Raw genomic sequence first — 125,037 nt, 5'->3', positions numbered from 1 at the left:
TTGTTCTGGATGTCTGGAGGGAGGTAAATATGAAAAGAAAATTTATGCTCCATACATTCTCAAAGCCCCTAAAACTTTAATTTTTGTTGAATTTACATCTTTGAATTAATTGATACAGACGAAATTTGTCTAGCTTGGCTAATCTAGAAGATACAAATTATTATAAGAGCTCTAACATCCCATAGTAGATTTAATCAAGTCTATACCGGAGAAAGAAAGAAAAATGCATTTTATACCTCTGGATTGGTCATGGTCAATCCGAATGTATAAAAATCATAAAAATTGAAGTCTAGTATAAGATGTTAGACTTTTTAATACATTCAGTTTCAATGGGCAAATTCCCAAAAAGAAAAAAATTGATTTTGGGGTGTTTTTAGGGAATCTTTTAAAATGAAATTTATTTGTGAGTGTTATTTGAGTAAGTCTTTTTTATTTGTAACTTAAATTGAGACACAATTCTTTCATCCTAAATTTTGTTGGTAATGGATAAAGTACCTTTTTGAAAATAAATGTGTAATTGGTTCCACGATTAGGTCATGTTAGGGTAAACAACTTTTTTTTTAAGGAAACATATTTTGCATTTAATAACATAAACACTTTTTATTATGAATTAACTATTTTTATAACAGATGATAAAATAAAGCTATATTGTTTTTTCTTTAAAAAAAAAAGTTAAATTGCTTTTGTATAATCCATAAACTCTTTTTATAAGTTATCTTTAAAAGATTATAAAAATAAACTGAAAATAAGTTATGTGACGTTATAAAATGTTTTATAAACTTTCTCAAACAATATCACAAGTGTTTATGAATAAACTCAACAAGGTGATTTCTTTAGTAGACCACCTTCATAAGTGATCCACCTTGGATCAATATTTAAAATTTTGAGAAATGCAAACAAAAGCCAATGATACTATTCATAAATTAAAAGTTCTCGCATTTCTCATATTTGTTGTTAAGATGGTGATTTGATTGATGTTGGTTTAATACAATGTACATATTTATTTTCTGTTATTTGAATCAAACCGATATCAAGTAAGTCCTTATTTCCATCATAAAAATGAAGATGACATATTTCCTCTATTTTTTAACATGTATTAACCCACGAATGTCACTTGTGAGAATAGTCCAAATTAAAATTGCTCTTGAACATACATTCAAAGTTAAATGTTAACCAATGTCTCATAACATTGATTAAGGATAGGGGTGGCAATTGGACCCAGGCCCGACGGGCACCCGCAATGGGTAGGGTAAAATCCCGCATTTATGGGTATGGGCTTGGGTCCGGGTAATTACCCGCAAATTTAGATGGGTATGAGTGCGGGTAAGGGCACTATACTACCCAGCCCCGCAACCCGCATATACATATTTATATAATATAATAAATATTTTATTTATTTTTGTTGTACAATTATTTAATTTATTTAGCTATTTAAATATAAACTTAAACCTAAAAACTAATATGGTAATCGTTTCATTCGTGCCTTCATAAGCTCACGAGCTACAAATTTATGATTTAAATCAATTTGATGTTTATTTTAGCATGCACATTTTTATATGTATTTTGAATGTTCTAATTTAATTTTCGAGCAATATTTTTGATGTCTTTTTATTTCGCTAAATACTACGATTTCTACTATTGTATGAGTTGCTTTAAAAAAATTTGGATCATAGTTTTATTTCAATTGTGATATTTTTTTATTGTCTTTTTATAATTAAAGTGTGGGTAATGGGTACGGGTATGAGCACATAGATGCCCATAGGGTATGGGGAAGGGTATTAAAGTTGTTATCCACGAGGATACAGACTCGGGTACGGGCATTTTTTACAAACGCGGGTATGGGGAAGGGTACTATAGTACCTACCCATTAGGTACCCATTGTCATCCCTAATCAAGGAAGACAAAAAAGAAAGAAATTTTAAATCGAAAATGACATTTTTTAAATTTTTAAAAAATTAAATGTAAAACTTTCAATATTATACTAAGATCAATTTTGGACCTTTCAAAATAGAAACTAAATATTTAGATAAGTTCCCGGAAATGGTGATGAAGAGAGTGGGTGGCATTTAGGATGGGGAAGGGAAAGAGTTTCCCACCATGGGAAAGTAAATCTTAACCATCAGATCTAATTAAGAACACATTTTTATCATGCTCCCTCAACACTAAATTATTTTTCTATTGTCTTCAACCTCACAATAAACTCACCACCACCACCGATCCCTCCCCCAACATATTATAGTTTGTCATAATTCGTGCTCTTGAATCTTAATTGCATCTTATATCTTAATTGCTAATTAAACAGTTTCATAATTCGTGAATCAAGCAATTTCGTGAATCAAACAAGATTGAAACAATTTAATTATCTCAAAATTAAATCCATGCTCTTGTAACAGAGAGAAAGTAAAACTACATCTTTTGCTTGAGTTGAGTCATAAGAACACTCATTTACTCCAATCTTAACAGTGCTTCTCCTTCATAAATATACCCAGATTTAGAGCTGGAAGATGAAGAAATACGTAGATCTCGTTCATAGAAATACTCAGATCTAGTTTTGAATAATTTTGATTTTGATGAATAACAAGAAACAGTGGGCACAATAATGGAGTTAAACATTAAATTTATGATTTGTAAATTGCTAAACACTTAAATTTTAAGTTATAAAACCATGGTATATGTGAATGTAAAATTCCAGATACTCAACAAGGTTGAAGTTGAACGAAGAAGCTTTCAATTTGGAAGACAACCATTTTATTGGGTGGTGGTGGTTTCAGATTAGATTAAATGAAGATAAAAATATTTTCCTGTTTGTTGCAAATTTGCAGATTTGCATTCTCATAGGTTGAAGATGATGGGAAAATATAGGGTGTGGGCAGACCATCATAAAATCTGTGTGTCTCTTAAACCTAATGGTTTAAGATTTACTTTCCCATAGTGGGAAACTCTTTCCCTTTCCCATCCTAAATGCCACCAAGAGAGTGAAGGTGGGTTGAATGAATCAACTACAAAGACAGAAAGTACTTCCCACCCCACACAGGCTGTAAGAGCATACCGTGTGGGTCCCACTTGACTCTTCATGCCACCTCAGTCTTCTCCTCATCACCATCTTCCCTCTCATCACCATCTTCCACAACGCAATCACAAACCCAACCATGAAAATCTTCAACCCTTTCTCTCTCCTCATCTTCCTCTCCTTCACCACAACCTCCATCTCCTCCCATCTCTTCTCTCCCATCGATGACTACCTCATCAACACCGGCTCCACCCTCTCCACCACCTTCAACAACCGTCTTTTCACCCCTGAACACTCCTCTTCCTTTTCCACCTCCCACCACTCCATCTCCATCACAAACCAAAACCCATTTCCCAATTCACCTTCAATCTACCACACCGCTAGGGTTTTCACCAAATCAACCAAATACACTTTCCCCGTTAAAACCAAAGGGACCCACTTCGTCCGTTTTCATTTCCACGCCTTTAATTCTTCAAATCTCGATCTGGGTCATGCTAAATTTCAAATCTTGGTTAATGGGTATGTTGTTTTAAGCAATTTTACACGTTTTGTTAGTGATTGTGTGAAAAACCCTAGGGTAGTTGAATATCTTATATGGGTTGATTATGAAAAGGTTGAGATTGTATTTGTGCCGGAAAAAGATTTGAATTTTGCGTGTGTGAATGCTATTGAGGTGGTTTCTGCACCTAAAGACCTTGTTCCGGAGACAGCACAGTTTTTGAGTGAAGAGGGTTTGAAGAGTTTTGATGGTTTGAATAAACAAGCTTTTGAAGTTGTTTATAGGGTTACAGTTGGCGGTCCTAAAGTTACACCTTTTAATGATTCCTTGTCGAGGACTTGGGTTACTGATGATGAGTTTTTGAAATCAAGTGTTGGGTCTGAGAAGTTTTATTTTGGGGGTAGGATTAATTATCAAGTTGGTGGGGCTAGTCGTGAGGTTGGACCGGATAATGTTTACAACACGGCTAGGTTGATTAAAAGTAGGAATGATTCTGTGCCGAATGTTAATATGACTTGGGTGTTTCCGGTTGTGGGTGGATATAAGTACCTTGTTAGGTTGCATTTCTGTGATATTGCTAGCATTTCGATGCGGTTGTTGTATTTCAATGTTTATGTGAATGGTTATTTGGCTTTAGAAGATTTCGATCTCTCTTTAGTTACAAATGCGCTGGCTTCCCCGTTTTACACTGACTTTGTTGTTGATGGGGATAGTAGTGTTGGGGCTTTGAATGTTAGTATAGGTCCTTCGAAGAGCAGCCTTGCACACGTCGTTGATGGTATGTTGAATGCAGTTGAGGTTATGAAGTTGAACAATACTCACAGGAGTCTTGATGGAGATGTTTGTGCTAATTTTGTTCTCAATAGTCACCGGTCAAGTGGAAATACGGGTATTTTGCTTACTTTGGCGGCTGCTGCTTGCATTGTGTTAAGTTTATCCATAGTGATTCGCAGGAGGATTGTTGAGTCAAGGGAAACTGTATTATGGTCAAGGTTGCCTGTGAATTTATCGGAGGACAACGTAAAGGGTTAGACCGGCAACATATAGTTTTGTTAAATGAAAAATGCGATTTGGCAATATTTTTAATCTGCAAGTAAACAAGTTGTTTGTAAAATATCAGTAAATTTAGGTGGCTTTGGTAAGAAAAGAGAAACATGAAAGAGCATTTTGCTGATCAGTACCAAGAGTTTGAAAGGCTGACTAATACCACTTTGTAGGGATTGTTGTAATGTATCTAAGTTGTCCTACTTGTTGTAATGTATCTAAGTTGTCTTACTTGTTTATATAATAACATTAAGCCATACCTTTGGCCATTGCATTTTCTTTTCAATCATTTTTCGTTATGCTCTGTTTTTCTAATGTTGTAGCTTTTAACATTGTAAATTTGTAATGGTTTGAAGTGTGAAAATGATTATGTAACTTTCATATTGAGTAGTAATGAGTTTACTGATGCCCCAATTTATATGTTCTGCTATGAGCACTTTGAAACTATAGCGAGATTCTATTTGATAAGAAGAAAGACAACATGGTAAGACATGTTAATTTTATAACAAGGCCAGCATAGCATATATTATCAAAATATGTAATCAAAGAAGCAAAACATGCTACTTCAACATTATACATGAGGAAACTGAAATTGATAAACGCAACTAAAAAGACTAAAATATTACAAATCACTTCCCTCATAAGATTAAGTGGACCTTATAGTTGCATAATTAAGCACTATTTTGTCTCCAAGACTTAGAATAGAACCAACATTGTTATCCTTCATTACTTAACTCATGTTGTAAATATAGTCGTCCAAAGAATTCATTGCTTTAACTTTATCTTGGAACCTTTGTTGATCTTGTTCAACATTGCCTCAAAGATGCCTTGAAGCTCCTTCATGAAGTCCACAAATACACATGCTTCTTTGTGTTGGTTGCTATGATTATCAATCAAACTTTTTCCATTCATAATTGCAGAATCCATCTTCATTTTTTCTGCAGGAGTCAGCATGGAACTAACATTGTTATCCTCCATTACTTTACCCATTTTGTAAAGATAATCGTCCAAGGCATTCATTGCTCTAGCTTTCTCTCGGAACTTCATATCTTCAACCTTGAAATTCTCTGCTTCTTGGATCATTCTCTCAATTTCTTCAGTCGACAGTCTTCCATTTACATTTGTTATTGTAATCTCTTTTTTATTTCCAGTGGTTTCTTCCTCAGCAGTGACATTTAGTATACCATCTGCATCTATAGCAAAGCATACTTTGATACGAAGGCCGCGAGGAGCACGAGGAATTAAGAGACTAAACAAACCCAGCAAGTTGTTCTCACTGGCTTTTATTCTCTCACCCTCATAAACATTAATTGAGACACCAAATTGGTTATCTACACTTGTCTTACATCTTTCTTCTGTCATCTTGGCAGGAATAGGAGTGTTCCTAGGAATCACCACACTCATGATATCTCCTTTTGTCGATATACCAAGTGACAAGGGTGTAATATCTTGCAAGATAAAATCTGGAACATTATCAATGCCTTCAATCAGCAAAGCAGCCTGCACAGCTGCACCATAAGCAACAGCCTCATCAGGGTTGATGCTCATGCACAAATCCTTCCCCTTGAAAAAGTCCTGCAATAGCTGCCGCACTTTGGGAATTCTAGAAGAGCCACCAATAAGGACGATATCATCTACACTACTCTTGACCATGTTAGCATCACGTAGACAACTCCCAACAATCTCCATACATTTTTCAAAGAGGTCGATGTTGATTTGCTCAAACTTGGCCCGAGTAACTGGTGAGCAGAAATCAATACCTTGACAAATGGCATCTACGTCAATTGTGGTCTCAATGTCAAATGAAAGTGTCCTCTTTGCCCTCTCACAAGCTGTTCTCAGCTTCCTTAAAGCTTTAGGGTTCCCACTAATGTCCACATTGTTCTTCCTCTTCAACTCATTCACAAAGTAATTCACCATTCGGTTATCAAAGTCCTCTCCTCCTAGGTGAGTATCGCCAGCAGTGGCCTTCACATCAAACTTATCATCCTTCAGGGTGAGAAGAGACACATCAAAAGTGCCACCACCAAGATCAAAGATGAATATATTTCGCTTTCCAACAAAATTACCTCTCTTTTGAATTCCATACGCAAGTGCAGCAGCAGTTGGTTCGTTGATTATCCTCATTACATTGAGGCCAGCAATAATGCCAGCATCTTTGGTGGCTTTTCGCTGAGAATCATTGAAGTAAGGGTAAAAGAGAGGTAATCACACATTAGTATTATTGTTTCAAAATGCTATTAAACTTCTACTTTGAATAGGTTATTGATTAGTCTTACAATTTTTAATCTTCTTTTTTAAAATATATACTCAGAAGATAAGGCAGGACTACTATTTAAACCGAAAGAGTCAATCATGTGTAGGCATTCTTGTTTCTAGACCTCAGAAGAGAAGGCAGGAGAGGTTGCAATCATTTGAATCCTTTAGCTAAAAATCAAGTGTAAGAATTATTGTTTCTAATTTAGCTTAAACTATGCATTTTTAGTCCTTTAGCTTTTGCTTGTGGTTTTACTTGTATTGTCTCAAAAAATATGTAAAATGTTAATGTTCCAGTTCGGCATCTAGCTTATATATTGAGTAATTATTTTTATCACGTAGTGGTAACAGGTTATTCAACAGTATTTAGGTCCTACTAGGAAACTCAATTGAAAGATCTTAACAGCTAATTACCTGCATTCTAACCATGAAACTTCCTCAATTAAATTTGTTTTATTCTCAGACTGGTCAAAAGTGACCCAAAATCTAAAGTAGTAGTTTTGTATTGGAATAAACTTAAACTTGTAAAAAGTTGAAACCACCACTTTTCTACAATATTTCTATTTTTATTTCCATGACCGGTGTCATAGGGGTACTCTTCACATTATCTTTTCAACACACAAAAATATGCTTGTCCTTCCTTAATTTCATTTCAGATAACTATTTTTTCATTTATCTTCATTTCAAGTCATTTTTGTCCTTTTGATATGGTCGCATATGGATTTTCAACCACTAAATCTAAAGTTCATATGAAAACATGAGTGGAGGACTATAAATTTAAACATTAAGAGCTCATATCAAAATAAAACCATAGATTTAAATCTTGTAAATTCATATGCAAATTAATCAAAATGACGAAAATAGCGTGAAAAAAAAAAGATAAAGGAAGAAATCATTACTTGAAATTAAGTTAAGGAATCACGAGAGAAGTTTTTTTTCCTAAATATAGTTGCTTTCGTGAGATCCATTAGAAAGTAATTTTTTCTACGAACCATTCGAAGCAATTTAGTTAATGTTCTAGGGATAGTGCCGGATTTTATTCGTGTGAATTTTATTGGGTAATATTAACAAGACATATTTTAACATATTATTTCTAACACTTATTCTTTTATTGAATGAAATATATGAGTCGCGTCATTTTGAGAATGAATCCTACATAAAAAGAGTGTAAGCATTATTCTCGATGGAATGTTCTGTTCTAGTTCAAATTGTATGGCTCTATGCTAGAGCTGATATGTGGTACTAGGACTGAGTATAGGGTATTTAAATAAGTTTGCTTAAAGAAATAATGTCAAAATAGCATATATTATCAAAACATTTAATCAAACAAGCAGTTTCAATATTATACATGAGGAAACTGAAATTCATAAACAAATGATCAAAAACTAAATTATTCCAAATCAATTTCAAGCTCCTTCATAAAGTCCATAAACACATGTTTCTTTTTGCACTACTTTGTCTCCAAGAGTCAGTATGGAACTAACACTGTTATCCTTCAGTACTCAACTCAGGCTGTAAATTCATTGCTCAAACTTTCTCTTGGAACCTTTGTTTATCTTGTTCAAAGTGGATTCAAAGATGATTTCAAGCTCCTTTAAAAAGTCCACAATCACACATGTTTCATTGTGCTGGTTGCCATGATTATCGATCAAATTTTTTCCATTCATAATCGCAGAATCTATCTTCATTTTGTCTGCAGGAGCCAGCATGGAACTAACACTGTTATCCTCCATTACTTTACTCGTTTTGTAAAGATAATCTTCCAAAGCATTTACTGCTCTAGCTTTCTCTCGAAACTTCATATCTTCAACCTTGAATTTCTCAGCTTCTTGGATCATTCGCTCAATTTCTTGAGTTGAAAGTCTTCTATTTTCATTTGTTATTGTGATCTCACTCTTATTTCCAGTTGTTTCTTCCTCAGCAGTGACATTTAATATACCATCTACATCGATAGCAAAACATACTTTGATGCAAAGGCCACGGGGAGCAGGAGGAACAAAGAGACGAAACAAACCCAACAAGTTGTTCTCACTGGCTTTTATTCTCTCACCCTCATAAACATGGATGGATACACCAAGTTGGTTATCTACACTTGTCTTACATCTATCCTCAGTCATCTTAATAGGAATCGGAGTGTTCTTAGGAATCACTACACTCATGACATCTCCTTTTGTCCATATACCAAGCGACAAGGGTGTAATATCTCGCAAGACCAAATTTGGAACATTCTTAATGCCATCAATCAACAAAGCAGCCTGCACAGCTGCACCATAAGCAACAGCCTCATCAGGGTTTATGCTCATGCACAAATCCCTACCCTTGAAAAAGTCTTGCAATAGTTTCCGCACTTTGGGAATTCTAGAAGAACCTCCAACAAGGACAATTTCATGGACCCTACTCTTGTCAATGTTAGCATCGCGTAGACAACTCTCAACAATCTCCATACATTTTTCAAAAAGGTCCATGTTGAGTCGCTCAAACTTCGCCCGAGTAATTGATGAGCAGAAGTCAATACCCTGACAGATAGCATCTATGTCAATGGTGGCCTCAATGTCGAACGAAAGTGCCCTCTTTGCCCTCTCACAAGCAGTTCTCAGCTTCCTTAAAGCTTTTGGGTTCAAACTAATGTCCACTTTGTTCTTCCTCTTCAACTCTTTCACGAAGTGGTTCACCATTCTATTATCAAAGTCCTCTCCTCCTAGGTGAGTATCGCCAGCAGTGGCCTTTACTTCAAAACTATCATCCTTAAGTGTGAGAAGAGACACATCAAAGGTGCCACCACCAAGATCAAAGATGAATACATTTCGCTTTCCAACAACAAAATTACCTCTCTTTTGAATTCCATATGCAAGTGCAGCAGCAGTTGGTTCATTGATTATCCGCATTACATTGAGACCAGCAATAATGCCGGCATCTTTGGTGGCTTTTCGCTGAGAATCATTGAAATAAGCTGGCACTGTGATCACTGCATTCTTTACGGGTAATTCCAAAAATTTCTCTGCAATCTCCTGCATCTTTGAGAGGATCATAGACGATATTTCCTCGGCAACAAAGCACTTCTCTTTGCCCTTGTACTTAACAAGGATCTTGGGATTGTCATCAGCTCCAGCAATGACCTTAAAGGGCCACAACTTTATATCTTTCTGAATAATGGAATCACTGTATTTCCTTCCAATTAACCTCTTCGCATCTGCATAAATAAATAAAATGTTGGTGATATATAATTTTCTCTTTTCTAGTGAAAGCATATTAACAACTATAAATTAATTTATAAAACAAAGCGACAGAAAGAATGAAAGAAAGAAAGAAATATCAATTACCAAAGATAGTGTTTGTTGGGTTTGAGGCAGCCTGATTTTTAGCAGCATTACCAATCAACCTTAGTTTGTCAGTGAAAGCTACAACAGAAGGTGTGGTTCTATTGCCTTGATCATTGTGGATGATCTCAGCTCGGTTGATATTCTCCTGCCAGACTGCTACACATGAATAGGTCGTGCCGAGGTCAATTCCGATTGCAGGTCCTTCATATTTTTTGGCCATTCTCTAAGTGAAGAAAACTGTTCTAGAGAGGATTTTAATTCAGACTTTTGGAAGAGAAAGAGATGCAGCACTGTTGAGTATTTAAATTGTGTACATGTATCCCTTTAGAAGCCATGACTTTTTAATCTTCCCTTATGCACTAAACAGACTCCCTCGGTAGTTGGTGCACATTAGTATATCTGTTTAGAAATTGGAAGTCACAAATTAATGTGTTTTAAATGCATATAAATTAGTACTCCCTCCGTTTCAAAATGAGTGTCGCTTTAGCCAAAAAAAATTGTTTCAAAATGAATGTCACTTTAAGTTTCCAATGCAATAATAACTTTTTCTTTTCAATTGTACCTCCAATTAATACTCTGCACACTACTTCCAAAGTATTACTTTTAAAATTAACTAATAGTTAATAAGGATAATTTGGTAAAATAACCATTCTCTTTCTTTTAATCATTGCATTTCTTAATATGTGTGTAAACACCTAAAACGACACTCATTTTAAAACGGATGGAGTATTTGAAATATTCAAATAATTTTTCAATACTACTGGTAATTAATTTCAAAAACCACATGGAAAAGTTTGGAGTTGGACCATGCATATGAATTATTGTTTCAAAATGCTATTAAACTTCTACTTTGAGTAGGTTATTGATTAGTCTTACAATTTTTAATCTTCTTTTTTAAAATAGGGTTTTTCTAACCTGTGCAATCTTGCACAGGATAAGGAGTGATTAATGCACCACTTTATGATTGTCTCTAAATCTTATTAATTACTGGTTTTTCTTGAAAATTGGTTTTTTTATCTTCTTCTCTCCTCTCTTAACTATTGCAGTTCTTGTACATGCCACCAAATACAGAGAGTCAAAAGTTACGTTCAACAAACACACAAAAACTAAACATTTTATTCTTTTCTCACATCACTTTCTCCTTCAAATTTGAAAAAGTTTATCAAGGATATTGGAAGTGAAAAAGGACCACACATTTGTACTCATATAGGGCCTGTTTGATTGCCTTTTTAAAAACTGTTTTTCTGTTTTTAAAAATTAGAGAATTAAAAACTTGTTTGAATAATTGTTTTATAATACTGTTTCTAAAAATCATTTTCAAAATTGGTGTTTTTAAAAGCAAAAAACCAGAACTGATGATAATCCATGTTTTGCATTTTGCTTTTCTCTTTTTTGAGTTTCCAAAAGAAAACAGAAAACACGGAGAAAAGGGTTAGTTTTCATTAATGGCAAAATCATTATTAATGGCAACTTTGATTAATAAAAATCTAAACAAATAAAACATGGTAGTGTGGCACGCACATGGGTAGGGTTTTGAAAGAATATTCTCTTTTTTTTTTTTTGAAAAATTTGAAAGAATATTCTTGTTTTTTTCTTCATCAAATTAATTAATAAAAATTTAGTTTTAATCAATTAACGGTAAATAATAATTCCTCTGTTTTTTATCTTTTGATATTTTAGCTCCTTAAGGAGTAATTAAAGTATATAAATATTTGAATGTCTTGGACTAAAAAGTCCTTATCACTTACTCTTAAAGCTTATTAGGTCTTGCTTATCACTAAACCTAATTTTTCCCTCAAATTCTATGTAATTAATGCTTGCTAAGCAACCCTAATTTTTTCCTCCTTTTAATTGTGAAATTTGAAATTCAAATTGTTTTGGAAGTTTGTTGCAACACTTCCAATACGTGTGCAGTAAATGAGAGTTATGCGGCTTGCTTATTAAAAGAAGTTTGTTGATTTTTTTTTTTTTTTTTTGGAATCAGACCTTATTAATTCGGTGGAATTAACTAAACAATGTTGTGAACCGTGATACATTGGTCTTTCAGAATATTTGGGTTTTGAATGCTTGAACTACAAACTGCATTTAATCACGTCTATTGGGAATTGGGATACCCATGGAAAACCATACAGCTTTCACTCAGCACACAATGGTATATTTCCCACACAGATGCACATGTTACACCACCCTTCCTCTCTCTTATTTCCAAGTTCCTATTAGCAAGCTCATATGTTACTGAGCTTAGCTTGCTGCCCTTTCCAGTTTTTTCTATTTTAATTTAAGACTCTATCATCATTTGTTTTCTTCTTCTTTCTTACCCTTCATCTCATTTGCTTTCTCTCATCATTTTTCTATCATTTTTTCCATCCTCATATATTTTTCTGTTTTTGTTTCAATCTGTTTCAAGCATGGCATTGCAGCTTTTTCAATCTGGAGCAGAAAAGGCAGTGGCGCGGGTATGTAGAAATTGATTGTAGTTGTTTGCTTGGCTGGGTATTTTTTGTTTTGGGTTTTTGTTTTCGTTCTATCACTTTGAATCAATTCCATTAATCTTTTTCTAAAATTAATTTTGTCTCCTTTACTTGATTTTGTCTTCTCTCATCCAAGTTTTCTATCAATAATTGATCTTTTATGAATGAAGTTTAGGTAAGTGGATTTTACAACTTTTTTTTTTTGGTTACATGGCTTTTAGTCTTTTACAACTTGAGACACCCATCATTTAGCAAAACTATTTGTGTGACTTTTACTAGGGAAGAAAAAACAACGAATGAGGCAGTGAGAGTAATTGGTTCTTTTTTATGATGATCTTCCAGGAAATTGGTTGTATGGTTGTTCGCGTCTGTATATCATTGGAGCCTCCTGTAAAACATTGTCATCGGAATTTACACTCCATAAGTTCTACATGCAATTAAACTTAACATGGTTTTACATATGACTGATATGAGTACACGACACGTTTAGACTAAAGAGAACTACCATGCATCATGCATGTAAGAAAAGCCAAAACCATATTAAAAGAAAAATACAGTGAAATGGCTGTATCCAACGCATAAAATTTGAGCCAATATATTCACACAAATGACATGATGAGTGATGATCAATTGCATATATTAGAACAAATGAGTCATAAACGAATTTTGAAAATACAATAATTTACTTAAGGAGAAGAGACTTTGAAAATATAAGAGTTTAAAACAGGAGCAGCCTTTTTTGGAAAACCTTGACCAAACTTTTCTATGTTTTCATCAAGAACAAATGTCTCTTCAGTTTTGTGCAGCAGGAAATTACGCTTATGCCTTCTTCATTTTTTTGGTATTCTTTTCGATGTCAAATATTTGATTTTATCCATTTCATTGAACCATTGTTGTTGATTGTAAGTTATTATCAAATAAGAGTTTATGTACCTTGAGTTGGAGTTCTTCTTTTATTGTTTTTATTTTTCTAAATATGTGGTGTCTTTGTCAACATTGTTTATCTGCAATAGAATAGATAGAGTTGTTGAAGATTAAGGCAAAATGTTGGTATCATAAACTTGGTGTCTTTTATACTAATGTTCTTTGGATCCTATGCTTTGCTTGGTTGGGTGATTAGAGCAGTTTTGAAGAATTGTTAAGTCCTGTTGTGTTTTCTTCATTTTGGTTTTAGGTGCTATAGCACAACTTTGTATTTCTTTAGCCTTTTGCTACTCCACTTTTCTGTTGTTGCATATCGAAGTCATTATTTCACCGATAGAATGATTTTACTTTGAAACATTATTATTTCAAGAATGAGGTGGTCAAGAAAAAGTGTATCAAATTAAGTATATGTAATGATTGATTAATGCTATTTTACTTTCTTTAGTCTTTAGAAATTTATATATACATAGATAAATGAATTTGGAGGATTGTTATGGTGTTGCTGTAAGAAATTTTGGAAGTTGTTTTCATAGTTAGCAATCAATTGCAGATTTATGAAGTTGAGGACACGAAAAAATACAACAGTTGCGATGACGTTGGCAGATCTTAGCTATGTCAAGTTTTGATCTACAATTTTAGACTTTTTTTTGTATGAATATGGTTCTGCAATCTAAGACTAAGACTATGGTTCTTCAATGTGGACTGTTGACTACAACTCTACAGAGTCAAACCAATTGTTAGTTCAAATAATTTAGTTTCCTTAAATAATATTAAGTTGAGATTGTCTTCTTAAGTTTTGCAAATGAAAAGAAACAAGCACAAAAGCATATGACTCAACTCATTTATAGAAATCTGGTTTGGTTTTTTCCTTATCAGTTACTTTTTTTTTTTTGGAATCGGCAAATATTATTAAACGTCATCCCTGCAAGACGCAAGGTATGGACGAAACAAGATACAAATGGTGCCGCATATAGACGGTACACCATAACCACCTAAAAACACCCATGGAGATAAACCCACCAAAACACATCACCACCTTATCAGTTACTCTTTTTTGCAATTAATTTTAATATTAATTGTATGAGTTACTACTTTTGCAATTCTCTGTTTGGAATTATGGTTGAATATGAAATCTAAGGTATTGACAATTAAGTGGGATGCCTCCCGTTATTTTACATTAAAATTAAAAAATGAAGCAATGTTTTATTCAATCTCTACGTTGTATGTCATCCCTATTCTTTTCAGTTTGGTGTTTGATTTTGACGCGCATACGTGTTTTGGCTCCTTTTTGGCATATATGCGGAAAAACATAGACTAATAAATTTACATCTTTTGCTTAGTTCCTTTGTCCCTTCCCACAGTGAATCGCCTTTTTGTTAATTTCATACATATTAAAAAAAAATTGTATAAATGAGAGTGATACTATTATCAAAGGGTTATTTATAATGTATTTGAATAATCATCACTATCCTAGATGCATAGTGAAATAAATTGACTATGAAGTGATGAAAGTTTATCTTATCATGTTAAATGGTAATACGATATTTTTCTTCCTAAAAAAAATAAATACGATTTTTTCTATGACTTAATTAAAATCAATGAAAATATATAATATAATTTATTAATATCTATTACCGTTGATAGGACCCGTGCATTGCACGGGTCAAAAATCTAGTTTATAATTAAATTCACATGTAATAAGTCAAATATCACAACTCATTTAATAGTTTTATGGTGTGTTTTTCAACAAGGGTAAATTTGGGAAAAATAATATTAACTATACTAAAACATTAATTATTTTGAAATATAGTTGAAGTCCTAAAATATCAAAAGAGAGAGAGAGAAAAAAAGGATCATGACTTGTTCAAAAAAAAAAAGGATCATGACACATTTGTTTTTCATGAGCCAATCAAAATGGATGACTCATTTGTAAATTAAAACATGGTTTTTTTCCTATATACTTCATCTGTCTCATAATAACTGAGTCATTTGCAAAAAATAAAGTGTCCCAAAATAACTAAACCATTATACTTTTCAATACAATATTAATTATTTTTTCCATTTATAACTCTAATTAATACTACTTTCATCACTCTCAATTCAATATATTTCACTTTGCATTTTTGATAGTGGGGATTTTTTTCTTCTTCTGCCCCTATCAACAAAAAAAATGATATGTCTGCCCCTAGTTGAAAACAATTGATCAAAATACCCCTATTCTTCATTTTGGATGGCAAGCAGAACCAATTTTCAACAATCCCTGCAAGTTTGCAGGCTTTTTTTCTGAACAAGTATGTTCTCCATTTCAAATGGAGAGCAAAGATTTTTATTTATTTTTTTTCCTGTTCTTCTTTTCAAATGGCGAGCAAGCCATTTTTAGTTTTTTTTTGTGTTATATTTTTAAAATGGCAACCAAGCCATTGATTTTTTTTTGGTACAACTTTTTGTTTTTGTTTTTTAGGTACACTTTTTTTGTTTTATCTAGGGGAATTAGCCACTTTAGTCCCTGAATAGGAAATGAGTCGTCACTTTAGTCCCTGAATGCAGATAAATTGCAAAATAGTCCCTGAATGTAGATTATGTTAGTCAATTTAGTCCCTGAATGGAGAATCCGTTAGTCAATTTAGTCAACCAAGCCAAACGTTGTTCCCCCTGGGAATCGAACCCGGTATTCCTCGAGTACGTCCTTGAAAGGAGCTCCTTGCCACTGGAGCCAAACAACTTGGTTATGAGGAATGTATTTTTGATAAGTCTATCGTTGACGTTTTCATCTAAACTGATTGTAACAGTTAATGGGAATTAAAACCATAGTAACATTTCTAAAACAATGGTCAACTTTAATATTTATCATTAATAACATTTATTAAGAATTTTGAATTTCAAAATAATATCTCCTAATTTATGTCTTTTATTGCTATATATTTCTTCCTCGCTTTCTCTTTCACATAAAGTTGAATCGGACTATAATACCATTGTTGGACCTTGCGGGAGAGCATGTGACGTCGATCGATTCATTGGAAAGAATAACCACACAAACGAGAATGATACTTTCAATAATTTAAGTATAACGAAATTTTATCTCGTGTTTGACACAAGTATCCATTCTAGTATATTAATCAAATGATATCATATTGTCACTTTCTTATCATACTTCATTCGTTCCATAGTGAGTGATCCAGTTGACGGTTTGACATGTGTGAATGCACAATTTTGACATTTAATATTTTTAAATATCTATTAGCAAAAATTATAAAATTTGATATTTTAAAAATTTTAATCGTGACAAATCTAACAAAAAAATTTCAATATATATAAACCTTTTTAAGTATTTAAAATTATTTGCTCAAAAAAAGTATATAAAATTATAAAATTATTTTAAAAAAATTAGATTGAAAGTAGATTTTTTATTTTTACATCTCCAAAACTGTTTTTGAAAATTAGATTGCCAAATGAATTTTTTTGTTTTCTCATTTCTAAAATAGTTTTGAAAAGCTACACTACCAAACAAATTTTCTTTTTCTCTCTTCTTTAAAACTGTTTTGCTAAAACAGATTTTAAAAACTAAAAACAAAAACTGATCCAAACAGGCCCATAGTTTTTCTTTTTCACGACACATATGTTGATTGACAAGGTTCTAGTTCATAGTATTATTCACTTAAGTTTTTTTTTGTTCACAACATGATAGTCTACTATGTTCATGACAGACGAAAGAAATATAAAAGGATGGTTTCATGTTGTTACAATTAATTGTGTTTCACCATAGTATATGTTTTCTCAGTGCAGTTTGCTTTTCTGGTGTTCAGTATGTTTTAGTGGTCTTGAAAGGATATTTTTTTTGCAGGTACATTGGTTAGTGCAGTTTGAGGGATCTTAATTTTTTATGTTGTTAAAAAATAAATCTCTTGAAGATCATATTGGTAGCTATTCTGTGTGATAAACGAAAACCCCAACAAATAAATTCAGCCCAATAAAAAAAAATGTCCAAAAGAATAAACACAGAAAGAAAAATTGGCAGCATAAGAAAGTGAAGTGAAATTTTCTAATGAGAGAGAGTAAGAAGAGGGAGAACGAAACAGAAGGGAGGATGCAGGAGAGAGAGAGAAAAAAAACAGTTTTTAAGAAAAGGATAATTAATTGACTAATTAATAAGATTTGGAGAAATCCATAAAATGGTGCATTAATCACTCCTTATCCTGTCCTGTGCAATCTTGCACAGGTTAGAAAAACCCATTAAAATATATACTCAGAAGATAAGGCAGGACTACTATTTAAACCGAAAGAGTCAATCAAGTGTAGGAATTATTGTTTCTAATTTAGCTTAAACTATGCATTTTTAGTCCTTTAGCTTTTGCTTGTGGTTTTACTTGTATTGTCTCAAAAAATATGTAAAATGTTAACGTTCAAGTTCTGCATCTAGCTTATATATTCAGTAATTATTTCTATCAGCTAATTACCTGCATACCCCGATGGCCATAATCTAACCATGAAACTTCCTCAATTAAATTTGTTTTATTCTCATACTGGTCAAAAGTGACCCAAAATCTAAAGGTAGTTTTGTATTGGAATAAAGGCCAAATACCTCTCTGGGTCCTTTAAGTTTCACGTTTATAACAGATAGGTCTTTTAAGTTTCAAAGGTTACAGATAGGTCCTTTAAGTTTCTAAGGTTTCAGATAGGTCCTTTAAGTTTCGAGTTTGTTTCAGATAGGTCCTTTCTATCAACCACCGTTAAGGACCTATCTGAAACCTTAGAAACTTAAAGGACCTATTTGTAACCTTTGAAACTTAAAGGACCTATCTGTTACAAACGTGAAACTTAAAGGACCCAGGGAGGTATTTGGCCTGGAATAAACTTAAACTTGTAAAAAGTTGAAACCACCACTTTCTACAATATTTCTATTTTTATTTCCATAACCGATGTCATAGGGGTACTCTTCGCATTATCTTTTGAACACACAAAAATACGCTTGTCCTTCCTTAATTTCATTTCAGATAACGATTTTTTCATTTATCTTCATTTCAGATAACGATTTTTTCATTTATCTTCATTTCAAGTCATTTTTGTAATTTTGATATGGTCGCATATGGATTTTCAACCACTAAATCTAAAGTTCATATGAAAGCATGAGTGGAGGACTATAAATTTAAACATTAAGAGCTCATATCAAAATAAAACCATAGATTTAAATCTTGTAAATTTATATGCAAATTAATCAAAATGACGAAAATAGCGTGGAAAAAAAAAGATAAAGAAGAAATCATTACTTGAAATTAAGTTAAGGAATCATGAGAGTAGTTTTTTTCCCTAAATATAGTTGCTTTCGTGAGATCCATTAGAAAGTAATTTTTTTTAAGAACCATTAGAAGCAATTTAGTTAATGTTCTAGTCATAGTGCCGGATTTTATTGGTGTAAATTTTATTGGGTAATATTAACAAGACATATTTTAACACATTATTTCTAACACTTATTCTTTTATTGAATGAAATATATGAGTCGCGTCATTTTGAGAACGAGTCCTACATAAAATGAGTGTAAGCATTATTCTCGTTGGGATGTTCTGTTCTAGTTCAAATTGTATGGCTCTATGCTAGAGCTGATATGTTAGGACTGAGTATAGGGTATTTAAATAAGTTTGCTTAAAGAAATAATGTCAAAATAGCATATATTATCAAAATATTTAATCAAACAAGCAATTTCAATATTATACATGAGGAAGCTGAAATTGATAAACTGTTGGTTTTAATAGCATCAACATAAGCTTTCATTCATTAAGACAAACATACTTATAGGAAATACATAGAGTGCAAGATAAGTTTCTGCTGTAATTATGACAGCACACTGCTCAAAACAGAAAAGATAGTCCTACTTATATAAGCAACCTATCTAATAATGTTCTGCACTTAATCATGACATTACATAAATAAACTTCATAATTAACTTAGTCTACATAACCTAGGGAAAATACTCAACACCATCACTCCTCCTTGAGGTTTTCCTTAGAGACTCCAAGCTTGCTTCTCATCATCTCAAATCTTGACTTTGGAAGAGGCTTAGTCAAAATATCAGCAAGCTGATTTTCTGAACTGCAGTGCATAAGTTTCACTTCTTTCATCCTTTCCGCCTCTCTTATGGCATGGAATTTTACATTGATGTGCTTGGTTCTTCCATGCTGAACTGGATTTTTAGCCATTGATATGGCTGACTTGTTATCAATCCAAATTGTAGTAGCTTCAGTTTGCTCTTCACCCAGATCCTTCATGATTTTTCTGAGCCAAATAGCTTGGTTTGCAGCTGCTGCTGCTGAAATATATTCAGCCTCTGCAGTAGATTGAGCTACAATCTCCTGTTTCTTTGACTTCCAAGAGAAAATACCATTGCCAAATGAAAAAACATAACCAGAAGTGCTCTTGGAATCATCAACACTTCCAGCCCAATCACTATCTGCATAGCCTTGAAGCTTCCCATCCATCTTCTTTACATACCATATGCCATAATCGAATGTACCTTTGATGTACCTCAACACTCTTTTGGCTGCTGCATAATGAATTTGACTTGGAGATTGCATAAACCTTGAAAGCAAACTTGTAGAAAACATCAAATCTGGTCTGGTAGTGGTTAAGTACAATAAGCTTCCAATAAAAACTTCTGTAAACAGAACCATCCACCTTTGGATCACTCTGAATTTGAGAGAGCTTTTCATTTGCAACAAGTGGTGTAGCTACTGGTTTGCACCTCTCCATGTGAAACTTTTTCAGCATTTCTAAAGCATACTTTCTTTGTGAGACAAAAATTCCATTCTTAGATTGACATATCTCCATTCCAAGAAAGTATTTCATCTCTCCAAGATCGGACATTTCAAATTCAGCCTCCAAGTCCAACTTGAATTGCTTTACAACATTTAAATTATCACCTGTAACAAACAAATCATCAACATAAAGTGAAACAACAATATGAACTTCTTGCTGCAAGCACTTTATGTATAAGGTAGCTTCACTTTCACTTCTTATAAAGCCTCGGTTCAATAAGTAAGCATCAATTCTGCTATACCAAGCCCTTGGCGCTTGTTTTAAGCCATACAAGGCTTTCTTAAGCTTGTAAACTTTATCTTCCTGACCTGCCACACCAAAACCCTCAGGTTTATCAACAAAAATCTCTTCTTCTAGAACCCCATTGAGGAAAGCTGACTTCACATCCAAATGGAAAATTTTCCATCCCATTTTTGCTGCAAATGCTATTAAAAGCCTTATAGTATCATGTCTTGCAACTGGTGCAAAAGTTTCTGAATAATCAACACTAAATTGTTGTGCGTATCCTTTCACAACCAACCTTGCTTTCAATTTATTCACAGAACCATCAGGGTTAAGTTTGGTTCTATAAACCCACTTGACACCAAGAACATTGCTGTTGTTTGGTCTATTAACTAGCTGCCAAGTTTCATTCTTCTTTATCATTTTAATCTCCTCCTCCATGGCAACCTTCCATTCCTTTGATTTTACAGCATCTTCATAGTTTGCAGGCTCTAACATTGCAATGTTGCATCTTTCATATATATCTTCTATTGTTCTTGTCCCTCTTACTGGACTTTCATCATCTTCTTCAACTTCATCTTCACCTTGGGTAAATTCTCCCAAGTTTGGGCTATTTTTAGGGATTCTAATCTCTTCTTTCTCCCAATCCCATTTTGAAAATTCATCAAACTTCACATTTCTGCTCACCAGAATTTTTTTAGTCTTCAAATTGTAAATTTTGTAAGCTTTTGAATCTGCACTATAGCCAAGAAATATCCCAGCTACAGCCTTTGCATCAAGCTTATCTCTCTTCACATCAGGCACATGAGAATAGCAAATACTGCCAAACACTTTCATGTGCTCAACAGATGGCTTAACTCCATACCAAGCTTCAAATGGTGTCTTGTCTTCTAAAGCTTTTGAAGGGAGTCGATTCTGAACATATACTGAGGTATTGACTGCCTCAGCCCAAAAAGTCTTTGGAAGACTTTTCTCAAATGATAAACACCTTGCCATCTCCATCACCGTTCTGTTTTTCCTTTCACTCACTCCATTTTGTTGAGGAGTGTAAGGAGCTGTCAATTGATGTTGAATGCCACAATCTTCACAAAATTTGTTGAATTCTTTGGAAGTGTACTCTGTGCCATTGTCTGATCTTAGCTTCTTAATGTGCTTTCCTGTTTGATTCTCCACCATGGACTTAAACTTCAGAAACGCAGCAAAGACTTCAGATTTTTGCTTTAAAAAGAACACCCATGTCATCCTGGAAAAATCATCAATAAATAGTAGAAAGTATCTGTTTCCATTTAGAGATGGTATGCTCATAGGACCACACACATCAGTGTGTATTAGCTGCAGTTTTTCATGAGCCCTCCAAGTCTGTCCAGCAGGAAATGACATTCTACTTTGTTTTCCATACTGACATGCTTCACAAACAACATCACAATCTAAAATAGAAGGCATATTCTGAACTAATTGCTTTGAACTCATGGATTTCAAGGAAAAATAGTTAACATGGCCAAACCTTTTATGCCATAACGTAGTAGCATCATTTGCAGTCACATATGCAACCATTTCAGGCTTTTTTAAACAAACAGGGAAGCTTTTGTTCTTCATTTTAACAGTCATGAAGTCACACCCATTTGGATCTAATATAGTGCATGCCATATCTTGAAAGACCAAAGAATATTGTTTCTCAAGCATTTGGCCAACACTGAGAAGATTCTGATTTATTTCAGGTACAAGTAACACATCAGAAATTAACTTAGTACCTGCTGGTGTGTTTACAGCTACAATGCCTTTGCCTTTGACATCTACATAATCTCCATTTCCAATCATCACCTTTGATATGTAGCTTTCATCCAACTCAACAAACATCTCAGCATTGAGAGTCATGTGATTTGTGCATCCACTGTCAATCAGCCATGAATCCATGCTACTATTCGCTGCATAGCAAGTAGCAACAAATAGATGCTCCTCATTGTTTTGTTCTGTGACAGCAACTTGTGCTTTCTGCCCCTGTTGCTCTCTTTTCACCTTGCACACTATTTCTTTGTGACCAAATTCATTGCAGAACCTGCATTGTATTCCAGGCTTAAACCAACAAAATTTTTCTGCATGATTTGTCTTTTTGCAGTTTGGACAAGGTGGAAACTGCTTCCATTTCTTCTCAGCATCTTTGCCCCCTCCATACTCATTTTTCTGCTTGTTCTTCTTCTCAGCAGCTGCTTTATGTCCTGAGAAGCTGGATTTACCTTTGTTTTTAGCTACAAAGGCTGCTTCTGCATTATCTTCCATTCTTAACAATCTTCTCTGCTCAGTAGCTTGCAAAGCATTCACAAGCTCTGCAAGTGTTATCTCAGAAAAATCTTTATTTTCTTCAAGAGAGGATATTTTTGACTCAAACCTCTCTGGAAGACAAACCAAGACTTTCTCCACCACACGTTGATCAGTTAGCTCTTCTCCTAGCAACCTGATTTGTGTGACAATCTTTGAAAGCCTTACCGAAAACTCCTTCACAGTTTCAGATTCTTTCATCCTGCATGCATCAAATTCCCTTCTCAAGTTCAAAACTTTCATCCTTCTTGTTCTTTCACTGCCTTGAAACTCTTCTTTTAGCTTGTCCCAAGACTCTTTTGCTGTCTCAAGATTCAAAATCTTGATAAAGACTTCATCATGGACTGCTGCATGTATGATGGCAAGTGCTCTGCCTTCCTTAGCCACTTCTTCATTGTGAAACCTTATTTGATTGACCGTTGGGTTCTCCGGTAGAGGGGCTGGATTGCTCCCATTTTCTACCACTTCCCACAAACTTTGTGCTCTCAAATAGGTTTTCATCTTTGCAGCCCATAAGTCATAGTTTTCTCCTGCAAATACAGGAGGTGGAGGCAAAGAGGAGCTGCTTGATGCCATTCTGGTTTTATGTTTTGTTGGGTTGTGGTTTTCTCACTCTTTTTTTTTTTTACTCACTGTCCCCTTAAGATCAAAGGAGCTCTTGATACCAATTTGTTGGTTTTAATAGCATCAACATAAGCTTTCATTCATTAAGACAAACATACTTATAGGAAATACATAGAGTGCAAGATAAGTTTCTGCTGTAATTATGACAGCACACTGCTCAAAACAGAAAAGATAGTCCTACTTATATAAGCAACCTATCTAATAATGTTCTGCACTTAATCATGACATTACATAAATAAACTTCATAATTAACTTAGTCTACATAACCTAGGGAAAATACTCAACACCATCATAAACATATGATAAAAAAACTAAAATATTCCAAATCAATTTCGTCATCAGAGCAAGTAACCTTTGTTGATCTTTCAAGCTCCTTCATAAAGTCCATAAACACATGTTTCTTTTAGCACTACTTTGTCTCCAAGGTATGGAACTAACACTGTTATCCTTCATTACTTAACTCATGCTGTAAATTCATTGCTCAAACTTTCTCTGGGAACCTTTGTTTATCTTATTCAATGAGGATTCAAAGATGATTTCAAGCTCCTTTAAAAATTCCACAAACACATATGTTTCGTTGTGTTGGTTGCCATGATTATCGATCAAACTTTTTCCATTCATAATCGCAGAATCGATCTTCATTTTGTCTGCAGGAGCCAGCATGGAACTAACACTGTTATCCTCCATTACTTTACTCGTTTTGTAAAGATAATCTTCCAAAGCATTTACTGCTCTAGCTTTCTCTCGAAACTTCATATCTTCAACCTTGAATTTCTCAGCTTCTTGGATCATTCGCTCAATTTCTTGAGTTGAAAGTCTTCTATTTTCATTTGTTATTGTGATCTCACTCTTGTTTCCAGTTGTTTCTTCCTCAGCAGTGACATTTAATAGACCATCTGCATCGATAGCAAAACATACTTTGATGCAAAGGCCACGGGGAGCAGGAGGAACAAAGAGACGAAACAAACCCAACAAGTTGTTCTCACTGGCTTTTATTCTCTCACCCTCGTAAACATGGATGGATACACCAAGTTGGTTATCTACACTTGTCTTACATCTATCCTCAGTCATCTTAATAGGAATCGGAGTGTTCTTTGGAATCACTACACTCATGACATCTCCTTTTGTCCATATACCAAGCGACAAGGGTGTGATATCTCGCAAGACCAAATTTGGAACATTCTCAATGCCATCAATCAACAAAGCAGCCTGCACAGCTGCCCCATAAGCAACAGCCTCATCAGGGTTTATGCTCATGCACAAATCCCTACCCTTGAAAAAGTCTTGCAATAGTTTCCGCACTTTGGGAATTCTAGAAGAACCTCCAACAAGAACAATTTCATGTACCATAGTCTTGTCCATGTTAGCATCGCGTAGACAACTCTCAACAATCTCCATACATTTTTCAAAGAGGTCCATGTTGAGTCGCTCAAACTTCGCCCGAGTAATTGATGAGCAGAAGTCAATACCCTGACAGATAGCATCTATGTCAATTGTGGCCTCAATGTCAAACGAAAGTGCCCTCTTTGCCCTCTCACAAGCAGTTCTCAGCTTCCTTAAAGCTTTTGGGTTCAAACTAATGTCCACATTGTTCTTACTCTTCAACTCATTCACAAAGTGATTCACCATTCTATTATCGAAGTCCTCACCTCCTAGGTGAGTATCGCCAGCAGTGGCCTTTACTTCAAAACTATCATCCTTAAGTGTGAGAAGAGACACATCAAAGGTGCCACCACCAAGATCAAAGATGAATACATTTCGCTTTCCAACAACAAAATTACCTCTCTTTTGAATTCCATATGCAAGTGCAGCAGCAGTTGGTTCATTGATTATCCGCATTACATTGAGGCCAGCAATAATGCCGGCATCTTTGGTGGCTTTTCGCTGAGAATCATTGAAATAAGCTGGCACTGTGATCACTGCATTCTTTACGGGTAATTCCAAAAATTTCTCTGCAATCTCCTGCATCTTTGAGAGGATCATAGACGATATTTCCTCGGCAACAAAGCACTTCTCTTTGCCCTTGTACTTAACAAGGATCTTGGGATTGTCATCAGCTCCAGCAATGACCTTAAAGGACCACAATTTTATATCATTCTGAATAACGGAATCACTGTATTTCCTTCCAATTAACCTCTTCGCATCTGCATAAATAAATAAAATGTCGGTGATATATAATTTTCTCTTTTCTAGTGAAAGCGTATTAACAACTATAAATTAATTTATAAAACAATGTGAACAGAGAGAATGAAAAAAACAAAAAAAGAAATATCAATTACCGAAGATAGTGTTGGTTGGGTTTGAGGCAGCCTGATTTTTAGCAGCATTACCAATTAACCTTAGTGAATCAGTGAAAGCTACAACAGAAGGTGTGGTTCTATTGCCTTGATCATTGTGGATGATCTCAGCTCGATTGTTACACTGCTGCCAAACTGCTACGCATGAATAGGTCGTGCCAAGGTCGATTCCAATTGCAGGTCCTTCATATTTTTTGGCCATTCTGTTTCAAGTGAAGAAAACTGTTCCAGAGAGGATCTGAATTCAGAATTTGGAAGAGAAAGAGATAAAGCATTGCTTAATATTCCATAAAATGAATTTATATTTGCCTATCAGAAACTATGACTTTTTATTCTTCCTCGGTAGTTGGAAGTATCACAAATTAATGTGTTTTAAATGTATATAAAATTATTTAAGAAATTCAGACAATTTTTCAATACTAGTGTAGGTTATTCAACAATATTTAGGTCCTAATAGACAGCTCAATCGATGAGTTGACGGACGTGACAGCAATTTTAAGCATGAGGTTCAAAGTTCAGATGCTATGAATTAAAATAAGCACTGGTTTACTTGATAACTAATAATACTATTTTCCTAAACAAAACAAAAAACTAGGTCATAATCACTAGTTATCACTAGTAGACGTATTCATGAGAGTTAGTACTGTTGGAATTAATTTCATAGTTCATCAATGACATGCTCTATACAAATTAAAACCATAATCATAGTTTAACGCAGAATAAACAGATGAGCATGCATATAAACTAGGATCGACGACATGTTGATTTATTAAGCATACTAGGAATTAGGTATTAGGAATAACCTTTTGATGGTAGCCTCCCTACAAGCAACGGTCTAAAACAGAGAGGTGTTGATCTGAAACACAGGTTAGCAGCTGCTCTTTTGGTTTTTCTTCAACCTAGACTCGTATTGCAATTGCACTCTTCAGATGAGAAGAGGGAGAAGTTGCAATAATATTTTTTTTTTTTAAGGAAAGAGGCATTAATATTGTCAGTCTGGTATTCCTTAAAAAAAAAAAAAAAATTGTCAATCTGATATATTGAAGACCATAGTCTTTCTTTGGTCAATTAGGTTTCCTATTATTCTTTTAATTAATGGGCCGTGCTGATTTTCACTCGTATTGAGCCCATATCAATTAATCAAATATTTAATTAATTATTATTCAATTTGAAATATAATTATTATAAAGATTTTTTTTAGAGGATAATTATTATAAAGATATTTGTCTCCATGATTACATGGGAATATAATCAAATAATAATAAAATATTCCAGACAATAGTCAAAAGAAAATGGTGTATAGAATTTTAGACTATAAGATATGTCATTGACGACATCAAAGACGAGAAAAATAAATTGTTCCTTTCAATTTTACCTAAATATAGATGAAATATTACATGAGACAGAACTAAATCATTATCGTATCAATCAAGTTCAAATTTAAACCACACCAAGTAGCTGATTACCTTGGACTGTTTATCAGCTTGTTTAAACACAGGCCACTAAAACAGGTTTCAAACTTTCTAATATCTAAGATTTGTTCTGCATCTGATACTACTTCAAGATGCATGTGCAGCATCTTGCTGGACCAATTTGTAATATCATGTTACTTGCATCTCAAGGAATAATGTTATTGTCAAGGACCAACTTTATGATCCCCGCATATCTTCAACTCTCATTGAAATGACTCGTCACTTTGCTCCAATCTTCAACATCTTGCTTACAAACCAAACGGGAACCACACCTCACTATTTGCAACGAATGACAGCAATAACATTTCAATACAAATTCAATGCCACTTTCACTCCAGTAATCATCTTTAAGAATTTCATCGCGAAATTGATCGATGGACAAGTAGAGAATATAAAGGTGAGGATAACATGGATCCATAGGAGGTAATCTCCTGGTGGTGATCAACTTCTTACCATTAGGTGCAAACAAATAACAATCAATCTCATGCTTGCACAATTCAGGTGGGTCAGCATAACTCACTAGTAGGAAACACAAAGCAAATCCTACCCATTCATCCACAGGGAAAGTATTAGGAACTTGTATTTTTGCCCAGGAAACAGTTCTCTGAGGAACAAACCAAGATGGAATTTCTTTCCCAGGGATAAGCATGTCAAATATTGCAGAGGGAAGACATCGTCCCTGAAACACATAATTGTTAAATTTAGTAAATAATAAGGTGGGAGATTATGTCATAGCCATCCTCAAGTAAACTAACAACTGAAATTCTTATATATTGTGAGAGTAATGCATAAGACACATTATTATTACAAAGTTAAGTCTTGTTTGACTAAACAGTTTAATTAAGTGTTTATCATATAAATGCTTATGTATAAGCTATTTTTATAACAAACGATAAAATAAAGTCAAGCTCTTTTCATATAACTTGTTGTTTTTATATGCTATCCTGGAGAGGTTATGGACATGTCATAAGTTGTTTTCATAAGCTCTCCGAAACAGTCTCGCAAGTCCTTATGCCAGTGGAGAAGCACAAATAAGTCAATCAGAATAGGCCTTAATCCTACAGATCATACTCTATTTGTGTCCTATGTTATTATGCATTGATTGACTTAATGCATCACCATTAAAGTACTTCAAAAAAAATTACACGGTTACAGATAATGAGAGGATACATACCTCAAATCTCTTAGAAAGTACTTGAAAGTAGGACAGTTTTCTAGGTGATGCAAATAGACTACATAGCTTTTCTGGATTAAATTTGATAGTTTCCAGTGAATCACAATTGCTTGCATCCAACTGTGTCATACTTGATGGAAGCTCTGGCAACAATTGAAGCTTTTGGCACCAATTTAGACAAAGAAATATCAGCAATGAAAGTTTAGAAATGCTGCTTGGTATAATAACAAAGTCGTTACCAGTTAGATCCAAAGACTTCAAAGATGATAGGTGGTGAAAATAATTCGGGATTGATTCTTCAGAAAGATTACAATAACTTAGGTTCAAATATTTCAAAGAAGGTAAGCTCAGGACAGAAGTTGGTAATCTGAATCCAGTGGAAGCTTGTTGACTCCCAAACATCCAATTGAAGGGAAGAAACCAGTTTGTTGACTTGGTCAGTGGCCCTTTGCAACCAGAAAATGATAATACTTTAAGACTATCGAGATAGAAAATGGAGGAAGGTAGTTCATCAATAGCAGTATCATTGGCATGGAGTTCCTCCAAACACTTAATTTCCTTTAAACCATCTGGCAATCTACAAAGTTTTGAGCATCCTGAAATGTCCAGAATTATGAGGGAATTCAATCCATGAATGGTATCTGGAAGACAAACCAGGCTTTTGCAGTCCTTTAAGTTCAAATTAGTAAGTCCATCTAGGCTTCCAAGTGATAAGGGCAGTTTTCTTATATCTGTTCCTTCTAAAGCAAGCATTGATAAATTTTCCATTTTTTCCCCAAACTCAGGAAGGAATTTAAATTTACTGCTGCCTGAAAGAATTAACTTCTTCAGGGAACTCATCTCCAACTTCCCTGGAAGAGATTTAAGACTTTTGCAGTCTTTCAAATTCACCAGAACAACTTTCTTGTGGTGTACAAGGGATGGATGAACCTCAATTAGGCCTTCACAGCCTTCAAGAATCAATTTTTCAAGATTTGGAACACCAGAAAAATCAGGCAATCTCTTTAGGTTCTTGGAAAAAGCCAAATTCAAGTACTTCAGTTTTTCCATAAACTGCTCAAAATTGTAAAAATGTGAACAAGTTATCAGCATCAAATGTCATGGTGATAAAAATTAATAGAGGTCTTGATTAAAGAGTCTCTTACCTTTATTCCATGCCAAAGTTGTTCAATTTTGCTATGAGATAATGTAATGTCAACAACTTCATCCAGTTGAGTTGTTAGAGGCAGAGTTTTTAAAGGACACCCTCTCCAGAGAAGAACCTTTAATGAACTAGGAAGGCAACTGAGGCCAAGAGGAAGTTGCATCTCACCTAAACTGAGAAATTTTAGCTGACTTGTGTTTGAAAATGCTTCAGTGTTCCAATGTGCTTCATATGGTTGAAGTAATTTCATATCAATACTGTTAATTGCTTCAGTTCCCTACAAAACCATAATAACAAATACATGATCTTATAGAATCAAGGAAAACACAAACTTAAGCAAACAAAATGGTAATCAATGATGATTATAAACGATTACTTTTGTCCTAACTACCTTAAAATCTCATTAAATTATTTGTTATTAATTGACATTGTAAAAGATATTTACACTGACAGTGCATATCAGTTAAACTATACTTGTTAGTTATTTCATATAAAACCAATTATCCGACAGTTGCAGAAATATTAGCTCCTACTAGTACCTTGTTTTTTGTCAAGACGCGGTCAATGTCCTCTTGAGACCACAACCTGCTACGTCTACTAGGATCATTTGGAGATTCTTGAAATACAATATCCCTACCCATTTCTTGAAGCAAATCATGCATTCCCAGTTTATTATTCACAGAATCTAGAGTTATCAAAGATCTTTCAATCAAAATTTCAATTCCAATTTGAGGGAAATGACCACAACTTTCTAATATATCCATTATATTATCTCTCTTCATTCCCTTAAAGAAACAAGCAATATCTAGAAAAATATCCTTCTCCATTGGATCTAAACTCTCATAACTTATTTTCAGTTTATCTTGGATTCTAGGGTGTGGGACACTTCTTATTTTTTTAATAGCACTATGCCAAACATCAACACTTCTTCCATATAGATAGGAACCTAACACCTCAAGTGCCAATGGAAGACCACCAGTATATTCCACCACTTCTTTGGACAAATCCAAATAATCTTCTTGTGGTTGATCTCCTTTAAAGGCTTTCAAACAAAAGAGATTTAGGGCTTCGTTTTGGAATAGCATCCCAACCTCATAAGGTTGATGTACACCATGTGTCATCAGCAAGTGTTTATCTCTCGTTGTGATTATTACTCTACTTCCCGGACCAAACCAATCTTGTTTCCCAACCAAATTCTCCAACTGGTTTAATTCATTCACATCATCAAGAACAAGTAGAACCTTTTTTCTGCATAAAGAGTTTTGTATTGTTTTTTTCCCATCATACAAGTCATGAAAATCATTCCTGCTTATACTCAGATGAGAAAGAAGTTGCCTTTGTAAGTGAACTAAACCATTTGTCTCAGATATCTCTCTAACATTTTCTAGAAAGCAAGTAAGTTCAAATTCACATCGGATTGCTTCATAGACCGCTCTAGCAATAGTTGACTTGCCTATGCCGCCCATACCCCATATGCCTATAAAGCGAACATCATTCAACCCCATACCTAAGAGCTTGTTTACTTCCTCCACCTTTGAAGCAATCCCAACTAGGTTCTCTGTACAAGATGGCAATTTAGGAACCAACTTTCTATGTATGTGTTGAGCAATGTTTTCTACTAGTGACGCCTCATGCCTGTTCAGACAGAAGGAAAGAAGAGCCCAACAAACAACCAAGCCATCAGCAAATAAAATGAAAATATGGAAATGATTTCGTATATTTAACATGCCCTTCAGATAATTACAAGGTAAAGTCAAGCAAGTACATGAGTGTGATTTTGAATTTTTAACACAGTTAAACTCATACAATTGAGTATGCTTGACATTTGATATCAGGCAGAGTTGGTCAAGAATATGTACTGCTAATAACATACAAGTTACAGAATATTTGTGTATGTATATGGTAGCACGAAAATAATATGCGAAAACTGAACTTTCTAAATGTTTAAGTGAACTTTCCAACCTATTTAATCAACAATCAACATTTAGATCAAGAGATTAAAAACAAAAGTCTAATGATGAGATAGCTTACTGGCCCTTGGAGTCCCATCCAGAGTAACTGGCAACTTGTGTGAAAGCATCTCTCCATCTGTTAAACCTGTCACTGTGTTGACCAAACTTGTCTTGATGTTTTCTGAAAGCTTCCTCATAACATCCTCTTTGATGTCTTACATCAGATGGATCCACACCATAGAAGACTGGCAAAACTTCAAGACCCTTGTTATTGCTGCACTCCATGATCATTTGAAGTTCATCCAAACACCAGGTGGAGGAAGCATAGTCTGGTGAGAGGATAGTGATGGCAAACATAGAATCTTTTATTGCATTGATTAGCTTTTCTGAAATGATTTTTCCTCTTTCAAGGTTTTTGTCATCTCTGAAAGTTGTGATCCCTTTTCTTTCAAGGGAAGCACATAAATGATCAGTGAATCCTTTGCGTGTATCTTCTCCTCGAAAACTCAAAAACACATGGTAGCTGCATAAACTTGTGGTTAAACTTGAACTGCAAGAAGAAGAAGAAGAAGAAGAGGCTTCCATTTGTTCAACAATTGCTACAACTTTGTAGCTCGTATTGTGCTGTGTTATTCTATATCTTGTAACAAAAGCAGTGTTTTGATACAAATTTATTGGTAGTGAATACAAGCTTTTAAAGACAATGTTGGCTTTGTTGGAAAAGAAATTGAGTGGAAGGTGGTATGGTAGCTTCTAGTCTACTGTGAAAGAAAGGAGTGTGTGGAAAAAGATGAAAGTATATTTAACATAGAATAAGATAAACAAAGACCACTTTACAGTATGGCCTACCAGCGAAAGAGAGGAGAAACTAGTTTGGTGACTTAAGAGCTTAGAAGTAATATTAGTACGATGTTTACACTTAATACAGATAATAATCTTATGTTGTATCTGCCTTTGAATTTATGGCATAACTTTAGTTTTGCTTTGCCAATATACATTCACTACCCGGAAAGTCCAGTTCTCACTTTCTTGCTTGTCACTCTTGTAATCTTATTGAACTCAAAACTAACGTACAAAATAGTGACTTTATGTCAATAAAATAGCATCCATTGATATTAATTATGAAATTTTTATACCTCCTATCACTTTATCGATTTTCAATAATTATTAAATTAATTAATATAGTCATTAAATTAAGGCTTAAATAGGTCTTTCGTCCCTGTAAATATAGGTCATTTGAATTTTCATCCCTGAAGTTATTAATCCTTCCAATCTGCCACTGCAAATATTAATCATTTGACTTTTGGTCTTAATTAGGTTTTTCTGCTGAGGTGGACTATCATTAGCGACATGGTGCCCATGTGGCAAGTGATGATTGAGCGAGGTGGTTGGCTTAAATAGGTCTTTCATCACTGCAAATATAGGTCATTTGAATTTTCGTCCCTAAAGTTACTAATCAGATGTAATTAAGACCATTTTTCAAATGATTAATATTTGCAGTGGCAAATTGGAAGGATTGGTACCTTCAGGGACGAAAATTTGAATGACCTATATTTGCAGGGACGAAAGACCTGGGAAATGTTAACGAGTGCCCCCGGGGAACTCTTTAAGACCCATAAGTAGTAAGTATTTTTAAAAATGCATGTAATCATTGTCTTGGAAATCGAAATATTTGACTTTTTTAAAAGAATAATTGCTTATTTTGGAATGTTTAAAGAGTGCCCTGGGGGCACTCGTTAACAAAACCCGTAAACTATTTACAAGGTTGATTAAGTTTAGAGTTTCATAAAAAACTAGACCATGCTACTTTCTTTATCATGATACAATATACTATTTCAAATATAAATACCGAGTAACATATATTCAAGTTGTTTTGAAATTTAAAATGCATGTTTATAAAATAATATCACATTGGGAAAAGAAGATAAATATCACATAATTCAACATTCCAATTCGTCAATTACTATACATTATACATAAGGTTATTACTTAATATAAAGTGTACAAATTTGATAAACAATGCGCATTCATCCCTATTTACAATACTATATAAATAAGGAATAGGAGGATCTCATGATTTAGTGAAATCCCATTGAATGGATTGCATATCGATTTCATTGCTTTGAAAGTTAGTCCTATAAAAAGGGAAAAGGGTCTAGTGAAATCCACATAAATTCCATCCCAATAAGAATGTGTGTTGGAGAGTTCAGTGTCTAAACTCGTCAAGAAATGGTAGAGCATCAAACATGAAAAAAAAATCTTTGAACTGATCAAGAGCATATAATGTTGAACTGATCAAGGGAGAAAAACATCAATTGCATAAATAAAATCCACTCTAAAATAATGTTGAACTGATCAAGAGCAGATAACCAATATATACAGATGGATGGATATGTTTCATGCTTGTACAAAAATCGCATGTTACAAAGTGTGGATAATTTAAAAGTAAAAAGAATAGTGAAATCCTCATACATGAACAAGCCTTTCCTACAAATATTTCTAACCTCTATCTACAAGTACTATTCCAGCCCGAATTCATTGGAATAGAACACCACAAAAATGGTGACCCCAATATCATCTTAATTTAACCAGTACATCAATGATGTTTTCTGGTCCCCGCATGATCAAATCCAAGGGAAATGATGCATAGTCCTTTCAGTGTGGCATGATCCATCGAACTATGATGCGGGCCGAGGTTAAAAGCCTCCGAAGCAAACTACTTTAGCAGGAAACCGATGAGGACCACAGTACAGATGTGAAATCTATGATTGCTTTCATTTTTCTTCCTCGTTTGCAACAGATGAAAGTTTATCTTCCAGGTCTTCCAATAAATCTTGATATTCAGTAAAGGCTGGGTGTGACTGTAGTGCATAAAAAACCAGCAGGAAGCACAATTTTGTTCATTAAGTATAGTTTCCATAGTTACTATCATATACATCAGAAAAACTAAGATAGTTATACCTGCAGGGTGCTGCTGTAGGCTTTCCATAACCGAAAATCATGACGGAATAAGTCAAAAAGAACCTGTAAAAGATCAACAAAAGAATACGCTAATCATCAAAGTGAACCTTCTCTAAAAATAGCAAAAGATCCATAAGTGATGAATATATGTAAAAGTATATCCCTTTGACGCATTTGGTCATCTCTTCAATAGGAAAAGGAAAAGGGGAGAAAAAAGTTATTCGGGATATTGTGACATATTTCCAGCAAGAAAGTCTAAACAGTAAGCACAACCTATTTGCAGGGAAATCTCAAAGTTCATTGTGATTAACTTCTCATCACACGTCCGGAAAAATAAATGCTAAAGCAATCTTGCAGTAACAATGAATTTTTTAAACAATAGCTTCTTGTATAAATTAAATTAGCTTTTGTATTTCAATTTTATTAGAAACTCTTTTTTAACAATTAGCTTCTCTCTGGTGCTAATTTGAGTGGGCTAATTTAGCTTCTTTAAAAAAAAAAAAAAACACTTCTCCATAAACATATAAGTTTATAAGTTATAAAGACTTATTTTCGTAAGTGAAGAACCATAATTTATTTTAATTGAGAAGCTTCCTTAATCTCATTCTCTCCTTTCCAATCTTTACTGTTGATACTATCCCACCATAATTCATATCTCAGTGTCAATGTCTAATACACAATGAACCTAAACATACCTCAGAACGTCTCAAGAGAGTAGCCAGAACAACTATCCATTCCTTAAATTTGACAGAGCACATATGAGCCAGGAGAAAGTCCGCATCCAATCGACTCTGTAATGTTTCCATTTGAAGCTGATAACACAGAACAGTATTCATTAACATAGAAGAAATAGATCAAGGAAAAAATTCACACACACATACCTATAGTAAAAAGTTGGCTACGGCAGTAAATAATCAGTGTTCTTGCATCTAAGATCTTAATGATAATTTGTAGAATTGTAGTATATTTCGATTTTGAAGAGATTTTTTTTCTTACAAAAGGGAATATTTTGAAGAAGAAAAAAAAGGAATATCAGGAGGATAAAGTATCCTCATATATCATATGAGAGCATTTAGAGCAAAAGTTTGATCCCATTTATTAGGTTATACTTTTAAGTGGCATAGTTATTAACTAATAAACCCATACCTAAACAACCAAATGTGCACCACCACATAGTATCACCACAGAGCATAGAATTAAGACTTCGGTAAATAAAATATCAAGGAAGTACAGGGAAAGCAATATATTATTGGGTCGATGAAATTTAAGACCAATGAAATGAAGCACAGGGAACAATCAGAAAATAAGTTTTGATTTCAAAATGTTAAAATCTCAAACCTTTTGGCTTATTAGTTCAAGCCCGGAAGCGAAATTCTCCAGCCGAGCACTTCCATACCTTTCGCGTTGTAGATATTCCTGTGATTGGTTATCATTGAACGATTTACACACTTTAAAATGAAGGAAAATTATCATAAGGGGATTAGAACAAGTCAATCAGCAAGATCTTACCACTAAATCAAACTGAGTGCCTTTTACAAATGCTACAAGCTTGGAGAGCTCTTTCCCAGCCATCAAGTAACTTGCATGGTTTTCTAAAATATTCTTAACTGAGGTGACATGAGCACTTTGTTCCTTGAATGAGGTGCTGCTCCAAAGAAAAATATTTGTTAGTATGATTGGTAACTTTGATGCTAGGAAAAGAGAAAAAAATTCACTAAATTGTACATGAACCTTTTATCCAATGCTTGCTTTCGCTCAGCAGAACGAAAAAGAAAATAGCCTAGAAATCGAGGAGACAGTTTATCTGAATCAGCTGATGATGCTTGGTCATACTCCCTACCAGATCTTAGTAAGAACCTCACCTGAGGACCCAAAAGAAAATATTTATGCAAGAAGTCATAATCTCTTGTATGATACATTAATTGACCAGCTGAAGTGAATAATCTGATAGCGTTTCAAGAAATTACCAGCTCCCCAGCAAGCTCATATAAAGAATCAACGAGTGTTGCCTGCATAAGTTCGATAATTCACATCATTGATGTGACTTGAGCTTAAAATAAGGAAATAAAATTAAATAAAATGATTAAAGCAGCGAAGCCCAAACCTGTAATAACCGTAAAGCACAGTACTGGCTCACAGCAGGACCCTCGAGTTTGGCAATTACCTGTTACATTGGAGATGAAATGAAATTGATCATGTGAGTATATCTATATTTAGATTCTCACCACTAGTTGGCATTCAGAATGATAATCTTTCTACTTTCAACAGATAAAGAAATCTATTGAGAAAGGCAGGTGACTCTTACAAGTATATAGCAAGCTGCAGTGCGGTACCATCTACGTTGAAAACATTCCTCAAACAATCTATATAGAAGCCAAAAATGAATCATTCACACATTAAAATACAGCAATGAAAAAAATATATTGTAATTTGTATCAAGTTTTTTTTTTTTAAGGAATTTGTATAGAGTATTAACAAGCCAAAAAGGCAACAAAAGTCAGATGACTTTGCAGGGGAAAAACAGCATAGCAATCATGTTCAAAATAAAAGGTAAAACTTTTATTCTTTGTATGATTCTTTTCTCTGTTTCTTTAAGCTAAGTTTCACACGAGAAAATATGTCTCATTCATTTTGATTTGTTAACATCCAGAAGCATGGAAAAATATGAAGCATTTAGTTGAACAAAGGTAGAAATTTAATAACAGAAATGTTGCAACATTATTGTGATATTCTTGCAAGCCATACAAAATTGGCATCTAGCACAATGCCAAATGGTATTACCAAGTTCGTCCATCAAGGATTTTTCTAAGGAATTCCATAATTTGAAAGATTTTAGCACATACCCAATATTAATCAACGATGAAATCAAAATGAAGAGCATAGATGTTTGAAAGACATACTCTGTTGATCTTCCAGCAGCAGAGAACAAATCTGCCCAATGACGACCATCTGTTTTTCTTGCAACACTGACAACAACATCTAGGTACTCTGGAAAATTTCGGATAAGATCACAGGTCTTCTCCAAAAGAGTTTTTGCATATTTAAGAACTGAAACCTGGTTCTTGTTTACATTTGGCCTGGAATAGTTGGCATGAAAATAACCAATCAAGACAAAAACCAATTGGCAGCTATGTTTTGAAACAAGAATTTTTTACACTCATGCTCAATCAAAGGAAAATCGCAAGAAACTATAGCCAACTACCAAATTGCCTTAGCATCAAAGTAATACCGTGTTTCAGAATCCCCTACTCCTTACTTCTCCCTATTCATTTGTTTGACGAATCCCCTTTAACAAACCAATAAACTATTCTGTGCAAACCAACTACTTTGTCTTCTCTTTATTCTTCAAACTGTTTGCTGAAACTCACGACCCTTTTGTCCAAATAGTTGGCTTTATGTCACCGTCTAAGGCAGGCCTCTCTGCCCCTTAAACTAAACGTTTTTATGGAGAAGAATTTCTCCTAATATTTTCCCAAAATTCCCCCATTTTAAGCCATATCAAGTTAGGAGGGAACCCAGTTTCCCATGATGACGAGTTCATTTTATAACTGTCCATCTTTAAGAGCAGCCTACCAACACTTATCATATGCCAAGAGTTTGTTAAATTATACAGTAAGAACTAAAGATTCTCCTTATAATATTTGGCAGAAATGTTGCCTGTAGTGACATATAAGCATATGGGTTGAAACTCACATATTAAACTCAAAAGTCTGAAACTATTAATGTTTCCAAATTAAGTACCTGGATATATCTGCTTCAAAAACTGTAAAAAGAAGCCACTCTAGACAATGAGAAAAATGGGGTTTTTCTGCTGATAGTTCTGCCAGCCTTAAAGCTTCCTCAATTTTGTCCCTCTGGCAGACACATAAATAATAAGAATCACAAAGATTATCCCTCTTAGGGTTTAGGAAAACAAAATTGAAAAAATACAAAAAAAAAAAAAAATAGACACAGAAATCTATTGGGACCATATAGAGAAAAATATCCCACACTGACAAGATGTCCTTTTTAAGCAATAAATGCAAAAGCAAAAAAAGAAATCAACAAATGCCTCAGAAATAAAATATGGATCAAGAGTTCAAGCAATTCTAACCACTTCAATTTTACTCAATGTAATAAATACCTGAAGAAGATGGCGCAGTAGGCAGTGCAGTATAGTTTGTGCTTGAGGAGATGGCTCAAAACATGGGAATTCTGCACTTGATGGAAATGACATTCTCTGGGAAACACCAACAACTACACCGGCATTTGGAAGAAGTCCCAGAGGGTATACTTCACGATCAAACTCCAGTTCTGGATCCAACTGAAAAACCAATTAAGGACAAATCAGTAAATTACCCAATTCCTGAATAAAGGAATGACTAAATTTATTGAAGTTGCTTCAAATAGCCTTTTTTTTTTTACAATTTCTATATACCTAGAAGATAAAAGTAAGATGATGCAATATGAAGCCAATCAACAGTATAAGGACCTACAGTTTCATGTGATTCTATAAACATATTAACAAAAAGTATCGAAGGAATGAATTACAAAATTTAATGTTAGGGAAAGAAATTTTAAAATAATGAACTAGAAAATAGCCGAGTTGTGTTCAATGCATCCTACGACATCCTAATAAATATCCAGACCTGCAAGAAATCCTCCTGCTTAAAAGAATTGGGACCTGGAGATGGATACCAAACCTGCAACAATGAACTTCCATGTAAAAACTATCAGAGAAGTAAAAAAGGAAATATACTAGAGGGTGAATCAAAAGTCATTAAACCTAACAAAATTTAAGGATGTACATAAGGTAGTAAGAAAGATCTTAACAGCTAATTACCTGCATACCCCGATGGCCATAATCTAACCATGAAACTTCCTCAATTAAATTTGTTTTATCCTCAGACTGGCCACAAGTGACCCAAAAAAGCTCAACTGAATCAGTAAGATTTCTCTCCCGTCCATCATCCAAATCAAGAAGCGAAAGCTCCCCATTTGACCTCAATATCAAACACCTAGAACAAATCATTTTCATAAGTAATGCTATACAAAGAATACAGCATTCTGAATTTACAGATTGTGACATTTTACCTTGGATCGTTTCAATTAGAGAAGTGGTAAAATAAACTGGAGAAAGAGATTACATGCTGTTCAAAAGGACATTACCTGGCTGGTTCTGCTGTTAATGAATCTGATGAAGATGAAATGTAATTTTTTGAAATCAGTTCTCTTGGGAGTTGATCAGGAATGAATCGCATTGCAGCAGGATGGCTCTTGGCAGTCATAATTGAAAGTTCTCGTACTGCAGAAAGCTGTTTGTCATGTTATCACTTAAAAATGTATAACAAACAATTTTTAATAGAAAAAAAATCGAAAAAACAAAAAAAGAGCATGTTGAATAGTAGTATCATTGAAAACAAAAACAAAAAAGGAGGAAATGAATTTTATGAGTGTGCATTTACCTGTAAATCAGGATTTCCTGAAGGAGTTAATTCACCGAATAATTTCACATGGAATATATGGACATCAAATGGTCTATACGTAACAAGTATATAATCTTGGTACACATCCATCACAATTGGTTTTGCAAACAATGGTTTTCGACAGAGCAATGAGCTTTGATCAAGGTGATATCTTGGGTAAAAGAGCAATTCATACCTGAGATAAATAAGGAGACGTAAGAGACCATTGAATGTAGAATAAAATGTTTTGTATGTTGCAGATGGTACAGATAAAGTTGCAAAAGTTATAGTTTTAGGTTCAATCAGGCCTAGACTTTGAAAAGCAAATTAAGTGGGTAAAAAAAATGAACATCCTTTAAATCAGGCTTTTCCAGGCATGTATACTGTTAATTTTAAACAACAATCGGCTAAAAAAGATATTTTTGACGAACACTATAATTTGCAAGAACCAACCACAAATACGTAAGCAAATAAAAGTATCTCACGTGTTGGAAGAATCAATATAGTTGCAGACAACAACAATCTTTCCCAGCCATAGCAAGCCCTTACACTGAATCTTTTGTTCCTGGGTAACATCTCCAAAGACTCTCCATCTTTTCATTCGTATATCATACAATATCAAACCATGAAGACCAGCAACCGCTAAGTACATTCCGTCCTGACTAGCTGCCACATATTGAACAGGCCAGTTTTGGGAAATATAAGAAACCTGTGCAAATTTTAAAATTTTAGAAGTGATGTTCATTCATTTAAGGCTACATGTTAAAAGTTTGGCAATCAAACACTTAACTGGAAGCTTAAGATGCAGCATTTTAAGCTCGTCAATCTCTTCTGACTGCACGATGAGCAACCTGTCTTCACCATAAATCACTTGTCGGGTGTATGTAGTGCCAGAAACACCTCTGCTAAGACAGCATTTTCCAAAAGAGAATGAAATAATTCTCTCTGAAGATTTCTCCTCGATAGCATAAAGTCTATATCCATGTTCATCCCATTGCATCAGTGAGGTGCCACCCATCAATGGCTCATACTTACAATCATGGTTTGGCTTAGCAATTGGAGAAGATACAGAACTTAAACCTATTTGACGGATTGTTGACATCAAGCGACACCCGGAAACAGACCAAACTGTAAGCCCCCTTAACTTCCACCCAACGGCAAAAGCAGAATTATCAGGTGTCCATGCAATGCAACTAACAGGGCCAGTGTCATCCATCGAAAATCTGCAAAAAGTAGCATACTTCATGACATAGAACCAAAGTCCATCTACATAACATTGAACAAAAGTCCCAACATACTGATAATGACGCTGGAATAACTAGAATGTTCTGCTCTTTCTTGAGTAGCTAAGTTGCGATGAAAGACTTTCAAAACTAACAAATAAATATTAAGGAGACACAATATTAAGCCAGAGTATTGACACACAAGCAGCTGGAGAATTTGAGCATCGAAACTTGGAGAAGTAAATGACAAAATTCTTCAATGACACCGATTAGCTAGATGCATATATTATTCAATAAAACTTACCCCCAGTCATACAAGGAAACTGTGCGAATAAGCGATGTTGATTCAGCCAAATCATACAACTCCACTATTCCTCTTCTGGTACCAACAGCAAGAATTTCCTGCTCAAGAGCTGCTGAAGCACATACAGCATCTCCACAAGCCAACCTCTTTTCTGCTTTAATACAGTCAACTTGCTTTAACCCTTTCTTACTAATGGAACATGACACAAGTTGCCCATCAGAGTACAAGACAAATAGCAACCTCAATGAAAGGCAAAGTTCTAGATGCTTGATTTCAGAATTTCTGGGAAGAATGTGATTGGGCGTAGAAACCTTTGGGAGGCCTTTAGGAGAAAGACCATTCTCTAACGGATGTGGTAATTGAGAATCGTCAAAGCTAGCAGAAGGATGTGGATCAAATTGGAAAGCTCCATAGAACTGTGTAGGAGATCATAAAATGGTAGTAATATTGTTATACATCGAAACAAAAAAGAAAGATGTAAACTCAGTAGAATATTTTCGGTAAATCAGTGATCAATTGACCATAGAAAATAAGCTAAACTAGGATGCAAGGTCCAAAATTGTTGAGCGTTCTATGTTTAAATTACCTCCCCCTTCCAAGACATACTGTACAAAGTTCCATCGGAAAGTCCAAGCAGCATATGTTTGTTATCACAAACAATATTGCTCCTGACAAAAGAGTTGTGTAAAGAGTAGCGTCAAGATCACATAGAAAATGCTTTCAACTTTTGACTATTATATACGGGAAATATTTGAAACTTCTCAGGAAGTATTGGGGAATGACAGTTTGATTTATTAAATATATCATATCTCTTTAAAGAATGGCAATGAGTTAAAAGAAACATGTAGACACTAAATTGTCACTATAATTAATGTCACATATTATGATAAATACCAATAACACGTTGTAAAACATTGACATCTTGGCGCATAACTCAAATGGATGCAGACTTTTCTAAGGAACATAATATTCGGAGCTTATATAATATTTCTATTTTCTTCGACTTTTGATTTATAAAATACCAAACTCCTACTTCTCATCGAATTTTCTACAATTCTACTTATCAGAAATCTTGGAGATAAGTAGCATTGTGGAAACAAAATTTATGAAAATTGTTCGAGATATAAAAAAAAAAATATTTCACTTGATAGTTTAAGTTTTTGGGTAGTTGATTCATAGCATTTTATGAAAGCCTCTATAAGCAAGTGACTCAGAGTTCAATCCTTTCCACCCTCACTCCTCTAATAAAAAGTTCCATTTGAGCTCGAAGGACACTTGCGTGAGGACGCTTGTCGGAGATATATAACATAAAAACATTCATATGTCTTCGTATAAAAGCTAGGATGGTTGATTGATGACAGAAACCAAAAAATCAATAAATCTTTCATCAAATGGAAAGTATACTATCTTGTGTATACCATACTTATAAATCCAAAATATTATTCCAATATAGGACTTCAAATTCCAACTCATTCCACAATCCATACCAATAGTAGTTTTGTTCAATTGCACTATTCACATAGACAAGCACTATTCACATAGACAAAGGAAGTTATAAAATCAATACTGGCAGGAAACCTACACTGACAAATCCTTTGCTGCAAAAGGAACTTGCTCAGAAAGAAGAAGAGATATGGTAGCTAGGCACAAAGCAGAAGGTTGTTTCCCACCAATGTATATTTTTTTATCCAAAAATTGGACCTTGAAAATGTGAAGATAGAAAGAAGATGTCTGCAAATAGAGAATACAGGTGAATTAGGAATATAATACAAGATACTTAAAATACAACATTAACTTCAAGGAATTAGTTAATTGCAACATGAACAAAATAAAGGCCTGAAACGAAATTGAAGGTAGAATATCTTAGAAATAAAAGTTTGGCTTGAATAAGTATTCGGTCCCTATAAATATATCATTTTTCGTTTTTAGTCTAAAAAATATCTTCAAACAATGGTCCCCCAAATGTTTTCCGTCAGCAAATTTGGTCCTTGTTGTTAAAGTAAGTTAAACGTGACACTGAACAGAGGAACTAAAAATGAAAGATGATATATTTATAGGCACCAAAACCTTATTTTAACATAAGTTTTTGTTTCCTATAAATATATCATCTTTCGGTTTTAGTCCCGCAATACAGTGCAATGTGTCCTGTCTTTAAAAGCGACAAGCGAATTTGATGATAGAAAACATTTGGAGGACCATTGTTTGAAGAAAAATTTTAGAGGGACTAAAAGCGAAAATTGGTATATTGATCTGAATCAAGAAAAAACATCTAAATGTAATTTGAATGGCGTAATGTGCATCTTGCAAACATGAGTGATAGTATTTCATATGCAAACATCTAAAAACCTCGTATTCCATTTTTTAAACCAAAAAAACAGGTAATCAAACATAAAACTCGCAAGCATATTATAAGGGTTATGCTAACGAGTACCCTTAAGGCACTTGTTAAGGATTCAAAAATAGAAATAATTGATAAATTTCATGGATAAAAAGATACTTTTTGTTGTTATTTCAATGTCTTGAATGCACAATTTCCAAGATACAATTTCCACTTTAAACTTCTAAACTAGTGCCTTAAGGGCACTTGTCACATTTCTCTAAAGATATTACCGAAAAAGTTGAACTGCATTGTTAATCACACAGCACAGCAGGACACTTACAAGAATAGCAATTAATTTAGCATCAGGACTCCACACAGCCTGCAAGTTTTCTCCTTCTCTCTTCAATGAATCTGAATCTCTCTTGTACTTCCCCAATCTCACTCTATGCTGAATCAACCGACAGAAAAATCAAAATACACTGTTAAGCTCAAACTATATCCACATTACATCAAATACACCTCTATATAACCCACTTCAACATTTTCCACAAAAATCATAAAAACCCAATACACATAAATCAAGTTCATATTTTTTTTTTCAAAAAATTATATAAAAACTCCTACAATTGAATATAGATACAAAATTCCAATGGCCCACATCAAATAAACCCAAACCCATATCAGAATTATCCTAAAAATCCAAACTTTAAACAAAAAAATTGAAGAAAAAATGAACGGATCGAATCCAAGTACCTGGGAAGAGCTCCAAAGTTCAAAGTGAGTAGGGGAAACAATTAACAACAAACGATTGATGAGTTTGAAATAAACAATCTTGTGCTCAGAAGGAGACAGTCCTTGGTCTAGAGGGATGACCTGAGGCCATCCATATGCCATATACATCTTCTTCTTAGATTTGTTTCAGATTACTGTAATTGAGATCATAGATCGAGAATTTGTAGAGGGAATTGAAGATTGATGGAAATGTGGGATTTTGAGGTTTGATCTGCGATTTGGATTTGGGATTGGGAATTGGGAAGAAGATGAACCAAGTTCAACTACATAGCCCCAACCCAAACAACATCACACTGGAAAATTAATTTTTTTTGGTTAAAATTTAAAAAATAAAATAAAAAATTGGATAATTTTTTTTACCCTCTAAAAAAAAAGTTTATCGTATGAACATAAAGTTATTCATTCATTCAAATTGATAAACTACGTCAAACACAACCATATATTCAACATCGTTAAGAATGTAAAAAATGAATCAGATTTTAATCTAATGGACATTTTACTTAACAGGTAAAATAGTTTAAAATTTTCGTCCAATAAGAACCATCATTTTTTTATTTCTCAAAAAAAAAAATCATTTTGTTATGTCAAACAACTAATTTCAAAAAAGGTTAAATATATTTGTTTTCCTTTTTTTTTCTTAGTCAAGTAACTTATTGGTCGGAGCTCACTTTCTTAGTCAAGTAACTTATTGGTCGGAGCTCACATATTTTAAATATGAAGAAGTGTGGTGTTTGAGGTTCGAACTCCGAACCATGCATATAATACGTTGTCCCTACCAACTGAGTGAAGTTCACGGAGACATTTTTCGTTTAAATATATCAATTTTTATTTTTTAAAAGTGTATTGGATTATGATTTTAAAAGACTATCTAAATTTACAATTTATATTTTGAATGATTTATGTCGTAGTAATATTGTAAAGGATTTGAAATGACTTTATAAAAAAAAATTAAGAAACCATTGAAGATAAATTATTATAACATAGTCTCTTTCACATTATTCTTTGTGCACACTTTTTTTTGTTAAAATTTTTTTAAAAAAAATAAAATAACATATTTTATATCATATCTTTTACATGGCCCCAACCCAACAACATCACACTGGAAAATTAAATTCCTTTTTGGTTAAAATTTTTAAAAGTAAAATAAAAAAATGGATCATTTTTTTACCATCTAAAAATATTTTTTTTTTACGAAAACAAAATGTTACTTTTTTTAAGGAAAAACAAAATGTTATTTATTCATTCAAATTCATAAACAACATCAAATACAATTATATATTCGACATCATTAAAAGCGAAACAAATAAATCAAAGTAAATTTTTAACTTTGATTTATATACTAACTAGAGTTTAATGGACAATTTACTCGCGACGTAGAAAAGTTTAAAATTATCGTTTAATAAGAACCATCATTTTTTTTATTTCTTAGAAGAAGAAAAAAAAACATCATTTTGATATGTGAAACAATTAATTTTGAAAGATTGAACCAAACACTTCAAGTTAAAAATCTCTCCTCCCCTTCCCTCCAAAACTCTCGAACCAAACGGACCTTTAAGGAATCATTGAAGACAAATTATTATAACATAGTCTCTTTCATAGTATTCTTGATACACATTTTTTTGATTGTTTTTTAAGAGAGATAGGGTCAATTTTAAAAATAAATATTAATCCAAAAAAATATCATGTTTTCTTAAAAGACTTTTTCATGCTAGGAATTCACTAAAATATTCCACAAAATTCAATGTATTAAACAATCCCTTGAAATTAAAATTTTAATAGGGTTAAATAAGTTTTTTCATATATATAATTATAACAAATTTTCATATTAGTCCGTAAAAAATAAAATGAGATATTTTTATCCTCACGAAGGAAAAAAAAACGTTTTGATTTTGGTCACTAATAGATATAATTTTAACATTTTCTTGACATTTTTTGAACATAATATGACCATACAAATGTCGAACATAATAAACAAACATAACATGGACACATCTTGAAAATAAAATAGTCATCTTGTGTGTATATGGGAAAGTGTGTGGTTGAAAGCATGAACTATCTTCTCTAAGTCTGATCCGCTTGCATGAAAATGGTACTTGAAAATAAAATAGTGATCTTACGTGTATCTAGGGAAAGTTTATGGTTGAAAGCATGAACTATTTTCTCTAAGTCTGTTCCGCTTGCATGAAAATGGTAAGTTAATCAAGCTTTGAAATGGAAAGGATAATGATATAAGCAACCTCTTCATAAATGTATGTCCGACCCGTCAACAAATTTTATGCAAATTTATAATTCAAATTCTTTTTATTCTTTGGGGACAAGCAACAGTTTAAGTTTGGGGTTGTGATGAGAGATCATCTTACATTATTTTCAGCATATTTTTTAGGCATTTTAGTAAAGATTTGGCCCATATAAGATGAATTTTAGTCATAGTTTTAAAAATTAGACCGGACCGGCCGATCCGATCAGTTGAACTGTGAACCGGACCACTTACCGGTCCGGTTAAGCTATTGGATTGGGTGTGTTATTGGACCGGTCAAAATGTCATAAACCAGTCAAAACCGGACTGAACCGGTGAACCCAGATCTAGTTGAAAATTAATCTTTTCATAGAAAAAAAATTCATCAAAGAGAAAAAGAGAGAGGTGATAGATCTCAACGCACAGAAGCAAAACAACAGAGAAAACATAAGAAGCCATAATTTTGTTCACAAATCACAACATAACTAAAAGGAATGCTAGATCTCGTAGAAGAAACTCTTGTTGGATGATAGAGTTTATGATGAAGAGTTCATGTGGCGGCTGAAGAGTGTTTGTTGTCCCCGTGACATAACCAAAGTAAACCAAACTAAAATAACTCTACTACATTATCAAGACGACGGTGTTATCCTCTTAATATGGGCTTTATAAGCGTAAGGTTCTTGGACCCAACAACCAAAAAGGCCTTTTAGTTCTCATACAAGTCATTATGTTTTGTCTATTTGCTCAAAAACAGGAATATGGCCTCTTCATCTCTTTGCACCCGTTGTGGTCTTGAAGATGAGACATTTCTTCATTGTGTTCGTGACTGCAACTACTCAAAATCCATTTGGCACCATGTGGGTTTTCATGATGAGATTTTCTTTTCAGATATGGAGGTGAGCCGTTGGTTAAAGGAGAGTGTATCAGGTCATCTCTCTTTCATTTTTGCAGCTACTGTTTGGTGGGCTTGGCGTCATCGAAATCTCATGTGTCTCAATAACGAGACATGGTCCCTCAGTCGCCTCTCCAACAACATTCACAGTATGGTAGACTCTTTCAATCTTTGTTTCAAAAATAATACTCAAATTGCTCAGGTTGACAGATTCATTAGATGGAATAATGAAAATTATCATTGTCCTATTCTTAATGTTGATGGTAGTTGTTTGGGTACACCCTTGCGAGCTGGTTTTGGTGGAATTATTCGAAATAGTGCAGGTTTCTATTTATCAGGTTTTTCTGGCTGCATCAATGCTACTTCTGATATGTTGTATGCTGAGCTTTACGCTATCTACCAGGGGCTTATCTTGGCAAAAAGCTTGAATATAATTGAGCTTGTTTGCTATACTGACTCCTTGCATTGTATCAACCTCCTCAAGGGGCCTCCAATGAGTTACCATGTTTATGCTGTCTTGATTCAAGATGTTAAGGATTTAATTGGGCAAATTAATGTCATTGTTTGTCATACTCTTAGAGAAGGAAATCACTGTGCAGACTTCTTTGCTAAACTTGGAGCTAATTCGGACACTGAGCTGCTCTACCATGACTCCCCTCCGGATGATCTCTTGCATCTTATTAGGATGGACGCAGTAGGAACCCTCTACTCTAGAGAGTAGTTCCTTCTGTTCTTTTTTCTTTTTTGTTTTTTTTTCCTTCTTCTGTTGTTTTTCTTTCCTTTGTTTTCGCTATGTAACCAAAAAAAAAAATTAATTCCTCCTGTTGTGCTTTCCTAACATGCTTCTATTTACACCTGTATTATTAATTTAAATATGAAAAATGCATTAACCAAAAAATAAATTGAAAAATGTGTTAAAAATATTTGGAGTATATACAACATGTCAACATCAAATAACTCCTTAAAAAAATATAATACCGAATAATTATATGTTTTTAACTAGATATATAGCCAAATTTTAGGCCTCTGTCTCCCGGTTAAATGCAATTTAATATAGAGATTTTTTTTTTATAGAGACCGGTTCATACAACCGAGTCATCTGATTCTTCATTCGGTTTGACCAATGACCGAGCGGTTCAACCAATGACTCAATGACCTAGTACCCTTGTTGAGTCGATCACTGGTCCGATTTTTAAAATTGTGGCTTTAGTATAGTTGTTAATGGTTTAAGGGATATTTTTTAATGTTTACATATTGAGTCATGTAATTCTAGTTCTTCCCTAAACCAACCAATTCTTAGATTTTTTTATGAATTTCATTGAAAAATCATGTAATTCGGAAAAGCAACACATGAAGAATTGGGACGACATGCAATGAAGATTCAAGAGGTCTCTAAAGACGTTACAAGTTGAGAAATTCTATCTCAAGTCCCAAGACAAGTTTGAAGGAAGAAAGCACTCAAAAAGACAAAGAAAAGGAAAAAAAAACGCATTGGGAAAAAGTGCCATGCGCCCCATATGTGCAAAACGGTGTTGAAAAGCGTTGTTTTTAGGTACCACACGCGAGCCGCATCAACCAACACGCGAAGCATGTGTGGTTTCTAGAAATAACAACATTTTGTTGTTTTTCCCGTACGGGGTTTGGGAAAACCCTAGTTTTTCAACCCAAACCCATATGGAAATATACCTATAAATACAAGAGCCCTCATTCACAAATTCTCATTCAGAAGAAAGCGATTCAAGAGAAAGGCAGGTGCTTGGAGTGTCAAAGGATGAGTCTCTTATCAATCTTTGTTCTTATAATATGTTTTATTTCTTTTGAAATTTATTTTTACCATGAGTAACTAAACCTAATTGGATAAGATTCTAAGATGAAAATCTATTTGTTTGTTGGATCAATTTAATTCAAGTCTTTTTTTTAGTTATGTTTTGAAATTTATTTAATTTTTATATGCAAAGATCTTAACGCTTTTAGGAATTATAGGGAATGTGACATACCTAGAGTCTCTTAATTGAACATAGAAACAGGGGCAACATAACATATTTTCGGTCAGCTTTTTCGAACGTTGCATTAAAAACATTATAGTGTTCCCTTAGTAAGGTAGGGTTAGGCCTATCGATTTAATCTACTAAGGACCATTCAGGGTATGTGGTACACTTCTAAGATTCAAAGGGATAGGTAGATCCTTTAGATGACAATATATGAATCTCAACTGTTTGTGTTTCAATTACTTTTAAGAAAGTAAGTCCCAACCTTAACAATTTTATGAGGGCATACAGACCACTTTAGATGGACGACCATATATTCCGTATTGCGCATATAACCTTATTGTGATCAACGGGAGCAACACTATAGCTGGATGAACGTTAAAATCTCACAAACTCATCCATTAAATATAACTCTTGTCTCATAAGTGATAATTACTTGTCTTTAATCCAACAGCAACAAGGAAATAAAGGGGATTCAGAGAATCCTAACCACCGTTAGACCATGCAATCAAAAACTATTTACTTTTCTGCATTAAACTCAGTTGTTTTGCACAATCAAAGCAAATTTGCAAATTCCACCCAATTTATTTGTTTTTTATTTATTGTTTTAATAAGTTTAGCTAGTTGTCTAATTGAAACGACAATCTCTATGAAGATATTTTACTGTCTACTTTATTACTTGAAAACTATTTAGTATACTTGCCAAATTTAGTCATCAAAACACTAGTGCACATCAATCAGAGCGAAATGAGAGTAACATTGTTCAAAGATCATAAGTGAGAAAAATGAAAAAAAACGTGATAAGATTCTGTCCTCCTCAACACTTTTTGAGTGACAGGATAGCAAGCGGACCAAAATCAAAGAAATATGCGATGCTATAGATATAATTTGATTTTCATTAAGGACCGAAATCAAAGTTCTCTTAAATGTTATGAATCCAAATCATAAATAACCCTTATTATTATGATTTCAGGAACATAAAAGATGGACGTGAGAGAACAACCATACCCAAAACTATACATCTTTTTTTCTTAGTTATGAGTCTCTTGGGGAGAATCATTAGGAAATTTTACCCTATACCCTTGCATCTATACCTTCACCCTACAATTTACCAAAAATTCCAATTTTGCCCTTTTTCCAATTTTTCAACTTCAGTTCACCCCTACCTACCATTTTTTTTTTCCGGAAAAGAAGGCTATGAGTTTCTGAACGTTTCCAAACACAAACTTAAGCGGTTATGTTGTTTGCCTTTTTCCAGTAACGAAAGACACGCAAAAACCTAAAAGTTGTTTTATCAATTCAATTGGAAGAGTGAGTGAGTGAGTGGATTGTAAAATCTGAAAAACAAAGTGTGAATGAATTTTACCATATTCAAATTGAAATCGTGAACATTATTCCTGCAGAATTTGTTTTGATCTGAATGAATAATTTTAAAAGAGAAATCAATTGAAAATAAGAAAAGAAATTAAGCGTTTATGAGAACTAGACTCTAACCCGTGCGATGCACGGGTTTTTTTGTTAATTCTTATGCATTTAAAATTCAGTAACATATTTAACTATGGTCATTGTTATTGTGAACAATTTTACATGCATAGAAAGAAACAATAAAAGAAAAAGAGGAAAAAAAAATCAATTCACGGAATTTAGAGAATAGGAAAAGAATCTAAAAATCATGATGAATCTTCAGATCACTTCAAATTATGTATTTCAATATAAGTCATTCAATCCGTGCAATCAAAGTTCTAACAACAATTAATACACCAAAATAACTATTTAATTTCAATTCATCAAAATAATTGTTTGAACAAATATTTAAGAACAAAAAACGATACGCGTAACTGAAGGGAAAGAAAATGACAGTTTATGAGAAGTGGAAAAAGTGGGATAAGGAGCGGTTAATGAGAAGTGGAAAAGGTGGGATAAGAAATGGGGGGTGCAACCAGATTTCTAACAACAATTAACACACCAAAATAATTATTTGAGAACAAAAAATGATGCGCATGATAAAAGGGAGAGAAAATAACAGTTTATGGGAAGTGGAAAAGCTGGGATAGGTAGTGGGAGGCGGTTTTAGAATTTGAAAGCGAAATAAATTTAACAAAAACATGTGTGGCATAATGGCAAAAACAATGAAAGATGACCATCAATAACGTGGTTCAACTCCCACCAAGGAATTTTTTCACAAAGCTTTTTTAAGCTAATCAAAAAGGGCGTGGTTCAACTCCCACCAAGGAATTTTTTCACAAAGCTTTTTTAAGCTAATCAAAAAGGGCGGGATTAGGGTTAATTAGGGTTGCTTTCAAGACTGTTTAACATTTAGATAATCAAAAAGGGCGGGATTAGGGTTAATTAGGGTTGTTTTCAAGACTGTTTAACATTTAGATATACTAGACCAATGACCCGTGCTACCGCACGGGTCCAACCACGTAAAAGTTTATCGGAACAATAAAAATAATGTAACCATACATTGGCGATAGAAGTTTTATATCATACATAACAAAATGAAATGGTAGCATACATAACAAAAAGGTTTGAAACTCAATCGTATAAATTACTGGAATTGAAAAAAAGCAAAACAGCAAAAAAAATAAAATATATATTATATAGCGCCAATAGGTTAGTTTATAATGGCTAGATGTATAAATATGACCTCAATATATAAACAGAAACTCACTTACGCGTACATCGCCGAATATCGCACCCTTTGAATCGAAAATCTGCACAAAGTTACAGGGAGAAGACAACTCTTTATAGAAAAAATTTAGAGTAAATTACACTCCCCTCCCCTCAAAGATGATTGAATTACACTCCCCTCCCCCCTTATGTTAAAAGATACACTCACCTCCCTTGAAAAGTAAAATTTATACTCTCATCCCTTATAAGATGCTTGAATTACAACCCCCTCCCTTAATAATTAAACGTGCACTACACTTTAATCTATTTTAATATAAATAAATATTTTTATGATATACATTAATTTTGAATCACCATTTAAGAAAAATTAATTCATTTCTTTATAATTTAAATGTCAATGATAATTAAATTTAAATATTTTGCTATTGATTTTATAATTTGTGGTATAAAATTAACTTTTAAATAACCATGTTTTATTGTGTTTAGTAATTTTTCACATATTTTAATTTTATTTTGGGTTGTTCATATTTTATAACATAGTTTAAAACTACATGTTAATGAAATTATGAATAAAAAATAGTGAAAAATATGTATTCAAATTTTTATTATATTAAAATAGAATCGCAATACTATTTTTTCGAATTGTTTTAGATTATTATTTTTTTGCTAGATTATTAGAAATAAAAAAAAATATTGAGGGAGTAAAGTGTAGATTTTAACATAAGAGGGGAGGGGAATGTAATTCAAGCTTCTCTCAGAGGAGGGGAGTGAAAAAATTTCTAATATGTTTTGAATAAGAGGGGAGGGGAGTGTGTATTTTAACATAAGAGGGGAGGGGAGTGTAATTCAAGCATCTTTAAGGGAAGGTGAGTGTAATTTACTCAAGTTTTTAATGTAAATGACAATTGTAAATCAATTGGTATTAATTCCTATTAATTGCAGCAATTAATAGCCTTAACCGCGTATTGCTTTGTAAATACTCACAACGTTAATTCATGGACATTCTCGCTTGCACCGCGCATTGATTTATAGGAAGTTTTTAATGTAAATGGCCCTTGTAAATCAAACGGTAGTAATTCCTATTAATTGCAGCAATTAAAAGCATTAACCGCGTATTGCTTTGTAAAGTCATAAGAAATAATTCATGGAAATTTTCACTTGTACCGCGTATGGCTTTATAGAAAGTTTTTAATGTAAATGATCACTGTAAATCAATTGGTAGTAATTCCTATTAATTGCAGCAATTAAAAGTTTTAACCGCGTATTGCTTTCTACAGTCATAAGAAAACGGTTAGGAGGATTCTATAAATTTCTTGTGACATTATATGAAAAAAACTATACATTTAAAACGTAGTAGACAGTCATATGTTCGTGGGAAGGAAATACTACAGAAATCATCTTTGAAACCTGCAGCATGTTGACAAAGGTATCTGTAGTAATGCTACACCCCACCTGAGAGAGGATATATGCAAAACGATTAATTTTCATATAGTTGTGATTGCGCAAAAGTGACTGAAATGTTTAAAAATATTAGACTTGATATAATTCGGCCATCAGGATGCTAAAAAAGGCATAAGATCAATTAGTCTGCTTATAAATTTCTCACCAAATTATTGGCATCACTACCCAGCGCAGTCAACTCTAATTCCTTATCAACACCATCATCATCAGTTGAATCCTGTTAAAAAGACAGTTTCTTCCGTGTCAAAATTCTAATATATAACGGCATGCGCAAGAATCCATACCTATATGATAGTACAAAAAAATATAAACAAAAAAAAAAACCTTGAGATTGTATTTCTTGATGAATTCATTGATGACTTCAACATCATCAGTAGCCCTTTTGACACCATAGTTCCTCCACTTCCTATTGATATTACCATCACTAACCTCCACCTTAAAGAGCATTTTTTTGTCCACAAAAAAGTTGAAATCAATAGGATAACCAATTGACTTGTTCTCAGGCTGCACCAAGCAAATTGGAGTTTGTAGTGATTAGTGTTGACTTGAATCTGCATATAAAATATAAAACTAAGAATAAGAAAGCAACCTTGTTAATTTCTGCAATCAAGTCTTGGACATTCCTTCCTATGAACTGGGTGACAATATATACGATCAAAGAGAACAAATGTTGTCGAGCCAGAATCATCCATGACAATGACATGCAGCTTGAACCTACAATGGATTGATTAATGATATCAGTTATAATCCAATTTAATTATTTGCATTGATATGTTTCATATAAAAAGCGGCATATTTACCTCGGAACAGCGCTTTTGCATTCCTTGCATCATTTGCAAGATAGTTTTCCATCAACCACGGTAACCAACAATGAATACATCAATGGCAGCGATCATATAATTGATTAGGAGGGAAAAAAGGGGGTGATTAGGGCACTAATTGGCATTAACTACGATTTATTCGCTAAATGAATACATACGATATGATTCCCTAAATAGAAAAGTTTACTAATCGTTGAGAGTTATGGTGATTTGATTGGCATTAACTACGATTTTAATGGACATTATGACGCATCTGTATGAGATAGGAAATGAGTAGTTACGATTTTATTTGCATTATTTGCATTGATTAATGAATACATCAATGGCAGCGATCATATAATTGATTAGGAGGGAAAAAAGGGGGTGATTAGGGCATTAACTACGATTTTATTTGCTAAATGAATATATACGATATGATTCCCTAAATAGAAAAGTTTACTAATCGTTGGGAGTTATGGTGATTTGATTAGCATTAACTACGATTTTAATGGACAATATGACACATTTGTATGAGAAAGGAAATGAGTAGTTACGATTTTACTCACTAAATGAATACATACGATATGATTCCCTAAATAGAAAAGTTTACTAATCGTTGGGAGTTATGGTGATTTGATTGGCATTAACTACGATTTTAATGGACATTATGACGCATCTGTATGAGATAGGAAATGAGTAGTTTAAAACATATCATTTGAATCAACGGCGGAGATTAGATTAGCAAGGAATTCACATAAACGGCTAAGATCATTTAATTGCTTAGGAGGGAAAAAGAGGGGGCGATTAGGGCAAATATGATAGCTTGGCAACTCTAGCTTTTATAATAAAGGATAGGGTGAATTAGGGCAAACATGGTAGCCAAGCAAGTCTAGCTTTTATTTTTCGTGACCAATTGATATAAGTTCATTTTAATGGATGTTTATGATTTTTTTGATTAACAATTAGTGTAGGGGATTGTTGAATGAATTGATTAGCATTTAATACGTCTTTAATTGCATTAACGAAGTTATATGAGGAAACATTTTTAGAGTTTGAATCAATGGGTGTGATCAAATGTGAAAATAGAGTTTGAACGGTGAGATTAGAGTAGCAATCAATACTTGTTTAGGAGGGAAAAATGCTAGGCATTAGGGCAAAATATGGTGAATTAGGGCAAACATGTAGCCAAACAACTCTAGCTTTTATAATAAAGGATAATAAAGATGGGAAGTGGAAAAGGTGGGATAGGTAGTGGGAGGCGGTTTTAGAATTTGAAAGCGAAATAAATTTAACAAAAACATGTGTGGCGTAATGGCAAAAACAATGAAAGATGACCATCAATAACGTGGTTCACGTGGTTCAACCAACGTGGTTCAACTCCCACCAAGGAATGGTTCAACTCCCACCAAGGAATTTTTAAGCTTTTTTAAGCTAATCAAAAAGGGTGGGATTAGGGTTAATTAGGGTTGCTTTCAAGACTGTTTAACATTTAGATATATGGAATTAGATATATGGAATTGGAAAATAATTAGATTTAATAGATAATAAATATGATTATGAACAACAAGAAAACGAGAGATTCAAAAAGATTGTTACATGAAAAGTAGAAATCGAAAAGAAAAAAAAATGAATGATGAATGTTGGAATATCAAAGAAGATCCGTAGCAAACAGGAAAGCTTGAAAAAGTTGAGAAAAAAAATTATTAAACTGGATGCTCGTATGTTTATATAGGAGGGTAGAATAGGAAGTTTGTGTAAAATGTAGGGGTGAAAGTATAGATGTAAGGGTATAGGGTAAAATTTCCGAATCATTATTATGGTATGAAAAGCTTAACAAAAAGAAAAACATCCACTGATTCAGATTGTTGTAGTTGATAATCTCACCATTCACAAATTTCATTTAATTTTAATAAAAATCAAAATATGTATTAAAATATTGATGTTTGATCTCAAATCCAACAATAATATATAGACTAGGTGAATGCGAGGATTACTAACTACATTCAATCCAAATTCGTACGTCCACATCATAATCATAGTGATTATGTCTTGGAGATCTCACACTGACTGATTAATGATATGAACAAAATAGTTTTGAATAGATGGGATACCTTAAGCTAGCTTTTGGGGTGTAGATATTAAACTCAAAATCACATTGTAAGACGGTCTTAGAACTTATCATAGATATGTGATTGAGCTACATTATTATTTGTGCATTATACCAAACAGTCCTTGGTGTGATGGGTGAAAGAGTACTCCTAGTCCCATATTGATTATAGATATGATCTAAATAGATTTATAAGGTTTACACAATCATGAATTTGGGTTAGTTTTGTGGAATAAAAAATATAAGGTCCCATATTTTTTTATTGTAAAAAGAAAAACATTTTTTAATTTAGTTTTGTGGAATAGAGTAAGAATGGAATGCTAGGAGAATATGAAGACTACTTATATTTTTACTTGAACTAGACTCTAACCCGTGCGATGCACGGGTTTTTTAGAGTTTTATGTATAGGTATCAAATTGATTATATCATTAGAAACATTTAATGGAATACAATAGTGTTTTAAAAAAACTAAATTGATTCATTAATTAACTATATGATGTATATATTTCATACAAAAAAATAAAGAATCAAAATGAAATCAGACATATATATTCCCTAACTTGAAATGAGACATATATATTGCTTATAGAAATGCTATAAGTGGCTATCTTAAAATAATGATCAATAACGTAGACAATTTGTCAAAAAATTTAGTCATGCATTAAGGTTTGCTCATTACCTGTTCATATTCATTTACAAAATGATAATGATAACACCCATATAATCCACATTGGAAGCTATTAACTTTACATTAGGTCTCCAAAAAGCCTAATCTATAGCACCACACAAATTTTCTGCAAGAACTGAAAGAATCATGTGTGGGTTGTGCTGGTAGAAATTAATAGGTGGTCAGTGGATTTTGGATGATGTGATAGTGGAAAATGAAAAAGGGATTTAATGGTTTGCTAAAAAGGGTATTTGATATTGGATATCAATTAATGGAAACAAAACTAATCAAGAAAATTGCTAGCGACTTAGTGGTCAATATGTTGAGTGGGAGTCATTAGGTCTCATGTTCGAATCCTTGCAAAGAACATTTCATAATATAAAGATTTTTTTGGTATCGGACTATAAAGATTTTTTTAGCATCATAAAGATTTTTTTAGCAAATCAAAAAAGGCGGGATTAGGGTTAAACAGGGCTACTTGGAGACTGTCTAACATTTAGATATATAAAGATTTTAAATAAAACTCTGTTTTATTTTATTTATTTGAATGTGGTGTAAAGGGCCCAAGTTAATCTTAACAAAATATATCAATTATTTATATATAAAAAAAGTATCAATTATCATTTCTTATGACATCTACATCAGTGATCATCAAACTAATATGGTTGAATCACAAAAATATATAACTAGCTGTTTGAAGCAAATTTAGTCATATCATTGACAGTCATGTCTCACCTATAATCAATAGTATTTTTCAGTTCATTTTTCATATTAGTGCATGTAAGGTTAGCACTATTAAAAAAGTTATAAGGCCAAGTAATATGGTGTTGCCTACCGTTGGGCCATTGATGTCTCTGCATAGCCTAGCAATGCCAAAACCTGGCATTCAATCAAACCTTAAATTGTAAGCTGTGAGTTGATTATCATATGATTCTTGAATTATTGTGCACCCATTTAAGGTTCTTTCTTTTTCATCAAGATGATGTCTTCCTAACCCACACCCATATGCTATGTTGGAGAAATTAATTTTAATTCAGAAGCATCAACTTTTAGTGACCATAATGTAGATATATTCCTCTATAATCGACCAATTTTTTTAATTTGATATTTTTCTTTCGATACTCAACTCGTTTGTTACATCTTTTTGTGAATTTTTCTAAATAATCTCTTCAAGAGTTTTCATATGTTTGTTTCAAATTTCTTAAAAATTAGAATTTAAAAACTACTTTAGATAAGAAGCTACTTTGTATACATAGTTTTTCTGAAAAATCATTTTCCATAGATAAGTAAGACATGTGATAAAAAAAATAATATAAATACATATAAAGAAAAATGACATGACAAAAGAAAGCACCAGAAAAAACACAACGCATTCTGAAAAAGATTCAGCTACGGAATTTGGTCATGTAAGCATCACTAATGGTCCATATTTTTCTTCTTCTTTTGGATTCCTTTGTCGTTTGAAATTGATATGCCCTACGCTTTTTACTAATTGGCCCCCCCTCTCATCTATCATGTGTATGATGGTAAGGTTAATCCCCCCTTATCTATCTTTCCATATGGTCAAACAGTGTTGAACCCATTATAAAATGACATTTCACAAGGTAGGCCATGTTTCAAAATCAGAACTATATGTAAGTGGAAATCATGTCTCCTTATGTTATCTTGATAGAGATACCAATTTCATGCAAGAGTCAAGAGTAGGATTTGGACCCCCACTTTCTTCATGTTAAAGTAAAGCACTAACATGATTATTTATGTAAATTGTAAAAAAAAAATGATTATTTCTATTGAAAAACATTTTTATACCACTGTTTAAGCATATTTGGATTGAATTATAGTTTGGTGAATGAAATGAAAACTTGATGTTTTTGCCTAAAAAAAACAAATATTCAATAGGTGTGACTTGATTGATTGCTTTGGTTGAATTCGTGAAACTGATAAGATTGTTGATCTCTTCGGTTTGTAAAAAAAAAATGATTATTTCTATTGAAAAACATTTTTATACCACTGTTTAAGCATATTTGGATTGAATTATAGTTTGGTGAATGAAATGAAAACTTGATGTTTTTGCCTAAAAAAAACAAATATTCAATAGGTGTGACTTGATTGATTGCTTTGGTTGAATTCGTGAAACTGATAAGATTGTTGATCTCTTCGGTGAGGATGGATGAGAGACAATGGTGGCGGAAAGTGCTCTGCAGTGGTGATCAGTCTTCGCGGTGAGACGAAAGGTGCCTGCAGACACGTTAGCACTTCAAAACTCAAATCAGTAATGGAACTGAGAAAGAGTGTGTAAGAAGTGTAGTGAAAAGCGAATCGTACATTGAGTATGAAGCTAAGCCAACCTTATCTAGGCGCGCGTGAGGATAACCGTATCCGGGATATGCGGCGTGTGATTAAGGAGTGGTTAGAGGACAAGTGTATGGTGATTGTCGCGTGGAGGCGTGCTCGAATGTGATGTGGTGCACTGATTTTAGCGTGTTCCTTCAAGCACCGTGCCTTTGTATGGTGGACGTTTAGTCCATGTGTCAACATTGGATTGGTCTTTTAAACAGTCGAGAACAATTATCATTTTTGGGAGAGAAGCAGATAGTTGTAAATATAACTAAATATCTTAAATTCTTAATACATGTACTTCTTATTCTAAAATTTGGTCGCTTAAATTTATGCATCTGCTTTGAAATTTAGACTAAATTCATCAATTTGCTCAACATTTCCTTATATATAAGATCGGATGATATATTAATTTCATATAGTTGATATTTTAAATATATGCTCACATATTTTTTTTGAGGGAACATGCTCACATATTTATTGTGTCAGGGAAGTAATTATTGGAGTAGTGTTACAATCTTTACATTTTCAATATAGCAATGTTGTTTTTAATAAGAGATGAGGTTGTTCATACCTTAACTAATTATGGGGATCAATCATGAATTGTTTATGTTCTTCATAATCACCTATTGTTCGTGCTCTTTATATAATAAATAAATTGTTATGATTAATTTGTAGCGTGAGAAGATGATAACGATGATGGTTAGGTTGCCCACTACTATCATATGTATATTTCCACTCTTTCTCTGCTGAAGCACAGTATTTTAGTGACACAAGTTTTGTGAAATATGAACTAAGCTTTTACTAAACAAAACGTACCAGAACCAAAACTATTCTTATCCTTATCCATCGGTAATGTTGATTAACTGCATAACTAGACTTTTGATTCGTGCGACGCACGGGTTTTCTCGACTAAAATAGAGACCAATAAATAATCTTTAACCCGTAAGATCATGAGTCGATCAATAAACGCAAATTAGATTATTAGAGATACAATATTACAATCAAATGATAATAAAAAAAAATTATAAAGAAAAAAGATAAAAAGAATACAAAATTATATTGTTGGACGGGTCAATTTTATTTATTACCTTTATAGTTAAACATAAAAAATTAATGCGTGTAGCCGAGTTTGCAAGGAAATTAGGGTATTCTGTTTGTAAACGTATTAAATAAGTGTAGAGCTGCAGACCTAATAAAATTAATAAATAATAAGGATAAAGATTAAGATATCTATTAAATTTTTGCTTTAAAAAATATTCACGGTTATTAGAGAGAGAAATGAAAACATATATGATGCAAATTTAGAGCCAAAATTTTAGGATAGAGTTGTTGCAAATCTAATAAGGGATTAGTGGAGGGGAAAAATTAGGTTAAGTAGTTGCATACTTAACAAAATTAATAAATAAGGATATAAAACTGTTTATTTAGACATGTTTATATTTTTATTTTTCTTAAAAAATATTTCTTTTTGAGGAAATATTTAATATTGATCATCTAGCAATTGCATGATTAGATTTTTTTGTGAGTGATGATAATAGTAAAAAAAAAAGTGATATAAACATCTCATGGTTGATCCACATTTTTTTTAAGGGAGTTGATCCACAAAAATATTCAGCACAACACAAAATATGTGTGATATCTTTTTGGCATATTAAATTATCATAATAATAAAAATCTATAAAAAGAGTTTGATGATGTATATAATCTCAAACATCATAATTCAAATCTACTTCGGTTATAAAATGGTTTTTAATTTTTTATAAAATGGTTTTTAATTAATAATATTTTTTTAATAACTTAACTTTCAAACATCTATAATTTTATGATGTAACAAAGACAGTACAACAGATTGTGCCACCGTAGATTTAAGTGGTAGTTAAAGCACTTCACCTTACTTTAGGCCACCACAAAACATTTGAACAATAACATTAGTATTAATTTCCTTGTTGATAAAAAAGAGGTTATTACGAGTTTTCTAGATTAATCAAATAGAAGCTAGCTAATTATTTGGAAGCCAACATTTGGCTTCAAAGATCAAATTATATCTTGCAGAGTGTTGGAATAGTTTTGTCCATTATCATCATGAGTGTGGAGTTGTGGATAAAAGAAAACCCATATCTTGTACTCCATCCGTCCTAAATTATGTACTTCATCTATCTCAAATTATATGTTAATTTCACACAAATCATTGATGGTATGTGAAATAAAACTTTAAAAGAATTGAAAAAAAGATAAAGTGATCTATAACAATATATAAAGTGAATACATTATTTTTTTAGGTAGAATTTTTTATTATTTAAATTATATTCTTATAAAATTTGTTTTTAAGGATGTCATATTGTTGATGTTATTGAAAAAAAATATATATACTTTTACTGTATTTGCTGATGTCATAATTAGTCCCCGACAACCCAATTATTCACTTTAAAAAAATGTGAATTCTAACCACTATATTACTTGATAAAAAAAAAACATAATCTGTTTTTTTTTAGGAAAACATAACCTGTTATTTTTTAAATTTAAAAGTCACAAAACATCTATACATAAATTTTTAAAAAACATCAAAATTTTATATAAAAAAAAGAATATTAAATATAATTTACACACGTTAACCCAATAAATAAAAAATCTAAAGTTTGAATCTCGATATTTTGCATATTAAAATATCTTTAGTTCACGTAAACTTTTGCATTCTTTTTTTTTTTTTTAGTAAAATAAACTCTTGCAGCTAGACCAAAAAAAAAAAAAAACTCTTGCATTATTGTGTTGGTCTTGTGGTAACGATAATAAAATTTATATTTATGAACAAATTTTGATTTCAGACTGAAATTTTCTTGGGTCAATGTAATTTTCTTTTCCGTCCATGAAAACTCAATAATCAATATCATCATTGTTTGTTCATAATGACCACAAGAAGTTTAGAAGATGAAATAATTTGAAAAACTAGTACTACTATTGAATTTGAGGGTCTATTTTCTATCCCTATCTCATATATTGTTCCACTCCACCGGCCTCTAACTCCAATATATATACCCCCCTTTCTCCAAACACCACACACCAAACAAAAACCTTCCTTCACTCCTTCTCTTTCTCTCTCTACACATTCTCTCTCTCTAAATTTCAATGGGATTCCCCGTAGGGTACCCTGAAGTCTCCGTCCCCAACATCTTCCTCTACACACTCTCTCTCCTCTCCTTCCTCCGCTCCCTCACCATCTCCTTCCTCTCTCTCCTCCATCTCTCCGACCTCCTCGACACCGACTTCTCCACCACCACCCTACCAGACTCCCACATCCACCGTCCCACTCTCTCCGCAATCCTCATCAGAGAGTTTCTCCCAATTATCACTTTCAATGACCTCGCCGGAGGAGACTCACCACCGGCGGCGGCAGGGTGTGCTGTGTGTTTAAACGAGTTCGCCGGAGAAGAAGAGATCAGATGTATGGCGAACTGTAGACATATGTTTCATAGAACGTGTGTGGACCGTTGGATTGATCATGATCAGAAAACATGTCCACTTTGTAGGACCCATTTTGTACCTTATCATAAAATGGAAGATTATAATCAACGGTTATGGAGTGATGCTGCTTCTGAAGATGATGATGATAATAATGATGATGTTTCTCTTTTTTCTCATCATGATGATTATTACATTGCTAATGCTGCTTCATTATGAGTTTCCTTTTTAATCTTTTTTATTTTTCTTTTTTATTTTTTTAATAGAGTTTTTGGGTTGGTGAATTTGTATATATTATTAAACCAAAACAATAAATGTATGGATAAAATGAGAGAAATTTAAAGTTTTGAACTAATGTGTATGGATTTTGGACATGTAAGTAAGTTAGGTGGATTTTCTTCCCACAAATAGATAATCTCTATGATTAATCTCTTTGGGTGTTTGTTTCTTAACCACTCAATCAACTATGGAAGTAGATTTGAGTGTGAGGCTGGTGGATTTATAAAATTGAGGACCTTAAACGAAACAGTGCAATATCGAGGGTATTAGTTATTTATTGTGACTTTAAACGGTCAGCTAGTTGACGATGAGATTGACCCTATCAGATTAATCGGTTTTGAGACAAATTCTGAGTTTTCAAAATAAATAGATAAATTATCATCAGGCATTCATTGTGGTAATTGATTTGAGATTCGACGATTTAGATTATAGTTTTATCTAGTTAAATGATTGATTTAAATCGAACAATCTATAATTGTAAGTCACACAATGTAACACATTTACATCACCAAATCTAAGTTCGTAAATTGGGGTTGCTTAACTAGGTTCCTTAACAACAACGAAAAAGAATGTGAGGATTTGTTTGGAATTTATAGAAAAACCCTAATTAATCCTTAACTAGGACTTGAATCATTGTCTGAAATTTTGGTTGTGCATTGCTAACAATTAATTGGTCGCGATTTCATCTGATACGCTTTTGTTTTTGTTGCTTCACTACTCTATATTTAAAATTCGTTTTAGTCTCTTCATTAAGACACATTGATCCCCCCTAAGCTTAATTCATGACTCTGTCCGTGACTTGATATAGTAATTTTTTTTTGTAACATTTCTATTAATTAAGAGTTTTTTTCACAATAATAAACTAAGAATATGTTTTTTTTGGTCGGATAGCCCAACGACTAGATTCAAACGCATCACGTAGAGAATTAGAGATTTTGAAATTCCAACCTCAACATTACACATTTATGAGACAAGAATAAGCTTATCTATTTTGTATGAATACGAGTTTACTTTCTCTATGGTCAAAAATGAAAAATGCATCCGATCTTAAATGTAACGGGGTGCCGGCCACCTCTCATCATTAGTTGTAGACCTCTTTTAGACTTCTTTTTAGAATATATTAGTAGACATGTAACGTATATTTTAGTGAAGTACTTTTTAAATATACCTTTTTTGGTATTTTAATAAGAGATATTAGATAAGTAACGATTGTTTTTTTTGACAACGATTGTTGTATTTGGTCTAAATATTAAATTAAATCAATTTTTGTTGATTCAAATGTTTTTATAAATTATAAGTCATTTTGAAAAACAAATTTATCCTTAATTATATGTTACAATACTAACAAAACATTAATGTTACTTTTTTAATTATACCATTAACTATTTATTACTTTCTCTTATTTCAATTCTTTAATTTATATTTCAATATCATTTATTAAGGACAATTTTGTAAAACTAACTCGTAATATCTTTTTCCCATACAAAATTAATGACATTTTTTAATATGTGTGATATGTTCAAATCTTATATAATTTGACTTGGAGGGAGTATTTTATAATCTTTGTAGTGGGTAGACATTTTTTTAAAATATTTAGCTTAAATGCACTTTTAATCCTTCTACTTAAAAAAAAGATATTTTGATTCTCTTATTTTAAAAATCAATTTTCGGATCCCTTTATTTTTTTTTTTAGGTTTTGGTCCCTCATATCATTTTTTTGTCATTTTTTTTATGATCTAGTTTATTCATTTATGATGAGTCAAAACTTATTAGACCACAATAAATATTTATATCAACAAAAATATGTTAAATAAACAATGTCATATCATAAATAAATATGCCACATCATAAAAAAAAGTCCAAAATATGAGATGATGACAAAAATTTCAAAAAAAGTTAAATAAAAGACAAATAGGAAGACCTAAACTTTATTTTAAAAAAACAGCGACCAAAAATGCATTAAAATCTAAATATTTTCAGCCATGTCTCTGTGTCAATAATTATACACATAAGCATATAATTGGATTGGATTTCGATATTTAGTTTGTTTATATTTTGGTTTGGGAATTCTGCTCTTTACCCAACACATTTTGCTCATTCCCAACTGAATTTCCAAAAATACTTCTGTATGAGTTAATTTACATTGGATGAGTTAACTCACCCAGAGGCATTATATAATTTTAGTTGGGAATTAGCATTTTTAGTTGGGTAAAGGAGAGATTTTTTGGTTTGGTGATCATTGAGAGGATGCATTTTGTGATCTCAATATATTGGTTTTTTGTTGTTGAGGGGAACCAATATATTGTTGTTGACAATTTATTTTTATATATACTATATATATATATATATATATATATATATATATATATATATTTTGGTACAATGGTCAATGGTGGTGTTGACAATTTATCCTTGTCGTGACTCGTGACAGTATTCTAGAATGTTGTAGTATAGTAGTATGCGTACATCATCATCGTGGTCCGCTATAGTCGTCCATACATACCAAGGTACAGGTGACTCTAAGCCTGCAGAGTGCAGGCCATGGCCTCAGTCAACTAGACAGCTACGTTTCCAATTCTACACTCTACACATACATACATACATACACATACTATACTGTTTTTGAAATGTCTTTGCTTTCTCATTCATATACTACCATCTCAACACCTGTCTAATGATGGATCATTTTTATCTATGAATCACAGATACTGTAAACACAAAGATGTACCTATAAATCTCTTTATTTAATTATTATTTTATAGAAATTTTTTATTTGTAAATTGTACGTGTTTCTCCAAATAAATTTGGTATAGGGGGTTGTCCACAAATTAAAATGAGAAATAATATTTGTAGAATCTTTTGTGACAACTTTTAGACAACTTTCTCTTTCATATTATATTTTTATTCTCTCTTTCTTTTTCTCTCTCCATTGTTTTTTACCAATGAGGAGATAGAAAAAGAAGGTTGTCAAAAAGGTTGTACCAAATGGTCGTTCAAATATCATTGCTCAATTAAACTTACTCCTAATAAAGCTATTGTTTTTTTAGGAAAAACTATTATCATTTTATTAGCAATTAAAGTACATTTCATCATCACCACAAAAAAAAGTATTTCATTAGCATTCTTAGTTTTTTTTTTGTGGCTGAGGTTTTAACGCCGAATTTTTCATATATTATGCATTGTTCTTACTCACTGAGTTATGCTTACGAAGACATTAACATTAATTCTTAGTTAATGTACCGTGTATTTCTACTTTGAAGCTATTATTATTAAATTATTTCAAGGAATCAATTTATTATGAGCTAAGCTCACGAAAATATTAACATTCTTACTTAATGTACCGTTGTGTATTTCTACTTTGAAGCTATTATTATTAAATTATTTTAAGGAATCAATTTATTATAGGGTTAATTATGTTTTTGGTCCCTACAAAATTGCGACCTTATAAGTTTAATCCTTACTTAATTTTAATAGCATTTTTAGTCCCTACAAAAAAAATTCTGCACTCAATATTAGTCCTTACTCAATCCAAATTTGTTTAATTTATGCTTAAACTCTTAAGTTTTTCAACAATTTTTTTACAGGCGTGTTAAGAACGTTATTAAAAGGTCCTCCGAAAAAAAATATTGCAAAAATTTGATTTCTACGTCAATATTTTTGTTACTTATATCTTAAACTTTTGTCATTTTAAAAAATTCATATTTAATTTATGTCATGTTAAAAAATTATAGATTTTAGTAAATGAACCTTTCATAGTGTTCTAAACTTGTATAAAAAGAATCGCTAAAAATTTTTAGAGTTTAAGGATAATTAAACAAAATTTATTTTAGCAGGGACTAAAATTATAAGTAATTTTTTTTGTAGGGACTAAAAATGCTATTAAAATTAAGTAAGGACTAAACTTATAAGGTCGCAATTTTGTAGGGACCAAAAACATAATTAACCCTTTATTATATTTAAGAATTTAGATCGTACGTACATCAGGATGTATCAGTTGCTCAAGTATCTTTTAATACTACTTCAAATTTAATTTAATATTTTGAAAAGTCAAGGTACCACCAGTACTACTGGTCATGACTGGACGGTGAAAATAGTATATGGACCGTATCAGTTCACAATGGCCCTGTATTTCAATTGATCGAGATGAGTTTGACAAGCAAAACAAGGCAAATTCGTTTTGGTTACGACTTTGATCAGCTAATCAGTGTCCTGGCGCATTCTATTTGAATTTTTATATTCAAAATATTATAACTTGTTTTGGAGAAGTTTTCATAGGATAATTATGACGTTCAAATTTTATAATTCGAAATATGTATAGCATGCGAGAAATTAATAAAGTGAAAAAAAGAAAGTGTCATTCTTTTTTCTCTCTACTCTTTCCACGCGTCTAGTGAATTTCAAAAATCTTTTGTTTGAATTATATATTTCAAACTGTTTTTTTTAGATTTTTGAATTATATAATCTAAAGTGAGGGTTCCCTCTATATTTTTGTGGAATATGCATTTTTTTTTATCAATTTGTATTTTAAAATCCGAAAAAATAAGTACTTCGGATTTTATAATTCAAACACCCTCAATAGACATTACTTCGAAGCATGTATGAGACTCCTTTCTTGTTTTTTTGGGTTTATAAAATCTGAGCACCTATATACACCGTATGTGCTAAAAATTCAAGGGCAAAACATGTTCAGATTATATAATCCAATATATATATATATATATTAGCACAAAGACCAAGTTTGTTAGTGATTGAGATAACCATTTTAACAACCATCATAACCTCTCATCCTTGTGTATTAGGTCAATGTTTGTTTTTCCTGTCGTGTCCAAGTCGAAAATCCGATTTTCAGGTTACTTGATTGGATTGCTCTGAAACTTGCCCAAAAAATCAGGAAAAAAAATCAAAGAACAAGCCTCCCGCATAAAGGACTTCTTACGGGACTCTGTTTCTCAAAATCAAAAATTTCAACGTTTACACTCATTTTTCAATGTGTTTTTATTTCCTGTTGATTTTATTTGACAATTTTATTTTATTTTATTTTTTATCATTTTTCACTCTGTTTTGAAAACAAAATTCGCTACTATTGAAATGGGAGGGGTTCTGATTATTTTTTTTTTTATATATAAGCATATTTCAAATTGTATAATCCAAAAATCTCCAAAAAAAAGTTTAGATTATATAATAATGTATTTTTGGAATTCCGTAGGATACGTGAGAAAAGAGTGAATGAAAAAAGAAATTACCTCAAAATAAACATAAACATGTAGTATGTCGAGCTACTTTTTCTCCCCTCAACAACAATATCATTTCAGACTTGTGGGTGTCTACATCCGAAAGAATCTTCCAGAAACGTCTAAAATACAAGTTGAAAGAATAATGATATTTGTAAAACCATTTGATAATAACTTTTGTAATAACCTTATTTTTTTTTCTTTTTTATTAGTAAAAATAATAGTGAGAAAAAAGAAGAGATATTATAAGAACGTTATGTGAGTATAAGAGATAAAATTGTTCAAAAGTTATCACAAAATAATCATACAAATATCATCCTTCTTCAAAAAAAAAAAAAAACAAATATCATTTTTCAAGTTGAAATTCATACTATTAGAAAATTTATGAAGTTCACATCACACGTGTACTTTCAAAATATAATTTATTTTTGGTTAAATACATTTTGTCTCTTAATTTACTTTTGAGGGACAGGTTGGTCCATTGACTATAATATAGTTCAATTTAGTCCTTTAAATTATATTTTTAATATAAGTTGGTCATTTCTATGCAAGCTTTTAGTCAAAGTCGTTCTTATATACGATGTGGCACACTGGCCATCCACATGTATTATATGTATTTACACATATTTAGTTTAGGTTTTTTTTTTTTTTTTGTGTGATGAGTTTAGGTAATTATTTAATTTTAATAAATATTTACTATAATTATAATGTCATCCTCTGTTATTTGATATTTAATAAAATATCCATATATATATATATATATATATATATATATTATATTTATGATTGTCACAATAATTTGATATTTCTTAAAAAAAATTATCCCTCCATCTCCTAATGAGTGATAAATTTGTAAAATAACTATCCTAAGATTCAAGTCACTTTCATTTTCTTCTTCTTCTTCTTCTTTCAATTGTGTCCTCTATTTAACATATTTAACAATTAAAATCATAAGTATCATTCCCAAATTAATATCTTTAACTTTATATTTACTATAATGACGAATACATCAACACTTCGTAGATTTGGTTTGATAAATTTGTTTATCTTTCCTTTAGTATGTGTGAAATACGGTAAATAAGTTGTACTTGATTGAGACAAGGTAAACTATATTTGGAGACTAATGTATGGATGCCCTAGGTAGATATTCCGAGATTTACTTATTTAATTGAGGTCAACTTACGTTTTTTCTATTTAATAAAAGGGGCCAAATTACTTATTTCACACAAGGCCTGTGGAAAAAAAAGAGATTAATCTATGCCCTTAGTTTCTTAGATCAGACTCCATATAAAGTAGAACACCACCTCGTTTGACCTAATGACAAAAACCACATGCAAACTTATTTGATACTAATAGATACCATTATTAACCTTGAAAATTACAACTTCTAACAATTAGTCTTCAAGAATTAAGGATATTGTGAATATTAATATTGGTAAACTCAACTCAAAATATCCTCTCACCCATTTAACTTCTTTTACAAGTTTCAGCTCACTACCAACCCATCATCACACTCTTTCTAACCTTTGCTTGAATCTTAAGTTACTATACCAAAGATCTTAAACATTGTATCATAGAAAACAAAAAAAAAAATTGAAGTCTCTCACTCTCAAACACCACTACACCCTCAAAAAGAGAGCCTTGAAATTATGTCAATTACATTTACAACAGGAATATGCCATTTTGTTGCAATTTTATTGCTTTTGGGATCACTCAAAGTGTACTCCGTAGAATGTGAAGATGATCGCTGCAAAACTGGGTTGTGCAACACCACTGGTGCTTGCATTTGCAAATTCCCTGATCCTTCCACTATCTTAGATGGCGATCGACTTTTTCTCGGGTAAACAATACATCAACTCATTAAATTCTTGTGCTCAACTAACTTTTCTTTCTATCATTCATATATACTTGGTTTCTTAAGCATGAAATGTATTTTCTCATCATTTTCAGCATTAATAAAATAAATGTGTGGAGACTGGAGTGGAAATTTTTTTGTCAACAATTAGGCCTATCAATGTAAATGATCTTGCTTTTGTGTAAAATAAATGAAAATAATTCAAAATATTGATTTTCAAGATCTTGTTTGATACAATTATACTAGATTAAGCTATGAATAAACGAGTGATACAAACACTAGACACATCACTTAAGACACTGATGTGTAGACATTAGTCCAAATTTGAGAACACAACGATAGAATATAACCACATGTGTCTGTACCAGACACACTTAAAATTTTTATCATATATGTTAGGCTCTTTGTTGCACTGACACTTTTGATTGAAGACATGTTCATGTGTCCGAATTGAGACGACACCGACACTTCTGATTACATTGAATTATATCATTTTTTCAAAATTTTATCATTGTCGACGTGTCAACGTCGTGTCCGATGTCCATGTCTGTGTCCGTGCTTTATACTTGGTTCCAATGGAGACTAGCTTTTAGTTTATGAAAGCTTCTCAATTATAGGTGTCTATAAAAATGTTTTGATGAGAATTTCTGAAAAAATTGAGATATAGAAGCTAAATTCAATTTATACATGAAACTATTATTTTGAAAAACTCTTGGTTCTTGCAAAAAAATTTCAATACATTTTTATTTTCACATGAGTGCTTGTGAAAGAGGTTACCCAAATTGGCTCTTAATTAGTCTTTTTGGTTCAATATAGATTTTGTGAATTTTCTCAATGAAATTTTGTATTATTTTGGGCTTGATGCTATAGGGGAAAGTTTTGTGATGAAGAAATGACAATGTGTGATGGGACCAACTCGTTTTGGTGTGAACATGGTGCTACTTGTGAGGAAATTGTTCAAGGAGAAAAGTACTCATGCAAATGTCCCTCTGGATTTGCTGGGGAACATTGTGAGCAAGCTGGAGTACCCTGTGGTCAGAATTTCTGTTTTCATCATGCTCAATGTTTGGATGAAGCAGGTTATGTTTGCCGGTGTCCATCTGATTGGAAAGGAAGTGCTGATTGTTCTCTACCAACCACTTCAACAGGTTCCTATCCCTTAATTCTCACTACTCACAACTCAGCTTTGATGCTTATTGCTTTTGAAAAGAGGGTTATGGATTATGATATATACAACTTATATATGTTAATGTCTCTTTCAGGAATAGGGTCTATTTAAATTGACTTATTTGATTTTATTTACTGACATAAGCACTTGTGAGATTGTTTGGGAGAACTTATCGAAACGGCTTATGACATGTTGATAAGCTGTTTTCAGCTTATTTGTATAAGCTCTCTAGAATTACCAGTGAAACAAAATGACAGAGCTAGTGATTTAGAAAAAAAATTAACTTATCTTATAGGTTTTCACATTAGATTTTGTACTGCAGATTTTTACTCAAATTCAACAACTGCCACTGAATTTCCTAGAGCTAGCAGCAATAGTGATACCAATGTGAGTTCCTTTCCTTAGATGAAATCATTCTTTTTATTTCAATTTTTCAATTTGATGACTAAGTGATATATTGTCTTCAAGTACAGAAAACACTGGCTGTCTTGGCATTTTCTTCGGTCGGAGCAGTTGCTGCTGGTGCAATTTATGGCAAGAAACTATGCAGCAAGAAAAAGAGAGATGCAATTAAATTTCAACAATTATCTCAAATGCAGACTCAAGGAGTACTTCTTGATGACGACGACGAAGAGGACAGTGAAAATCATGGCATGGTATCCGAAAGGGTTTGTGCTAATATCTCACATATTTAGTGGGCATTGGGAAACAACATTTTTGGGCAAAGTTTTCACAGGGTCTCATTAGCACTAGAATGTTTGTTTTTTAATGGTAACTGCTAGAATGTACAATATATTTTGTAATACTGAGCACTAATTTTTTTTATGGTTCTGCTTAATAAAAATGGTGGCATGCAATCACATATAGTATAGCTATGATAGATTATAGAGCAAAAAATGCAGGGTTTAAGGTGCCAACTTTTGAGTTTTTTAACTGGCCGTATCTATTTATGCAAAATCTAGTTCAGCTCAACCTATTCCCAATTGTCACCCCCTAATTCCTAAACATAACTCAACCTAACTTCCCATTCTCCAGCAACCTAATCAAGTCCTTGCTTACAGTCCAAGGCATTTGATCTTCATTTACAATGTGCTAGAAGTAGGTACCTTCTCCACATAAGCAAAATTTTCCCTCCTTCAATTCTTCTTCCTCCTCCTCAATTTATTCTTCTTTCTTGATTCATCTCATACTCATTACCAAGATAATATAGAGGGTTTTCAGACCATAACACATTGTTTTCTCTCTCTGTTATATCCATCCCATACTCTCCAATTTCCATTCCGACCATTTCTTCCTTGTTGGTACTTGTTACACAAGTCACCCGTATTATATTTGTTACTAAATCGTCGTTTTCATTAAAAAAAATAAGCATGATTTGTTTGGTTTGTTACAATTTGAAAGTCACAAATATTTGTATTTATAATTTTAGTCATAATAATTTTTTTATATAAAATATTGCTCATAATTTACACGTGCTAACGCAATATTTTATCATAAAATCGATTATAAATTTGTTTAGGGATAATTTTTTTTTTTGAAGCAATTTGTTTAGGGATATATAACATTTTATTTTACAAAACCAATTTATAAATGGATATGGTTTAGTTGGCCAAAATATCCGGATATTTTAAAATATGGATTGAAAATTGGTTATTTATCGATTTAAAAACCGGTTATTTCTCTTTCAAACCCAACTTTTAAGACCAAATTTTGCAAAAGAATCAAATTTATTTAATAAAAAAAGGAAATACAAACAATTTAGTAAAAAACGGAGTACAACAATTTTTTTAGTTGAGAGAGAGATTGATATGGATGGTCGACAATACTTCATGTACTCCAACGACAAGGCTACAACTTGGATTGAGTGATTCATCTTTTCTGTCTACATGCAAATGGTAAATTGTTTGCATTATGAAATGCAAGAGATAGTTTCCAATCTGTTAACAATTTATATACCTGAAATCGCCCAAGTTAATGGCTGCTTGAAACAAACAAGAAATACAATTGAGGTCTTATTACATACAATCTAGCAATGACCAACAATTGGAAGAGCCAATATCAATGGAATTTTGCTCTCCACCCAGCACGTTTTGCTCGCACCCTGCAGCCATGCCAATTTTGTCCTTGCGCAAGTTAACATGCGCTACACAAGTTAACTCACGCTGCGTAAGTTAACTCACGCAGTGTTCCTGTTTTTGAACAAAACCCATCAGTCCGAACTCCAACCACCATTTTCTTTCCCTCCACCTTCAAAAACCCAAAAAGTGCGATTTTTTGGGTCAAAATCATCATCCCAAATCATTGCAAATCGTCAGGAAGCAAGTTTCTACTCTCATCAAGCATCAATTATCAGGTACTGTACCATCTAAACTCATCTCATTTTGCTGGTTTACCTGCTTGGTTCGTCTGTTTTTTGTAGGGAGTAGGGCATGGTACGCAAGTTAACTTGCGCAGGTTAACTTGGCTGCGCGACTTAACTGTCGCAAGTGCATTAGTGCTGCGTGACTTAAGTCACGCCACTGTGCAGCCATGTTTTTTTGAATTTTTTGCGCCACTTTTGTTCTTGGTTAGCTTGTTCCGCAAGTAATTTATTTTTTCTTCCTTTGTAATTATTTTTATTCAATAGATATTTAGGGAGATGGTTGACAAAGTCGCGGATGATGGCGTTGAACCGAAACCGGCCAAAAAAGAAGGTTCCGGTGAAGGTTCCGGCGAAGGTTCCGGCGATGTCAAACCAAAGCTTTAATTTCAAACCATTTAAAGTCCAAATTCCAATTCAAGCTCGAATTGGTAAAATTCAAGAACCTAATCCGGTACCTACCGGCGTTATTTGTGAAGCTCGTGACACCGCCTCATTTTTTTACAACAAATGCAAGATGGAGAGAGCGAGAAGAGTTACTTACTTGGGTTCGCGGACAAGGGGTGAAGGCCGGATTTGGTGTTTGTATAGATAAATCCGTTATAAAAAGGCCGTATTTGACGATGCAATGTGAAAGGAGTGGGGTATACAAGCCACCTAAGACAAGGAAGAAACCGAACCTTGAAGGCATTGGCTCAAGGAAATGTAATTATCCGTTTAGGTTGAAAGGTTTCTTTGATAAAGATACAAATGATTGGTGGCTTGCAATGCTTTGTGGAATGCACAACCATGACTTGGAGGTGGGAAAGTTACAAGGACACCTAATTGCGGGTAGACTTCGTGCGGAGGAGAAGAAAAAAGTTATTGAAATGACAAAGAGCTTGACGGTGCCTCGGAATATTCTCACCAATTTGAAGGAAACCAACAACGAAAGTGTGATAACAATCAAGCAAGTGTACAATGTGAGAACAAGATGGCGCAAGGGGGAAAGAGGTGACATGACGGAGTTGCAATTCTTGATTTCGAAGTTGGTGGAGCATAAGTACGTCTATTACACAAGAGGAGGAAGATCATGTATTGATTCGTCATGCACTTATTCAAGAGTTGAGAAATCATAAGAGTGACTACATGCCGATATATGACACGGAGGAGCGTTATAACATAATCTTGAATGGTTTATACCCTCCTAAACGTACAATTAGTGTTGCGCCTCCAGATAAGTGGATGACCACTCCGGATATGGGTCACATTATTGCTTCTTGCTACAAAAGACCCGTTGTTCTATTGACTTTGTCCGAAACGACGGGTGGTGTATGTGAGACATTTTTCCCAATCCGAAGTGCTCCTCCACTTAATCCACATTCCAACATCATGTGTCTTTGCTTAATTCCCGATCACTATCTTCATGTGATTTTGAAGGAAGGTTGTCCGTTACCACCGAGTTGTAAGGAATGGATGAACAACAAGATTGGTGAGACGGAGAATTGGCATTTTGTGTTTTTGGATAGACAAAACGCTTTCAATGAACTCATGTCTAAGGAGCCTCAGCCGCCAAAGAAACCAACAAATGAGCACAATCCAATTGTTTGTGGTGATACTCCCACCCCGCAAAAAAAGGAACAAGAATTTGAATGGACGGAGGACATGGAAGAGGACGGCAATTTAGGAATATCACTAGACCTCTTAGATAGGTTATTATAGGTTAGGAAAGTTATAGGTCGGTCGGTGTTCGTCCTATTTTTTGGTGGTATTACACCCCGACATATTTTTTGGTGGCCGGTTATGTAATTTGTATATTTGTGGCCAATATGTAACTAATATTATATATATTAAATGAAATGAATTATTTTTTTGGTGGCCGGTTATGTCACACCAATTATTGCTTGCATTACTTACTTTGTCTCTAATTATTTGTAATTTGGATCGTTTACGTGTCATTAAGTGTGTTTAAATGATTACGGGTCATTACCGGCGAATTTGTGTAATTTGGACCGTTTGGATCGTTATGTGTGATTATGTGATTGTGAAAAAAAACGATGTTTTGGTGTAATTTTGATGCACCAAGTCGTATTATCCAATAATATTGTTAAACTGACGTAATTAGGTTCAATTACGAGCATTTTAGGGTTTCGACCCAAACTGCATTCAATGCACATCAGTACAGCATTTAATGCTGTACTGATATATCAGTAGTGCGTGAGTTAACTCGCGCAAGTGTAATACTATGCGTGAGTTAACTCACGCAATGTTTTTTTTATACATGCCTATGCGTGAGTTAACTCACGCAGAGTTTTACCCTTGCGCATCTTAACTTACGCAACGTTACTTAACTAACGCATAGTATTACACTTGCGTTAGTTAACATGCGCAGGGGCAAAATTGGCATGGCTGCAGGGTGCGAGCAAAACGTGCTGGGTGGAGAGCAAAATTCATATCAATGACCATCAATTGGAAGAGCCAAGATGAAGTTTACAAAGTGAATGTGTTGGCTATGGTTCATATGTACACAGAAGAGGTGTAAGGGGCGGAGAAGGAGCTGGCCCTGGCCCTGGCCCAAACGTGTCTTAAGCTTAATTGTTGTTGGGGGCGACTGGAGACGTGGGAGACAATAGCTCCCGTGGTTCAGGGTAACACTATACATTGCTTAATTGAACTGCATTAACAATGATCGATCGAGTTTATTGTCTTTTATTTTCGTTTCTTTAATTTTCCTTGCTATTATTATTTATTTTTGTTTCTTTAATCTTCAATTACTATTATTGTACATGCTCAACTAAGTTTGAGAGTAGAATTTTAAATTATAACATCGTAATACATTAGAGAAATGATATCTTGACAACCACTTTTTAACAAGTTTTGGACAACTTTCTCTCTCATACTCACATGATGTTGTTATCCTCTCTCTTCCTTTTTCTCTCTCCATTGTTTTTGACCAATAAGAAGTGAGAAAAACAAGGTTGTCAATAAAGTTGTCATCAAATGAATGTCAAAATATCATTACTCAATACATTAATACTAATATTTAACAAATAATGATTGAATTTTATACAAAAAAATGAAATATATTCGTTATTTATAGTTTCCATCTCTATTGAATTAGATTTTGGTAGATAAACTCCATCATGCATAAAACACTTGTTTTTCTTGTTATTAGATAGTGCCACGTACTTGTTTCCCTATCTGTTTGATAGTCTTCACTCATTTTATACCCTGAACGACCAAATGTTGTTGTTAATCTATTCAAGAAGAAGGTTTGTTTCTTTGCCCCATTGTTTTTAGAGTTTGTCTTTAGTTTTAGAATGTCTATATACTAATGACAATTATGATTATCTGGGTACAAATCAGTATTTTGTTTTCTATGGTTTGCTATAATTATAATACAACGTAGTGTAAATATGGAAATGCGAAGCACCCGTTATGACAAGTTTATGATATTCATGGCTATATCAATGCTGCCATTATGACAAGAGAAATGTTGTTTCTGGCGAATGGATGATTCGTGAATATTTCGAGCGGTATAAAAAACCTCAATTTTTTGTGACTGCATTGCATGTTTAGTGGGACTTTTTTTTTGTTTTTTTTTCATACCATTACAATTGACCTTTCACTTCGCGATACATTTGCTAGAATTTGTGTCATGGTGTTTAGCCACACTCTTATGACAATCATGTCATATATTAACTCTATCAATTTCACACGCCTCTATCAAACATTTTTACTATTATTGAAAATTATTTCAAAACTGTTATCATTACAAAGAATTCTCTCGATAACCCTAATTTTCAATCCTAGTCAACTACAACACTACCACCAAAATGTTTAAGTAAGTCTTCGAAACTCAAGCTCCAATAATCTTTGAAATTCCTTCATCTTGAATTCTTTTTGTTATGTCCGAATCTTGGATCCTTGAACTTGAGAAGTTAGAAAGACCCCATAATTCATACAGTCTTTTGACGTAACTAAGAAATTTTTAAGCTCTTTGAATAACATAACTATTAGTCACTACCTAATATATGATTATTATCTTAAGATATTTTGTATCTCGTATCTAAATGATGTGTGACGAACGATCTCGTATATCAAAAGAGACTTACGTGCTCTTACCGCCACGATTTTGAACGGGTTAAGAGCCTGTTTGTTATAGCTCTTTTAAAATAGATTTTTGTGGTGTAATCTGTTTTTGTAATAATATTTTTAACAAATAATTTTTCAAGAAAAACTTCAAATGAAAAATTCGTTTGAATAGCTTATCTTAAATTATCATTCCAAGTACTTCATCATTTTGTTATGATTTTTTTTTTGAAGAATTGTTATAATTTTTTTGGATACTAAAATTTTAAAAAATTTTCTAAAAAAAAGCTATATCAAATAGCTTTTCATAAAAATCATTTTTGAAAGATATCATTTTGAAAAAATATACGATTTTTACTATGTAAAATCTTAAACAGTAAATATTTAAGTTAGTGAATGCCAAAATCTCTATTTTAACTTATACCAAATGAGTTTGTAATATTTTTTTTTTGAAAGATATTAGAATATTTGTTATGTTGTTGGTATCATTGAAAAATATAAATATAGTTTATTACAATACGAAAGTGCAAAATATCTATTATTTATACATATCATTTTAATCAAAATCAAAATATCATAAAAACTACTCTTCTCAATTTATATGCATTAGCGTAATAAGAAGATTGGACAAATGGATACTCATTAAAATCAAAATAATTTTAATCAAAATTTCATGAAAACAACTATTCGTAACTTATACTCATTAGCGCAATAAGAAGATTGGACAGACGGGCACAGAGTGCCCGTCTTAACGCTAGTATATATAAATAAAATAGGATGTTTTGGGATCATTTTTTCTCCTTTCAATTACACCCTTAAACAAATTTGACTATAAGAATGCTAAATTCAAAAAGATAAGAATTTATATTATATTTCTTATATTTTTTTTAAAGATAATATATTTGTTATATTATTGATATCATTAAAAAAGATAAGTATAATTTGTTACAATATAAAAGTGCAAAATATCTATTATCTAGACCTATAATTTTAATCAAAATAAAAAAATTAATCAGAATTTCATAAAAACTACTGTTTGTAATTTATATGCATTAGCGCAATGTCCGTCTAAATGCTAGTATATATAATATACATAAATATTTAGAGGTACGATAAATTTTTATAATAGTGCCTAGCTTGGTATTGTAAGTTTGTAAGCTAAGTAGGAAAATTAAGATGTTGAAAGGTCATTTAATTTGTGCATAAATTTTTATAAGAGTATATGCTAGTAAGTTATAACATAACCATTTTTTTGTATATACGCGTTTGCAAAAATGTCATCTATTGTATGTGTGCAAAAAATAGAAAAAAGAATGAGAAAAAACTACAAAAGAATAAATTAAGATAAATAAGAGGCCAAATATATAATTAACGTTGTTTTTTTTTTGAAGAGGCTAAAATGAATTATATTACCACAACAAAAGACCCCACTAGCACAAGGTGTACCAGGGTGGAAACAACAAAGTCAGAACAATAATTACAGACACAATACAGTAAAATAAAAGAAATGGAAAGAGCATAAACAATTAACCTATGCCCAAAATGGTGAATGGGCTAAGCCACCACGCATGATAATTGAAGGGAAGAGAAGGGTATTTCTCCTTCAACCACAAGAAAGCGAGGGACTTAATTTTTTCTACCATTTGAGGAATAGAGCTATGCTTGCCTTTAAATAACCTGTTATTTCTTTCTTTCCAAATTTCCCACGTAGTTGCTAACCAGATAACCTGTAAAATTGCACCACGAGCCTTCACATTACCACCATCTAAGAAGAACTGATTAAAGTGGTCAACCACACCAAGAGGTAGGGCTGTTGAGAAGCCTAGCCACCTTAACAATAATTGCCATACCGAGCCAAACGTAGCACAATGTAAGAACATATGAGTGCTAGTTTCGACTGAATTACAACCAGCAATACACAACCGAGAGTCAAAAGGAATCACACCACGACGAAGAAGATTATCCTTCGTTGGCAACCTATCGCGAAACAGACGCCACGCAAACAACACGACCTTAAGGGGAACTTGTTTATTCCAAAGAGTTGCCACCGCCACCGTAGGAACACCAATCGGTTGCGAAGTTTGCACTTTGTAAGCACTTCGGACGGAAAAAACATGAGATGTTTCCAACTTCCAATGCCAAGTATCAGTTTTATCAACCTGTAAAGAGAAACTTTGAAGTAATAAGATTAGTTCCCCCACCACCTCCTCTTCCCACGCAAAAAGCCTCCTCCTCCACGACCAAGCCTGACCCTCCACCCCCCCACCCTAACTGACACATATCAAACACAGACAAGTCCTTTAACAATGATAAATCAAATAATCTAGGAAACTTGTCACGAAGGGAGACTTCACCCAACCACACATCCGACCAAAAGAAAGTATTTTTCCCACTTCCTATGACACGGCTAACATTATGTCTAAACCACTCCTCCCTACACAGAGCATGAACATCACGCCACCACAATGATGTCTCTCGCCCACCACCCCTCAATCTACCCTCCTCCAAACCATACCTAGCTGACAACACCTTAAACCACAAACTCTCCCTCTCCATCAACATCCGCCAGCACCACTTACCTAGTAAAGCAATATTAAACTCTCTAATTCTCCTTACCCCCAAACCACCAACCTCCTTACTCCTGCAAACAGTATTCCAATCCACCCAAGATATTTTCCTGTGGTCCTCACTCCCCCCCCCCCCCCCAAAAAAAAAAAAAAATTAAAATAGATTCAAAAGAGGAGATTATACCTGCTGGAGCCTTAAAGAAAGAAAGTGCATAAACAGGCAGAGATGACAGGACAGAATTCAGCAAAACCAGGCGACCACCGAAGGATAAATGTTTAGAGTTCCAGCTGGACAGTCTAGAGTTAAGTCGATTAAGTAATGGTTCCCAAAAAGCCAACCGCCTCGCATTACCCCCAATAGGTAACCTCAGATACACAAAAGGAACAGAGCCAACCTTACAACTCAACACCATGGCCGCAATCCCACACTGCCGCCTTCACCTCTTCCATGGAGAAAGGTTTAATTAGACCGACCCCCTCCCTGTGAGTTAACAAACGAAAATTCAAAGCCTCCATAGTGGGGCGGTCAACACTGACTCCCTGAAAATGAGTTGAAAAATGAGAGTAAACAGCACTGCGAACATTATCGACACCTTCAACCAACACACCATTCACCAAAAAAAATGGGATAGCATTTCGGCGTTTTCTACTAGACATAATACCATGAAAAAATTTCGAATTTGCATCCCCTTCACGAAGCCAATGCAACCTTGACTGTTGCCATGAAATACTAGTATTCATCCGGACTAAAGAAAACAATTCTTCCGTAAAACCATGAAGGTCCTCAACCTCAGCATCAAGTAAACCATCTGACTCCCCTTTTAAGTCTAGATTAGAAATTCTATCTTTCAGAGAAAAAATTTTAGCAGGTAAATTTTGAGAATGAGTCTGATGCCACTCCCGCAGTGCCAATTTAATTAATTTAAATTTTTCTTTCAACACAAAACCACCCCAACCTTCAACCTGAAAAGAATTCCATTTATCACGGACAAAGCTATTATTGTAACCAGCAAAATTCTCCCAACACTTTAACATCCGTAATGGCCTGGGCCCCCAATTCTCTTCATCAACAGACAGAACTATAGGACAGTGATCAGACAAGCCACGAGCCGAAGCCAACTGAAAACAATCAGGCCAAGTCAAACACCAACTTTCAGACAAAAGAACACGATCAATGCGACTCATCGACCTCCCGTCCCCACGAAACCAGGTATAATGACGGCCTCGGAGAGGAAGGTCAATCAATGAGTTGCCGATAATAAACTGATTAAAAAGGGTGCTCCCTGTTTGACTGGCTGCAATTCCTACACTGCGACGTTCTTCAACACACCAGACAGCATTAAAGTCTCCACAAATACATACATTCTGATCGGCTACTGACAATAAATTATTTGAAATATTTATCCAGAGTTCCTGTTGACAAGTAGCATCACAAGGTGCATAGACATTAAAAACAATGAACCGCTCTCCCGTCTTCACAAAACTACCCATAACCACCAAAACATGCTCAAAAGACATAGACGACCACACCACCACTTCCTTGCTGTCCCACAAAGTTACTAACCCACTCGACGCACCAATCGAAGGTTGAAAAGAGAAATCGACATCAACACCACCCCATAAAGACTAGCTTTGTTTCTTGAATACACATAACCAAAGGTTTTTTCTCCCTCACCAATTGACACACCTCCCTCCTTTTCTCCAAACCACCTAAACCCCGGACATTCCAAGAAATAATCTTCATCTAGACACACCCACACCACACCAAACCTCACCCCACCACCAACCTTACGCCTTAATCCCCCTTCCCTCCACTCTCTGAACTTTTTCTTCCCGCTCCTGACAACACATCAAACATGTTATTTTTATCTCCCTTGAAGTTAAGTCCCACCGTTTTTCCTATCTCACAAACATCATCATTGACCACTTTGTTGTTACCATGTAGAACCAGCCAATTAGACCATTCGTTGTTAACTGATGGATTAGAATCACCCCGAGAAGACCCTTCATCAGAAAATACCTTCACCTTAGATACATCAGAAGCCAACCTTCGTTTCTTCCCCGACTTCCGTAAAGCACGAAGCACTTCTTTACGGTCTTTATCTGAAAGTCTTGCAATACGCTTCAAATTTTGAACGCCATTACGTAGGTAACCACCTCCCTTTTTCCTTGTACAATTCTTAACACGAGAAGAAGATGATACCTTTTGAGTTAAAAGAGAGAGACATTAACGTTGTTGATGTCTCTTGTCTAATTTTAAAGTAGTGACCGTTGTAATTTAGAATTTTTCTATAAAATAATAGAACGTTACAAATTTATATCCGATTATTTAAAAGAATTATTTACTTGATAGATAATAGATACATAGTATATAAATATAATCGTCGTTAAAATTTTCAATCAAATTGTATTTCAAATATATATAATATTCTTTCTCATATGATATGAATGATTCAATCGTCATATTTAGTACATGAAGAATGAGGGAAATACTATTATTTGCAAGATATACATTGATTGCTCTTGCATGTATTGGTGTTGTTGTTTGTGATTGAAATATATGACTTTAAGAGTCGTGTTTAATTCATGAAAATGAGAGAAAACCAATGTTGTGTGATTTATCTAATACTCAATTGTTCTTTTGATTTAAAAAAATTAATGATATATTTATTAATCAATGATCAAGTTTTTGAGAAATGAATTTATACAATTGCCAATACATAATTTCTATTTTTTGTATGCAATGTTTCCCTTTTTTTCTTCCTTAAAAAAACATATCCCCCTTTTTTAACTACATTTGTCTCTAATTATAAGACCCTTTTAAGAATTTTTTTCTCCATTTTTATAAGACTCTTTTGCTATTTTCAATCGCCGTTTGTTTGAACTATCAGATAATAAATTGTTAACTGTGGCGCAAATGTTTGATTTGGGGTGGGATGAGGGAGAAGAGGCGTGGAAGTGGAGAAGGAGGTTATGGGCGTGGGAGGAGGAGTTAGTAGAGGAGTGTAGGGCTTTATTAATGACTATTACGTTGCAGGTTGACAATGATGATGTGGGGATTTGGATTCCAGACCCTTCTGCAGGTTACACGGTTAGAGGGTCTTACCGTACTTTTACTGATGGTACGCCTCTCAACCATGGTGTGTCTTTGATCTCTGACGATCTTCTTTGGAGAAAGGACGTTCCGCTCAAGGTTTCAATTTTTGCGTGGAGGCTCTTCCAGAATAGGTTGCCTACCAAGGCTAATTTATTTCGGCAAAGTTTTCACAGGGTCTCATTAGCACTAGAATGTTTGTTTTTTAATGGTAACTGCTAGAAGAATGTACAATATATTTTGTAATACTGAGTACTAATTTTTATATGGTTCAGCTTAATAAAAATGGTGGCATGCAATCACATATAGTATAGCTATGACAAATTATAGAGCAAAAAATGCAGGGTTTAAGGTGCAAACTTTTTCTTGAGTTTTTTTTAACCGGCCATATCTATTTATGCAAAATCTAGTTCAGCTTAACCTATTCCCAATTGTCATCCCCTAAACATAACTCAACCTAACTTCCCATTCTCCAGCAACCTAATCAAGTCCTTGCTTACAATCCAAGGCATTTGATCTTCATTTACCATGTACTAGGAGTAGGTACCTTCTCCACATAAGCAAAATTTTCCCTCCTTCAATTCTTCTTCCTCCTCCTCCTCAATTTATTCTTCTTCCTTGATTCATCTGATACTCATTACCAAGATGATATAGAGGGTTTTCAGACCATAACACATTGTTTTCTCTCTTTCTGTTATATCCATCCCATACACTCCAATTTCCATTCCTACCATTTCTTCCTTGTTGGTACTTGTTACACAAGTCACCCGTATTATATTTGTTACTGAAAGTATGATTTGTTTGGTTTGTTACAATTTGAAAGTCACAAATATTTGTATTTATAATTTTAGTCATAATAATTTTTTTATGTAAAATATTGCTCATAATTTACACGTGTTAGCGCAATAAAAAGAGCGCAAAGACTCCACTAGTTTTATCATAAAATCGATTATAAATTTGTTTACGTATATATAACCGTTTATTTTACAAAATCAATTTATAAATGGATATGGTTTAGTTGATCAAAATATCAGGATTTTTTAAAATCCGGATTGAAAATTGGTTATTTATCAATTTAAAAACCGGTTATTTCACTTTCAAACTCAATTTTTAAGACCAAATTTTGCAAAAGAAACAAATTTATTTAATAAAAAATGGAAATACAAACAATTTAGTAAAAAACGGAGTACAACAATTTTTTTAGTTGAGAGATTCATATTGATGGTCGACAATACTTCATGTACTACAACGACAAGGCTACAACTTGGATTGAGTGATTCACCTTTTCAGTCTACATGCTAATGGTAAATTGTTTGCATTATGAAATGCAAGAGATAGTTCCCAACCTGTTAACAATTTATATCCCTGAAATCGCACAAGTTAATGGTTGCTTAAAACAAACAAGAAATACAATTAGGTCTTATTTCTGTCAGCTGTTGTTGTTGTGGTTTTTTTTTCTGTTTTTTCGGATGGGAGGGGTCTGCTGTTGCTGCTGCCTGTTGGTTCAGCAGGGGTGCGGTTCGTTTTATGGGGTTTTTTCGGGTTTGAGGCAGGTGTATGCTTGGTTGCTACAAGTATATCCCAGCCTCATTGTTTCGAGGCCCTTGTGGTTTGTTTTCATTGTTAATGTTGGTGGGGTGGTGTTCCGTATATTTACGGCACCATAATTGTATTTTGTCCCGTCCTTTTCCGTGAGTTTTTTTTGTGCGTCTTGCATATACTCGAGGAGAATAATATTTGCCATTTCAAAAAAAAAAAAAACTTACAATCTAGCCATGACCAACAATTGGAAGAGCGAAGATGAAGTTTACAAAGTGAATGTGTTGGGTAGGGTTCATATGTACACAAAAGAGGAGCAAGGGGCGGAGAAGGAGCTGGACTAAGCCCCGGCCCAAATGTTTGTTTGGCTTAATTGTTGTTGGGGGCGACCGGAGACGTGGGAGACAATAGCTCCCGCGGTTCAGGGTAACACTATATACATTGGTTGCAACATTGTAAACCTTGATTATCATATAAATAAAACAGAACTATATATATAGTCGTCGTCGTAGAGGTAGGCACCATTGATTGAACTACATTAACAAAGATCGATCGAGTTTCTTGTCTTTTATGTTCGTTTCTTTAATCTTCCTTGCTACTATTGTTTATTTTTGTTTCTTTAATCTTCAATTACTATTATTGTACATGCTCAACTAAGTTTGAGAGTAGAATTTTAAATTATAACATCGTAATACATTAATACTAATATTTAACAAATAATGATTGAATTTTATAAAAAAAAATGAAATATATTCGTTATTGATAGTTTCCATCTCTATTGAATTAGATTTTGGTAGATAAACTCCATCAAGCATAAAACACGTTGTTTTCCTTGTTATTAGAGAGTGCGACGTACTTGTTTCACCGTCTGTTTGATAGTTTTCACTCATTTTATACCCTGAACGACCAAATGTTGCTGTTAATCTACTCAAGAAGAAGGTTTGTTTCTTTACCTCATTGTTTTTAGAGTTTGTCTTTAGTTTTAGAATGTTTGTATACTAACGACTATTATAATTGTCTGGGTACGAATTAGTATTTTGTTTTCTATGCTTTGCAATAATTATAATACGACGTAGTATAAATATGGAAATGCGGAGGACCGTTACGAGAAGTATATGCTATACATGGCTATATATTAACTCTATCAATTTCACACACCTTTATCAAATACTTTTACTATTATTGAAAATTATTTTTACAAATTGTTATCATGACAGGTAATTCTCTCGGTAATCCTAATTTTCAATCCTAGTCAACTAAAACACTATCAATATTCAACTAATTATTCGAAATTGAAGCTCTCATACAATCCTTGAAATTCCTTCACCTTGAATTCTTTTTGCTATATCCGAATATCGGGAAATATTCCCTTGAACTTGAGAAGATAGAAAGACTTTACAATTTATATGTTCACGCAATTAAGAAACTTTTAAGCTCTTTGAATAACATAACTATTAGTCACTGCCCTAATTTAATAGTTTATAGAGTGCAGCACATGATTATTATTTAGATATTTTGTATCTCGTATCTGAATGATGTGTGACGAACGATCTCGTATATCAAACGAGACTTACGTGTTCTTTCCGCCACAATTTTGATCGGGTTAAGAGCATGTTTGTTATATTTTTTTTTAAAATAGATTTTTGTGGTGTAGTATGGTTTTGTTATAATTTTTTTAAGAAATAAATTTTCAAGGAAAACTTCAAATGAAAAATTCCTTTGAATAGCTTATCTTAAAATGACATTCTAAGTATTTAATCATTTTGTTATGATAGTCTCTTTTGTTATATCTATACTTCTATACTATTGTATAAAGAAAATAGTCTCTTTTGGCTCTTTGGGCTTGTTTTTTCTCCTTCTAAAATTACTCTCAACTTTCAATGTAAATAACTCATATAATACGTAGATAAGAGTAAATTCAAATATTAATACAAAATGTAACAAATTGTATATGTCCAATTTTTTCCTTATAGTTTAAAAAAGATGGATGAGAGTGAATTCAAATATTAAAAAAATATAAAAAACACAATTTTTTTTTGTTACCACACAAAATATATCGTGTAACAAACATGATATGAGTATATGTCCAATTTTTTCCTTTATCCTTAAAAAAAGTGTCACAAACTAGATCAAATATATGTCACTATAAATATAATCAATAAGAAAATGATCGTTATTTTATATAAATATAATCAATAAGAAAATGATCGTTGATTTATTATAATTTAATATACAGACAAACCAAAATACGCTGAGTTAATAAATAATTTCGTTATGTACTTTGACAAGTAGATAAATAGATGTACGAATAATTTTCATTAATATTTTTAAAAATTTAAAAATTGTAATCAAAATGATACAAACAAACATAATAAAATATAAATACATGTTAGCGCGGTAAAAGGAGCGGGCAGAGGGCACTACTAGTATATATAAAGAAAATAGGATGTTTTGGGCTGACATTTTCTTCTTCCAATTACACTCTTAAACAAATTTGACTATAAGAATATTATTTTGTTGGTGTTATTAAAAAATAAAAAAATTTATATTTATTTGTAGGCTAAAATATGGTTTTAGTCCCTGCAAATATGCCTCGTTTTGGTTTTAGTCCCTGTAAATTTTTTTTGTAGTTTTTGGTCCCTGTAAATTTTTTTTGTTTTTTAAAATAGTCCCTGGAGGGACTATTTTCAAAAACAAAATATTTTTGCAGGGACCAAAAACTACAAAATGGGTTAAGTCATCATGTGCCACGTATGCAAATCATCACAAAAATGGGGTTAGGGACTATTTTAAAAAACAAAAATTTTTGCAGGGACCAAAAACTAAATTTTTTTTACAGGGACTAAAACCAAAATGAGGCATATTTGCAGGGACTAAAACCATATTTTAGCCTTATTTGTAATATTTTTTTTGAAAGATATTATAATATTTGTTATGTTGTTGGTATCATTGAAAAATATAAATATAGTTTATTACAATATGAAATTGCAAAATATCTATTATTTATAATATAATTTTATTCAAAATCAAAATATCATAAAAACTACTCTTCTCAATTTATACGCATTAGCGTAATAAGAAGATTGGACATACGGGCACTCATTAAAATCAAAATAATTTTAATCAAATTTCATAAACACAACTATTCGTAATGTATACTCATTAAAGCAATAAGAAGATTGGACAGTCGGGCACAGAGTGTCCGTCTTAACGCTAGTATATATAAATAAAATATGATGTTTTGGGCTGATTTTTTTCTCCTTTTAATTACACCATTAAACAAATTTGACTATAAGAATGCTAAATTAAAAAAGATAAGAACTTATATTATATTTGTTATATTTTTTTGAAAGATATTATATTTGTTATATTATTGATATCATTAAAAAAGATAAGTATAATTTGTTACAATATGAAAGTGCGAAACATCTATTATCTATACCTATAATTTTAATCAAAATAAAAAAAATAATCAAAATTTCATAAAAGCTATTGTTTGTAATTTATATGCATTAGCGCAATGTCCATCTAAATGCTAGGATATATAATATACATAAACATTTAGAGGTACGATAAATTTTCATAATAGTGCCTAGCTTGATAGCGCAAGTTTACAACCTAAGTAGGGAAATTAAGATGTTGGAAGCTCATTTAATCTGTGCATAAATTTTTATAATAGTATATTCTAGTAATTATAACATAACCATTTTTTGTATATACGTGTTTGCAAAAATTCCATCTATTTAATGTATGTGTGCAAAAAGTAGAAAAAAAATAAGAAAAAACTTCAAAAGAATAAATTAAGATAAATAAGAGGCCAAATATATAATTAACTTTGTTGATGTCTCCTGTCTAATTTTAAAGCAGTAACCGATGTAACTTATAATTTTTCTATAAAATAATAGAACGTTACAAATTTATATCCGATTATTTAAAAATATTATTTACTTGATAGATAATAGATACATAGTATATAAATGTAATCGTCGTTAAAATTTCCAACACATTGCATTATATATAATAGTCATTTTCATATGATATGAATGATTCAATAGTCATATTTAGTACATGAAAATGAGGGAAATACTATTATTTGCAAGATAGACATTGATTGCTCTTGCATGTATTGGTGTTGTTGGTTGTGATTGAAATGCAAGACTTTAAGAGTCATCTTTAATTCATGAAAATGAGAGAAAACCAATGTTGTGTGATTTATCTAATACTCAATTGTTCTTTTGATTTAAAAAATTAATGATATATTTATTAATCAATGATCAAGTTTTTGAGAAATGAATTTATATAATTTTCAATACATAATTTCTATTTTTCTATACAATACAATGTTTCCCTTTTTTTTTCTTCCTTAAAAAACATATCCCCCCCTTTTCTTTTAACTACATTTGTCCCTCATTATAAGACTCATTTAAGATTTTTTTTTCTTCCATTTTTATAAGATTCTTTTGCTATTTTCAATTACATTAATTATTTCTTTACCTAAATACCACTATTTATTATACATATTTTTCTACAATTAGCAATAAAGAACATGTTGAAAACATAAACTAACCATCTCTCTTAAAGGATAAAATTGTAAAAAATACTCCCTCCGGTCACTATTATAAGCAAAAGTTCACTTTTTAGATTCATTCAATAAATGATGTATGTAGTCTATATATAGACCACATACATCATTTATTGAATGAACCTAAAAAGTCAACTTTTGCTTATAATAGTGACTGGAGGGAGTAGTAATTACAAACAAATTTAATACAAATATTAACTTACTTAATTCTCGTGATTTTGCCAAAAGGTTCTTATAATTAGAGACAAAGTATTATTTCTGTAATTAATAAAGCCTGATTTCCTCAATGTTTAACAGATTTCCAAAAAATTTCTTTTTATTAATTAATTCAAACGAGTTGTGAAGCAATTGACATGAACATCAAATGTTGTAATGACTAATTTCTTAGCAAGATTTAAGTTATTTACTTTTTTGGCTATTCCATATCAACAAAAAGAATAATTTTGGTTTTTTTTATTAGGGTTGTGGCTTGCTCACCTTTGAGAAAAATGGTTTGTGGAATTATCTTTGTGTTTGTTTTGATATTTCTTAAATTTATTTGTCTACTATACAATGAAGTGTTTTTTTAACTGTTTGTACACGTAACCCTATTAGTTCTATGAATGTCAATGCTCAGCGATGGTTAAACACTAACATATGACTTTTTTAAAACCTAACACATAAAACTATGAATGTCAATGCTAAGTGATTATGTACACTTGTTATTGGATTGAAGTGTTGCTTGACTTTGAAGAAATTGAATGAAGGTTGATTTGTGGGAGTTTGGTTGTATTTTTCTATTCTGCTATATGATCAGAACACAATGACAATTAACTTCCACTAGACAATTAGCGAACGACAGTTAACTATCGTTGAAAGTATAAAAGAGTAATTTGGGACGCCTAAGAGCAAACCAACTACAAAACATCCCACTAACATCAGAAATTCACAACTGATCCAAAAGATCACGAGACTTGTAAATGACAAAAATATGACCCAAGCTAGCCATGCGAATTGTGAGCAAACTAGAGTACACTATGGTCAAATTTTCTGTTTCCATAATGCTCAATGCTTTGGAAAGGAAGTGTTGATTGTTCTCTTCCAACCACTTCAAGAGATTATCTCTCTTACTTCTTCCTCTCACTAGCGAGTTAGAGCTTATAGGCTTACAAATTTAGATTTTGCGTTGCAGATTTTGCATTGTTCAGCAAGAAAAAGAGACATGCAGTTAAGTTCCAGCAATTATCATAAATACAGACTCAAGGAGTTCTTTTTGATGATGAAGAAGGGGACAATGAAAATCATATCATGGTATCTGAAAGGGTTCATTATATAGTGTAACATCATTTTAGGACAATTTAGCACTAGAATTTATTTTGCAATACTATACTAATAGCTAGTGCACTAATTTTCATATGGTTGCGCTACCTTTTAAATTTTTTATGGTTGCGCTACCTTTTAAATTTTTTATTTATTTTATTTATAGTCTCAAACAGAAGTAGAATAAGCATAAGTCTCCTCCTACCCTTCCTATGTATGAAATTCAAATTGATTAGTTAATGTTTTATTATTTTATCAAATCATTACTATAAATATACCATGAAAATTAATTTTTTCTGCTATATGAATGCAAAATGACCAGTGGCGGTTTTACCACCCAGCTAGCCTGGGCACACGCCCGGGCTCAGTCCCGGATCTCGTAGGAGATCCATAGGTGCCACTGCAGTCCTCAACTTACCTATAATTATCATATTATCCATAATATATCATATGTTACATGGTGTTGCAGTGGATAGGCGCGCTCCCAAACCCCCCCAAGGGCGTGGGTTCGATCCATAGTAACCCTACTTTTATTTCATATTGTAGCTGTAGCTCTGCAAAATTTCTGGCTCCGTCACTGAAAATAACATTCAAAATGTATTCTTCCTTTTAAATAGTTACATGTCTATGTATTCTTCCTTTCAAATAGTTACATGTCTAAAACATGAAAAATTACTTCCATAAAAAAAATGAAAAATTACTCATAGTTACATGTCTAAAACATGAAAAATTACTTCTATTAAAAAAAATGAAAAATTACTTTATTTATTCAAAAAGACACAAAAGAGAAAAAGATATATAATGAAACCATCTTTGTCACTTTATTATAAATAAAGAAATATATGTGCTACTTTACATTTTTGCAAAAAATAATATCCGTGTTACTTTTAAATACTTAGGTTGGTGTGTTACTTTAAAATACTTTTTTTTTTTTTTGGAACAGCAAAAGTTTATTATGCCACAAGCCCGTGCGAGATGCACTAACAAGCTAGGGTGGAAAATGGAAAAAAAAAAAAAATTCTTTAATTATAAGTGCTCCCTAATTTCCATTTTTGAGTGCCATTCCATTTTTGAGTGCTCCCTAATTTCATTTTCAGAAGGTGATAATGACTTTGTTGATTTTCATTATAAGTGCTTTTAAAATTAGATCTTGCTGACTAATGCTTTAAGCACATTGGTTAAAGAATTCTTTAATATGAACTTTGTCTTGCAAATGTAAGTTTTTACTATCGTCTTAATAATAATTACAACACTTTTTTATGTAAATTTATTTATTTTAACACTTTAACCAATGTTTCAAAGGTACTCATTATCATTCTCCTTTAAAATTTAACAGCATATAATCAAATCGAAAAATTCAACAAAATTATTTTAAATATGAGAAAATACTATAATTTCATACATAAAAATAGATAATAATTCCTCCAATCCTTATTATGAAAAAGAATTAGTTTTAAAGTTTTATTTATGTTATTCGACTGCATTAACTTGACGAAAGTCAACTCAAAATGAGTCAACTGGGTCTAAAACATTCTCAGTGACAAATGTTCTTTTCATCGCAACAAACGAAAAATGTTTTTTTTTTTTATTGTTTAATTAATGAAGTAATACCCATCTGCGTCAATCTCTTGAAATGATCTGAGAAGAACTGTGTGATTCAAAAAGATGAGTTTTTTCAATTTGATTCTCACTCTTCTTGTGCTTCTTCTCTCTGCAAATGGCGAATCCGGCAGTAAAGGTGAAACCTTTATTGTTTCCAGCTTCAGCTACCCTCATACTAGACTCAGACCCTTTGATTTGCGCTATATAAGAGGTTTGTGTCCTAATTTACAGTGACCCTTTTGTTTTTTTACTCATTTATTGTCGTTATTGTTTGTGAATTGTGAAGAAGCATGATCTTAGTGTGAATTTTATTGAGTTGGAATTGGATTTGATCTTACTTGCTTCAGCTGCAAAGTCTATGTGGATTACATAATTGGTCTGTTTTTATGTTTAGGGGAAATCTAAGAGACTAATTACAGTACAATACTATTATTTGGCTATGATGGTTATTGAAATTATGAATCTTGTGTATAATGTTAATTATGCTTTTAAAGGGGTTCCTGAGATTGATAAGTAGGTTATGTTGCAATTGTTTATCTCTCTAGTCTTTTAAGAATGGCACTTGTAGAACCGCATATATATATATATTTTCGTTCTTCTTGGAAACTTGGTATCTGACCCAATGACCAACTTATCCGAGGGGATCAATCCCACTGTCCACTATTGAGGGCCCCATTGAAATTAGAGCAAAACTCTGTACGGACTGACCCGACACAAGAGTTGTTGACGCCTGGAGGTTTCGAACCCGAAACCTAGAGAGGAGCATACTTTTAGGTCCCAAGCCTTCACCACCAGGTCAACTCATGGAGGCTAACCATATATTGACTTGAAACACAGTATGCAATGTTATTTGAGTGGTGTTTGTTGTTTAGGCTCTGTTTATGCAATGAAACACAGTATGCGAACTGTCAAGCTTATAGTGGATAACTTGCACCTTATAAGCTCATAGTGTATAGCTTTTCGTTTTTTCTCTCAATTTTACCATTGTTATCTTAGTTGAAGTAAATTAAATAAAATATTAAAAATATATTTTTATGTCATTTCATGTTTATCTTTTAGTTCAATTGCTAATTTTACCAAAGACTATAAACTCAATTTGCTAGCTTATTTTCTATCCATTATAAGGTAATATGCTATTAGCTAGCTTATCAGCTATCCACTGCTTTTTACCAAGCAGAGCCTTATTCTCTAATCTGTGATGTGATAATTTGTTACATTTAACTAATATGATCAGAATCCTTATATAAGCAAGAAAGGAATAATAATCAGGTGTGTAAAAAAGTTCAGATGGAAACAAGTGTGAGATGATATCATAGAATAAGCTAATTTTATATTTCCTTCTGCTTTGGTGATTCAATTGCGAGTTCTGTTATTTTGAAAACTGTTACAGATATGTATTCACAAAAAATCTCATTTTTTGATATTTTTTGAGGTTTGGAGTTGTGGATGATCTTACTTGTTTGTTTATGTTTTCTATTGCTTCAGTTGATTTGCCGCCATGGTTTTCTGCAATGTCTATATCACTAAACTCCGATGTAGACCTTGTAAGTATATCCGATTCTTCTACTTTGATATCTCTTGTTTTAAAGTATCTCATATTACATAAGGTATAATTGCAAATGATATAGTTCTCTATTTCTCTGAGAAAAAATATTTGTTTATACGTCCTTCTAAAATATTCTCCCTTAATGTAAAATATGTTCCAATGAAAATTGTCTTTACCGATTATGCTGCATAAAAGTTCCATGGAGTTCCAATCAGAATCTTATCTTTCTGTTATTTGTTTGCCTTCTTTTGTTCATACTTCATGCATATGCTGTTTTCAGGATGTGTCTAAAATTGAAAAGGTTCCAATGAGCACACTGCCAATAATATGCTTTAGAGATGGAGGTCCTCCACTGCCAGATCCCTTAAACATAACTTTGAAAGATTCAGCTGTCTCAGGTAGGAGACCAAGGAAGCATGTTGTTTATTTCTGTGTTGGACATTATTTATGTTGGATACTACGCGAACAATTTTGTTTTTTAAAAAGAGTATCCACTCACTCTTTTAATTTAATATTTGTATTTTTAATATTTATACAAATTTTGTTTTTAATGTCTGCAGTCTAAAATTCTTATCCCTCATTCGTTTATTCTCCTTCTCATTATCTATCTCCCTTCTTGACAACAATGAAGAGACAGGATTTCCTTTTTGACTGTTTGTTTTCAGTTTCCTGTTATGATTACTCTTTGTTCCCCATTTTCTTCAGGGATAAATGGTTTAGATGTGGAGCAGTGCTTTCCTATGCAGAAAAACATCACTGTGAAACTGACAAACAATCAGGTATTGTTTTAGGTCTTTTTTGCGCTCGAAGCATTATCTTTTACTCAGTGTTGTCAAATAGCGGTTATAACACCTCTATAAGCATAAAACATGGAATAATTTGGACAAATCACTATTGTTCCGCGATACGCTGTTTATCATGTGTTGTCAAATAGTGGCTATAGCGACGCTGTAGTACTTTAGCATAGTGGAATTTGAACAAACTGCTATGTTCTGCGATCTGTAATACTCCCTCCGTCTCAAAATAATTGTCTCTTTAGCATTTTTTTCTCTGTCTCAAAATAATTGTCACTTTAGAATACCAATACAGCATTTATTGTTTTTTTTCCACTATTATACCCTTATTTATTGAATTTCATCAAACTTAACTACTTAACTAACTACAATTAATAAGGGTATTTTAGTAAATGATACTAATTTTATCATTAAAGTCAACACAATTAATCATTTCCTTAAAAATCGTGCACAAACTGTAAACGACTATTATTTTGAGAGGAAGGGAGTAGACAACATTGTTTTTATTTGTTGTATTGGCATTGCTTGATCTAGTTCAATGTCTCCTGATGGTTATAATGACATAGAAATACTTGCTTAAAGTTTAAATTCCTATAGTCATGAGTCAGTTCAATTAAAAGTTTATTAGGTGAAGATGAAACATGATATATCTTTAAGCATAGTAGACTTGAAGCATAAACAAAGCATAAGTCCGCTCTGCCTTGTGCTGAAGTTCAACTTTAGTTATAAAGAATGGGGACATAAAGATTCAAACTGCTAACCACTTGGTTATAGGGGCTCTGATATGCGATGTCTAGGACCAATCCTTTTAAAAGCATAAGCTGTTAGGTCACGCAATTGGTTTTATATATCTAACATCTATGTTGCTTGGGGAACGGTTAGTTGCAGGCGATTTTTCTCGTTTGTTTTTAATTTCTTAGATGGCAAACATAACAAATTATTGTTCAGATATCTCCAGGTGTTTGGTTCGTTGGTCTTTTCAATGGCATTGGACCTACAAGGACACAGTCGAAGATGGTAAGGTCTATTATGCAAATATTATATTTAATTAATTCTGAATTTTCCATGTACGCTCCATCACTTATTGGAACAATTTTTATCATGTGTTATTATTTCTTTTAGTGCATTTCTATTTCATGTCACTGTGCATACAAAAGATAGTTGTTGTTTCTTTAGAATCCGGATTTTGTTGGTAGATTTTATCGTAACCTTTCCCCATTATTCAAGAAATTTTCCAAAATAATACTATTCTTATTAAATACACAATTTGATACACAACTAATTGAAGTTTTCTGCAAATAATACTATTCCAAATTAAATTAAATGTTGAACCATTATTGGCAGGTGTATTGTCGTTATTATTTGGTTATCGTAATAGTAATACTAAGATTTTTAGCCAATGATTTCTAATCTACAAGTCAACGCTCTTTAGGATAGGATTATTTCCATACTTCAATGTGAGCTTATACTTGCATTTTTATTCGTAAGGAGTTTTCTCTGTCCTATATGCCGAGGGCTTGACATTTGAACTAAATGCGCTGTGCAATTCAGATAAGAAATTGTTCAGTATATCTAGTTTAACACATCATTTATATATACTACCCAAATTTCATATAAAGCGAGTATAAATAGTTGAGCTTTGTAAACTTAGAAAGTGGATTAATTGCCAAAAGAGTACACTGCTATTTCTAGAAATGTTAGCTTATAACTAATAATATTTCCACCTCTGCAGATTGTCCGAGGCCCAGCGTACTCCTTTGGTGCCAATATAACCGTGGAAGCATGCACAAATTCAATGATGACAGGAAATTTCTGTAACAGTCCAGTTTATCCGTTCTCATGCACAACATCTGATGTCAATAATGCTTTGAAGGCTACAGAAAACAACACAATGTTGGAAAATTTGATGACCTGCAAAAGTAATTTGAAAACTTTCTGTGCTCACGAAGGTGTACCAAACATCTTCTCCTTGGATATAATAAATGTGGCAGAAGAATTTACAGTTATGGCAAGTGATGTCAAATTCAGTGGTACAACTTCAAACAAAACAACTGGTGCAAATGATGTTGGTTTAATGTGTTTTGTTCGCCATGGTGCAATGCCTTCAGTGACTGTGTATGATTACTCCAGTGATTTAAATAAAGCACCGCTGGTTATTCATTCACCATTAATTGGTCGTTGGTACATTACTATCGTACCGATCAATCTTGTAAACACTCAGGATAGTAATGTGACGGCTTGCTATTCGGTGGAATCCCACATGCTTCAATGCTCGGTTGGGAAGGCTGGACCAAATTGTACAATGGATATCTACATGCTTCAGGTAGTATTCTTTGCAAGATTTATTCTGCCAATTATTGAAGGTAAATACACTGATATAAATTATTAACAAGACGAGAATGGTTTTGTGTAGACATTTGTACGGAGAGGACCAACTCCCTTTGAATCATATTATTTACCGGTTGGTTCTGGAGCATCTTACACTTCTGCCAATTTCCCCATTGAAACGCTTTTGAGTAACTCATCATACAATGGAGAACCTGGTAACATTTGGACTTACTTACTTTTGGACATTCCTCGTGGTGCAGCTGGAGGAAATATTCATGTGCAACTATCCTCAGATGTGAAGATCAATTATGAAGTTTATGCTAGATTTGGTGGATTGCCGTCTCTTATTAGCTGGGACTATTATTATGCTAACAAGACAAGGAGAAGCGATACATCTTCGTTTTTCATGCTATATGATTCAAGTGATGGCAAGATCAATTTCTATATTATGTATGCTAGAGAAGGCACTTGGGGTTTTGGTCTTAGAAATCTTAATGCCAGCAGAAGTGATCCTTCTAAAGGGCCAACTGTCATATCTCTTTCACTTGAACGATGCCCAAAACATTGTTCCTCTCACGGGGACTGTAAATTTTCTTTTGATGCAAGTGGCTTGACATCATACAGGTTTATTTTAAACCCTTTGCTTGTTCCGTTTACATTCCATCCGTTTCCTTTCCTTTAAATTGCTAGACAAGAGCCATAATGTAACATTTGATAGACAGGAACATAACAGAAAATGAGCTTTGTTCTATACTTGGTACATATTAAAAGTAAAGCAGAACAGGACATAAAGTAGTAAATAGTATTTTTTTTCCTTCTACTAAATGGGGTGGAACCATGTAGAATATAACAGAACAGGCTGTCTCATTCTGTTCTATCTGTGTGCCAAACGTTACCTAGAAGTCCTTTGTATTGATTGAGATTTTGTGGGGATTACAATTCAGATGGAATGTTAGAGTTTCCGAAGTGCATTAATTTTTTGTTGAGATTAGGTTATGATGTTTTCCATTTATTCTCTGATGTATCAAGGAATTCATCATTTTAAATGTTAACTTTGTTGTCCTCAGCTTTTGCTCTTGTGATCGAAACCATGGAGGCATTGACTGTAGCATTGAAATTGTAACACATCAAGGTGCTTGTTCATTTTTGAGATTGATGAAGTTTGTGATTTTATTGCCTTGTAGTGTTTTTATTTACTTATTATATAAAGCATGACTTTTATTATTCTTTTTTGAGGTAACTTATTTATTAGGAAAAATTGTCTTTTGGTCCTTTCTATTAATTTACTTTTTAACTCGGATTCTTTATTTTTTTGTCAAGTTAGTCCTCTATACTATTTGTAAACGTTTACACCGTTAGGCATAACCTTACTTTTAAAAAACTTTTTAAATTCCAACACAAAATTCTCCAAGTTTCCCCAATGAAATTTTGTAATTATTAAGGGGTTTGATCGCAATGATTATAAGAATTGAAACTCTCATTCAGTTTATAGAAGATGGTTCATCTAGAGATGATTTGAGTGAGAGACATTTCAGGGTGCTTGAAATTCAACACAAAACTCTCTTCAGTTCATGAAATCGCATGAAAACTCGGAAAATTCTTAATATATAAAGTAAAAAAAAATCCATGAGTTTGAAAAATTATTGAAAAAAATAATATGGATAGTGCGGTTTGATCCAATGGTGTAAACATATAAATGACTAATTTTGACACAACAAAGATAAATGCCTAAAGTGATAAAATAAATTAAGATCAAGGATCAAAAGTGAAATTTTGCGTATTTATTATTTATGGATGTTGGTATTAGTACTTTTGATTCTTTTTCAACTATGATACATTTTGTAGTAATTTCTGTTACAGACGTATCTGTTTTTGTTTATTAGTTATTTATTAATTACTTATTAACATTGCACTTATAAGTTAAATTCAACCCTTCAAGAGTGTTCAACAATTTCATTCTAAAAATATACAGTTAAAATCCAAAGATTATGCACTCCTCTTTTTCTATTCATTTGTCAAATGTCTGCATTCTCTATTGAATATGTATTCACAACATGGCATGCAAGACAAATTACATAATATTTTATTCTCAAATCTAGTTATTGAAAATTGGTGCAGGGCATGTACGACAATCATTTTTTCTCATTGTATCCAATGTTGCGGCCATACTTCCTGCCTATTGGGCCCTTCGGCAGAAGGTCGTTCTTTCTCTTTACTTTTGTTACTCTTTCTAACTCTTATTATTTTATTATATAGATTTTTGTTGCAACCCATAGTTTACCATTTTTTGGTTTAGAAACTCCGTAATATCTTTTATTATGCAGGCATTAGCAGAATGGGTTTTGTTCACATCCAGTGGAATTGCGAGTGGACTATATCATGCTTGTGATGTAGGTGCCTGGTGTGCATTGAACTATAATGTCTTACAGTTCATGGACTTCTGGCTCTCTTTCATGGCTATAATTAGCACTTTTCTTTATCTTGCTACTATTGATGAAGTATTGAAGAGGGCAATCCACACAGCTGTTGCTATCCTTACTGCCCTAATGGCTGTAACAAATGCAACTAGGTAAATGAACAAATAGACTGAATATTCACACACGCACGCGTGCGTGCATGGACACATACGCATATATACTCACCATAAAAATGTTTGTCTTTTTCATAGTTATTGATGGTGAATCATGCAGGTCTTCCAATGTTGTTCTTGTGATAGTGATTGGTGCGCTTGGTCTCCTTATTGGATGGGTTATAGAGTTGTCAACAAAGTATAGGTCCCTTTCCTTTTCAGTTAGATTCTCACTTGATTTCTCTCACTGGTAAGTTTTCTGTACATGAATAGTAAATTTGTTGAGTACAATATTGTATTGGTTTACATGCAACATAGTAGCAATCGATGGCACTACACTTTATTTTCATATTTTGTATCCATGCATTCATTGCCTATTCATGTTTATCCATTGTTGTCAATCATCCCTCATTCTTTCCAACCCCCAAAAGTTTCATGGCCGATCACCGTATGATCTCATCTAACTGCCTATGCATCACCGACACTCCACATCAAAGGCGTGTCCGGTGTCGGACCCTTGTTGGTTTCCGACACGACACCGATACATGTAATTATCTCAAATTATCATTGGTGTCGACGTGTCAGTGTAGTGTCGTATCAGGTGTCCGTGTCTGTGTGAGTGCTTCATAGCTAACCACTAACGAGGTTGTTCCTCAATATAACTTATTAGTGATGAATTTTACCTGCAGTTTACAAGTGATAAAGCGATGGCTATGTAATCTTGTTGGGTCACTTCTAAGACGGTACCACTGGCCTTTTGCCTTAGCTGGTTTTTCTGCACTGTCAATGGCAATAGTAAGCTGGACACTTGAAACCAGTGAAACTTACTGGTTTTGGCATAGGTATTAAATATTACTACTATCCTTTCCCTCTCTCAATTTTTACCTTCTCTATCTCCCATGTTTGATTTCTTTTGAAATGTTTTTACAGCTTTTGGCATATTTCAATATACACATCTTCTTTCTTCTTCCTTTGTTCGAAAGTAAATATTGTGGATAGTGAGAATCTGCTACCTGCAAATGCAAACTATGAACTGACCCATCAGGACTCACTTCCAAGAAGTGGTTAGATATAGAATAATATAAATGGAATAGGTTGGTGTAAAAAGGGTTGCAGAGGTGAATCATTTTGGATTTCTCTATTTTTGTGTTTAAGGCGAGTTCATGTGATGTGAAGGTGGCACAAAAATGTGTGGCTAACGGTATTGGATGTGAATCGGTGTATGTTCGGTTTATAGTTGAGAATCCGCTAAGGTACATTTAATCTCAAAGCATCTATGGAGTTCCTCTGAGACAAAATGTACATTCGCAATGGAAATCGAAGCATACTGACTGCTGAATTGGATAAGAAGTCATCCTAGGAGTCAATTTTGAGGCTAAAAATAGTGAAGGGACAAAGCAAAGCAGTCTCTTGTAAATTATTTTCAGCACAAGGTTTGTTTATGCCATTCTTTATAGGATAATTTACCCTCAAAAGAATCAAACTAGGGATAATTTTTGGTGAGGGGATAAAGAGGCTTGTCTTGTGTAATTATAGTTTAGAATAATATTTGTCTGCCTTTGAACTGTATCATATTTAGAGATATTGTGATAAAAGCTGCTCTTCAATCTTCATAATGGATCTTATGTACTTCAGTAGCTTCTTTATAACTTACTTAGATGGCTATTTTTTTTTCTCAAATAGATTTTCTTTGTTGGAGGTAATCTTATTCGAGACGTGTTAGACACTAAATGTGGATATCTCTTTCAGTCGAAATTCGAACCTTAGTTCTCGCTTGTGGGAATCTAGCAGCCTCACTCCTAAGATGGGTATTTTATAACAAAATAAACAATGAAGGAATTTGCACGACACAAACATAATTTATAAGGTTGACATGAAAACATTAAAAAAGGTGTCTACCAAGCAAGAGTGATGTCCCTTTATGGTTCTATTATTAACCATGTAGTGATCAAGTTTTGTATTGTGTTGAATATAGTTTAATAAAATAATCATTGATGTGAAGGACTTATACCTACTTTTGGTTTTATTCCATTTTATGGTATTTTGGAGAGTTTGTTTAGAGCGAGTTCTTGAGCTTATCATGCAACATAAATACTTACACAAATATCCAAAACAAAATAATTTATTCATTTTTGAATAAAAAACAAAACAAAATAATTTATGAAATGTTCTTATACTATTTTTTTTTTGTGTCGAGCTTATGAATGTTATTTTTTTTATAAAAGAACTTATGAATGTTTGTTTTAGGGGAAAAGAGCTTATGAGTGTTTTTTTAGGGGAAAAGAGCTTCTGAATGTTATTTTATGTATATAAAATGTAATTTTTTTTGGAAATAAAATATTATTGTATAATGTGCGACTTGCGTGTCATCTTTCTAACATTCTAACAATTGTCTTATTTGCTTTATTTAAATATTATCATCTTTTTGATGATAAGGTTATATACCCAATTTTGGCATTGCACCTTAACAAAACTCAACAAGTAGCTGATAAATTATTTGAATTAATTTATATGAAAAAACTCTCACAATTGTCTTATTTGCTTTATTTAAATATTATCATCTTTTTGATGATAAGGTTATATACCCAATTTTGGCATTGCACCTTAACAAAACTCAACAAGTAGCTGATAAATTATTTGAATTAATTTATATGAAAAAACTCTCACACTTCCAATAGTGTAATAAAAAATTGACAAATTACCTCGACTGTTCCTTTAAGTTTGACCTTTTTGTGGATTGATTCTTTAAGTTTTTATTTTATGGAATTGATTATTTATGTTACATTATATTTAGTGTTAGCTTTTTTAAAGAGTTCCGTTAAAAATAAAGTATGTGTAATATTTTAATATCAAAAAAATTTACATAAACATGTCAAATATGTTCATATCCTTTCTCCTCTAATTTCTTATTTAATTTCAAAAAACTTTAAAACCAAAATATCTCATTGTTCACAACAACGTCTTCATTTACCAATAGTGGTTAAAAGTTACGAGCCTTTAACAACGAGTTATTTATCTCTAGTGTGAGGTGTGATGAATTGACACATGAATGTTCTTCATATCTAATTGTGCAATAAATCTTGTGGTTCACACAATCACAAAATATAAAGGGTTAATAGTGTTTTTCACCCCTGTAATATATGCCATTTCCGGTTTTCGCCCTCGTAAAATTTTTGGTTTGATTTGCACCCTCGTAAAAAAAATTTTCTTCCGGAAAACACCCTTTTTAGGTCATTCAAAAACCCAAAATTCTTGAAAAAAAGTTTTTTGAATGACCTAAAAAGGGTGTTTTCCGGATTTTTTTTTTTACGAGGGTGCAAATCAAACCAAAAATTTTATAGGGGCGAAAACCGAAAATGGCATATATTACAGGGGTGAAAAACACTATTAACCCAAATATAAACTACATTGCAACAAGATGATTGATTTAAAGGCTAATAGTGCAAACAATATGCATCATAAAAGACCAATTCAAGAAAAATAAAATCTAAAGAACTAATCCAAAATAAAGGTTAAATGTAAAGGAACCAACATGTAATTTTGCCTAAAAAATTTCTTTTAAATTTCTGAAAAAAAATGCTCTCATAGAAAAATAGAAAAATATGATTAAATTAAATCTAGAGAAATGTAAAATAAATGCAAATAATAATAGCTCTGGAAAAACCAACTTTCTTTTTGCAAAAGGAAAAATCAATATATACAATACTATATATATCATGAATAGCAATGTTAAAGTGCAAAAGATATTTTGTACTTTGCCAAAGATTTTAAAGTGCAATGAGCTAATGAGGATGTCATTTAGACGTGGTTGGTGCTAAACATATTTTTATCCCCCCTTTTAATATCTTAGCATGTTTTTTTTTTATTTTAAAAATTGATATAATTCAATTTCCATTTATCGACATAAACATTAAATTTGGGAGACCCTACAGATTTCAAACTATTGCAAAGGACTTTAGACACAGACCAACCAAAATCCATGGGAGTTGAGCTACTTTTCCTTCTCAACCACAAAACCACACCAAATGTGATATAACCGAAAACAAAACTATTATTTTGTCATAAAAACAAAACTATTATTTCACTTATTCTGAAGAAACTGTAATTAAATTAGGTTACTTGTGAGTAGTGAGTTCATTAAAAAATATGTTTATGTAGGGTCTCTATTACCATGTCCATGCATTATTCTATTTCATTTCATTCAAGCAGTGAAAAAACCACAAAGTAATTTTGACCATGAAGATAAAAAGTGGCATTTTCCTTGTAAAAAACAATTTCAACTCAATATTTTTTTTTATAGCATAAAACTATCAAATAGAAGATTTTGATTTTTTTTATCTAATTAGCGATGTTTATATTTATATATCAATGATTAATTACACATGAATAGAAGACAAGCGGACAACAAACTGCGCCACTAAACATTTTTGGATAGCAAAATTAATCCTCATAAACACAACATTTATGAAGCTATGAGTCATGATATTGTTGTGCATGACCATTTGAACTCTATGTAGAAGGTCAACAATATCTGATGCTAAGAAGCCAAAAATGTCAAAAACAAATTGTATAAAAACATATTAATAGTTATAACACATTTTTCATATTTGGTCACTTGGCTAGTATTTATTGTAATTTGAATTGGAATTTTGCTCTCCACCCAGCACATTTTGCTCGCCCCCTGCAGCGATGCCAAAATTGCCCTTGCGCATGTTAAGTCACGTAGCGTGACTTAACTAACGCACGTTGTAACCTATGCATGAGTTAAGTCACGCACCCATGGTCTATGCGCAAGTTAACTTGTGCACCTTGTGTAAAAACCGATTTTATTCTATACTAATTCATTTTTATTCGAAATTATAAAATAAATCCGATTTTATACTAATTCAATTTTATTCGAAATTATAAAATAAATTTTATTCTATACTAATTCATTTTTATTCGAAATTATAAAATAAAAGCAAAAATAGATACAAATAGTAAATAGAACATAGAACTCTCATTTTATTAATATTATTCAAAGATTACAATAAGCAATACATATCTTTTATTCCAATTAACTAATCTAGTTAATATTTATTTTTACCCTCTTCGGTATATGCCAATAGCTCTTGGGGAAAATAGTGATCCATCGTGTTGGGGAAAACGACATCAAGACCCCTTGAGGTAAATTTATATTTGGTTCCTTTTATACCCCCATGATGATTCTTTTTACCCACGGTAAAAAGATTTTGGGAGTAAAAGGAAGCAAATCGAAATTTACCTCAAGGGATGATGCCCTTTTCCCCAACCTAATGGACCACTATTTCCCCCAAAAGCCACCGGTATTTACCTAAAGGGGTATAAACACCCTAGAAACTATAGAAACAAAAGAAGAAGAGAAAGAGGAGGAGAGAGTGGGAGGAGAAAATGTGAGGAAAAGAGGAAGTATGTGAGGGTTTTTATAGGTGGTATAAGGTATGTAGCACTTAACGTGGTCCAAAAACGTGGTCAAATGTGAAGGAAAACGTGCAAAAACGAGTCAAGACCATTGACTACTGTCCAAGAAACGTTTGTGCTTCAGTTTTTAGCACCGGCCACCTTGCGCAAGTTAACTCGCGCACAACTTATAAGGCGCGTGACTTAAGTCACACATAGCTTATATGGTGCGTTAGTTAAGTCACGCAGCGTGACTTAACTAACGCAATAATTTTTTTATAATAAAGTAAATAAAATAAATTAGAATAAAGTAAATAAATTAAATTAGAATAAAATAAATTAGAATAAAGTAAATAAAATTTTAGAATAAAGTCAATAAAATAATTTGAATTAAAATTTGCGATTAAATAAATGCGAAAAAATGCGATAGCGTGAATTCGAATAAATATTGCGATAGCGTGAATTCGAATAAATATTGCGATAGCGTGAATTTGAATAAATATTGCGATAGCGTGAATTTGAATAAATATTGCGATAGCGTGAATTCGAATAAATATTGCGATAGCGTGAATTTGAATAAATATTGCGATAGCGTGAATTCGAATAAATATTGCGTATCGAATAAGTAAATTATAATAAGTACACAACATTAATTCAAATAAAAATGGCGTATTGAATAAATAAATTCGATAAGTACACAACATTAATTCTTAGACAATTTTATTTAGATATAATTTCATCTACGTTACATTACATTGTGGTATCATTACATTACATTACGTAAAAGACATGTACGTCAACTATCATTACATTACATTACATTCGGAAATGTACCTTCCAACTACAACAATTATCCTACCTCTGAATGGGGTCAATTCAAACCAGCTAAAATGCAGGACTCCGACATTCGTCCAGAAGTGTTATTGTTTCGTTCCAAATGTTAAATTCTTGTTGGTCTTGGTTTTAAATGATAGTATCTAAGTGCCAACGGAATGAGGCCCAGACCTTGACACTTCGATACCATCATTTAAATGAAGCCAACAAGAAATTAACATTTAGAATGGAACAAAAACATTCCCGGGCGAATGCCGGTGTCCTGCCATTTAACTAGTTTGAATTACCCCATCCAGAGGAAGACAATTGTTGTAGTTGGAATGTGCATTCCAACTACAACAATTGTCTTACCTCTGAAATGGGGTAAATTCAAACTTGTCAAACAACAGGACTCAAGCATTTCGCTCGACATTCATGCTTTCCTTTGAAAAGAATAAATTTTTGTTAGGCTTGATTTAGATTAAGGTATTCAAGTGCCACCGAAATGAGGTCCATTCATTGACACCTAATACCTTCATCTAAACCAGCCTAACAAGAATTTAATCTTTTCAAAGGAAAAACATGAATGCCGAGCGAAATGCTTGAGTCCTCGCCGTTTGGCAAATTTGAATTACCCCATTTCAGAGGTAAGACAAATGTTGTAGTTGGAATGCACCTTACCCTAACTAATGACGATCTTCTGGCGGAATCAAGCTGTTGATGATATCTTCAGTTGATCTCAGCAACATCACCCGCATATCGATCCACTGGAACTTGGTGTGCTCCCAAAACATGCTCGTCACGTTTTCGTCGTTCTTTAACTCCACCCAAGTGAATGATACGCTCCCCTCGCCGAGCTTTGGACGTTTATACCGAACATTTTGCACCCTCCTTGTGTCTCTGGGGTTGAGTGCTTGGTTGAATTCATTAAGTTGATTCTTGAGACCTCTTAACGTTACATCAAGGCACCGAACCTTCAACCTCTGAGGTTCTCCGCCGTTGAATTCTGTATGAACGTCGATCCACCTGGCCATTGCTTCAAATCTACACAATAAGAAATTAAACACAATCAATGAAAAAACTCATTCAAACATTTCATCAAACACTTGGAGTGCAAATTATACATAAACCCTAAAAATTATACATTAAATATAAACATGCAAACATCTAAATAATTAAGCAATATTACTCATTTGCATGTAACATTGTATCATATCTTGCAAAAAAAATCAAAATTTAAACAAACCCTAATTCTAAAAAAAATCTCTAAAAAAATCTCAAAACTACAACATAAACATGCAAACATCTAAACATTTAAGCAACACAAGTCATTTACATCCTAACATTGTATGATTTTCTTGCCAAAAACACCAAAATTTAAACAAACTCTAAATCTAAAAAATTTCTAATCTAAGAGAAAAAAAATCTAACATGTAAAAATAAAAGGTTAATGGTGTTTGATCATGAAAACTTACTTGTTATTGGAGTGTTGTTTGATTTGAACTTGAAGGAATTTTGGATTTGGGTGATTTGAGAGAGATTTTTGAGCTTTTTTTTTTTGATTTTAGATGAGAAATGAGGAAATGAGGTGGTCTGCATGCTTAAGACAGCACGCCACGTGAGTTAACTAACGCTGTGTTAGTTAACTCACGTGGCGTTAGTTAAGTGGCGCATGTTTAACACTTGCGCATGTTAACTTGCGCAAGGGCATATTTGGCATGGATGCAGGGCGCGAGCAATTTGTGCTGGGTGAAGAGCAAAATTCTTTGAATTGAATTCCACATTCACTTCTTTCTCTTTGACCTCTTTTAGCAGCCCTGGCCCAAAAGCTTAGAAGCAGCTTCAAATTGACTTTCTAATTTTGTGGTAATTTCTCAAGTTGCATGGAAGAAAAAGGGGTAAAAAAAAAAAAACAAAGACAGCAAAAAGAGCACAAACCATTAGTACATTACCAATTCAGCTTAGTGGAGAACCTAAATTAAACTAATGGGAGAATATTTTTCCCAAAGCATATATGAGGTATGCAAGTCTTAAAAATAAGATTAAAGTGTTACGTAATGGAGAACAAAATTGAAAGATGAGTCATAAATTTTCCTAAAAGCTTTAACCCTACACGTCTAACCAAATGATATTTTTATAAGTTAAATATAAAGTAATCTGGTTTAGAAAAAAAACCTAACCACCTATGTCATTTTCATGCATTATTATTTTGGCACCTATTATTTTGATATCCACGTTGGAAGAAGACAAGAGAAACAGAACTATAACATAGCCCTACATCATCCAGTTATGAAGCAGAACATTTTTAAAACATTATTGAGTCGGTATATTGAAAATTAATGCATTCTTATCATCTTCTATAACTCAACACATATCTAATATTAAAATAATAAAATGAATATAAGTTCCCCAAGAAAAAAAGATTGTAATAAACATCATCAAACAAAAATTACTTTTAGTAAAATTATTTACATAGAAAGTTTTTTTTTCTCAATGAAACTATTTCTAAAATATGCATTTATTATAATTTAAAAACAAAATAATTTAATTCTTATGTATATAGTTATTATTAAAATGAATTAAAAGCTCCTTGATAATATTTTTATCCACTCACTTTTTAGGGTATTTATTTATTAATCTTTATACTTAGTAAAGTAACTCTAATTATAGCAGATATTATATGCATCGTTAGTGTAAACTAGTTTTAAACCGATGTCTAATAAAAATTGAGAATTCGGCGATGATTTTATGAAATGATTATAATATATGTTTATGTGGCAATATGATGAACTGTTATTGGATGATTGTCTAAAACTATTTTACACCATCATTATGTTTTTGTGTGTTTATAGAACTAATGAAAAGTTTATATATTATAATGTAATCTTTTTAATTTTTAATATAAAGAAAGAAAGATACATAGTCATGGCCATAACCATAGCCACCTTCAAGCAACCAAATTCCACAACAAACCAACAATTTCCCACCTTCCTCTTCATCTCTTCTTTTGCTTCCATAAAGGTAAGTTTTTTATGTTCTTCACTCTTAGTTTTCTCAGTTTTCATGGATTGTAACTGTTCACCAACTCGTGTTTTTTGGCCACTCTTTTGGGTTTTGTGCTATGAATTTGATTGTGTTTGTTTTGGTTTCCTCACCCAATTCTTGTTCTCTCAAAAGGGTTGTTGTTTTTTGTTGTTGGGGTGTTTTTGGTCAAGATGTTTCCTCTGTTTTGTTTTGTCTTGTAGTGGTCAGTTAGGGTGGTTCTTGTTGTTTGATTGTTTCTATGTTCTTGTTCTTTCTTTTGTATGTTGTTTGTTTTGTGGATTGGTTTATGTTTGTAAAATTTTTGTGGTTGAAATTGATATGCTAATTCTTGTAACATGTAACTAGGATGTTAGTTTCATTTTTGTTGTTGAAAATTGAAAATTACGTTTAAGGAGTTTTGTGTCTATCGAAACTGCTATAATCTATTAGCTATGTGTCTTTGGTGTGTTCTTATTAATAACTCGATTGAAATAAATGAAACACAGACACAAGTTATAATCACATGTATGTATCGGTGTCAGGTGTCAGACACACCTTTAATCTGAAGTGTCGGTGCATTGGCTAATTCTGCTAGTGACCCTCTAATTGTATACTTTGTATTTGATTGCATACTTTTTAGTTTCCTTTCATGTCATTGTAACTTTTTTTGAAATATTTAATTTTGTTTCTTATGTGAAATTGTGAATTAATCATCAATGTTATTTTTAGGCTTGTGATAGCAGAATGGACAAAAAAGAATGAAACTGTCGAGGATATTTTTGATTAAGTAACAAAAAGAACTTCTGGAAAATGGGAGGTTGCTGTTGTTCTGCCAGAAAACATCATTTGCAAGGAACACCAGTTTATTACTATGTTAGTAGATTTCTATCTTCTCTTTTAACAATATATCTAGTAATCTCGCTCCATTATTTTCATCTCCAACATTCGTCACCTTTTTATTATTTTAATCATTAGCATTAGCAATGATTGTGTGAGGAACCATTTGTTTTCGCTGTTCTCTTCAAACTTAAGTACTTCTGAAAGAATAATCTGGTCTGGCTACAAGTTTATTGTTTTAGATTATAGTTTAAGGATTATTGTTTGGTAGAACTTTTGGAAACAGCTATTGACACGTCTAGAAGATGTTTTCGGCCTATTTCTATTAGCTCTCCAAGTCAACTTATGAAAATATTTTATAGCTTATATGAAAACAATTTGACTTTATTTTATCCTTTGTTATAGAAATAGCCTATACATAAGTATTTATGTGATAAGTGTTTCTGCTATAAGCATAAAAGTGCTTAACTAAACTGTTTATTTATATTTTGTTATGTGTGTATGATTTATAACATGAAAACTCCGTTTTTAGTGCCCGCCAACTTTTGAAGAGCGGGAGTCTTTAACCTCCAATGACGCTACCACTGCTTCGATCTCTGCTGGATTTCTGGTTGGCTTGAACCTGGAAGCATCCATACCTGATACATTCCGGTCTCCTCCTGTGCCTCTTCCTTATGACACTGTCTTCGGAGGTTCTGCATCACCTGATTCCGAGTCTTGCAAAGAAAATGTCAGTTTTAGTAGCTTCGAAACCTCAATAACACACGATGATATTGAAGAATCAGATTGTAAAACTCTACAAAAATCTGCATCTTTATCTCCAAGGAAGGTAGAACTATCAAAATCAAATGGAACTCAAGTATTTGCAACAGAAGAAGAGGATTGCTGCCCTATTTGCCTCGAAGGTACAGTTGCTTGTGTAACTTAAAGATGGGTATTACGTGTTAGATTTTTTATGTTTCAGCCTATTACACAAGGAGGAGTAAGCTATTTTTTTCTCTTAGTATGTTAAAAGCAATCATTTGAGATTTTTTCATTTTTAATGCAGAATATGATGACGATAATCCAAAAAATCTGACAAAATGTGAACATCATTTTCACCTATCTTGCATTCTTGAGTGGATGGAAAGAAGTGACTCTTGTCCTATATGTGACCAGGTATGTCCCCTGTTCTTAAATGTCGATTTTTATCTTATGGAGCACCACACTTCAGATTGAAGGTGTCACCGGTGTGTTTGACATCGATACGAAACCAACACGTGGTTACATTCAATCATTTTGTTTTCTCAAACTATTACCAAGGTCGACGTGTTAGTGTCGTGTCGGTTGTTGGTGTCTGTGTTAGTGCTTCATAGTTTTCATATTATAAATTTATTATGTGCTTTAGTGAAATGTTTATTTTTTTTTTTCATTTGATGTTACAGGAGATGATATTTTGACCAGACAATGAATTAGTTTGATTAATTTAAAACCAAAGTTTGCTAGATATATGGAAGATAGATGAAGAAGTTTAATGTATGATAACTGGTTAGATGATGGTAGCTGCAGATTCATATTTGATTCGTGATACATCGACGCATCATTACTTAAGGCTCAATCATTGATATATCTCAGAGAGGATGAATGAGATATTGACTGCATACTATACCATATAGTTTGTTCTGTAGATGCCACAATTCATGCTTAGAGATGGCTTTTTGTCCTTTTCCTTGTTTTGATTTTCCGTTTTACATTTTGTTTTTCAAAAATTTATCAATACCTTTTTTTCTTTTTTCAATGCTATTTTCTTTTTATTTGGGGGTGGAAGTGAGGTGGGGGGGAGCATATTGCACTTGTAAATAATGTCTGATTTATGTTTTCTTTGTATATATCTTAGGCATTTCAAGAATATAATAGATATTCATCAAACTAGTATCTATTTCTGATTTCTATCTTCTGAAATTGTTCTTGGAAAGACTCCATAGTTTTTTGTATAATAATTCATTGATAGTTATATATTGTTGACAACATAATCTGTAGGTTCAACTACTCTGCCTGCGATAGAACTCCTTCCGTAGTGGATAATTTGTAGGTATTTGTGTGAGTGTTCTGAGTTGTGAGGCTGCTCTGACCTCATGAGTCCTTGGGGACATAAACTTTTTTATACTCACTCCGAACCCTAATAATATAAGAAAAAAATTTACTTTATTCATTGAATAATTGTTTTTTTTTATGATAAATGTTAGTACTTACTTCCTCTGGTCACATTTATAAGCAAAAAAAACAACTTTTAGGTTTATTCCGGTTATAATTATAGGTCAGATACATTAGTTATTCGATGTATTAAAAAGTTATTTTTTGTTTATAAATATGAATGAAGAGAGTAGATTAATATTTACTCTTTTGTTTAGGTTTGGATTTAAAGATTAGTTTGTTGTTGTTTCTTTTAAGTGCTGACCACTATGCTTCTAATTCACTTAAAGTAAAGCTTACTCATTCATAGTTTTACATCCTACTATTGCCCTGTCACTTTGTGTTCAATAAGTTAAAGATTTTAATTAGTATATGCTACAATTATTTTATACATACATGGTGTATTGGTATATCGATTAATGAATACAACAGCTCATATATTTTTATATTCATTAATTAACATGACAACGTATCATTAGATGGACGTGTAAAGTAGTTATACACTAACAAAGTATACTAATTAAATTCATAATTAATTTCTACAATGAGCATCACATTAGAGGTACCATTTGAGTATTTAAGTGGGTTCCACCCGTACACATTATTTATTCATAACTTTTCAATATATTTAAGTGGTTTCTCCTATACATATTATTTATTCATAATTTTTCAATAATATCTAATAAATACTCAATCACTCGAACTCAACATATGTAAGAAATTTTTTAAATGAGTCACATCAATAACTTTATATCATCTATCAATAAATATATATCATTAACATTTTAATATTAAAATGTTGTGGGTCTTCTAAAAAAATGTTGTGGGATCCGATGAGAGAAAGAGAGTTTAATTGAGCAACTATTCTCATTGAGTAATTATATTCTTTTCTCTACAATGAAAGTGCCTATTACAGCATGATTATCGATATTTTTTTAGAGTGTCTTCACAAATGTCAATAAAAATGTGTAAGTGATTATTGATAATTGGGTTTCAACATGAGTAGCTAAAATTAGACCGATCCTCTACAAGGCAACAATGTCAACATGGTCGGACCCAATTTATAATTGTTTAATTGGCAAAGAGTGGGTATATTGTGAGGTTAGTAGGACCCATGTTAGATTTTTTTTTTTTTATGAGTTGTATTGATATTTTAAAAATATAATTGAGCTGTTTAAAAAATTAAAGTGTGAAACAATATAAAAAATTGTGTGGGATCCATTTAAGCAACCAAAATGGGTGTCATGGATATGAATGAGCTTTTGGATACTGTAACTTATGTAGTTGGGATATTTTCATCGTGGATAGTTTTAACACCATCGTTCGTTTTAGTACACCCAAGCCTATATTCTTCATCATTATACGTCCCTAACTAAATTAGGGGCGAAAGAAGCAACGTAATGATCCAATGAACTCAAAAATTTAATCCAAACTAATTTAATTGGTTGAGTTTTCTTTCCGTGTCCGCATCCAAATCAAATAAAACCAATCAAAAACGGTCACCAAAGTAATATATTTTTGTTATTATGATAATTATTTTAAGCAAAAGTGAAGAGCACCACCAAAATTCTTTGAAACAAAAAAAGAGTACAAATAAGAAAAGGGGAACTTAGGCCAAAAACCCCTTAAAAAATTAATAAATCTATAATTAGGTAATCCCAACCTATTTCTAATGTACTCACCTAAGAATATTATTTATTTTATTTCACACTATATTAATAGTGTTATCCTAAAATATATATTGTCTTCATGTGTCTATTTAATCATTATATATTTTTATTTTAGCTTATGTACTTGTTTTAATAGTATAAAAAATCCAGAGTGTTTAATTGGAAGTTAATTTTATTAACATATTTTAAAATAACTTTATGATTTTTAAAAAAAATGTGAATATGATGAACCCAACCAAATCAAACAAACTATTTATAACTGATTGGGATTGACTTTCTCTCAAAAATTGAAACAAATTGATCTGTTACACATCTACCTATATCTATAGTCTTATAATAGATAATATTGATAAAATTGCTTTGATTTGTATAATTTTTAAGAGATTGATATTCAAAAAAAGAAAAAAAAGAGATGGTTAATATTCATGCAAATATTGTTAAAGTAATAATACATATAATATGCTATAATATGCAAATTTTTAACATATATATATATATATATATATATACATATATATATATATATACACACACACACACACTACCCCATTGATGTCTTCTGCATGGAGCATGGAGCCATGAATTCTCAAATTTGAAAGACTATATCCAGGTATGAGTGGATAATGCCATCATTTGCAATACATCATGGTTGCAATAGTGTTGATGAACTTGTGATTTGGAAATATTCGGAATCATACAGTCCTAGCCATGGCCATGTCAAGGCGCTCTTCAACTGTGTTATCCGTTCCCAAACCCTTGGACCGATTCTATGGATCATATCCCTCTAACTTAATATTAGTAAGACCGTCATCAATAACCGCATTGCGAAAACCTGAGGTTCTTCCATTTAGGTGATTATTACGACCCCATTTGTCCGCATTGGATAAAATGTTGTTGAAGTCTCCGATCATGCACCATGGAGTAGGTTAATCCAAAAAGTCTAGTTTTTTTGTTTCTTTTGGTGATACAAAATCTAGCTTCTTTTTTTTTTTTTGGTAATAAAATCTAGCTTTTTTATTAGACAACAAAATGACTGTTTTCATGTAAAAAAATAAAATAAAATTTAATGTATGTTGACACAAATTTTAAATAAGAATTCTAAAACACAATTCTACATATATTCCAAAATTTAAACATGATTACATAGTTATAATAATTGACGAATTTTTATAAAAATCTGTGAAGTTGATCTACTCAATATGAAATTTTAATTCAACGGTTAAATTGATTAATCTAATGTTTATAATTAGTAACTAAACGGAGTAACTCAGATGTTCTCCGACTACGTTAATCCCTCATGTATGTGTGTGCGCGCGTGTGATATGATGCATTAAGAAACGGTGTTTGGATAAAATAAAAAATAGAGATAAATGGATTTAACAGTAATAACTGTATATAACGGTTTGGTGAGTTTGTAATGGAGGAGACTTGGTCATAAGTTTCAATGGCTTAAATGACTTCACTCTTATAAGGCTATCCTACATTATAGAATAATAAAATTCTTCATCTTTTCTCTCACTAAAGAAACAATGATTGAAACTAATTCATAGAAGCAAATGCACATAAAAAAATCTTTTGTTATTCTTCTTTCTTTTGCATGAGTTTTTAACTTTTGCTTGCAAATGCTTCATTTCATTCTCCAACACCTTAGAAACAAAAAAGTTTCATAGAAAACTGCAAAAATAGGTATCGAAAATGACGGAAACATTGCAGGGGGAAGCAATAGCTTATCCTCTGCTGGGGAAACACTTGATAGAACCATTTCCAAGGGAGAGACACCACTTATCCAAGGAAAAGTGTTCTCCGATTCTATTGAAGCAACAGAACTTCACCATGCTCCTGAAGGTCTCATTCAAACCAATGTTGGAGACTATTCTGGAATAAATAGCTTTGAAGATTTAACAAATGTAGTCATTGTTGAATCGGCGAGGCTTTGGGCGATTGCAAGCCCTATTTGTTTTGGAATATTATGCAATTATGCAATCAATACCTTTACAAATATTTTTGTTGGACATATTGGAGATTTAGAACTTACATCAGTTTCAATCTCTCTGTCTGTTGTTTCAAACTTCTCTTTTGGGTTCATGGTTAGTTTCTATTATCTTTTTGATTCATTTGTTATCATATATTTGCATTGGAATTTAAACTTTTGCTCCTTTATTTTAAAATTGAATTTTGATTTACGAGATTGTTTTTTAGAGATTCTTAAAATAAAATACGAAAAACTATATTGCATTTGTTGACCATAACAAAAATCACTTTTTCCAAAAAACCATCTATCCGAAAATGATTATCAAAAGAAGCTACTCAAAACAGCGTCTCACTTTTTTAAAACGTGTAACAAACGAAGGAAAGCTTTTAAAAATGATTTTTCGCTTAATTTTGAAAGAAAAATATTAAGTGTTTTTTTGCTTAAGTTGCTTGAAAATGAGTTCTTGAAATTTTTGCATTAAATTGCAGCTTGGTATGGCAAGTGCACTAGAGACACTATGTGGACAAGCATATGGAGCAGGACAAGTAGACATGCTTGGTGTTTACATGCAACGTTCAATTCTAATCTTATTTGGTTCATGTTTTCTCATCTTACCACTATACATTTATGCAACACCGATATTAAAACTCCTTGGACAAGAAGCTGATATAGCCGAGCTAGCTGGAGTATTCACAGTCCAATCTATCCCTCAGTTATTTTCATTAGCCATCAATTTTCCAGCGCAAAAATTCTTACAAGCACAAAGCAAAGTTGGAGTTTTGGCATGGTTGGGTTTCATATTCCTTATTGTTCATATTCTGATTCTGTTTCTTTTTATTAAAGTGCTTGGTTGGGGTACAGCTGGTGCTGCTGCAGCTTATGATTTATCAGCTTGGGGAATTGCTTTAGCTCAAATGGTTTATGTTGTTGGTTGGTGTAAAGAAGGTTGGAGGGGTTTGTCTTGGTTGGCTTTTAAGGATCTTTGGGGTTTTACTAAATTATCTTTTGCTTCAGCTATTATGCTTTGTTTAGAGGTTTGGTATTTTATGACCTTGATTGTTCTCACTGGACACTTGGATAATCCGATTATTGCCGTTGGCTCACTTTCAATATGGTAAGATCACACCTAAACAAATCTATTCTAACCTATGATTCATAATATTAATGATACTCGATTGTACTCTCGCCATAGGTTTGGAAACACGGTTGACTTGACAAAATTATCGCGGCACCATGATTTTGTTGAACCTCTAAAGTGTAGCTTTTGTAAAATCACCACCTCGAGTTTGTCAAATTCGCCAAGAATGCTCCCTCTAAAAATTGACCAATATTATTATTGTAGCATGAGTTGGGTGTAACTAATATAAAGTAGTTATTAGGTTTTTATATTTGGCATAACTCGCTTCAATATTCCAATATACACCTTACACTCATCACTGGGGTTTCTCCTAATACACGCCTAGGACTTAGTTCTGATACTATATTAAATTTTTATGTAAGGTGGTGAATGTCACTCTTTTATGAAATTATTTCAGGTCTTATATCTGTATTCAATATTGTGCGACTTGAATTTTTCCTAATAGTTGCAACGATAAAATATTCTAAACATGACACATAAATCATACTTTCTCTGAACCTTATTATAGGACCCCTCCGACAAAGTTCACTAGTATTTGTAAAGAAATTACCAATGCATGTAGAATTTTGAAAAGAGTCTTATATCAAGGGAAAAAGAAAAAATGAAAATATATTTTATAATTAAGTATAGAGAGTAGTATGAGACAGTGGCTTCTTGCTTTTCACACAAACTTCATGTTTTCTCTTATATACTCTTAACTTACTAATATAGTTTTGTTTTCCCTCTATCAGCATGAATGTGAATGGGTGGGAAGGCATATTGTTCATAGGGGTCAATGCAGCTGTCAGGTAAACTCTTGATTTGTGATTATTGTTATTCCATTTCAGTGTAAGATTTTTTGACAACTTCTATGAATAATTTTTGTTTATGTTTTGTTTTACTTTTATCAGCGTAAGAGTTTCCAATGCACTTGGATCAGGACACCCAAGAGCAGCAAAATATTCTGTTATTGTCACAGTTGTTGAGTCTCTCATCATTGGAATAGTGTCTGCAGCCATTATTTTAGCTACAAAAGACCACTTTGCTGTCATTTTCACCGATAGTGTAGAAATGCAAAAGGCAGTTTCTAAGTTAGCATCTCTTCTTGGCATAACCATGATTCTAAATAGTGTTCAGCCAGTTTTATCAGGTAAGAAAAACCCTAATATAGAAGATATAAAGGGCTGTTTGTATTGACTTGTTTTAGTTTATCTTATGAGAATATTTGGAAGAGCTTACGAAAACGACTCATGAAGTGTCTATAAGTTGTTATAGAAATAGCTTATACACAAGCAGTTATATGATAAATGCTTATGTGCGTGCACACGCTATTGTGCAATAAGGAAATCATGAAAGCTTTTGTATTATTGCAGGTGTTGCTGTAGGAGGAGGATGGCAGGCTTTGGTAGCTTACATTAATCTATTTTGTTATTACCTTATGGGACTCCCACTTGGTTTTTTACTTGGTTACAAAGGGGGCTACAGAGTACAGGTAATGTACTTGCACGACGATCATTCAAACATATATCTTACCTTAATGACACTTTGTTATATTATTTTCTAAGATATTTTAACAAATATCTATATGGTGAGACATGATTGAGTAGTGGAGTAAAATTTTGCTACACTGTCGATGCATGTCACTAAACTCGATTTTAAAATTTCACTCTTACTGATGGAAAATATTGTTTCAGGGTATTTGGATTGGAATGATATGTGGGACAGTTTTGCAGACAGCTATCCTAGTGTATATTATCTATAAAACAAATTGGAACAAAGAGGTGAGATTAAGTGCTTTTCTGATTAATCATCAAAGTAACAATTTCATCAAAAGGCTATGATGACAAAAGCTTAAGAAAGTGAGAATATATATTGAATCTTCTCCCTCTTAGGTCTAATAATTATAAAATTTTCAGGTTGAACAAGCATCAGAAAGAATGAAGCAATGGACTGGACAGGAATTAGAACTGAGTGACATGTAGAAATCAAGAAGATTCAAGTCATTACATATGTTGTGTATTCTTAGGTGACTAAAATGTGCATTTGTTATACAGTGTAATTTTTTTTTTGTACAGAAAATTTTCTTGATCATGCAATAAACTGTAACAATGAGTCGCGGGAAATTATTAACGCTAGCTTTATGTTATGAATTCTACGTACTCATAAGAAGAGCTCAACTCAATAGACGGATCCACTAAGTAGCCGGAGTACAAATATAATTGCTCGATTAGAAAACACTTCCGACTAGTAAAGTACTCTTCCTTAAATTTATTAAAGACTCTCAACTTGCTTCTTAGCTCCATGAACCTGTCAACGGGAAGTGCCTTAGTCAAAATGTATGTAAATTTCTTATTAGAACAACAAATGCAACAACTTAACATGTCCCTTCTTTCAGCTTTTCATACATCATAAAGTTTTACATTGATATGCTTTATTCTCCCATGTTGAATTGGATTTTTGACAAGTTATGGTTAATTAGTTGTCACACCATTGCACAATAGGTTCCGTTTGTGCATGATGCAGATCGATCGATATCTTTTTAATTCAAATAGTTTGATTCAAAGCAGCAGTTGCAACAATGTACTCAACTATAGTTGAAGATTGAACAACTACATCTTACTTTTTCGAGTTCCATCAAAATATTACCAAGTGAAAAAACATATTTGGTTTTGCTCTCGGAGTCATCAACAAATCCAACTCGACAACTATCAACAAATTCCTTAAGCTTTCCATCACTTTTGTTGTACCAAATACCAGTATCTATAGGGGATGAAAAGTGTTTAGAATTTGGGAGAATAATAGAGATTGAAAGAGGATTGAATATTGAATGAAAACTATTTGATTATTCACAAAGATGAGGTATATATATACAAGTGAGGTGCAATTACTTGCAAAGCAAGTAATACCCTTGATCTTAACAAACTAAGCCTATAAACAAGGAAATATAGTTACATAGCGCATAACTAACTAAACTAAGCTATTTACTATATATACACCTAAGTTTGAATCAATAACCTCAACACGCCTTTTGTCTAGGCAAACTCAAAGAATACAATATGACTGGCACTAGGCAAACTCACACAAACCTTTGAACAGAAAAAAAATACAATAGTTTAAACTAAGGGTATACTTGAAAGAAATGTACTACATCAAAATCATGCATTCCCTTTATATATAGATATAGAAGATAATACATTTTATGAGTTAAATAAAAGAAAAACAATTATATTTTTTTACTAAAACAACGGCATTCATTCATTCAAATTGGTAGACTACATTGATTGAGGACAAATTAAAAAAAAATGAGAAACTTCATCTTGAGCTGTAACGAATATCCTACCTCCTGATCTTTAACTGGGCTTTTTCCACCGATCCAGCTTGGAAACCAAGCAAAGAGTGATTTTGACCCGCAGAAAAGCACAGTTGTGCATCCATGGGGAGCAGGATGCGCATGAGATAGTGGCAAACATTGTCCCATGCGCAGTGGCGCATGAGGCAGCCCCTCATGTGCGAATTCTTACGTTTTCGTCCCGTTTTGGAACTTGAAATGGTTTTTTTTTTCACTTTGTATTGTCTTCAAAAACCTTCTAAGATCCATTGATCTTCAATCTTCATATCCTTGACCCTTCATGTGATGTCTTGGTTTGTCGATTTACATGATTCCTCACTACAAAACACTCAAAACATCTATGGAGTTGCATGATTTAGGATAAAAGTGAATTACAACGACTCGAGTGAAAACAATACAATATGTTCCTCAAACCATAGATAACTCCTCTAACTCTCAACTTCTTTGTCTTCAAATGCAAAGAAAAGTACTAAAAACATAGCCAAAAATATCATATGTTGCTCCGTCAACATGTCATGTTTTTAAACGGAGAACTTACAGATAGGACGAACTTATTCCAACTTTGCAAACGTTTTGGATCAACTTGAACATTGAAAACAAAAGACACCAACTTGAAACCTAAAATAAATGTAAGGGATCAAACATACAATTAAGCCAAAAAAACAATTAATTGAGGAATGGATGAATTGATAGCAAAACCTTCAAAGACAAAAATGTAACGGACTAAAAGACTATAAATCATTGACTTGATTTTTTTATTGACTACATTGAATTATTACAGTTATTACTTATTTTATTTTTTTGACCGTATTAATTATTTTATTATAATAATAAATAACATAAGCATATAAATAGGTGCAGTATTACGCTCTTCATAAACCTAATTCTCCCTCTCTCTCTCTGCTTGTCGCACCCTCAACATGTATCTCTCTTAGTGCCCGCCGCACCCTTAATTTTCATTTTCAAATCAATGAATTTCATATTCTCCTTTGATCTCGAATGCCAGATGTATGAAAACAAAATTGATTTGCTAGGTTTCACTGGTTAACAGGTAATGAACGCTGCCAACTTCATGTTCATAGACTATCACAAATGCATTTTCGTTGTGGATTTGTCTTGTGGAATGATTGTTTAACATGTTTCTTTTGTTTGTCGGCATATTGTTACCTTTAAATTGTAGGAGCTATTACCCATAATACTCCATTCCATGTTGTTGATGTAAATCTATATTTTTAGATTTACCAATCATGATATTTTGTCAATCATGATATTTTGCTGTACTTCTCATGGTCGAGTAAGAATCCTTCAAGTTCGTACCACCATGCTCCCTCAAATTACCATTTTAGATTTTCAATCAGATGTAAAATGTCAAAATTTAGATTTTCATCAACAACAGAGAATGGATTATTTTGAGCTAATAGTTCCAACAATTTATAAAGATACCAATATGTTGAGAAACGAAAGAAACATGTTAAACAATCTGCAAGATAAATCCATAACATAGACGCCTGTTATGATAGTCTATGGAGATGAAATTGGCAATGTTCATTGCCTGTTCAACCGTGAAACGTAGCAAATCAATTCCGTTTTCAAACATCTGACATTCGAGTTTGGAGGAGAAGTTGAAAGCCATTGATTTGAAAATGAAAACTGGTAGAGATATATGACGAGGGACGGCGGGCACAAAGAGACAGATACATGATTAGGTTTATGGAAAGTGTAATACTGAACCTATTTATGTGCTTATATTATTTTTTATTGTATTAAAATAATTAATACGGTAAAAAAAGTAACAAATGTAATAATTCTAGGTAGTAAAAAAATCAAGGTAATTACTAGTAGTCCTTTTATCCATTACTTTTTTCATTGAAGATTTTGCATACAAAATTTAATAAACTAACGATTTATTCCTCAAATAATTGTTTTTCTGCAAGGGTGAAAACCTAGAACCCGCTCCACATACCTTTTTCTCTTTATTAGATCTTCCTCATCCACCTATAAGGGGTGGTTTACGACCAACTTTTCATCCTAAACCACCCCCACTAAATTGATTTTTTCTTCATTTTAACATATTAGCTTCAATACAAAGGAGATTAAATCAATAGAGCAATGATATTTGAACAACCATTTGGTACAACCTATTTGACAACCTTCTTTTTCTCTCTTTTCATTGGTCAAAAACAATGGAGAGAGAAAAAGGAAGAGAGAGAATAAGAATATAATGTGAGTATGAGAGAGAAAGTTGTCTAAAAGTTGTCATAAAATAGATGTACAAATATCATTTCTCAAATCAATATATTTGGCATCCGTTACAAATATGGAGGTAGGATATTCGAGACACTTTAATTTCGTCATATTTGTACATTTGTAGGCATTTTGATGTTATATAATATTAACCTGGATATTGTAGGTATTGGCTGATTCATCTCTTATGGTTTTAACAAATTTTTATTTGTTCTCAATTCATGTAGTTTATCAGTTTAGATGAATGAATGTCCTTGTTTAAGTAAAAAAAAAAAAAAAAACTAAAATTGTCACCGAAACAAATGGAATCATTTTTCAATTTCAAAGGGGCTTAGCAAAAGATAATAATATAAACAAGGTGGCTTGAAAAGTCCTAGAGTACTAAACAAAAATTCCTCTATTTGTGTAAAGTAAGACCAATAAACTATAGAGAAGCAATGAAAGTTCTTGAAAATAAACATTAAACATAGATACAATCATATGCAATAAAACAATGGAATAATTTAGGCACAAGATCTCACCTATTAGAGAAAAGAGAAGGTGATCAAATGAGTGTCTCTTTCTTTGTGCGCTACACAATCACACTTTTTAACTTCCGCAAATAAGTTTGTTTTCCAACTTGGTGTTAAGAATATTTTTCTAAGCTTTGAGATTAACTTTTTTTAGATTAGAAGAATCTAACTGAATGCAAACCAAACAAACAATTTTTTTTAAAAACAACAAGTTATTATTATAACATGTATGTTAAAGACTCCAAACAAATTAAAAGGAAAATAAATCTAAGACCCATGGGTTTCCTCCCAAGAAGAACTCTTTTAACGTCACTAGCTCGATCTTTGATGCTTCTAAGTTCTAACGGTGGGGCATCATCTCCATCTAAAGTTCCTCTTCTTAATAATCATTTTATTCTATGTGATTGAGCTCTAAGCTTTTCACCTTAGTGACCTCAAGTGCATCATCCCAAATCTGTATGTAGTTGCCGTTGCAAATCATGTGGACCCTAAGGGTGTGTTTGGATTGAGTGTTTAGGAGGGAAAGGGAGGGGAGGGCTCAGTTTTATTTTTTAAATTACGAATAATGTAAAAGATTTTTTTAAAATAAATTAAGTGTTTTTGAAGTATTATATGATCATTTATCAAGTTGTTAATTCAATTTTCTAAAAATCATTTTATAATGTCCGCAATTTAAAAAAGAAAAGTAAGCCCTCCCCTCCCTTCCCCTCCTAAACCCTCCATCACAAACACACCCTTAGGCTTCGCTTTCATACAAAACAGATTTTAGACACTCAAATTCCCTATGTTACCAACTTCGAACATTCTTCTCTGCACATAGTACCCATATCTTTTGTTAAATATTCATCCAATTTTTTTCTTCTAGATCCTCGTCTAGTTACTTCTTAGCTCTTGCCCCTGTAGAGGTTGACTATTGAACTCTTGGTGAGTACATTTTTTCACCAAGATTTTTGATATATTCACAAGGTAACATTAAGAATTTTATTGGTTTCTCTTCAAAGATGTTGTATTTGGATTTCCAAACTGTTAAATTTGGATTTCCAAATTCTGTTATCTACCGAAGTTGTTACTAGGTTGAGTCACGACCAGGTCGCTCTCTTTAAGACGTTTCGTGGCACTACCCAAAGTTGTGCAAGGTAGACTATCAACCACGCCGCCTCCAGGATAAAACAAGCCCAGCTACAACTGTTCGATTAACTACTGCACTGTAGAAAATCGTTCGAGAATTACACCCTCAAATATGGTACTAAGACCACTCTTTAATATTGAAACCATTCAAATTAATATGGTATTATTACCATTCTATTATGGTGCTGAGACCACTTGAATATGGTGTTACCACCATTCTAACTTTAACTTCTCCAAAATATCAATATGGCACTACGACCACTCAAATATGGTGATACCACCATTTCTCATTAAATAGAAAATTATTGAAATAATTTATATACTGTTAAGATCATTCTTTAATTCCGACGGGACATTAGTATTACGAAAAGGGACTATGATCTTAATAGTACTCTATATTCCGAATAATCATATATTATCGAAGGGACTATGGTCTTAAGAACATTCTTAAAATATGGTTCAATCGATTGATCGAAGCCACTCGATACGGTACGTAACCGCTCTATTTGAAACCGAAAGGGACAGAAAGGAGTAGAAGCAGAAGAAACTTGTTAACACAAGTCGGAGGGAGAAGAGAAGAAAAGAATTCCCGACAACTCAATGAAATTCTTTTCGGTGTGAAGAATGAGTGGGGCGAACTTCTCCTTTTATAGGGAGAGTTTGTAACAAAAAACGAGTGACTTGGGGATTAAGTCTGCTTAATCCTTAAGCAAACGCGTTTTGTTTCTTAATTGGATATAT

The 125,037-nt window shown here is 32.7% G+C and overlaps 15 protein-coding genes, 1 long non-coding RNA gene and 1 pseudogene across 19 annotated transcripts; 10 read left to right on the top strand and 7 right to left on the bottom strand.

Annotated features, from left to right (window-relative positions):
- Positions 1 to 2,975: 2,975 nt before the first annotated feature.
- On the top strand, positions 2,976 to 4,967 carry LOC146908753 (receptor-like kinase). Its single transcript, XM_085725384.1, has one exon. It carries the CDS (start codon positions 3,150 to 3,152, stop codon positions 4,539 to 4,541), a length of 1,392 nt encoding a protein of 463 aa, XP_085581510.1. The 5' UTR covers positions 2,976 to 3,149; the 3' UTR covers positions 4,542 to 4,967.
- A 208-nt stretch (positions 4,968 to 5,175) lies between these two features.
- LOC146908752 (heat shock cognate 70 kDa protein-like) lies at positions 5,176 to 6,739 on the bottom strand. The gene has a single exon (XM_085725385.1). It carries the CDS (start codon positions 6,678 to 6,680, stop codon positions 5,319 to 5,321), a length of 1,362 nt encoding a protein of 453 aa, XP_085581511.1. The 5' UTR covers positions 6,681 to 6,739; the 3' UTR covers positions 5,176 to 5,318.
- A 1,348-nt stretch (positions 6,740 to 8,087) lies between these two features.
- Positions 8,088 to 10,349, bottom strand: LOC146908751 (heat shock cognate 70 kDa protein-like). The gene is made up of 2 exons (XM_085725383.1): positions 10,127 to 10,349; positions 8,088 to 9,999 (listed from the first exon to the last, which is right to left on the bottom strand). Exons 1-2 carry the CDS (start codon positions 10,347 to 10,349, stop codon positions 8,330 to 8,332), a joined length of 1,893 nt encoding a protein of 630 aa, XP_085581509.1. The 3' UTR covers positions 8,088 to 8,329.
- A 1,536-nt stretch (positions 10,350 to 11,885) lies between these two features.
- On the top strand, positions 11,886 to 14,295 carry LOC146908750 (uncharacterized). Its single transcript, XR_015018475.1, has 3 exons — positions 11,886 to 12,281; positions 12,537 to 12,585; positions 14,075 to 14,295. It is a non-coding gene; the product is annotated as an uncharacterized LOC146908750 (long non-coding RNA).
- A 9,495-nt stretch (positions 14,296 to 23,790) lies between these two features.
- On the bottom strand, positions 23,791 to 26,733 carry LOC146908749 (heat shock cognate 70 kDa protein-like). 2 transcript variants are annotated; one of them, XM_085725382.1, is made up of 3 exons: positions 26,594 to 26,689; positions 25,773 to 26,028; positions 23,791 to 25,637 (listed from the first exon to the last, which is right to left on the bottom strand). In XM_085725382.1, exons 2-3 carry the CDS (start codon positions 25,990 to 25,992, stop codon positions 23,968 to 23,970), a joined length of 1,890 nt encoding a protein of 629 aa, XP_085581508.1. In that variant the 5' UTR covers positions 25,993 to 26,028; positions 26,594 to 26,689; the 3' UTR covers positions 23,791 to 23,967. The 2 variants fall into 2 exon arrangements, with proteins under 2 accessions (XP_085581508.1, XP_085581507.1); XM_085725381.1 differs by having other exon boundaries at positions 23,831 to 25,637; positions 25,773 to 26,012; positions 26,594 to 26,733.
- Positions 26,734 to 27,069: 336 nt separating this feature from the next.
- On the bottom strand, positions 27,070 to 32,312 carry LOC146908748 (TMV resistance protein N-like). Its single transcript, XM_085725379.1, has 5 exons — positions 31,612 to 32,312; positions 30,120 to 31,215; positions 29,582 to 29,857; positions 28,437 to 29,489; positions 27,070 to 27,941 (listed from the first exon to the last, which is right to left on the bottom strand). The coding sequence occupies exons 1-5, from the start codon at positions 32,115 to 32,117 to the stop codon at positions 27,459 to 27,461; spliced, it is 3,414 nt and encodes a 1,137-aa protein (XP_085581505.1). The 5' UTR covers positions 32,118 to 32,312; the 3' UTR covers positions 27,070 to 27,458.
- Positions 32,313 to 33,832: 1,520 nt separating this feature from the next.
- On the bottom strand, positions 33,833 to 44,868 carry LOC146908747 (uncharacterized). The gene is made up of 23 exons (XM_085725380.1): positions 44,538 to 44,868; positions 44,125 to 44,232; positions 43,047 to 43,195; positions 42,051 to 42,132; positions 41,465 to 41,880; positions 40,728 to 41,160; positions 40,423 to 40,646; positions 39,938 to 40,133; positions 39,642 to 39,787; positions 39,316 to 39,490; positions 39,122 to 39,175; positions 38,617 to 38,796; positions 38,235 to 38,347; positions 37,394 to 37,570; positions 36,799 to 36,856; positions 36,598 to 36,657; positions 36,461 to 36,502; positions 36,225 to 36,355; positions 36,003 to 36,138; positions 35,832 to 35,909; positions 35,189 to 35,305; positions 34,494 to 34,556; positions 33,833 to 34,393 (listed from the first exon to the last, which is right to left on the bottom strand). The coding sequence occupies exons 1-23, from the start codon at positions 44,682 to 44,684 to the stop codon at positions 34,307 to 34,309; spliced, it is 3,372 nt and encodes a 1,123-aa protein (XP_085581506.1). The 5' UTR covers positions 44,685 to 44,868; the 3' UTR covers positions 33,833 to 34,306.
- An 8,793-nt stretch (positions 44,869 to 53,661) lies between these two features.
- On the bottom strand, positions 53,662 to 54,639 carry LOC146908746 (uncharacterized). The gene is made up of 5 exons (XM_085729301.1): positions 54,588 to 54,639; positions 54,377 to 54,501; positions 54,112 to 54,291; positions 53,933 to 54,004; positions 53,662 to 53,778 (listed from the first exon to the last, which is right to left on the bottom strand). Exons 1-5 carry the CDS (start codon positions 54,637 to 54,639, stop codon positions 53,662 to 53,664), a joined length of 546 nt encoding a protein of 181 aa, XP_085585427.1.
- Positions 54,640 to 62,742: 8,103 nt separating this feature from the next.
- LOC146908745 (brassinosteroid-responsive RING protein 1 pseudogene) lies at positions 62,743 to 63,512 on the top strand (annotated as a pseudogene). The gene has a single exon (XR_015018603.1). The product of XR_015018603.1 is annotated as a brassinosteroid-responsive RING protein 1 pseudogene (transcript).
- A 6,686-nt stretch (positions 63,513 to 70,198) lies between these two features.
- Positions 70,199 to 72,552, top strand: LOC146908744 (uncharacterized). The gene is made up of 4 exons (XM_085727656.1): positions 70,199 to 70,507; positions 71,393 to 71,670; positions 72,013 to 72,077; positions 72,164 to 72,552. Exons 1-4 carry the CDS (start codon positions 70,317 to 70,319, stop codon positions 72,383 to 72,385), a joined length of 756 nt encoding a protein of 251 aa, XP_085583782.1. The 5' UTR covers positions 70,199 to 70,316; the 3' UTR covers positions 72,386 to 72,552.
- Positions 72,553 to 74,672: 2,120 nt separating this feature from the next.
- Positions 74,673 to 75,167, top strand: LOC146908743 (uncharacterized). The gene has a single exon (XM_085729300.1). The coding sequence runs from the start codon at positions 74,673 to 74,675 to the stop codon at positions 75,165 to 75,167; it is 495 nt and encodes a 164-aa protein (XP_085585426.1).
- A 10-nt stretch (positions 75,168 to 75,177) lies between these two features.
- Positions 75,178 to 75,750, top strand: LOC146908742 (uncharacterized). Its single transcript, XM_085729299.1, has one exon. The coding sequence runs from the start codon at positions 75,178 to 75,180 to the stop codon at positions 75,748 to 75,750; it is 573 nt and encodes a 190-aa protein (XP_085585425.1).
- A 3,896-nt stretch (positions 75,751 to 79,646) lies between these two features.
- LOC146908741 (uncharacterized) lies at positions 79,647 to 82,205 on the bottom strand. The gene is made up of 3 exons (XM_085729298.1): positions 81,088 to 82,205; positions 80,533 to 80,761; positions 79,647 to 80,279 (listed from the first exon to the last, which is right to left on the bottom strand). The coding sequence occupies exons 1-3, from the start codon at positions 82,203 to 82,205 to the stop codon at positions 79,647 to 79,649; spliced, it is 1,980 nt and encodes a 659-aa protein (XP_085585424.1).
- A 1,399-nt stretch (positions 82,206 to 83,604) lies between these two features.
- On the top strand, positions 83,605 to 84,003 carry LOC146908740 (uncharacterized). Its single transcript, XM_085729297.1, has one exon. It carries the CDS (start codon positions 83,605 to 83,607, stop codon positions 84,001 to 84,003), a length of 399 nt encoding a protein of 132 aa, XP_085585423.1.
- Positions 84,004 to 92,716: 8,713 nt separating this feature from the next.
- On the top strand, positions 92,717 to 101,656 carry LOC146908739 (uncharacterized). Of its 2 annotated transcripts, none has more exons than XM_085722338.1 (13): positions 92,717 to 93,014; positions 94,289 to 94,347; positions 94,630 to 94,747; positions 95,055 to 95,128; positions 96,102 to 96,160; positions 96,876 to 97,466; positions 97,557 to 98,095; positions 98,539 to 98,603; positions 99,590 to 99,669; positions 99,796 to 100,040; positions 100,162 to 100,290; positions 100,730 to 100,882; positions 100,971 to 101,656. In XM_085722338.1, the coding sequence occupies exons 5-13, from the start codon at positions 96,158 to 96,160 to the stop codon at positions 101,107 to 101,109; spliced, it is 1,944 nt and encodes a 647-aa protein (XP_085578464.1). In that variant the 5' UTR covers positions 92,717 to 93,014; positions 94,289 to 94,347; positions 94,630 to 94,747; positions 95,055 to 95,128; positions 96,102 to 96,157; the 3' UTR covers positions 101,110 to 101,656. The 2 variants fall into 2 exon arrangements, with proteins under 2 accessions (XP_085578464.1, XP_085578463.1); XM_085722337.1 differs by having other exon boundaries at positions 96,092 to 96,160.
- A 7,546-nt stretch (positions 101,657 to 109,202) lies between these two features.
- On the top strand, positions 109,203 to 112,073 carry LOC146908738 (putative E3 ubiquitin-protein ligase RHB1A). The gene is made up of 5 exons (XM_085724569.1): positions 109,203 to 109,292; positions 110,025 to 110,168; positions 110,665 to 111,037; positions 111,181 to 111,290; positions 111,557 to 112,073. The coding sequence occupies exons 2-5, from the start codon at positions 110,106 to 110,108 to the stop codon at positions 111,569 to 111,571; spliced, it is 561 nt and encodes a 186-aa protein (XP_085580695.1). The 5' UTR covers positions 109,203 to 109,292; positions 110,025 to 110,105; the 3' UTR covers positions 111,572 to 112,073.
- Positions 112,074 to 114,682: 2,609 nt separating this feature from the next.
- Positions 114,683 to 119,186, top strand: LOC146908737 (MATE efflux family protein). The gene is made up of 8 exons (XM_085729296.1): positions 114,683 to 114,811; positions 115,645 to 116,061; positions 116,435 to 117,060; positions 117,816 to 117,872; positions 117,975 to 118,213; positions 118,437 to 118,555; positions 118,758 to 118,844; positions 118,980 to 119,186. The coding sequence occupies exons 1-8, from the start codon at positions 114,683 to 114,685 to the stop codon at positions 119,043 to 119,045; spliced, it is 1,740 nt and encodes a 579-aa protein (XP_085585422.1). The 3' UTR covers positions 119,046 to 119,186.
- Positions 119,187 to 125,037: the final 5,851 nt, after the last annotated feature.

This window comes from Medicago sativa, chromosome 7 (genome assembly GCF_051527215.1).
Source record: "Medicago sativa cultivar Bolivia chromosome 7, Bolivia_mono, whole genome shotgun sequence".
NCBI classification, from domain to species: Eukaryota; Viridiplantae; Streptophyta; class Magnoliopsida; order Fabales; family Fabaceae; genus Medicago; species Medicago sativa.
The sequence above is the reverse complement of the archived record's forward strand: the minus strand, read 5'-3'. Positions and strand labels throughout refer to the sequence as shown.

Bases quoted from the DNA above. Each gene is read 5' to 3' on its own strand.
- LOC146908753 (XM_085725384.1), top strand. From the start codon at position 3,150: ATGAAAATCTTCAACCCTTTCTCTCTCCTCATCTTCCTCTCCTTCACC.
- LOC146908752 (XM_085725385.1), bottom strand. From the start codon at position 6,680: ATGAGGATAATCAACGAACCAACTGCTGCTGCACTTGCGTATGGAATT.
- LOC146908751 (XM_085725383.1), bottom strand. From the start codon at position 10,349: ATGGCCAAAAAATATGAAGGACCTGCAATCGGAATTGACCTCGGCACG. The intron at 10,000-10,126 runs ATTGATATTTCT...TTATTTATGCAG, and splicing joins AACAAACACTATCTTTGGTA to ATGCGAAGAGGTTAATTGGA.
- LOC146908749 (XM_085725381.1), bottom strand. From the start codon at position 25,992: ATGGCCAAAAAATATGAAGGACCTGCAATTGGAATCGACCTTGGCACG. The intron at 25,638-25,772 runs GTAATTGATATT...TTATTTATGCAG, and splicing joins CCCAACCAACACTATCTTCG to ATGCGAAGAGGTTAATTGGA.
- LOC146908748 (XM_085725379.1), bottom strand. From the start codon at position 32,117: ATGGAAGCCTCTTCTTCTTCTTCTTCTTCTTGCAGTTCAAGTTTAACC. The intron at 31,216-31,611 runs GTAAGCTATCTC...CTGTCTGAACAG, and splicing joins GGATGGGACTCCAAGGGCCA to GCATGAGGCGTCACTAGTAG. The intron at 29,858-30,119 runs GTACTAGTAGGA...ATGGTTTTGTAG, and splicing joins GCGTCTTGACAAAAAACAAG to GGAACTGAAGCAATTAACAG.
- LOC146908747 (XM_085725380.1), bottom strand. From the start codon at position 44,684: ATGTATATGGCATATGGATGGCCTCAGGTCATCCCTCTAGACCAAGGA. The intron at 36,658-36,798 runs GTAAGAGTCACC...CCAATGTAACAG, and splicing joins CTGCAGCTTGCTATATACTT to GTAATTGCCAAACTCGAGGG. The intron at 34,557-35,188 runs GTATGTTTAGGT...GATCTTTTACAG, and splicing joins CTCTCTTGAGACGTTCTGAG to GTTCTTTTTGACTTATTCCG.
- LOC146908746 (XM_085729301.1), bottom strand. From the start codon at position 54,639: ATGGAAAACTATCTTGCAAATGATGCAAGGAATGCAAAAGCGCTGTTC. The intron at 54,292-54,376 runs GTTGCTTTCTTA...TGCTTGGTGCAG, and splicing joins TGATTGCAGAAATTAACAAG to CCTGAGAACAAGTCAATTGG. The intron at 53,779-53,932 runs GTGAGAAATTTA...ATCCTCTCTCAG, and splicing joins GTAGTGATGCCAATAATTTG to GTGGGGTGTAGCATTACTAC.
- LOC146908744 (XM_085727656.1), top strand. From the start codon at position 70,317: ATGTCAATTACATTTACAACAGGAATATGCCATTTTGTTGCAATTTTA. The intron at 70,508-71,392 runs GTAAACAATACA...TTGATGCTATAG, and splicing joins GGCGATCGACTTTTTCTCGG to GGGAAAGTTTTGTGATGAAG. The intron at 72,078-72,163 runs GTGAGTTCCTTT...CTTCAAGTACAG, and splicing joins GCAGCAATAGTGATACCAAT to AAAACACTGGCTGTCTTGGC.
- LOC146908743 (XM_085729300.1), top strand. From the start codon at position 74,673: ATGCAATGTGAAAGGAGTGGGGTATACAAGCCACCTAAGACAAGGAAG.
- LOC146908742 (XM_085729299.1), top strand. From the start codon at position 75,178: ATGCCGATATATGACACGGAGGAGCGTTATAACATAATCTTGAATGGT.
- LOC146908741 (XM_085729298.1), bottom strand. From the start codon at position 82,205: ATGTCTTTTGAGCATGTTTTGGTGGTTATGGGTAGTTTTGTGAAGACG. The intron at 80,762-81,087 runs GTAAGGTTGGCT...TACTGTTTGCAG, and splicing joins TGCGGCCATGGTGTTGAGTT to GAGTAAGGAGGTTGGTGGTT. The intron at 80,280-80,532 runs GTTAGCCGTGTC...TTCTCTTTACAG, and splicing joins AGGAGTGGTTTAGACATAAT to GTTGATAAAACTGATACTTG.
- LOC146908740 (XM_085729297.1), top strand. From the start codon at position 83,605: ATGTTTGATTTGGGGTGGGATGAGGGAGAAGAGGCGTGGAAGTGGAGA.
- LOC146908739 (XM_085722337.1), top strand. From the start codon at position 92,867: ATGAGTTTTTTCAATTTGATTCTCACTCTTCTTGTGCTTCTTCTCTCT. The intron at 94,748-95,054 runs GTAGGAGACCAA...CATTTTCTTCAG, and splicing joins GAAAGATTCAGCTGTCTCAG to GGATAAATGGTTTAGATGTG. The intron at 95,129-96,091 runs GTATTGTTTTAG...ATTATTGTTCAG, and splicing joins TGAAACTGACAAACAATCAG to ATATCTCCAGGTGTTTGGTT.
- LOC146908738 (XM_085724569.1), top strand. From the start codon at position 110,106: ATGGGAGGTTGCTGTTGTTCTGCCAGAAAACATCATTTGCAAGGAACA. The intron at 110,169-110,664 runs GTTAGTAGATTT...CTCCGTTTTTAG, and splicing joins GAACACCAGTTTATTACTAT to TGCCCGCCAACTTTTGAAGA. The intron at 111,038-111,180 runs GTACAGTTGCTT...TTTTTAATGCAG, and splicing joins CTGCCCTATTTGCCTCGAAG to AATATGATGACGATAATCCA.
- LOC146908737 (XM_085729296.1), top strand. From the start codon at position 114,683: ATGGCCATGTCAAGGCGCTCTTCAACTGTGTTATCCGTTCCCAAACCC. The intron at 117,061-117,815 runs GTAAGATCACAC...TCCCTCTATCAG, and splicing joins GTTGGCTCACTTTCAATATG to CATGAATGTGAATGGGTGGG. The intron at 118,214-118,436 runs GTAAGAAAAACC...GTATTATTGCAG, and splicing joins TGTTCAGCCAGTTTTATCAG to GTGTTGCTGTAGGAGGAGGA.